This window comes from Zeugodacus cucurbitae, chromosome 4 (genome assembly GCF_028554725.1).
Source record: "Zeugodacus cucurbitae isolate PBARC_wt_2022May chromosome 4, idZeuCucr1.2, whole genome shotgun sequence".
NCBI lineage: Eukaryota > Metazoa > Arthropoda > Insecta > Diptera > Tephritidae > Zeugodacus > Zeugodacus cucurbitae.
Window position 1 is genome coordinate 37,112,749 of NC_071669.1, and position 104,996 is coordinate 37,217,744.

At 34.8% G+C, this 104,996-nt stretch overlaps 9 protein-coding genes across 39 annotated transcripts; 5 read left to right on the plus strand and 4 right to left on the minus strand.

Annotated features, from left to right (window-relative positions):
• Window positions 1-2,174: 2,174 nt before the first annotated feature.
• LOC105211561 (cAMP-dependent protein kinase type I regulatory subunit) lies at window positions 2,175-44,968 on the minus strand. Of its 3 annotated transcripts, XM_054229635.1 has the most exons (7): window positions 44,649-44,968; window positions 44,230-44,547; window positions 6,578-6,937; window positions 6,296-6,515; window positions 4,621-4,775; window positions 4,412-4,551; window positions 2,175-4,292 (listed from the first exon to the last, which is right to left on the minus strand). In XM_054229635.1, exons 2-7 carry the CDS (start codon window positions 44,392-44,394, stop codon window positions 4,208-4,210), a joined length of 1,125 nt encoding a protein of 374 aa, XP_054085610.1. In that variant the 5' UTR covers window positions 44,395-44,547; window positions 44,649-44,968; the 3' UTR covers window positions 2,175-4,207. The 3 variants fall into 3 exon arrangements, with proteins under 3 accessions (XP_054085610.1, XP_011181367.1, XP_028895666.1); XM_011183065.3 differs by having other exon boundaries at window positions 44,230-44,968; XM_029039833.2 differs by lacking the exons at window positions 44,230-44,547; window positions 44,649-44,968 and adding an exon at window positions 16,783-17,198.
• On the minus strand, window positions 16,962-32,577 carry LOC128921592 (uncharacterized). 21 transcript variants are annotated; one of them, XM_054229649.1, is made up of 4 exons: window positions 20,991-31,988; window positions 18,632-18,700; window positions 17,419-17,487; window positions 16,962-17,224 (listed from the first exon to the last, which is right to left on the minus strand). In XM_054229649.1, the coding sequence occupies exon 1, from the start codon at window positions 27,098-27,100 to the stop codon at window positions 26,039-26,041; it is 1,062 nt and encodes a 353-aa protein (XP_054085624.1). In that variant the 5' UTR covers window positions 27,101-31,988; the 3' UTR covers window positions 16,962-17,224; window positions 17,419-17,487; window positions 18,632-18,700; window positions 20,991-26,038. The 21 variants fall into 21 exon arrangements, with proteins under 21 accessions (XP_054085624.1, XP_054085623.1, XP_054085622.1 ...); XM_054229648.1 differs by lacking the exon at window positions 18,632-18,700; XM_054229647.1 differs by lacking the exon at window positions 18,632-18,700 and having other exon boundaries at window positions 17,419-17,834.
• Window positions 39,919-40,893, plus strand: LOC105211560 (protamine). 3 transcript variants are annotated; one of them, XM_011183063.3, is made up of 3 exons: window positions 39,919-40,074; window positions 40,133-40,391; window positions 40,448-40,893. In XM_011183063.3, exons 2-3 carry the CDS (start codon window positions 40,140-40,142, stop codon window positions 40,694-40,696), a joined length of 501 nt encoding a protein of 166 aa, XP_011181365.1. In that variant the 5' UTR covers window positions 39,919-40,074; window positions 40,133-40,139; the 3' UTR covers window positions 40,697-40,893. The 3 variants fall into 3 exon arrangements, with proteins under 3 accessions (XP_011181365.1, XP_011181366.1, XP_011181364.1); XM_011183064.3 differs by having other exon boundaries at window positions 39,956-40,391; window positions 40,466-40,893; XM_011183062.3 differs by having other exon boundaries at window positions 39,958-40,391.
• Window positions 44,969-45,308: 340 nt separating the features above from the next.
• Window positions 45,309-47,774, plus strand: LOC105211563 (uncharacterized). The gene is made up of 3 exons (XM_011183069.3): window positions 45,309-45,616; window positions 45,679-46,993; window positions 47,055-47,774. The coding sequence occupies exons 1-3, from the start codon at window positions 45,440-45,442 to the stop codon at window positions 47,645-47,647; spliced, it is 2,085 nt and encodes a 694-aa protein (XP_011181371.2). The 5' UTR covers window positions 45,309-45,439; the 3' UTR covers window positions 47,648-47,774.
• A 4,343-nt stretch (window positions 47,775-52,117) lies between these two features.
• LOC105211564 (uncharacterized) lies at window positions 52,118-75,559 on the plus strand. Of its 4 annotated transcripts, none has more exons than XM_011183070.3 (4): window positions 52,118-52,628; window positions 72,416-73,073; window positions 73,145-73,787; window positions 73,855-75,559. In XM_011183070.3, the coding sequence occupies exons 2-4, from the start codon at window positions 72,657-72,659 to the stop codon at window positions 74,079-74,081; spliced, it is 1,287 nt and encodes a 428-aa protein (XP_011181372.2). In that variant the 5' UTR covers window positions 52,118-52,628; window positions 72,416-72,656; the 3' UTR covers window positions 74,082-75,559. The 4 variants fall into 4 exon arrangements, with proteins under 4 accessions (XP_011181372.2, XP_011181373.2, XP_054085038.1 ...); XM_011183071.3 differs by lacking the exon at window positions 52,118-52,628 and adding an exon at window positions 67,431-67,752; XM_054229063.1 differs by lacking the exon at window positions 52,118-52,628 and adding an exon at window positions 67,895-67,970.
• A 2,196-nt stretch (window positions 75,560-77,755) lies between these two features.
• LOC105211565 (uncharacterized) lies at window positions 77,756-78,792 on the plus strand. Its single transcript, XM_011183074.3, has 2 exons — window positions 77,756-78,117; window positions 78,197-78,792. The coding sequence occupies exons 1-2, from the start codon at window positions 77,848-77,850 to the stop codon at window positions 78,602-78,604; spliced, it is 678 nt and encodes a 225-aa protein (XP_011181376.1). The 5' UTR covers window positions 77,756-77,847; the 3' UTR covers window positions 78,605-78,792.
• Window positions 78,793-78,906: 114 nt separating this feature from the next.
• LOC105211567 (probable tRNA N6-adenosine threonylcarbamoyltransferase) lies at window positions 78,907-80,627 on the plus strand. The gene is made up of 4 exons (XM_011183076.3): window positions 78,907-79,160; window positions 79,224-79,703; window positions 79,764-79,972; window positions 80,038-80,627. Exons 1-4 carry the CDS (start codon window positions 79,046-79,048, stop codon window positions 80,278-80,280), a joined length of 1,047 nt encoding a protein of 348 aa, XP_011181378.1. The 5' UTR covers window positions 78,907-79,045; the 3' UTR covers window positions 80,281-80,627.
• On the minus strand, window positions 80,337-81,714 carry LOC105211566 (alcohol dehydrogenase 2). Its single transcript, XM_011183075.3, has 4 exons — window positions 81,340-81,714; window positions 81,059-81,286; window positions 80,830-81,003; window positions 80,337-80,754 (listed from the first exon to the last, which is right to left on the minus strand). The coding sequence occupies exons 1-4, from the start codon at window positions 81,430-81,432 to the stop codon at window positions 80,458-80,460; spliced, it is 792 nt and encodes a 263-aa protein (XP_011181377.1). The 5' UTR covers window positions 81,433-81,714; the 3' UTR covers window positions 80,337-80,457.
• A 3,744-nt stretch (window positions 81,715-85,458) lies between these two features.
• Window positions 85,459-100,934, minus strand: LOC105211568 (tubulin polymerization-promoting protein homolog). 4 transcript variants are annotated; one of them, XM_011183078.3, is made up of 3 exons: window positions 100,761-100,934; window positions 90,324-90,726; window positions 85,459-85,899 (listed from the first exon to the last, which is right to left on the minus strand). In XM_011183078.3, exons 2-3 carry the CDS (start codon window positions 90,717-90,719, stop codon window positions 85,717-85,719), a joined length of 579 nt encoding a protein of 192 aa, XP_011181380.1. In that variant the 5' UTR covers window positions 90,720-90,726; window positions 100,761-100,934; the 3' UTR covers window positions 85,459-85,716. The 4 variants fall into 4 exon arrangements, with proteins under 4 accessions (XP_011181380.1, XP_011181381.1, XP_011181379.1 ...); XM_011183079.3 differs by lacking the exon at window positions 100,761-100,934 and adding an exon at window positions 91,128-91,266; XM_011183077.3 differs by lacking the exon at window positions 100,761-100,934 and adding an exon at window positions 90,868-91,121.
• Window positions 100,935-104,996: the final 4,062 nt, after the last annotated feature.

Consider the following 104,996-nt stretch of genomic DNA (forward strand, 5'->3'; position numbering starts at 1 on the left):
AATCTTGTTATGTGGAGTTTATTTGATTTTATGAGATTAAAAGTTTAAAACAGATAGCAGATCCAATTTTTTGCTTACAATTATCCTACAAGATTATAAACATCATAAATGAAAAAACGACTGCAAAACTTCCATAGTTGTTCTAATCAGAACCTTCCTCTCCTTGACATTCTATAATTCATGACGTCACAAAATCAAAACAGAATACGTATAATTCAACCATTCGCAACTTGCCTTCAATACACCGAATAAAATATTAATTTGCTCTTTGAAGTGAAAGTCGGGAATTGACTAAAATGAATTTCCAAGAAAATTCCAATTTTAATTTTTTCCAAATCCAATAAATTCTTCCAAAACGGACCAATTCTGACTCTTATACTTCTATTTGGTGCTGATCAATAATTTTAAGCTTTTTTATAAAATTCAAAATTTATTCATTTTTTAATTCTGGTTCCATGTTATTTGATTTTTTTCTCTTTCTTCATATGTCTTCTTCACGTTGTTCGTTAAACCGAGTACTTACAAATCCCCGATTTATTTAAGGTACTCAATGTAACAAATTTTTTCGTTAAAACGAATATTCGTTATTTCGGAAAACTACTGTATTTCGATTTAATACTAGTTTAAATAATTATCAAGTGAACTAAAAAAAAATATCTGGTTTTAACTAACTGCGAACATTAAACTGGAAATCAACACAATCTGCCTCATTTTTCCTTACCAACCATCGTAAAGATGTCTGACTACTGGACATCGCTTTTAAATAATAATTCCGCGAGGGTCACTATAGAGGATCACTATATAGAGGGAATCGATGAACACCCCAAGTGTTGTTTACAGTCATCTTCGTCCAATTGGTGAATATGAATGGTCAAGGAGAGGAGAGAACACTACCCCGCAAACTCCCTTGTTTGATTCTTGTAACTTTTGATGTTTGATCTCGAAACATTACGGATGATTGACGACCGCTCAGATAATTTAGGGTCCACCGCTTCTACCCTGGAAGAAGCGAAGATTGTTCAATGTTTTCTATTAGCGTGTCAAAACCACAGATTCTTCGTCTGAAATAAAGACTTGTTGGAATTGCATGTGAGGCTACGTTCTTTATTAGAGTTACCACAGACTAATCCTGTCGGCGTCATACCTTAACTTAAGCCATTTCTGTGTAATTCATATTGATAAAGCATACTTTGGACTTACCCGTAATTGAACATACAATTTCAATAAAAACAACAGTATTTACATATGTATGTAGGTATGTATATGATGCTCAATAGATCAATACAAGCTGTATATTTCGACTGTATTTCTTTTTTGGTTTGTGTTCGTTTTAACAATCTGGCATAACATAAATTGATGGTTGTTTCTTAAAATTTCAAGTCGTCTGCCCCTGACTGCTTAATTAGTACTTGAATTAGTTTTTCTTGTGTTTAAACATGACATTTATACAGTACAAAATACATGAATATATGTAGGGCATGACATCACATAGTTTCCCTAGCAATAACCGTGATCACCTCGCTTTACATTTGTCAAAAGAGAAACAACTGCAGATCATAAAGCTATCCATACGTGACTTTTCAATGCTTACTAAGATTTCTTTCTACACACGAATGCCTCATATGAAATAAACAAAGGTTCGGGCTGCTTCGTTTCAGCCTTTCCTAGTTGCTTGCTATAAGTAAATATATATGTATGTAAATAACGCTATGTATTTTCATTTCTCATATAAGTACAATGGTCATACAAACGCTCTTCCATATATGAATATGAAATCTATGAAAGACGCTCTGCCAACGGCTATATTTCTAATTCTATTTCTATTTCCGAAGAATCTATGCGAGAGCATCGTTTATAAGGTTCGCATATTCGAGTTGAAATGAAAATATCTGAATGTCACCAAAACGGTGAATTTGAATGAATGCATTTGTTCAGTTTTTATTCGTATATTTATTTCATGAACATATGTATGTATTAATGTATGTATGTATGTGTGTGCAACGAAGCATTAAAATGTATTCATTATTTATCTTAAAGTAGCTACATTTTTAATCAGTAGTACAAGCATCGCATATGCAATTCAGTTCACAATTTAATATACATATATATAGTTATAAATACAAACGATGATTAGATAGTATAAATGTTCGATAAATTTAACTTGCATATGTATGTATGTATATATCGAATATATATATATATATATATATATATAACAGTTTTCTTGCTCAATACATATATATGTATGTTTGTGTATGTAGTATATACCCTACTAGGTGAATATTTGTTGTTATTCAAACACATCAGAGCAATCCAATGTTGTTGTTTAAGATTTACGCAAAGCAAACGAGACGGAAAGTCGCCACAGCGACCTTCAGCAAGTGTCACTTGACAATACGAATTTAAGATATTTATTATAGAAATTTCGCTTTCGTTTGATAGTCACATTTATTCAATTTCAATATTTCATATGCCTTCAACCCGCCGGCGGGTGCTTTTCCCTCCACACAATAACTTCACGACCTGTTGCTCCTACTGCCGCTCCTGCCGCTTCCGCCGATGTTGGAAAAACTAACGGGGAGCATTCATTTCGCAAACTCTCAACAAAGAGTGGTAAGTGTGTGGAGAATTATTTTTAGGGTTATTAGTAATTTGTTGTTGTTATACATAAATTATGGTTATACATATATATATATGTGTTTGTGTTTTGGGTTGATGTATTTATTTTTTAGTTTACAATACAAACGAGAGCGCACCAGCACTTTTTGTTATGCATGTTTAAATACGATTTATTATTGGTTATAAATTAGTACTGTGCCATTTCCAGAGTGTGAAATAGTATTATTTTTATTATTTATTTATCAACAGCAACGGTGTGGCTTTTGGTCAGGGCGCCACAAGTTCAAAAAATGTATTAGTTAGTTAAAAATTAAGAAATCAATGATATCTGAGAGTCGCTTGTAACGACTATTGAATTCATTTGGGGCTCTTCATAAGTTTCACATTAAAAGTAGTTTATGTTTCATCCACACTTGGGACAATCTTTTTTTTAATTCAAACCACTTACAGCTAAAGCATAAAAACGGGCGTTTGACTTCATGCCGCCTTAAATGCATTTTATCGTTAGGATAAAGGATTACAATTAACATTTATGATCGTATTCAATTATAGCGTTGTGTTAGAAATAGGTAGACACATGGAAGCTGGGTTGGGCGTTAAGGGCGTTACTGACATAGGAAAAGGTCAAGAGTTCGTAGTATTGTATTATTTACTTTGCATAGCACGCAACGAAGTGAAGTTAATGATTAACAAGCCGAAGAACCACATAAAGTATGTAAATATATATATATATATGTAAATGTATTAGTAATCATTTTTCAACATGTTACAAATCAACCAACGATAACAGATAATTTTGACTATCGGACGCCGAAATAGATGCTGCATTTGAAGGTTTATAACAATAAATATTTATATTTTCGCAAATAAAGTCTTACATATTTACAAGTACTTAAATTTTGACCGAAAGCAAAATTTTATATTAATCCAACTATTTTAGTGTAAATTGCACAAGTTTTGAAAGTATTTGAATATTGATAACTCGGAAATAGCAAAATTTAGGAAATTCTCACTACCGTGGCTTAAGTGGTACGTCAAATAGCTGCGATCGTTCAACGCGCTTTATCTTATTAAGACATTTACAGTTTGAAATGGTACATTAACAGCCACGCAAACGAGGACTAATCTACTCCTTGACAGGCATGCTTTCATGCTCTGGCAATTGTAAAGTTGTAAATGCTTAAGGCTTAGTGCGCAATGTACAATTGTTGTTGTTTTCCCATGTAACAAATGAAATGATGAATTAGAAGTATGTGACTGCCACAATATTTTGTTTTGTTTACTTTTTCTCAGTTGTATATGTGCGAACTTCTATTTTGTAACAGCCCACGTTTCAACACTGCAATCGCTCACAGTTTTGTTTTGAGTTTAAAATGTTTATTTCCCTTTTTTGTTTCAAATCTTTTGATAACTTGTTGTCTTTGATTTTTACGGTATAGATTTTAATAGTAGGTAGATATTTCCGTTGATTTCATTACCCGCGAACTAAGATGACACCTTCCCATGCTTTTTCCCAACTCAAAGTCACTACCGTCAAAAAATTTCGATCTAAGTAAATGTGGAGTCTCTTCAATGTTGAACTGCTGCTTTAAACAGACAGCGAAACGAAGCTGTTGTATTGCGTGATGTTACGCTTCAAAATATCGGCGCAGAGACCAAGGACGCGCTCAAATCTGTAGAAGTAAAAGTAAAAAAATTAAAATAAATACGAAACAACTTTCAGTTATTTATAAACTTTATAAGATTAGATTAATATAAAACTTTATAAGATTAACTTTATAAATGAAATTACCTCGCTCTATCCAATTTAACACATTTTAGTGGTCCTCTTGCTACCACAGTGGCGGCTCTGGGACGATCCAATAACAAAGCGATCTCACCAAAGTAGTCACTCGGACCCAAACGACCAACTTCAGCGGGTTCATCTCCTTGCTATTAGGAGAAATAAAATGCAATCAGTTAAAATGTAGATGCAATTGTTGATAATAATATTTAGTTTACCTCGGCTCTTCGTTGGAGTACAACCGCGGTACCATCTAAAATAATGTAAAAGTCATCGCCTGGTTCACCTTGTTTGACAATTGTTTCGCCATCTTCGAATGACACTGGTTCCAATGCGTCAGCCACAGTAAGACGTTCCCATTTATCAAGACTCTCTGTAACATAAAAATATAATTATTGTCTTCATATGCTATATATGCTCACTTCAAAGCAAAATTAAGTAGTAACAAAAAAGGATATGGAATGAAATAATTATGTGAAAGCTGGACAGATGGAGAGTCGAGTACGTTGGCGACGAACAAATACAAATACAACTCCAGTCAAAATCTACAGCATTTTGATGGACATTTTACGCCCATTTTCAGAATACGGATGCATACCACCATGCAGGGTTAAGTCTTTGTATCTTATGAAAAGTTTTCATAAATATTACCGATCGAAACAGGCTTAGATCGCCCCTGGTCGGTTAAAATCCGAGTCAATTCAGGTAGAACCGGCTGTTGTGGGAATTAAATTACGCAACCTATATATGGGTGCAATGAACGCAGCTGGGGAAGCTTCAGACACCACTCTCCGGGCAGCCACAGGTTGCCTTTTGATATTTGCGGTCGAGCAACTACACAATGAGGCCCGTATGCTACCCGTGAAGGAGCAGAACTAAAGCTCTCCAAACAGTTTCAGTTGGGATGCTTTCGTAGAAATCATCCCTGCAGTCACTTGTTGGAAGCCGAGCCGCCTCCCAGAGCCATCAAGAGTACCTTCCTGAAATACGTCAAAATAGCGACCGGACTTCTGATGACAGACTTCGACAAATACTGAACGCCATTCATAGAGGAGCCATTTGTTAATCGACTTCATCGACTCCCTCTATGTGAATAGAGTACTTGGAGGTAAAACCTATTGCAGACACAGGGTTCGAGTTGCCTGGCGAAACTACAGTGACCCTCGTGCAATTGCGTTCTGTATATAGTAGCAGGTTAAACTCCTACTTATCCAGACTGAACCCCGACAGACCCAATATATGCCCTGCATGCAAAGAGTTCACACATGACACTAACCACCTTTCTCTCGTTTTCGGGGCTTCCCGTTAGATGACTTCGATGACAATTTGTTTAGGCTTGCCGGTTCAGGCAGGTTTGAGTAACAACAACTACGAAACGCTTTCATATTGCTCTATTAAGATATCTCATAGATTAAAGCAAACTCAGAATATTCGTTTTGACCATATCTTCAGACCGATTGCAGGATATTCTCTTGCGGACTAACTGACAACTCAATTAATTCTTCGTGGAAAATTAAAATATCTGTCATATCGTGATGCTGTTAAATCACAACTTTTTAGCGCCAGAGAAGATCTTGACGGTATAACATAGCTTGTTAAATTCCAGTACATTGGGTGTTCGGCGTACTTAATAAGCAAAATAATAAAAATGTTCAAAAATTGGGCCTCTCAACCGGAAATTTTTAGCGCTATTCGCGGCCTGAAATATTTTTTAAATCTAAATGACAAACCCGTATCTTTATAATAAAGCTTAATTCTTGGCCCTAGCATTAATTTTTCTTCGATTGATTTCTTCATAAAACATTCCTTTTCGACTGGATTAACTAATATAAAGCTGATATTTTGCATTTACAAGGTTACGACAATAATTCGAAGGACTTCAATCTAACTTACCCAAAATTGACACACGCGATAAGAATTCTTCGTACATTTTCCTTTTGCGTATAGTTGAGCCCATAAGAATTCGGCGATAGGAATCGCGATCGATGCCCCACAATTTGACATCGGTTTTAGCTCGCACAGTGGCGGCACGTGGTGTGCCATAGATGAGCGCCAACTCACCGAAACTGCCACCCTCGCCGATTGTTGTAACCAATTCGGAATTCACAAATACCTGCACAAAGGTAAAATTTAAACTCACAGAAAATATGTTACTTTTCTTTGCGTGGTACATACCTCAACCTCGCCGTGGTCAATAACATAGAAATTGTCACCCTCGTCTCCTTGCTGAATAATGTTCTCGCCCATTAAATGCGTAACTGGAAACATGGCGTCGAAAATGTCCGAACGCTCATTTTCATCCAAATGCGAAAATAGGACGTTTTTGGCGATCGCCTTGGAGAGCGCGGCCATTGTTTTGTAATCCTTAGGGACGACTTTCTTCACATAACTTGTGGCGTCTTCTTCGGTGACCGGCTCGGCTGAGATGCCGCCACGTCGTCGCACTGGCGGGGCGGCCGTTTGTGGCATTGGACTGAGATCTTCGAAATCATCTGGACTCGTCACCTGTTTATGGGCGTCAAGCTTTACTTGTTCCTGCAATTGCAATAAAATATATATTATATGAATGAGTATATCAAATGCTACGAAAGGATAACGATAATAATGGCAAAGAAATACAAATGCTTCTGAATACAAATACTCGTAAAGAAATGCATTAATATATAATAATAAATGCATACGTAATACTATAATATGAGTAAACAGTTCATCAAATAGAATAAATTGCTTATTGTTTAAACTGATTAGTAAATCGCTTATGTAATTAAAGCGCGGCTGACGTAAGTATACTTGTAATAGATTTAACGTCAATATTTACGTTAAATGAAGCACTACTATTTATGAATAGAAATACTCGAATTTGCATACCCTGCAGGAAAATCGAATTAATATGAACTAGTGGAAACAAATCTGACATTTTTTCACAAAAAAATTTACACTTCTTTGCAAGGAGATTTATATTTATTCCATTTATCAAATAAAAAATGTTTCTACGGTGCGGTGCGGGTCGCCGATTTTCGAAGCGGATTCTTCTAAATTATTTATAAATATTTCAACATAACCTCTAAGCAACACATTAAGATATGGAAGGACACATTTGATATAGAAAATATGATGTCAGTACCAGAGAGCTGCAACGGGTATATCATTTTCGTGCACACTCGAATGTCCACTCTGATTTTGTTTGATCAAACTTTTCGGTATGAATACACGTATTGATCGCTTGGAGACATGTTCAAAACGAACGAGCCTTTCGCGACACTCGAAACACAAGCATATATGCTTGTTTTAACAGAGTGCCGAGTTGACACTCGTTTGTGAACGAGCTGGAACTCTAACCCGATCGTATTGAATGTGATCGAGTCACACACGAGTGTGCACAAAATTTGAGAATATGTATGTATGTAATTGGCAGTCATGCTATTATTGCGTAGTGATTGTCAACGATTAGTGGTTTTGTTTGTTTTGTTTACTTTTTATAATTCATAATGACAACGATAGAAAATTTCTGTTGTGAGAACATTTCCAATGGCACAAACACCTTATCTGGTCTACACCTGAAATTTGTGATTTAAAAAAAATTAAAATATTTTAGTGCAATGAAATGTTTTTTATTTATGATTTATAAATTAATAAATAAAATAAGTCTTGAGTGAATTCTATTCTTAAATTGAATTATTCTTTTATAATATGTACTATGTACGTCTAATATTCAAATTATTCAACCAAAAAAGCTAAGACAGAACGCGTCATCCCGACGACATATGTACATACATATGTGTGTACGTATGTTTATCTATTATTTTTTGGTTTTCGAGTGCCACTCGAGTGTGTTAATCACAATCAACACGTGCACGACACACCCGAAAATATAATATACATAAAATCCGAGTTTGCTGCTTGAACTCGAACATAGGAGCGTCGTGATTGTTCGTTTGCGTTATTTTCGCTTCGGGTTCCAAACTCGATCGAACACGTGTTTGAAGAGTGTTACGACACACTCGTACCGAATTTAAGCTAGTGTGATTGAACACACTTGAACATACCCGAAGCTGCTCTCTGGTCAGTACCCTCTACTGTAGAATCTTCCATTCAAACGAATTTTTGGGTTAAATGAATGAAATTTCTTTGAGTTTTTCAGTTTCGGATCACTGATCATTAAAAATGTTTCAGTTTGAAACAAGAAAGAAGAAACAAGTTTTTTTTAATAAAATATGGTTTTTTTCTCCGGCAAGTGATTGAAATTGTCCTCAAACACCGGTGTTTTCAGGCGTTACTGTGATAATCTGAACGGAACGCATATTTTGTGCTGACACGGCTACGACCGAACTCGAATAAAGAACATATTTGTCGAAACATTTATTAATCTTATCTATTGTTTTGGATCAATGGTGTTTTTCCCTTCAGGAAAAATGTTTCATCAAAACGCGATATTCACTTCCTTCCATTGTAAAAATAGATAACAGATATGACTTTTGAGTCCATGTAGTAGGTAAAGGCTCATGAAAGTGATTAATCCACCGACAACGCAACTCGACAATAGTGTTTTTAAAACGAAAGTAATGGAATTTCAAATTGTTTACAGGTCGACATTTTGGAAGATGTTTTGGGTAGGAGGCTCAAAATAGATTATTCCAAATAAAACTGAAAAATTCGACGCTCAGACACCTTACAGACACCAAGAGACACTTATTGCCCTTCGGGCACGTGCTTATAAAAATTCAATCTTCCAACAATTTCACATATTTTAGAAGATTTAGCGCGATCATAATGGACCTGTTGCCTGGATTTACTTATAATCACAGGAGTGCTGGGTATTTTATGAACAATACTATACCGGAAATGGAGGGTAAAGAAAAATATAGGAGGATAAGCAGAATAAAATAAATATTTAAGACTTTTCCTACTGACCCAAGTGCACCATCAAGTAAAGAAAATTGTCAGAAGCTGAATCAATGATGGAACTCTGTGGCAAATGGGACCGGATATCAGAGCACAAAGCGTATACGCCCCGTGGCACCAAATGGTAAATGTCGATAGCAAACCTCTGTTAACCAATCTGTCACAACGAGTTTATCATGGCACATTCATTGCCTTTTATTATTATTTCACTTTAAATTGAAAGACGGCAGCGGAAATCAAAGCGAAATTGACAACACCGCGCGCGCCCCGAATGCCCCGCCATAGCCAACGTGCTAAGCAAATTCTTTTGTACATCAACACACATTCATATGTATACGTACATATGTATATGAGATATGCAAATATGCTGAGTTTATGTAGAGCGTAGGCGCTTAAAATGCACATTTGCAAAGCATTCTGAAGAGTCAGCATACATTTGAAATTTGTACATCTCTTCGCTTTCGCTTTGCCTACGTTTCCACGTGACGTTAATAATTAAGTTGTTGCGCCAACAACAAAAGAACCCACAAATGGATGTATTTATGTATATATGTATGTGATTGAGTATATATTTTACATATATGCTAATTGTGAAAGGTGCGGATGTGAGTGAATGTTTTACATACGCTCAGAACCCTTGGTATGTATGCTCCCAACCTTGCGTTCTAAATGTTACGCAGCTTTGCATTGGAGGCAGCTACGTACCGAACTTGGGTGCGAGCTAATAGCAATTCACCACCAATAATTACCGAAGGCTGACACGATTTAGGTGCTTGAAATTCAGACTGGACACATTTCCCAAAAACTATATTATCGAAATGAAAAAATATACTCAAAGAGCGTGGAATAAATGTCAAAGAAATGGCGAATTATATAAAAAAGACAAGACGACCTATAATTTAGCTTCAGATACTCTCTAGTCCTCTATAATGTACATTAGAGTTTGTGGCGCAGCAATTATGACCATAAATCTAGAGTACTCATGCTCGACTACTATTGCGACATTTCCACATTACTCGTGGGTAATTTTACATTTTAAAAAAGACATAGGGTTCTTGGGTCAATTTCCCCACTTTTTTCCCTGCTATATATGCTTTGGTATTAACAAAGTAAAATGAAATTGTTGTTGTCTTTTAATTAAAAAAACGTAGTTGTAGAACGGAATGCGCTCATTACGGTCCACAGCCAATTAAAGTCAACGTTATGAGTGTATGTATATACTCAGGTGGGTTGTCGGGGTGTGCATGGAATTACTTGGCAGATTGTGTTTATTGCTATTATTGACGCTATGTATGTATGTAGGTGTGTGTGTGTGTGTAGCTGTTTACAAATACATTGTAAAACTTTACAAGCAATAATCTTTTTGTGTCGCGCTGTAACACGTACAATATTGCAAGTAACATTTTTTCCTTTCCGCAATTCTGCTTTAATTGTTGGTACACATACATATACACAGTTATTTGTCACATGCTCATACGCGATCCAAAACAAAATAATTAAAATGGACAGGTAAATCACGAAAACTATGTACTGTATATGGTTATTAAACATAAAGAAAATAATAAAGATTATTTATATTCATGAAAATATCTGTTCCTATACGAGAATATGAATCACGTATACGCCCTGTAGAGCATCTATTGTACAGACCTGGCTTAAACACACCTTATTCCAGCCGACTGCGGACAGTTCAAATATAAATGTCATATGAATTAGTTTTAGAATATGGTTGATTTCGTGTCAAATACAAATCAGATAAATTTTGGTTAGTATATTTATTATCCATTACAGAAGTTATAGAAGTAAGGCTATTAGATCCTCAATTCTACATAAAGAAGACGTTGGTTGGGCTGTTAAAATTATCGTACGACGCACTGAGGCCTTTAGGAAGTCCATTGCGACTCCACCGGAGCTAGAATCCCTTCACACTACCATGTCGCTCTGAACCATCCTGTGGTCTTAATAAATTAATCAATTCTTTAAGAATCTTAAAAGAATTTATATAAATTCTAAGTTTATTTTAACTACAAATTATATTTTAGATTGATTATTCCCAAGACGTTCAGTTCCCTTGTCGCTTTTAAACTGATATCACTAAAGTGAACTTACAGTGGTGTCCAGAATAATCAATGCTCATAACGAATAAACCAATTTTTTCTAAAATATTGTTTTCGAAATTTTCTTTACATTTTCCAAAGTAGGTTTAAATGTATGTTTACAAAGACTACGAAAAATATTATTTAACGTCCAGCGTCCAACTCAATCTTATCTATTAGCATAATGATGCATATTAGATATGTTTCCAAGACTTTGTAAACGTTGTTGATAACATAAACGCGTTAAAGTAAAAATGAACAAGTGTTAAAGTTCTAATATTAATAATTTGATGGTGAAAAGCAACATTGTCGTGACGAAAAGAACTGTTAGAACCTCAAAAACATAACAAATGGCTGTCGACGGCGAAGGCTATTGGGGATTCATTAACTAAATAAATGAATATTTATATACCGTTAAAATGTTCACGGTCGATATTAATGGGCCTCAAGCCGATGAGATGAGTGGCCGTTAAACTAGCTATTAAATGCTTCGGCAATAATTTATCAGCTTTCATTGCCTTCATCAAATGTAAACGAATGCCCCGACATCACGTCAATTGTCGACCGCGGAGTCGTAAAACTATCAGTAGATATGTAAACATGTAAACAAGCCCGCAAGTAGTGTGCGAACTTGCGCTTCACTTCGTTTTTATTACACCGGGTGATTGCTGGTGATGAATTTGGTTGCAATTTGATTCCACATCATTTGAGGGGGAGTTGTGAGAACGAATATGTATTTTGTATGTATTTTTTCAATTGATTGTACATTTTAATAGTTTTGTGTGCGATATTATGATTAATGGGTCTCAATCGGTGGTCCATCAGTCCACTCTAAAACTGTAAAATTGTAAATTTAATCTCATATCCTAGAGCGAAGAACTTTCATAGAACGATTGGCTGATTTACAGCTCTAATTATTGTTATTTGAATAGCAAAATAATGATTCTAAGCACCCCAGAGGCTGGCACTGGAATGGTTTTTGGTCAATTCCATAATTGCAATTTAGTTATGGATTGTCCAGTTCAATCCTCCTACCCCAATTCCATTGAAAACTTTTGGTCTAATATTGGAAAACATGGTGAGGAATTAAGAGGTTGGAAAAGCAAATTTTTTCTTCCAACAACACATTTCAAGTATAAATCTTTGGGCAACTTACAGAAGAGGCCACCAGTTTTAATACCTCCCACACCTCACTGCTAATTACTTGTCCGCATTTGTATGTAGTATATACATATGGAGATATTTTACAATTTTAGGTTTTATTTTGAGCCGTTACGACCAATTGCCACACCATTCTAATTTTTCTCTGCAGTTGACAGTATTGACACAACTTGAGGTCACCACACCACACCTCACAGCTCATACGCCACTAAATGAAAACAGACGATTTCAACCGCACATTCGTGGTTAAAATTTTCCGTTATACCATTTGAGTACTCATACATTCCTCATGGCCTTATATACAAATATTAGTATATAGATATGTACATATATATGTATGTATGTGGGTGTATACAAGTGTTGCTCCAATGAAATATGTTGGTAGCTAAAACAATGCTATGTAATTCTGAGCATGAGTAAATACTCATTTGTTGGCGAAAAGACGGCCAAATCTTTTCACATAGTTAGTTAGCTTATAGCACAACAATAAAGTGCGTGCTGCCCTTAAGCGCGCTCTGTTTTATGGATGGTTAAAATTTTGGCAAGTGCTATGAAAACAAAGTATATACAAGTGTGGTTTATTAGCGGTAGAAGGAAATACTTAGGAAAACATCGAAAGTGAAATAAACACATACAGTATCAGACAAAAAAACGGGACACTTACTTTTTGAAACTTTACTTCACATTGATGTAGCATTGACAAATCAAACTCTATTACACAAGTGGATATTAATTATATTAAGTACATAGTACATAGTATTATATTAAGTACATTATTCAGTTATAATAAAACGTTTTTATTTTCTTTCTTTATTATAAAACAATTTGTTTTTAAATGAAATCAAAAAATCCCTAATTTCTAGAGTGTCCGCCACTGTATACGCTCTTCTCCACGTATGCTCAAAATACATGTTCTTCTTCTAATTTATGTAATGTTATTCTTCGTATGTGAAACACGAAGAAACTGCTCAGACCAGAATTTTACACGCAATAACTTAAAACCACCGCACAATTAGCTTGTTGTAAAAGCCTTCTTTATTAATGTGCAGCTAAAGTGGAAACCAACTGAATCGCGGAAGTGTGGCACACCTTAGTGATTTTTAACAGACTAAACAGCTATTCATCATCATACAATGCATTTATAGTTCGATTATTGTATATTTATTGCATTCCATATGCGCTTGTGTTCATTTTATGCGTTTCAATCAAATTAAATATATACATACGAAATATATGTGAATATGTAAATGTTATGTGGATATATCCATGCACTAGGTCTGATCGAGACGCACGAAAAATCGATTGTTGTCTTACAGTACGCTGCTAACCTTACCTAGAGTACTGACACAGACAATTGATCGATCGTTTTTCGGTTATTTTTATTTACAATAGAAAAAAGGAGATTTCGTGTTTTGATATTCATCCTGGTGGGAAGACGCGAAACATTGCCTTAATATTTGTTACGGCAAGACAATAGTTGGCAAGGTTTTAACAAGTATTTTGTGGGATTCACATGGAATTTCTCTATCGCCGACCTCAGATATTGTAATCTCAAAGTTAGGCCTCATGTATATTTTTATATGATAATGTTTATCATGTTAACATATTAAACCACTGAGTATTTAAGTACAAAAAAAAAAAAAAATAACAGTCATTTATGACCTCAAAAGTAAGACTGTAGAGCCAAAGAAAAGTGAAATGTTTACTGCGGATATGATTGATATATGCCATATTAATTATTAGTTTAGATTACAAATACTGCTGCTCAGTATATACATACGTTTCTACAATGTATCGATTGTTTGAATTCAGCAGTATTCAATCAATCTGATGAAAGCACTTCTGAAATTTGTTTACAGTTCAAACTTTACAAAATAAAATATTTGGAGGTTATGGTAGTGTTATCTTTTCTCTCTTGGAAAAAAATGTAACCAATATATATTTTATATGCAAAAAGAGATCGCCATTTGGTACCATTTAATGATTCTCAATTCAAATAATGCGGAAAAATATATTTAAAATATTTGACCATTTCGACTTGTACTACATAGAACTAACAGAATCTTTATTTCAAGCACTTTGGAATTTCAAAAACAAGTTTTTCTAGTTTTGACGCCACGATCTTTGCGCCACAAGTCGCTCCTGTAATTAGCGCATAAATGTCAATTGTAAAAAGTCTACAAATCTCGTGTAGAAATTAATGATGCATGGAAATAATGTTCCTATGTGCATACGTATCTGAATTTTTAATTTGTTATAAATTTTAAGATGTGCGTGCAAATTAAGTTAGCGTATTTGCTCAAAGAGTAAATTTGTTGTGACATTAACACTTTAGCTTTGATTAAATATTTGAATCTATGCGCACAAACCCATGCACATAAAACATTTCAATAGAAAGTGATAAAATTAAGGTGGCCAAAAGTAATCCCTAAGAACTTTTAAAGTAAATATGTTGATGCTAATCATAAAAGAATATTTCTTTTCACAACTTCTTTCTCAACTCAATAGAATGGAGGTTGCTTTATTAGAAGTATCCAATGATAAAATTTACTCTGTTCGTTAATTTGATTCAGATCAAACTCGCTTGACTGATTACTAGGCTAAATTTATTATACCAATACTTCATCAACAAAATATTAGTATTATTCCATTCTTAATTGAAACGTGTACAAGTTGAAACCAATAATTTAGAACCGTATGGAACCATTTAAATAATCGCTGCTGAATACGAATAAAATCGATACATTTCTGAAGTAGATGATTACTGGTGATGAAAAGTGATTCATTAACAACAATGTCGAGCGAAATCGGTAGTGGTCAAATCGCGGAGTCAACCAACATTGATAAATAGAAGAAGAGTTGGGTTCCATCAGGAAAATGCTAAGCCACATATATCGAGAATAACTGGCCAGAAGCTCCGTTAGCTTGTTTGGAAGGTTTGTGTACATACCTTATATATAGTATGGATCTGGCAATAGTTGGTTACAACTTCTTCCTGTCTATCGAATGATCTGGCGAAAGCTTATGACATTATGAAAGTTATCAGTAAATATTCGATCCAAATCGGATCATTTTAACTATGCTAAATAAAACCTTAAAACAAGTATTTTTTTACTAGACCTTATATTGATAGCTAAATGAAAATTGAAAATAACAAAAAAATGCCCACAAAAATATTAATAAACAACATACATATCTTCAATAACGAACACTATTTCTCTATTTTTTCTATATTTTTTCAACAATTTTTCACTCTTTCTATACAAACATAGAATAAATGAACCAACAACTCTATTCCTGCTTAATTAGGATGTACTATTCTGCTGGACCGCCTACAGATGTACAAACAAACAGCATCATTAATGGAAAAGAACAAGAGAAAAGTATACATGTACAGCCGATATATAAAGGGTGATTTTTTAGACATGTGGTTTTCAAGAATAAATAAAACGTATATAATTTAATGTTATGGCCAAGAATTATAAAGATAAGGGGTTTCCATTATGTTTTAAAAATAATTGCGGACAAGTGCGGCGGTCACACGAATAAATTTCAGCGGAGAAGTCCAATTTTTGCTCACATTCTGCAGCAATTGGGGTCGTATACCAATAAAAAATATTGCCCCGGAGTAAGTCTGTTCGTCATGAAATGTCAAACTAAACTGAGTATAAATCGAGAGTAATCAAAAGCACCAAATCCGATAAAAGCATTGCCTCTTTTAAAACTACAAGTCTAAAAAAACACCCGTTACATATATATGTATACATCTGGTCACGTAACCATGAACGAAGGGAAAAATTACAATTTGAATATGCTTATTATTATGCCTGGGAGGAAAAATTGGTAAGTCTGGTTTTATTTGCTTAAACCATTTTTTAAATTTTCCATCCAAGAACAGGCTAATATTGGACTTGTATTGGACTTGTTTTGGACCAGTATTATAAACCTAATTAGAATTCTATAAAATCAAATAATACTTTATTTTAAAAGATATCCCAACTTTCTTAATGTTATTTTTTATGCTTTTATTTACAGAGTAGAAGAATTTCCACATTATGGCCAACACTTCAACAAATAACTGCCGTTCATAATTCAATTACGATTACGTACTGTGGCATATACATATGTATGTATGTATGCAGACATAAGTAAGCAAGAGCAAGTAAGTAACTAACTACTGACTAACATAATTACTGAAATAGTGAATGGAATTCTGCAAACCTCTGACATATTTACTGGGTACCGCGGGCCGCTGAATTGGCTGTATTGCAATATTTGCTGATTATCACTACGCGTATATGCAGATATATGTATGTAGGTTTGTAGTACTATGTGCGTATGCAGTAGACAGTGCTGATTGTGTAGGGTGTGAGGTATTCCACGCCCTATTTCGAGATTGCGAAGTACGATGGAACTGAAAGTCGCGGCAATATATTGTATATGTTGTCGTAAGCGTTTTGCTGCCGGAGTTGGGCTTGTGGGAAACGGCCAGCGGAATCTACGGTTCGTTAAATTGCTTTTATTAGTGCACCGTTATATGCAACTATATACGTTGGCTTCACACTGTTGTTGGCTCACTTGTAATCAAATTAGATTTTTTTGCACTATACGCAGCTGCTTCCTGCGAGTTTTACGCTTCACTTTTAAACAGATTCACACACGCCTAGAATACAGAGCAACAGGCGCACTTATTAATTTATGCAATTCACTAAAAGATTCAATTGGTTGTCACTATATTGATAGCACTATAGCACGCATTAAATTCAATTCGGTTGCATAAAGTTCACTTTATCTTCACTTGTTCCTTAAATTTAATACATAATTTTCGATTAGCATAATCAAGTTTGCTTTGCTTACACGAAACTTTCCGTCGCCAATGACAAATCCAATGTCAGAACATTATTAAAAATAAATATTCATTTGTTGCTTGAAAATTCGCATAAATATAAGTATGTGAGTGTATGTAAGCATATAGATATATGTTTCGAGATATTCACACGCACAGATATTAGAACGGCAGAGAAGCACGAATATCTACACTCGAGCGCGTTGAAGATAAACGACAAAATGCTTCCAATATTCTTAGCGGCAAATAGCCAATATTTTCACCCGGCACACGTTAAAAAAATCAAACTCTTAGCGCAGTCGCTACCACCGACACTGCCGCCATTCAAAAATAAACTCTTCAAATTTATACCCGCGGCAAAATATGTATTGTTAAGGAGGCGCACATCTTTCTATTACACAGCTGAGCCGCACTGGGCACGGAACGGCTGCGAAAACATATGAAATGAAGTAAAGTGAGGTGGAGAAAAAATGAAATCTCGTCGCCGATTTAATGTCACATTCGCAAATTGCCGTTTTCATTGCACACACACCCATGTACATGAGTATGTCTGTAGCACGTCACGTCAGCAATGCATCGCGCATGCATGCATATACATACATATATACATATGTATTTATAAGTAGATATGAAGTCGAAACAATAACAGGTCGTTTTTTTATTTTTGAGAAAATTCAAATTTTCATGCAAACACACTCGTAATTGTTTAATGGCTTCACTTTTTGGAAAACAGCAAGAATCCGGCAAACTAAATTAGCGAGTTCCGCACGAGCGCAAGCGATTTGTTAAAGTTCTAAGTGGATAATAAATTGAAAATTAGTTAACGCTATACTAGTGAAATTAGCTACAGTTGTAAAACTTAAAACGAGTAGAACAAAGTGGCGTATCTCATCATAGGAAATATCGGTTGAATGTATTTTGAATAAAAAATATTACTTGCTTCAAATAAATTGTTTTTGTGTTGATTAACGAGCGCTGTATAAATGTTATGATTGATAAACTTATGGGTATTTTGCACGGTTGTATGGATTACACTGAGAAATATTTGAAGAACAAAACGCTTGCCTTATCGGTTTCATAAAGCCTGTTGATAAGTGAGTTCAACTAAACGCAGGGCGAATCCAAGGGTGTCGGGGTGTTACCCAAGCTAAATCTTTAACGAGGACGAATTATTATAAATACAGAGAATTTTACATTTCTCATTTTGAACTTTTCTACTAATACCTGAGCTGAGATGTCGAAGAATATGAATTTTCCCAGAGCAACGAAGTAGCAGCAAAAAGTAGGGGAACCCTGTGTAGGTAAAAATTATTTATTTGTCAAGTAATTGCTATACTATTATTTCGAGTTATTTGACAAATAGCAAAGAGCGTTCGGGTACTCCAAAACGGTAGTGTGAAACATTAAATTTGTTTTTCTCAGAACTATGTTCTTTGAACTGGTGACAACTGTAACTCGAAAACCGCTCAGTAGATTTAATGAAATTTATATAGCTTTTAGAATACATAATAATCCTGTGCTTGACCGAAGCTTTTTTGTTTTTAAAAAATTTCGAACTTTTAAGACCAATTCTGCTGATTCTTTCACGAAAAACTAGGAGAATATTTCCTGAGGCCGCCATTTTGTTAATATTTGAAAAAAGACCCAGGCTTCGACTTCAAGTCGAAACATTGTGTAATAACATGATTTAATTGCCAAAAAAACGAAAATGCTCATGTTTTCGTGTCTTGGACTACCCTAGCACCTAAACATATATTTCGACAATATAGATTTACATTTTAAGCTAAACATATTGTGTAGAACATGAGTTACGGAGCTCTAAACACCCCCGCCTCGAAAAAATGGGCTCGCACTTCCTCCAAGACTTAGGCTAATTGGCTTATCGAAAACAAAAAATTAGTGACGTTTTAATCCGTTAGTGATTATACCAAAAATTGGAGTTTTGGTAGACATTAAAAAAGAATTGCGAATTGTGCGTTTTTTATACTCTCGCAACAAATGTTGCTAAAGAGAGTATTATAGTTTTGTTCACATAACGGTTGTTTGTAACACCCAAAACTAAACGAGTTAGATATAGGGTTATATATACCAAAGTGATCAGGATGAAGAGTGGAGTTCAAATCCGAATGTCTGTCTGTCCGTCCGTCCGTCCGTCTGTGCAAGCTGTAACTTGAGTAAAAATTGAGATATCTTGATGAAACTTGGCACACTTATTTCTTGGCACCATAGGAAGGTTGCTTTCGAAAATGAGACCACTGCCACGCCCACAAAATGGCGAAAACCGAAAACACATAAAGTGCCATAACAAAGCCATAAATTAAGCTATGGAAATAAAATTTGGTATGAAGGATCGCACTATGAAGGGGCATATGTGGATGTAATTTTTTTGGGGAAGTGGGCGTGGTCCCGCCCCCTACCAAGTTTTTTGTACATATCTCGCAAACTAATAGGGTTATATAAACCAAACTTTCTGCAGTCGTTGTTTTTAGCCACTTTCCAATACAGTCCAAAAATGAAAGAAATCGGATCATAACCACGCCCACCTCCCATACAAAAGTTAGGTTGAAAATGACTAAAAGTGGGTTAAGTCACTAACGAAAAACGTCAGAAACACTAAATTTCACATAAGAAATGGCAGATGAAAGCTGCACTCAGATTTTTTTACAAAATGGAAAATGGGCGTGGCGTCGCCTACTTATGGGTCAAAAACCATATCTCAGGAACTACTTGACCGATTTCAATGAAACTTGGTTTGTAATAGTTTCCTTACCTCCCAATAATATGTTGTGAAAATTGGCCAAATCGCTTCACAACCACGCCTACTTCCTATATACCAGAACTTAGAAGATGATCTGAATCGTTTACTTTACAATATATAAAGTAAGCACTAGTGAAGATATCGGTGCAAAACTTTGCCCAAATACTGTATTTATAGTGTGGCAGCCCATTTCTAAAAACCGCCGAAATCGGACCATAGGTTTTCAAGGCCCCATATATTGAACATGAGGGCCTCGGTGCTTCTAACCTAATATTAGGGTTTCCAACTTTCAATGGACTTTATACAATATATATGACGAATATGTGGGTCAAATTGTGTATTATATAATATTAATTAAGTTAAATAAATAAATTGCGAGAGTATAAAATGTTCGGTTACACCCGAACTTAGCCCTTCCTTACTTGTTTTATATTTTTTTTTGTTGAGTGAACCCTACGAATTTCAAGTCATTCAGTCAAGCCGATATCAAAATGTACTATATAAGGTTTTATTCTTGCTAGTTTGTTATTAGAAAATTATTATTCAATATAACAGGTTTGAATACACTCTTTTAAAACATATGTGCATTAGAGAGATTTTTCGACGGCTATTTTTGGTGAATAAAATTACTAAAAATCTATGATGTTTACAGATTTTAACGAGAGGAGCACATATATGGATGTATTTTCAATTAATTATTACGTTTATATTAGCCATTAAATTTAATCTAGAACCGATATAAGATTTGCTGTTATCTCCTCATGAGCATAAAATTATTCACTCCGACGAACAGAGATTACACTTCGTCACTATTACAGTTATTACCGCTTTTCTTTTTTATATTGCATCTGCATACACTATTTCCGATTATGGCATTAATCACCGGTAGCTGCAGCCGATAAACGCGCGCCTAAGACTTTTCCTATCGATTGGCCGTTTCTCGCGCCCGTGCCGTCCCATTCAATGCGATGATTGCAACTAGTCACTGTAGCGAATGCTAAACTCTGAGCTCAACTGTTGGCGCAAACACACACTCACATGCCGACAAGCGTGTTGCGAGTTGCGGAAAAGCGTGACGATGAAAAGGTGTAGCGGCAGCGATGACGGCAGCAACGGTGTAGGGAAACATAAACACGAACTACACAACTCACATATATGTACATTTATATAAAAATAAATATATTTAGGTACATACATAGGTACATACATATGAATGTATATGTATGTATGTACACACTCCTCGTTCTCTAAGCATTCCAAATCCATATAAGACATGTAGTACAATTAACAAAATACTTATGTATGTCTGTATGTGTCTATGTTGGTTCAATTACACATTCACACATACTTGTGAGTACATTTGAAAACATTAGTAGGTACACATCAAGTCGACCATAAGCTCGGGAATGCACACATTCAAACATACACTACATGACTACACATATAACACGAGTAGTGGCTACAAAACCAAATAAACACAAAACAATAGAAATAATTAACACATCAACATCAACCAATTCAATCCATGTAAAGGCACACCGCACCACAAAGTGTGCACGATGTTAGGCAATGGTCGTGAAATAGTTAGTTAGCAAACACGAGCACTAAACTATGCAACTGCACAGCTCTAGTGCGTTCATTCGCTGAGGAAAGTAAAAGTCCACAGAGAAGCTCTGTGCAAGTCCAAGTCAATCACAAAGCTTTATTTGCACACTTTTATGTGCACGGGCAGCACAATATGGTGATACATCGGCAATAAAAGTCTCACTTACAGAAGCAGTAAAAAGCACGGAAAACGACTTTTTCAAATGCGAAATTGCAAACAAGTACATACATATATACATAGATATGTACTATATGTAAATATGTATGCAACATAAGTGTACACTGCAAGAAATTAATGAGAATGTCATATTTCACTTTTGAATGGTACTCTTGGTACATACAAGCTAAACAGTCGCCAAAGACGGGCAACCTTCATGCCTTGATGACCTTAACCAAATATTTAAAACCCAAACTACGAGGGCTGCTATATATACACTGGTGGTCACATAGTTAAGGACACTCCGTTTTCTTTTAAAATATTGGTTTATTTTATAATTTAAAAGCGACATATTTTTTTAAACTTCAGTTACCATATTCATTATCTTCTAAGGTATAGATTTATTGAAAATTTAACGAACAAATTGTTTCCCATCTGAACCAAATAAATTAAACTTGGATTCATCGCTCAACAGTATTTGTTTCCAAAAATCTAAGGGTTTTCCGATATACTCCCTTGCAAATTTAATACGACTCTTTAAATTTTTGTTTGATACGTGCGGTTTTTTTCTTGCGATTCAAGAAGACGACATCTGATGGTTCGTGTTGATACATCGTTGGTCAGTTGATCCTTTATCGTGCCAAGAATTTGCCTGGAAGTTAAAAAAGGATTCGCCTTGCAAACTCTACAAATTACACGATCGTCCTTTGAAGTAGTTTTTCTGGGCCGTTTTTTTTTTCTTATTTTATTCCCTGTCCTCCGTAATGAGAGCACAGTTATAATATACCGTTGCAATTTACAGTTTTTAGTGCTAAAAACATTGAACTGAAACGCGTGTTTTACTCAACTTTATTTTGTCCCTAAATATGTGGCCACCAGTGTATTTCTGGCCTAGGCAACACTAAGTGTTGCCAGGTGCAATCTGACATTTCCATTGGAAAGTTTGACATTTTTTAGCATAACATCACTCAGAACGTTTGTTTTATTTACAGGGAATTAAAAAAATCATCTCGGCCAAAAAATGGAATTAATTCGTGAACATTTTCGTGCGATCATTTTTCACAACTTTCGACGTGGATTATCGCGACAAGAGTGCATCGATGAACAAAAATCTTTGTATGGCTATGAAGCACCATCCTATAGCACTGTGAAAAACTGGTACAACGAATTCAATCGTGGCCGACGCTCGCTCAAAGACGAATTCCGTGAAGGTCGTCCCAAAACAGCCGTTGTGCCAGAAAACATCGATGCCGTACATGAACTGATAATGCAAGACCGCAATGTAACATACCTTCAGATAGAGGCATGCCTATGCATTTCTCCCACCAGCATACATTCGATATAGCATGAACACCTGGCCGTAAAAAAGGTTTGTTCTCGTTGGATCCCGCATAATTTGACAATCGCTCAAAAAAAGGCTCAAAAAAAGTGTTTCGAAAATTGGTTTGAGCGCATGCAAAAGTGTATAAATCTTGATGGAGAATATTTTGAAAAACAATAAAACCATTTTCGTTGATAAATATTCCTACTTTCATTATTAGGCCAGAAATATATATAGCAGCCCTCGTACGTACATACATATGTATGTAATTGCACTTACACTGACTCTGGATTTGATCGATCTCTTAAAATGTACCAGGAAACTTTCTCATTATTTTTCCAATAATTTCGGTAAATAAGCAGAAGCAATAAAAACACTCATATTACTTAAAGAATATAAACATTAAGATAATGGGTCTAATCATTGAATCCTTTCGATCGAAAAATGGTTCGATACGATTGAAAGATTTTACGTTGAAATGATTGAAACCGTATCGGAAATAAAATTTTCGATCGAACTGACCACAATTGCCGACTTGATAAAACACATTCAGAGGCTAATAGATGTCGCTAATTTCGAAATCATTGAATCCGCAAAATCGAAAATTTTGGTCGAAATCTATCCGTTGGTGAATGAGAAATAAACCATTTATAAGTATTTATGTAAACAATTAATTATGGCGGACTATATAATGTTTTAAATGGGTATTTTAGAGACAAGAGACAAAAACACACTAACAACACTAACAAAAATAAATTTAAGGTGTTTAAAAGCGATTGAAAGTTGCCCTAGAAATAGCAAAAGAATATCGAAATCGATTTCGCTGCGGATTTAATGATTAAGCCCAATATTAATACTTTACCAAACCAAATACCAAAACTTAAACCAATCCAAATACCAAAACTTAAGCTATTAGCCATACAATGTACTATTTTGAATCTAAACATGCTCATTCGACACTTCACCACTTTCAAATAATAGACATCTTTCTAGTTCTGATGGAAATTAAAAAATACGATATTACTGGCGATAAATTTATTCGTTTTCGTTCTCTTCATCACCATCAACATTGTGTGCTGGGTATAATAAACTAATAACAATACATTGGAGCATAACGAACTTTAAAACGTTTCACAATATGTACGAATGTATGCTCTAAACGAAATTTTCATTTTCTTCGATTGAATAAGCCTAACAAAAATGTTTACAAACTCGAGATATTTTCAAACGTTAAAAGTTTGGAATTGTTTTGACACAAAGCAAGAACAATGACCTTCGACAGCTAAAGTTAAACTAGTGAAGAAGAATGAGAGTGCAAAACAATGTTTGGATGAGTAAAAACAGGCAATAATCAAAAAGCAATTTTGAGCGTGACGTCAAAATTTTCAGAAAACTTTCAAAGTTAGGTAATTAAGAGCAATCTTATCAGACAACAAGGTATATGAAGTAATTTACGTTTACAAGAGCAATGTAACGTTCACTTTTTATCACATTTCGACTGGTGTTACAATTTCAATTATAATTGCATCTCCATAGAGAAAACTCTTTCGGAGTCTATGGAATGTAATATTGGAACACAATTTATGAGTGTTCGAATGTATATGGCGGATTCTAAATTTTCTTCGAAAGGAGCCTCTGTCTTCAAATATATACATATCGTCGGCTTAACGTGCAAAGGTGCTAAGTGCCATTTTTGAATTATTAAATAAAACAAAAAAAAAACTGAATAAAAATTGAAGTTCTAAATTTTTTTTTTATTTTTCTAACGCAGTTTTGTCAACTGTGACATTTCATTTAAGTACAAAAAAAAATATAATAAAAAATTTAACGAGCGCCTTTATATAGGCCTTTTTTGGACTTAGCACATTTTCTGGAGTTATTTGCACTTGGATGTATTGGACTTAGCACATTTTCGAAAAAGAAATATTGCAGTTTTTTTTTGAAAATGGCGTATTTTATTATCACAACAAAATATTATACAGTCTTACTTCGTTGCTGTCGTTTAAAGGAATACACAAGTACTTAAATGGAAAATCTTTGTTTAAGCCTTAAACTTTAAGGTATCACAAAAAGTTAATATTTCAGTTCAGCCTTAATTCATTGCTGTTTGGAAATTATAAATTAAGCAAAACAAAAAAATATATTAAAAAATAAGAAGATATCACTCATGTGGCAGGTCGTCATAATATTGATGGTAGTCTCTTGGCAAAGAAGTTTTTAAATATTGCAAATCTGCGTATTTTCTTTCTGTTAATTTTCTTCTTTCTTGGTGAAGCTGTGGCAAATTAGACGAATCCGTTGGCACAACACTTCTGTCCACTCTTTGTTGTAAATAGCTCCATGGCTCGGGAAAACGCAATTTATAAAATATTTCCCTTTCCGGTGTGTATTTAATCGCACGAATATCGGTGACTTTTGATTCACCCTTTCCGCGACCAGGACGAATTGTTTTTAAAAATTGTATACCCTTGAAACATTTGAAAAAAGTATGATCCAAATACTCTACCATATAAGGTGTAGGTTTCTTTCGAGCATTCTGACATATTTGAATATACTCTGCTGATACATTAACAATTCGGTGTTTAATAACACGCTCGATAACTGAATGTACGCTGTCAGCTTCCATTTGGGTGTGCCCCGTTTCTAGTATTTTTTGCTCAATTATTACGCCATGTTTAATAGATGTATTGAGCAAAGCGTTACTCATAGAAACATTCCTATTCTGGTATGTACATCCATCACTATAAAGAATAATTTTCGTAGCAGCTGCATTATCGGTAAGATTTGGAATTATTTTATTCTCGATGAAGTACACCCAAATGCAAATTCTTCGGCAGATAATCCACCTTCTACTTCGTTCCATATGAAGCAATAAGCATAATGATTTATCAAATTGTAAAACACCAAATTGTGGACTTGCAACTTCGTGCGGTAATAAAGACTGCTTACTCGGGATTTTGGTGCCATTGAGACCGGTTGCAGATCAATAGTAAACACGAAGGTTTCTTCGATTTTGTCCTTTTGTTTCTCTTCCCTAGCTTCATGTTTTTTTGCCTGGTGAAGATTGTAGACGTCATCCAAAATATCTCCCACAGTATGTCGCGCACAGATTTCACACTGATCTTTTTTAGGGAAGAATAGACCAAGCTTTTGATCCGCAAAGGAGTTATAAAATGCTGAAATAGAGAGTGGGGGTTTTCCATTTGCATTACACCAATCCTCTACGTAAAATTCGAAGAGTTGTTTTTTTGACGACCATTCTGGCAAAAGATATTTTTTTTGAGTTGTTGCACGGCAGTAATGTGATTCCATGGTTGGCAGAGAATTGAAAAACGAATTTAGAGATTCACGTGCAATGCTACAATTTTGTTGTGGTGCGTTCGGTGTAGTGTTTCTTGAAATCGTAGGCTGCTTAACCCAATTTAACACCGTACGTCTGCCAATGCTAAGAGTGTTCAAGAAGAATTTTCTGCAAACTTTAACACTTTTTTGCTCGACTCTTACATGGTATTGAAATGCTCGACTCCTTCTGCTATTGTGTTTATCTTTGCGATTTCGCATTCTTGCAGGAGTTGTTACTTGAATCAATGTATTTACATAAGTCTTTTTCTCTTTCCAGTCCATTTGCCAGAATTGTTTAAACAATGCTTGTCTTTGGTCTTCAGTAATTTTTGCACAGTGGAGAGCAGCAGAACTAGTGGCTTTTTTACAGCTACATCGCTCTCCAATGACTTTTGCATTTCTAACTCTTCGATGATTCCACAGGCCATTCTCTTTCTTTTTCCCCAGATAAAGTTTCCCATTTTCTCTCTGTTTTTTATTTTTTGCTGCGAACCAAGCTGTATTATCCATTTTTCCTTTTCTTTGCGCGTTTGTGACTTAGAAGGAAGGTCAAGTGATTCATCCGAATCGCTATTAAAGCCATAAGGCACCAGTCCTAAAACACAAAGTATCACAATAAAAACATCTAAGCGAAGTGTCGAATAACACAGTAGCTATGCCGTGTTACCTAGCAAAAAAGACAAATCACACTTTAGGTAGCAATCACATTGTCATGTGGACTTAGCCCGCGCGATTTGACAGTTGCGGACTTAGCACTTTTGCACACCACTGCCCAAAATAGCTCTAAAATAAAGTAAACCAATTTTTTTTTTGTAGCTGATGTGTTTTATATTTATCTATCGAATCTCTTCAAAATATCAATTTTGACCATAAGTGGACTTAGCACCTTTGCACGTTAAGTCGACGATATATTGTTTAGACACCAATGTACGAATATAAAAATTTTGATTTAGTGAAAAGGCAAATGTAAAGTCAATTTATGAAATATAGAATGAACACTGTTATTGAAAGTAGGGTAACTACCCAGCGCATTAACTTTTCCCCGAACAATATTGGCACGTTAAACACCGGCATGCATATGGCTTGTACAACGCCGATAACTTTGAAGGGGTTAATCGAATAAATTTTAATCACATGGTCAATGGGTCAGAATGAATGGCTTACTTCGCAGCTTTATTTTTATTGCGAAAAAGTTCTCACACACACTCGAATATTTATATCTGCCATATACACACACAAACATACATACATACATATATATATGTAATATATACAATTTATTGTGCACATTCTATGCAACAAAAACGCAGACTAATTTAAGTCGGCACCTTTCAAACATACTTACACACACCCACACGCGTCACAAAGCTGATGTACTAATTTTTGATACAGCAGACACTTGTCGGCATCTCCCTGCATGCGAACAAACGTACTTATTTTGCATTTTGCATTCTATGCAGGCACATTTGTAATAATTTAATAAATTGGCAGCTTTCTCGTTGCTTTCAAAATATTTATGTGCCATGCATTGTGAGTGTGCCATTACAATGGAACTGTCAAAATAGCGCGCAACACAATATTTTTGTTGGCAGCCGCTTTCATTTTGTTGGCTTTCATTCCATTTGATTTATTATTTTCTGTAATTTTTGTTTAAACTGCAGTTGTGGCCACTTAAAGGCAAAGTGATATTTTCAAGCATCAATACCTCGGCATTCGCACGTCGAAAGGAAGTTTTCCAAGGTATAAGCGTTGAAAAGTTTCCAAGTGCTACATCCTGTTGCTGATAGCAACCCTTTTTCGCCTGAGTTCAGTGAAGGGTAATCGTTTGTGTGATTGTAAGATTTCGCGCGAAGGCAAAAGTCTCAGGCGATACACTCAACCGACCGCTTCGGAACCTTTTGACAGCAACGGGAAATAGAATACTCAACTGTGTTATTAACACAAAGCTCAAATACTTTACCGTATTAAGCTTGAAATATTTAAAAATTTAAAAGCAGTCAAGCATTATTTTAAATATTTTATTTTTTTTTATTATGGATTTTGTCTGGTGTATCTAGTTTAGGATTTTTTTGGTTAAGAGTATCTACTCAAAAGAAAGTTTCGGAGACTTGGTAATCTTTATTATCAACAATGTATTATGAAACGGATAAAAATCGTATAGTATTTTTAAGTTCTAAATTAAACAAATTATATAAAATCAATATAAATACATAGGAAAAGTAGTTTTAGTTTGAGAAAGGAAGGTTCTCAATGGAATACAAAGGTCAAAATGCATAGTAGGTAACATCTCAAGGGATATAATTTGTCAGTAGGAGTGCAGACAAACAATTCTGCTTCGATTCATTTTGCTTAAAAATGACAGATACTGTAAAGCCTTTTCACACAGGAGCTAATTTATCAATAAATCGGCCTCTGCTCAATTAAAAAGCTGATTAAGATCGATTTACCATACAAAATAAAAATCTACATTAATTTTTGATTGAATTTTAATCGACTTGAAAATGAAATGAAACTCTTCTGCTGTATTTTTTGATAAAAAAGCATTAATACTACTCGACGGTTAATATCGCTGGTGGAAATTAATAAAAAAAATAACAATCAGCTGATGAAACTTACCTACCTACTCTTATGAAAAGCAAAAACAAAAATATGTAACAGCTGCTTATGACTTACAGCCGGTTTCACGAAATTAAGTTCCATTTAATTTTAATTTCTATTTAACTTTGCACTTAAATTTTCTGAATTTCATCATTATTGACATTTGGCATCCAAAAAATGAAAAGGCAGCGATGCTAGTAAGAATAACAGCTGATTTATGTGAACAAATAAATTGTAGTTCTTGGTCAAAATGGGGGAAAAAAAGGAAATCAGCTGATAATAAACGTAACCATGGTTGCATATGACAGTATTTAAATAATATTTAAATGGCAAAGCGTGACCATTTAAATAAAATTTAAGTCAAATGGTGAAACTGAAATTAATTATTTTTCACTTAAATTTGTTTCGCGAAACCGAAACTGTTAATCTCCTGGAAAAAATGAGTTCGTCCAATACCCAGTCGAGTGTTATTATTGCGTTCGTCCTTTCATTGAATTGTATACCACCATATCACAAAAATTTCGCTGAGACGCGAAATGTATGAATTCGTTCTATATCATTTTTTGGTAGAAGTATATGACATATTACCGATTATTTTTGGTTTTATCTGTAATTTATAATTTAAGCGGTCATTAGTTTGCCGAGAGAACGATAATATTGGTATTCTAGACCAGGACCTTACTTATACAAAAGAAACCGTATGTTTAATTATACCAAAAATGCTCTCGAGAATCTTACATACTGCATATTCACATATAAAAACCGTTGTTGTCGCTACGTAACATAATCTATGAATAATAGGTTGGCTTAGCTTTACTTACAATGAGAAATACTTAAAACAATAAGAATATATTTGTTTGTTGTCACAAAGTCCATTTATAGAAACTAAAGTTAAAGGATTCATGATGTGTGCGTAATTATATACACTCGTATGTACGGATATACATATTTCCCAAGTGGTGTAAGTCATAAGTTAACGCCTGGAGGTCAGAAGCGTCGTTAAAAAGTTAACACAACAAACGGTGATAGTACTTAGAAGAAAGTACTGGCTTAAAGTACTCTGTTCATTGTCAAGAAGTTGAGAAAATGCATTCTATTTTTATGTCAGAGACGTTTGCAAACAGTGCTCGTTAACTTATTACGAACTAAATAAATTTTTATGCAGAATAAGATATGTGGAAAAAATTCTTATACAGACTGACTGTTTAATGTATAAAGTGTACAAAATAATATTAGTTTTAAGCAGTAAAATGCTATATTACACCACATGCAGCTCTCGTCATTTTTGAAATAAAAACACAATTTCCCTGAGATCCTCAAAATTCGGCTATTAAAACCAAATTACTCAAACCGTCCGAAAATTGAATAAAACAAACTTTGATTTAAATGGACAGTTTCACATTTGCCTTCACATTTATATTTTCTCACATGAATTGCTTACTGAACACGCTGTGGTATGCTCAGCCTCATTTTTGACGGTATCCTCGGCGGTGTCGACTTCATAATCTTCAATTAAATTGTCGCACGGACAAGAAGTTAAACAGAGTCCGAACTTTAAATTAAAAAACGAATATAACTTAGTCATAGCCGGCAAGAAACAGTGCTCTCCTTTAAGATTTCAGTGACAAACTAACCACAGGATAGACAGACTATTCATCAATTCTAAATAGATATTATTGATTTCAGAGCAATGACTAGACACAGTAGATAACTTCTAGCATACACACATATATGCATATTAGGATGACACTTTAAAGTCAAATTTAATAATTTATTTTATAGACAACAATCGGGCATAATACTACCAAAGACAGGGGTTGTCTGAATTAATTTCAAATTTTGGAGTCAAATCATTGATTGTCAACTTGGTACTAAGTTCAAATTAATTTAAATCGTTTAATTTTTAAGTATTTTTTTTAGATTTAAAGAACCATGTATGAACCTTAATGTACATACATATAATGAATTCTCAATCATTAACAAGTTGTACAGTTCAAGAACAAAAGTAAATATCAACAACAAATATTTATAATGTACACACCCCAAAAAACAAAATTTAAGTTAAATATAGTGAAATAAAAATTAGTATACATATATATGTATTTACAACCAAGGATACAACTTATATTCGCGTGTTTTCCATTTACAGTTTTTTGCTGACGTTACGGAAATGTCAGCCAACAAATTAAGCTACCGACTACAGCACAACTAATCAGTCCACGTCAGAAAGGAAAAGGAATTGCTGCAAAGAGCTCAATATTTTAACTGGCCATCACAAGGCGCAGCAGTTAAAAGGTGTGCGTGTCGTGGAGTCATTTCGTCTGCGGTCGCAAATGAAAAAGGCATGCAAATGAGGAAATCAACGCGTAAAAATGCATACATACATAATTACATATATACATTTGTATACATATATGTAAAGAAAAATCTATGGGAATGTCAAAGTTCATACAAGAGAAATGCTAATGATAGTTATTTGTGTAGAAACACATCTTGCTTATAACGGTAGTTGCGAAAAGTTACAATAAATCGCGCTTTGCCAACAAACAGTTTGGCCTTGAAGGAAAAGTGAAACAAGAAGACGAAAACTATTTATGTACGTATGTTTGTGATCTCAGTAACGCAAATAAAACAACAAGGAGTGTAAAGAAACGTCTAAAATAAATAATTTTTGAAAATATAAGTATGTATGAGAATATAAGTGAAATTTTTCTTGTTTGAAACAGCTTCTTCTCAGATTTTGGCTTATGCTTTGGGTTCCAGGCAGGAAAGGTAGAGACAAAACTGCTACAGCAACGTCATCAGAGAATGAATTAGATGCGGCAACGTAGAAATCTGTCAAATTTGCTTATAATTTGTAAACAAAAACAATTTGTTACATATTATTTTAGTAAAGAATAAAAATGTTTTCGGGAAAACGTTGAAGTTATTTTAGAATATGTACTCTTATTCGTTATTGAAATCAGTGGACGGCATAGCGTTGTGATGTGATTTCAATATTTTTTGTAAGGAAATATATGCTTATTAATTGTTGTAATATATTTAAATGAGTCTACAATTATTGTAATGAAACCTATAGATTTGTGTGTTTGTGTTATTACTTCATTGACCAGTTGCTTTTTTATACTTAATTTTCTTTTTATTAATAATTTAAAAACATGAAGTATTTTAAATATAAATAAACTGTGACGAATTCCATGCACACAAAATATAGCGAAATAAAATGTACACCAAGCAGCTAACTACAATAAAAATGCAATACACAAAACTGACTTATAAATGTCTTTGGAGACAAGGGAACGTTTCGTCTGTGCTAATATAGAGCAAACAATGCTGCACACCTTTCACCGTACGCCGTTCCCGCCACCAACTCGGCGACACTCCGCCTGCAGCCACTGCACTGTGATAATTAACACATTTTTCATGTTACCGCATACAACCACCGACCGACGTATGACCAACTAACCAATAACTAACGGCCGAATATTAACTCGATCGACTATTTCTGCTTGGCAGGTGGTGGAAACGCAAACCTTGTTAACAGGCCATTAACATTTCACAAATAAAATGGCAATTAATCAAGTTGTTATTAAACGGCGTCGATATTCGACGCATACGAGAACGAATTGCGTTCACTTCGATTTTTTCGATTTTGTCCTTAGGGATGCGTGGGAACCGCAAATAACCACACTCATTGCAGGGTATATTAAAAATGCGTAAATCCTACGCTGTGAAAGGAAACACTTTCATCTCATTGTCGATATTAATTTATGCGAAACTTTTTGAAGCTTTCAGCGCAATTTATAGCCACTCATTCACACATTCGCTCACTCACTACCTTACACGAAGACGTTCCAATGACAACTGAATGGCGAACAATCGAACAATGAATACTGTACGATGATGATGTTGGCGGCTCAGAGCGGCATAGGATGTTTTCGAATCTCCGACGAGAGCACTGGCACAACAGTAACGACGTCACCGTCGCCACAACACAGCGTCCCGCCAATAACAATGAGCGTCAACAACACCGCTGGGCCAACAACTGTAGTCAAACGTCACGCCAGGACACACATGCGAAGTTGTTGCTTTCGTTTTCTATTTCGGTTTTGCGTTGAAACGACTCCATTGGGCATACAAATGTTTATGTACACACTCCATTTAAACCTCAGCACATACCTTGGTATGTATATATATATGTGTATGTAGATATTGTTAAGAGCACCGATGTGTTGGCGACATAGTGACCTTCATCGGAAAATCGCTTAAATACCGTAAGCAATAGAAGTACACCGATATCGTATGCCCACAAGCAAAATAAAAAAAAAGAAGTTCACATTGGTTGGGTGCTTTATTTATCCATAAAAACGAGCTAATGCAGGAAATACTTAGCAGAAATCACTTGCGTTTTCGTTACACACAAATGTGTGTATTTCCTCGAGCATTTCAATGTCGATACGAAGCTCTTACGATATAAAATGCTACTACGTACATACACGTGAAGGGTGGCGATGGTCCTGAGCGTAGGTTGTGTGCGCAAAGATGAGAGGCAAATATAAAGCTTTCTGTGTCCACTTTCAACAAAAGCTCAGTAACAGTAAACACCGGTTTCAGTGTTTGTAAGATTATACATAAGGTGACCAGAAATCATAATTTCATCACGTGTAAAGAATGCAATATTCACATTGGAAAGAACACCTGCACCTTTAAACCATATTTTAATGAGAATTCAACATTTTTCTTTTATAATAATTTTAAGGATTAAAAACGGTACTTCTATAATAAACCATTTATAAAAAATTTTGATACTCGTGGTAAACTTAGACTGAATCTAGGTCCAGTAGTATGATAGTCGCAGCTCTAGTGCTTACACTTTTTTCAATAGCGTTTTTTGACTGATCATGAGTGAGTCGTGTCAAGTTGTCACGTTATATTTGTTCAGTATAGTTTGGCATTTCATCATGGAAGGACTTACGCCTGAACAACGGTTACAAATTTTTCAACTTTATTACGAAATTTCACGTTCTGTGTGATATCAAACCGTTAGACTTTTAAACTTTTTCATATATTGGACTTTTAATGCCGCTCCAGGCCTTGGAGCAAAACATCACCCGCCTGAGACGTAGGCGCGTACAACATTTGAAAGGGATAATCTTAAAAAAAAAATAGAAGCCAAGAAATGCTCTTTCGAAGGATAATAAATATTCTCCATTACATTTGGATTTTATGAGTTTTTTTTTAAGTAGGGAACCCCGAAATGGATACTTTGAATAGTCAAGACAGATCATAGGCGAATCAAATGTATGATGCTAGCTGCAAGCATTGAGCTGGAGTTTCATAGGGAGTGTAACGGAATTTATAAGGTAGGTTGTTATAATAGGTAAGGGCAAGGAACAATATAATTCAGAATAGACGTATATTTACCAAAAGAAAGTGGATTTTCCCAAAAACTGTCTTAAAAACATTTGTTTTTTAGCGCAAAGGTATGGAAATGTAACCGTTTATTTTGGTTATGCCACGGATGAATATCCACTCATATAATGACAATGGTGAGACTTGGTAAATCTATTTGTATTTTCATAGTGACCTTTTATATCTCTGTTTAACAGTTTTAAAGACATAAAAAAGTACAAAAATAAACATAGTGAATCGAATCGAATAAAAGTTGCAATAATAATTCCCACTTATGTGCAAATATCCGCCCTCATCTGTGCACTTACGATATCTTCCTCGGGTATTGTCGTGCAGGAGGTGCGCACATGGCGCACCCGATGTATGACATCCAAACTAAGTCGGTGCTCGTCACGTATTGCTTCTGCCGCCACGCGCGATGTCAAATGGCCGCCATCGGAGAAAGACCGGATGCGAACCGCCCCGTGTTCGTCTGTGGTTAGGCACACCGATTTGAAGCGATCGATCACCGTTTCTTGCATTTGACTGACACCCAGCGAATTGCCCATGGCAATTGTGTATACAAAAACACCAATAAAATAAATATGTATGTATGTATGTATTCACACACAATAGACGTGAACCGTGTATGTGTGTATGTCGTCGCTTTCACACATATATGTATATGTCAGTATGTTAATAAGGAAGCTATTGATAGTCAACACTAGGAAGGCGTCGGTGCGACAATTGCGACCGAGAGTCAACGCTCGCGAAACCGTAAACTGTGTTGCGTATGTAGGTTGCACCTGCTGCTAGTACCGCACGCCTCAAGGATCCGGGTCAGACTGAAATATGCAGATTTCCCACAGCAGCATCCGCTGCCAGTCGACTACATATTTCACAATTTATAATGACTAGAGCAATATTAGCAGTCAAAGCGTCAACTTTTAACTTAATTACAACCCAGCACAACGCTTCGCCTTCTCTATTGCCCTAGTATGAGTGTACATATGTGTATAAACAAGAACAATGATCCAATGTAAGGATACGGTTTTGCAGTACACATGCACACATACATACGCGTACGTGGATTCACTGGGGTGGAGTTCGGTTGCGCTGACCAGTTGGATGTACCGACTTAACAGGTGGTTTTTATTCCAACAACAAAGCAACAGGCAAATAAAAATAAATACAATGAGCAAATATGAGTTGTGAGAGTGACAGGATATTTTTAGGGCTTTCGATGTTTTTTTCCTAACGGTATTAATGGACAGAATTTGTGGTATTTAAAATTAATCAAGCGTGAACCCGTGGAGGGTACAGTGGCAGAGAATACGTTGTGCCAGTAGATCATTAAATGTGTAGAGAAGTCTCATCAGGACAAATTTTAAATATGTTTCGTTATTAGTTTCGCAAAAAATGGTGCGTTATATAAGAACTCTTTCAAAACGGAAAAAATCCTTCTCAATTCGCACAAATAGATACATGTTATCCAAAAGTGATATTAAAAGCTTTTAATTTAGTATATTATGGTCCAGAGACATAAATAAAAATTAAATTCCGGAAGGATCCTCCAGGTAAACCACTTCCAATGTTGACGGAACAATTGAGAGAAAGTGCAAGGATGACACGTTTGAACCCTCGGCACCATTATGGTCGAAATAAATGAAAAATGTCGATTAAACGTATCCTGTGGACTTGTTAGAAGACAAGTTCAATTCTGCTCGCCCCTATGGAAGCATCAGTCGAAAAAATAACTTCTATCTAAAAAACAAAAAAAACGCGGATTAATTGTTTTACTAGGGCACATGTAGGGAGGGATGAACAATTGTGGAAGAAAGTATTATGGATCAATGAAATAAAAGTAAATCGCATTGGACCGAATGGTAAAATATTTGTGCATATCCTGAAAGTCAATGCTTACATAAACCCCAGATGCCTCAGGAAACATTGTGGTATTGCCATAGTGTGGAGTGCATTGTCGGGCTATGGAATGAACCCGTTGGATCATTATTCATACTTAAACACACAATAGAGCCATTCTTATATGAATCAATGCCTGATATTAGATATTTATGCATGATTGAAATCCGAAACATGCAGCTATGGCAGTAAAAGATTGATTATCTCCCGAAAATATTGATGTATTGATCTGGCCAATGCAAAATCACCATTTTAAACTGATAGAAACCCTCTGGAATTATTTAAAAGAGAAGATCGGACAAAAAAATTAAAAAAATCGGATGATTTTGAGCTGGAATTAAGGAAGCATCCCTTCTTGGAAGTAGATACCAGAAACTGGTGGAGAGCTTACCTCACTGAAGTCAATGTGATTTTACAATTCGTGCTATACAACGAAATATCAACTTTCTAAGAGGAATATATTATTATTTTTTCCATATAACTTCACACCGTAAACAAGTTGCTAAACACTTTTATATGCACATCGTTTAAAAATATGTGTCGGAAAATATATTTGTAAGTGTGCTATTTCTGTGTGTATAGCTGTTGTTGTTGCAAAGGTAATCTCACATGATGCTAGATCATGGATTGTAGTTTGGTGCCACATTCTGAATTACAAATTATGTTTATTATTATATAAATTAAGGCTTCATACACAGCCAGTTTCATGTTAAAGTAGCGAGCTTCAGCTGTCAGCTTCTGGTCAGATAGATGTTGTATCATCTAATTAAAACGTAAAACGTAAGATCTCTCTTGCCACGGAATGATAATTAAAGATGGACAACTGTTCCATTGAAACTTATGAAAAGTATCTTCAAATTAGCACAGTCTAAAAAGACAGACATAGATATTACAGCCGATATCTTAAAGGCCAATCCGCATATATCAGCGGCTGCATCGTAGTGCAGGACCTGCGAGAATGCGGCGACTGAAGTGGGTTAACCCTACCAACAAGTATAATAGCCACGTAACGAACAGGCTGTATTTCGCCCTAAAGCTGGGTAGATCAAGCACATACGCTTCGTAGCATAGTGCAACAATCACACGAGTGACGCTTTCCACTATACATTCTGTCCGTCGAATTCAAAAAATCTTTAGATGCGAGAGCGTATAAAGGGAATCCCCATAGGATAACTGCATAATACAAGCCTTATCTATATCTATATATATAAAAATTTCATGTCACGTTGTTTGCCCGGGATTGGCGCCTGAACTGATTTTAATGAAATTTTGCACACGTCTGCAGTTTGGTCCATCTTAAAATATAGGATAGTTTATATTTCAAATTTTAATCGCAATGTTAAAATGGGCAAAATCGGGCCACTGCCACGCCCACAAAATGGCGAAAGAAAACACATAAAGTGTCATAACTAAGCCATAAATAAAGTTATGAAAGTATAATTTGGTACAAAGGATCGTCCTAGTAAGGGCCATATTTGGATGTAATTTTTTTGGGGAAGTGGGCGTGGAAGCGCCCCAAATAGGTTTTTTGTATATATCTCGCAAACCAATAAAGCTATATTAACCAAACTTTCTGCAGTCAATTCTCTTACGTACCCCACCACTCACCATGAAAATAGTTGAAATCGGATAATAAACACGCCCACCATTCCACACAAAAGTTAGGTTGAAAATTACTAAAAGTACGATAACTCACAAACGAAAAACGTCAGAAACACTAAATTTTACAGAAGAAATAGCAGAAAGAAGCTGCACTCAGATTTTTTACAAAATGGAAAATGGGCGTGGCATCACTCACCATATCTCAGGAGCTACTCATGAACTATTTCAATTAAATTCGGTATATAATATTTTCTTGAAACCCTGATGACACGTATGGAAAATGGATGAAATCGGTTCACAACCACGACAACTTCCCATATAACTCAATTTTGAATTCCATCTTATTCCTTCACTTTATAATATATACATAAGGAACCAATGAAGATAGCGGAATAAAACTTTCCACAAATACTGTATACAGAACATAAGGGCATCCCTTGTGGAAAAATTGTCGAAATCGGACATAACTTTTCAATGCCCCGGATATCGAATATGGTGAACTCAGTGCCTTAATGGTAAATTTTCACGGAAAATAGCGGTAAAGCTCTCAGATATCTTAACTTAATTCAGAGGAATTGTCTTTCTTCTAATAGTGTATCTCTGTACCAAGAATGGTTAAAATCGGGTCATAACTTCGCCAGCTCTCATATATTTACCGAATTATAGTATTTTCAAAAATACGATGGGCTTAATAGCTTTTAAATCGGTTAATATGTGAAATATCTTTGCCAAATTAAATGAGCATATAATCTTGGATATAATGTATGTTGGTGCCTATATACTATATATGATGATTTTCGTTTTTCTATTGGACTTTATGCCGAATATACGAGTAAAATTTTGTGTTATCTTAATAGGTTAGGTTAGGTTATACTGGTAGGCCAATACGCCTCACATAGACCTATTTAGGTCCTTTGCGATACCAGATGGAGTGCCGTCATGTTGTCCACGAGGAGTAGTCATCCTTTAGGATGCCTGCGCTTGACGCGAATTTTAAAAGTTTTTGTGGCTTCACTTTTGATACCCCTTCCAGACTCTCATATTGTGAGGCCCCCAAGAAGCGAAGTCGTTGTCCTGACAATGCAGGGCAGGAGCACAGAAGATGCTTCATTGTTTCTATTGCACCTTGCTGTTGACATTTCCTGCAGTCTTCCCGATCCGTAAGTCCCATTGTTATCTTAATAAAAATATAGAAAAAAATTGCGAGAGTATAAAATGTTCGGTTGCACCCGAACTTAGCCTTTCCTTAATTGTTGTCTATATTTTTAAATAATTAGTTACTCCCTAAATAATTCCACTTTATCAAATAGTTAATAGAATTTAACATATGTATACCTTATACACACAAGCGTTCAGACGGCTGTAAGCGATGTGGGCAAGTACGCAAATCTCTATAGATACGGAATCCGTATTGGACTGGAATCCGTAAGGAGCCGCTGCCAATCAAAAATAGCGTGGAGAATGTTGGTACTACGAATATATACGTCAAAATGTAACAAAGAATAAAAAGATAGACGAATTAAGAATGATGCGATTAAATTAGTATCAATCCTCCATTAGTAAGTTACCGTTGGATGGCCAGTTGATTTTCGGCCGTCATCAGCATGTGGTTAACCTTTTAAATAAAGTTTATAAACATTCTCTCTGCAAATGGCAATAAGCGCGAGGGATCAAGAATTGCTGTCTTTACCAGAAGAGATTTTGAATAGAAATGGGATATTCAAAAACGTTACTTCCTTTGATTCCCCAGTATCATTACACTTTACATGTTTAGCACTGATATCATTAGGAAATAATTTACAATAAAGCATTTGAAAATATTTTCAAGATTCTTTTTTTAAATTTCAAGTTCAAAGAATTTTCTCAATCATTACAAATTCAAGTGGAAAAGATTTAAATTCATTGATTTAAAAATTTGTTATATAAGCCAAAAAACGTTTAAATAGTATTTATTATATTTGTAATTAAAAGTACGTAATTAAATCAAAATTAATGCGTCGAATCGCAAAAACTAATTTTTAATATAAGTTATCCCATGGAAATTCAAAAAACATTGTCGACGCGCTCTACAACCAAGGGCAATGGCGCGTCCAAAACGGCTTTTTATAAAACGAGAACCGGAAAATGCCAACGACCCAGCGGGACACTTCATCGTAATCCATACTTGAATTTTCTACGCGAATTTCGATTGCGCAATACTGGGCTTTCGGCTGTTGAAATCATACGTCGCGGTGCCAGGGAATGGAAGAGCATGCCCAAGGAGGAGAAATTACAGTACATAGAAGAGGTTAGTATGAATTGCGTCTGATCCACCATTACGTTCAGTCTAAGAATTTACCATAGGCTTTTTATGCACCAAAGAAAAGAAAACCACCAGCACCACCGCCAATACCGGCGCAGCCGACACAGATGCGTGCAACGCCATTCCAAGACAGTTGCGGCATAGTATGCCCGAATCCATGTGCAAGAAAACGTCGTCGAAGGAAGTCGAAGTGTGCCCGTAGGCGAAGACCCAAAAGGAGGCGTTGCGCCAAAAAACGACGCAAGCGCCGAGGTTGCAAGCGAAAGAGAAGAAGAAGCTGCAGAATTTAGTGGGCGCAAACTTAGGATCAACTAATGGAAATCACAATATCTAACGATCGCTTTAACGATCGACGAAGAGTTTACATGTTTTAACGAAATATCAAAATCAGCTATGCGTTTTATAGAGTAAGGAGTCTTGAATCGCTTTTGTTTGTAGCCTGGCATAAAATGTGTGTAAATAAATGAAAAAATTTGTATATTTTAAACAGTGTTTTTTTAATATTTAGAATTGGGTTTCTTTTCAGAAGAAACACAAAAGTTTGAATTGGACACAAAATACCAAATTTTTGAAGTTTAAGCATCTCTATGGTTTATGACCTGATAAGGTTACCAATTGCACAATTTGTAAAACAATTGTTTTGGTACGACCGGGAAGGCTAAAAATATTTCACTTCTTGGTTTGATCACCAATTTCTTACTATATATAGACAATAAATTTGTATGAATGAAAATAACAATATAATTGAAGAATTGATTTTAGCCAAAGTGTATTCAACAAAGTGAACTAACAGCCGGTTTCACGAAAAATTTCATTGAAAATTAAGTTCTATTTAATTTTATTTAACTTTGTACTTAAGTTTTATGGTTTTCACCATTTTTCAAAATTGACATACAAAAAATTAAAATGCATGAATGTTAGAAAGAATAGAGCATATTTATGTAAACAAACAAATTTATTTATTTGCCACAATGGAAAAAATATTGGAAATCAGTTGATAGAAAAACTTAACCATAGTTACATTGACAATATTTAAATAATATTTAAATGGCAAAGCGAGATCGTTTAAATAAAAATTAAGTCAAATGGTGCAACTGAAACCGGCTGTAAGTATATGACATTTAATTTTTCTTTACCCGAATTTGACATGTGTGTTGCCATTGATTTAACTCTTACATTTATTCAAAAATTGACATTGACATTTTAAAATTCAAAAGTAAACAAATTTCAAACAAAAAAAAATATTTTTAAATGAATAAAAGTAAATGCCGAATACTTTTTGGTTGTGCAAAACAACTCATGGAAGCAATTTAGAAATGTTTTGTGCTCCAACTGACAAATTGCAATAAATTTTATCAATACACATATATTATATTGTTCAAGATAAAAAAGACGGGTTAATGTAAACCAATACATGAATTGTTTTCTATTTTATTGTCAAACAAGGGTATGTCAAAAACTTCGTTCACTTTTTTGAATACACTTTGGTTTTAGCAATGTAAAGCTTTCTATAAATGAAATGTGTAAGAAAAATACTAAAGGAAAAGTAGAACTACTCATAGATGTCGCTAATTTTGAATTTATTGAAACGGCAAAATTGAAAATTTTGATCGAAATCAATCCGTTGGTGAGTGAGGTAAGAAATTTTAAATAAATTTTACAGAAATTAACCATTTGTTGGTATTAATATAAACAATAGCTGATGGCGGAGGGGTAGTTTAGAGACAGAGACACAAAGTGTACCAGCCGAATCAAATACTTCTTGGCAAAATATTAAAAAAAAATTTAAACACGATGGGCTTTCCAATCAGGGACAAAACTGGATGGAAGAATATATGAAAAAAATAATGGATAATCGTTACAACAACAACAACATACAATTGTACTAAAATTAAGTTCATAATATTTTTTTTATGTTTCAAGAATATAATACTACTGTAACACATTTAACACTCGCAGGACTTTTTGCTTAAAAAACTCCATTCAAGAACTTTTAAAATAGTATTAGTATCCTTTGACTTTATCCGTAAGTATATATTTTACTGCGAAGCCTTGAAATTATATATTAATAAATCATTCGTAGAGAATAAATTAAAATTCCAGTTCGGTTAAAATTGAAAGCAAATAATAATATATGTTAATAACCAATAAATAAAGTAAATGGATCCTAAAAGCATAAATTCGTTAGCGTTTACTTTTTCTAAGTGTCTGTTCAAATCGAAAAACAAGAATGGAGAGAAATCTGCGGGAAAAAGTAAATGCCATCGACCAGGGCCATTAATGCGAAATCCCTATTTAAATTTTCTACGCGAGTTTCGAAAGCACAATTGTGGCCTTACAGCCGTTGATATCATCAAAAGAGGTGCTCAGGCTTGGAAAGCAATGCCAAAGGAAAAACGGCTGCGATATATTGAAGAGGTTTGCTATGTTTGTTTGTAATTTGCAAGAAAAAAAATATTTTATATATGTGTATTATTTTAAAGGCATTTTATGCGCCTAAGCGGAGGGCTTGTGCCGCACAACAATCATGGAGTTTGAGCTCATGTGCACCCAAAAAGCAGCACAGAAGATCGGTTTCATCTTGCTCTTCAAGAAGTAGAGTTTCTAAAAAGAAATCAATAACTTCTTCCAAAAGAATAAAGACAGGAAAGGGGTGTACTCGTAAAGTAAAAAGTAGGAAGCGTTCTAAAAAAGCTAAGAAATTAAGATGTGGACAACGTAAAAGATTTAGGAGAAACAAATTAAAATTTTCAAAATCTAAATGTAAGCGTGCAAAGATATCAAAGCGCAAGAAAAAACCAAACAAATGTATCTAAAAAACTAACAAATGTGCATTAAAATATAAATAAATATAAAATCGAAATATTTCAATATGGAGTTTGAGCTCATGTGCACCCAAAAAGCAGCACAGAAGATTGATTTCATCTTGCTCTTCAAGAAGTAGAGTTTCTAAAAAGAAATCAATAACTTCTTCCAAAAGAAGAAAGACAGGAAAGGGGTGTATTCGTAAAGTAGAATTATATGGGATCAGTCAAGGTTAAAGCAAAAAGAGTATGTATAGGTAGTATATATATCGGGATCTGGATTTCAAAATATTTAAATATTTTGTGATCTGAATCGTGATCCATCAATGTTGCATGCTAAACGTTCAATAAATATCGCGATACTGGAAATATCACGATAAATACTGAACGTGTAACAGGCGCCTATTAGAAGTGAAAATATTAAAGTACATATTATACACATTAGCCGTTCGAATGCCGAACATGTTAGATTAATTAAAATGGGTTTCAAGTACCCAGCATTTAGAATTAACAAAATATATTTTATTATATTACTAAAACCAATACCGTGATGTCGTTTCAGACTACAATCTCTTTATATTTAGCACTACAAACATAGCCATTATACGTACATGTTTTCTATACAAAAATATGTAAATTGTGCAAATACTTTGAATTGGACCTAAAATACGAATACTAAATTGCATTTCACAAGAAAGGGGTAATGTTGAAAATATGGTTAAGTTTTGCAATACGAAATTTTACCTAAAGTCTTATTCATAAGCACTTATTCACTCATGTGTGCATATAGTATATATCTGTATGGCTTCCCACTTGTTTATATATAATTTTTTGTAAAACTTGTGTGTAAGTGCGCACAATTACTGTTTCAGATGTCGTGAATCAGTCGTTATAATAGCACCTACGCATCATAATCACCACCTTAGCACAGTAGCTTTTGCCTTTTGCCTTTTCAATTTTCATATCATATTTAAATCAAAATGACAAATCAAGACAAGTATTTTTTATATATGAATTACCTTTTCTAATTTCTGGAAATATTGACGCAGGAACTGAATGGGGTTTTCCGGGCGACTAACACAAAGTTGTACAATGCAATCCTTTAGTACACGTTGAATACCATGCGCCTGAATGTAATTTTCGCATTCACGTAAACTTTGTTGTTCCTCCAAAGTATTGGCCATGATTGCAGACAAGCACCTTTCCACAACTACTAAGTATATGTATATGGTAATATATTAGCAGGGTCCAACTTGAGGACTAGTTAGCGAATGCTGATGGGCGCTGGCACGTAACAACAACAAAATATTGGGCACGACGACCTTAACTTTGTAGTGCTATTGTTGGCGCTGTATTTCAATTGTAGCCGTATGAAACGTGAAAATTAAAATAATTTCAATATTTTGAAAAGTGTAAATGGCTGACGAGTAATATTCACGTTTTATTTTTTCGCAAACACTACACTACAAAGTGTAAAACGCAGCTTATCGTTTTGTACTTTCTCGTTTTTGTAGTGTTTTTCTTTGTTCTCTCTATTCACTCGCTTTCATTTGCACCCTATTACACACACTGATTTTCTGGGTGGTTTTCCTTTCTGCTTTGTCACAAATTTTTTATTTATGCACTAAATTTTTTATATATTTCTTAATTTATTCAAAAGTAACAATTATTCATAAAATATTAAACAAACAATTAATATATCAAATTCATTTGACGCAGATGTTTTCATTCAACTACACAAATATTATAAACAATTGGCCTAAAATAAAATTTTGATCGTTGTTCAGGGACGTCAAATACATCATTGCCATATCGAATTTTTTTGTGTAAAAATTAAATGTACTAAGTCTTTGTAAACATTGGTTGCAACTTTTTGAATTTTTTTTTTCAATTGGATTTTGGTAAAATTTATGTTTTCTTTAAAAAAATTTTAAGTTATAATATTTAAAATAAATTTGTTCCCCGGTCAAAATATTTAGTACTTCATCAATAGAAAAATAAACTTGAATTGTCAGAGAATTCATCCAAGACAACAACCTTCAGTGTTGCTTTACAAGGTTGTGCTGATATTTCCAGTAGTTACAAAGAAATGGCAACTCTTTTCATTTATTCATTGACAAGTATGACAACTCTCGTATCTCAGCACGTGAAATTTCAAAAATAACAAAAGAAAAATTTGTTGATCCACATTTATTTTGTATATATCATATTGTGTAGAGAAAATCAATAATGAAGACATTTTCATCAAAACAAGAAGAACGCAAAGAAAAGAAGAAAAAGAAGTTGCTCGCACTTGCGAAATTGGTACAACTAAATGACAATGATCGCCGGGAGACTGCGACGAACCAAGTTGTTTCTGAAACTTGCGAGACTACAACCAAAAATGACGACGATGGATTTGTGAAGGTACATGCAATAGCACCTCTTAAATAGTTTTTCATCTAACATCTAAACAATTAAATTTTCAGGTGACGCATAAAAAGAAATCTGCCAAATTGATGCCCCCCAAACCTCAAACAGGAAAAGTAATATCGGATGTAGCTGTAGAAGATGAACCACAAACTAAACGTCCTAAACTTACAAAAAGTGAAAGCACTGACGGTAGTGCTAGCGACAGTTCACAGGTGTCATCAACCACAGAAGAACAACAGCGACTAAAACTACAACTTACTGAAGAACAGTATAAAGAGTTACGTCGCCAACTACGACAACGTAAAAGGGAATTGGAAAATGTGCCCATATTACGTTTGCGAGAATTCGGTCAACGCGCTTCGTTAGAGATGCCGCAAGGTCAACGTACACCAATATTTCTAACGGATATCCAACATTTGTTAATGTCGGCCCTAATAGGGAAAAAGTCGCCGTGCAGTCCGGATAGATGGTGTTTTTTGGAAAAACCGTTACGGCTTTCGCATAGTGTTGTGCTAATATTGGAAGGCCTTTCACTATATCACTATCTGTCTAACGAAAGTAAATTCACAAAAACAAATGAAATATTTCAAACCCGTTTGGAGGTTGTATTACCGCCTCTGAAAGAAGGTTCCATTATTGAGGAAATGGCGCAGGTACCTCTAACAAATGTACAAGCACATAAGTTAATAGAACAGCATGGCTCACTGGAGTTGGCAGTCGAAATGACTAAAGATCCTACATTAATAGTTAAAACAATATTTCCAATCAGTGAAGATACGCCCGCTACTAAGAAAAGTAAATTGCCCGTAGGAGACAAATTTCCACGTACAAAACTGTTGCTCTCTGCTTTACAAATGGTGGATGAGGGTTATCCAATGCCATTACGTGGTGAACTTAGCAACCGTTTCAAAGAATATGTGTTTACTAAGGACAAATACAAGCCTGTGACGGATAACAGCCCAATGTTTGGCGTGGACTGTGAAATGTGTAGGACAGTAATTGGACAGAATGAGCTTACGCGTGTTTCGATTGTCAACGAAGATCTTGAAACCGTTTATGAAACACTGGTGATGCCAACGAATAAAATCGTTGACTACTTAACACCCTTTTCTGGAATAACAGCGACCATCATGAGAACTGTAACAAAAACAATAAAAGATGTGCAGCGTGAGGTAAAAGAACTGTTACCTCCGGATGCTATTTTAGTTGGTCAATCTTTGAACTTTGATTTGAACGCAATGAAAATGATGCATCCCTACGTGATAGACACGAGTATGTGCTTCAATTTGAGTGGCATTCGTAGGAGGAAAGCCAAATTACAAACGCTTGCTATGACATTTTTGAAGGAAGCTATTCAGGAAAATGCAGATGGTAAACATATGATCTAATATTTGTTTTAAAAATATTTTAACCTATCTTTTACTTATTCCAGGTCACGACTCCGTCGAAGACTCCTTGGCTAGTTTAAAGTTGGTGAAAATGAAATTGGCGAACAGTCTAGAGTATGGCGATGAAATACTTACGCAAAAGAAACGTTTACACGACATCATGCGTTTGGCCAGTGGTGATAATATTAAGAATAACCTTTTGGCACATGCATCCCAACGTGACAGAAGAACGGCAATTATCACCAACGGGACGCTTCAGCAACAGGTGAAGGAAATCATAACAAAAGCGGAAGATAATGAAATTCCGGACACACTAAAAACTGTTTCCTTTTACGAATTGGATACAAATAAGAGCGCAATCAACAAAGCTCGTGAGATAGCGCTGGAACACTCACTGACAATTACCAACTTACGATTAGGCACTGACGAATTTCAGCTGGATAATACGGAAAAAACTGTGATGAAACTTGACAAATGGATCGGCAAATTATGGCAAACCGTTGCTCATAACGGTATGTTCTTGGTTTTGATGGGTGGTTCAACAGAATGTGCCAGTGGTGTTGCAAAAATTGCTATTAAGAAGAGTGCGGCGACCGCAGCAGCTAGTATAGCGTCCACCACCCCAATCAGCGTGTAATGAATGCAAACATGTTTAGATGATGTATTATATCGACGATGGGTTAATGAATTTGTGGAAATTTAATATAAATTTACTAATGATGGGAGATAAATAAATACATGTTCTATATATACTTTTTCGAAAATTTGTTGTTTATTTCTGTGTATTTTTGATAGTGGCATTCGGTGGACTTACAGTTTGAAATTTAATATATATATATATTTATATATATATATATATTTATATGTATATATATATTTATATTAATATCACTGCAGAAATAACAAAATATTAAATAAAAAATATGTATATTGAAAATCTTTTTATTTAATTATTATATGGTCCAACGAAATACAGATAAATACACACATACATATATAGAGTTAAAACCAATTTTGTTCTATTTCAATTTCACCGTTATTTTAGCATTTAAAATCCAAGCATAATACCAGATAATACATACACAAACATATTTGTTCCTTTTCGAATGCCCAATAAAAATTTCACGGCTTTTCAATTTTCCTACCTCACTCAAAGATTTCGTGTGAAGCCAGAAAACCAAGCCTGTAAGTAGGAGAGAGTACGTTACGAGTATATTTTCTATATTGTGAGAAAGTGCTTTTGCTTTTCCTATTGATAACCAAGCAGGACTGCAGTTTTCTCTTTCACATAAGCTAAATAAGTGAGTAAGTATGTGTGTTCTGTAATTTTAAGAACGAAGCTTTTCCGGAGAACGTGTATGTATATATATTACATTTACGTTCTCTGCTTTTCCAGAGAGCAGAAAACAAATATTTCATGCATACTTTTAGGAGTCAGATATTTCAAGATGAGTTTCAATTTTATTAAATGGAATAGTTAACGGTATATAAATACTTGATTAGTTTAGAAATCTTACTGATCTTGAAGTCAACTGGTACAATAGTTCTTTAGTGAATACATCGCCCTTTAAATTTGAAAACGCATTTCTTTTACGAAAATGGGACCTGGCAAGAATTTTTCTAACGAAGAACAAAATTTGGTTAAAAAGTGTTGGCGGAAGGAAAATCTTACAAGTTTATTAAATAATTCGTTGGATGTTCAGTCAAAACGCAAAGAAATGGAAAAAATGGAAACCAAATTCTGAAACAATGGAACGAAATGTGACTAAATCAATGAATTAGGGTGTTTGCTAAAATCAATGAATTAGGGTGTTTGCAACGGTATAGGTCCGTTATATTGGCTTAAAAAACAGGGATATCAAAATGTACGTTGAAATAATGGAACCGACTATGCTCCCATACGCTGTATCGAAAATCCCACAGAAACGGGTCTATAAACAAAAAATAAAAAACTCTATGGCAAAAAATGAGTTTACTTCGCATCCTTTTAAGGTTATGGGCTACTCTGCTCAAACACCTGACCTTAATCAGAGTGAAAATCTTTGGGCATAGTTTAAGGAAGGAAAAGAGAATCCGGAATTACAAAGTTGTTATGGAGTGTTGTGCAGAAGGCGTGGACTCAATGCCTTGGAGATGTGGTGGGGTGTTGTCTAACATTAGTAATTCAACGAAGTATTAATTATTTAAACTTTCTTATACTCTCGCAACAAAGTTGCTAAAGAGAGTATTATAGTTTTGTTCACATAACGGTTGGTTGTAAGTCCTAAAACTAAACGAGTTAGATATAGGGTTATATATATGAAAATGGTTAGGGTGACGAGAAAAGTTCGAATCCGGATGTCTGTCTGTCCGCCCGTCCCTGCAAGCTGTAACTTGAGTAAACATTTAGATATCCTGATGAAACCTGGTAGATGTGTTTCCTGGCACCATAGGAAGGTGGACGAAATCGGACCACTGCCACGCCCACAAAATGCCGATAATAACATATAAAGAGCTATAACTAAGCCATAAATAAATTTATAAAAGTAAAATTTGGTATGAAGGATCGCACTATGAAGGGGCATATTGGTTTTTTGTACACATCTTGTAAACTATTAAAGCTACATCAAGGAAACTTTCTAGAGTCATTTCCTTTAGCTACTACCTTATACAGTCCACAAATGGAGGAAATCCACGCCCACCTCCCATACAAAGGTAATGTTGAAAACTACTGAAAATGCTTTAACTCAGCATTTCATTGCAAAGATGGTACAGAAGAGCTGCACTCAAAATGGTATACAAAATTTTAAATTGGCATGGTTCCGCCCACTTATGGGTCAAAACCATATCTCCGAAACTACTCAACCAATTTCAATGAAGTCGGTTTATAATATCTTCCCGGATTCCCATTGAAATGTTATGAAAATAGTCCAAATCGGTTCACAACGCCTACTTCCCATTTACCCGAACTTTGAAGTATACTTTATACCATATACATATATGCCGCATAAGTGAGTCAAATTGTTTGTTATATTAATAAAATTAAATAAATAAATTGCAAGAGTATAAAATGTTCGGTAACACCAGAACTTAGTCCTTCCTTACTTGTTTAGTTTATTATAATTAAAAAATTGTTTTTTGAAGTAAAATACTCAATATTGTTATTAAGGGGCACACCTAGTGTGAATTTTCAAAAAAATAGATTTTTTCTTTCATATTTCGGTAGATTACACCTTTAAAAATAACATATTAAAATTTCAATCGATATCTCAAATAGTTTTTGAGTTATAGCAATTTAAAGAGCAGCCGCTCGGTAACAGTGAAAACGATCTCTTTATCTTTAAACGCGTTTTTCTCGAAACAGCATTTTCCGAATTTGCTGCAGTAATTACTCAAAACACATGATCCGATTACTATCGAATTTTTTTTTACATGTTCTATATATAGTTCTCCGTACAATGACCTATCGATTTTTGATCTGATCAAAAAATCGAATTTTGGAAGGCCTAAAACGACCACAATTTTGGGTAAAATTCCACTAGTTTTTTTTAAACGTCGCCATATTGTCAATTTTTGATTTTTTTATCGTAAGTCATTATCTAGTTTAACATGAATTTTTATACTCTCGCAACATGTTGCACAGAGTATCATAGTTTTGTTCACATAACAGTTGTTTGTGTCACCAAGAAATATAAGAGTTAGATATGGGGTTATATATATATAAATGATCAGGATGACGAGTGGAGTTGAAATCCGGATGTCTGTCCGTCCGTCTGTCCGTGCAAGCGATAACTTGAGTAAACATTAAGATATCTTAATGAAACTTGGAACACATATTCCTTGGCACCCTGAGGAGGTTGCTAAAGGGTGATTTTTTAAGAGCTTGATAACTTTTTAAAAAAAAAAAACGCATAAAATTTGCAAAATCTCATCGGTTCTTTATTTGAAACGTTAGATTGGTTCATGACATTTACTTTTTGAAGATAATTTCATTTAAATGTTGACCGCGGCTGCGTCTTAGGTGGTCCATTCGGAAAGTCCAATTTTGGGCAACTTTTTCGAGCATTTCGGCCGGAATAGCCCGAATTTCTTCGGAAATGTTGTCTTCCAAAGCTGGAATAGTTGCTGGCTTATTTCTGTAGACTTTAGACTTGACGTAGCCCCACAAAAAATAGTCTAAAGGCGTTAAATCGCATGATCTTGGTGGCCAACTTACGGGTCCATTTCTTGAGATGAATTGTTCTCCGAAGTTTTCCCTCAAAATGGCCATAGAATCGCGAGCTGTGTGGCATGTAGCGCCATCTTGTTGAAACCACATGTCAACCAAGTTCAGTTCTTCCATTTTTGGCAACAAAAAGTTTGTTAGCATCGAACGATAGCGATCGCCATTCACCGTAACGTTGCGTCCAACAGCATCTTTGAAAAAATACGGTCCAATGATTCCACCAGCGTACAAACCACACCAAACAGTGCATTTTTCGGGATGCATGGGCAGTTCTTGAACGGCTTCTGGTTGCTCTTCACCCCAAATGCGGCAATTTTGCTTATTTACGTAGCCATTCAACCAGAAATGAGCCTCATCGCTGAACAAAATTTGTCGATAAAAAAGCGGATTTCACATTTCGAACCGAACACTGATTTTGGTAATAAAATTCAATGATTTGCAAGCGTTGCTCGTTAGTAAGTCTATTCATGATGAAATGTCAAAGCATACTGAGCATCTTTCTCTTTGACACCATGTCTGAAATCCCACGTGATCTGTCAAATACTAATGCATGAAAATCCTAACCTCAAAAAAATCACCCGTTATAATCGGTTGTAACTGTATTGTTGTACAGGGTATACAAAAGAGCTTTACTCCACAAAAAAGTTCACATTGCGCATGTCACCTTTGGCGCGAGAAGGGAAGCTTCCGCTCTACAAGTGCTGCCTATCCTAACATGGCTTTACAACTGCTGCATGCATACATACATACATATACGGTAGATTTTCGTATGCCGTATGTATGTATGTGCATAATTTATGCGCAGTTTTGCCGAGCGTTCAAATGAAAACAGAACGTTGCACAACAAATACATGCATATGTATGTAGGCGCGTACAAACGAGCATGTACGAGTTGAGAGCTGGATATAAACAAACGAAACATTTTGAGTTTTCCATTTGAGCCAATTTCAAAATCAAAAACAACGACGACCACAGACACGACGAAGCTGAAAGAGGAAGAGCACGAAAGCACAAGTCAAAACAAAGTCCAGTTGGCGGAGGAGGCCGCGGCAAAGGTATAAATAACGGCAAAAGTGGCCACAGCAGCAACACAGAAATTCTTGTATACATTTTTCACACGTCGTCCCGCACGCCAACGATAACGACGCCTCGCGGACGGAAAATTCGCGCTGTTGATCAAGTGGATATTGGGGAAGGAAATCTCCAAGTGCTGCTGTGCTGTTTGCTCCGTGATTTGCAACGCAAAATGCAAATATAATTATCGTAGAGCAACAAAAAAAAAATAAAATAAAAAAAACGAAAAAGTGAAAACGTGAAAAAGGCAAAGAAACAGTTTTTTTACAGAATTTTTAAATAAATACAGTGAGGAGTTGAATTGAAACTGAAACGGAAAGAGTGTACGCATAAATAATTGGTGAGTAATCGGAAATTTCTTTCGCAAAATGCTTTCTGCGCGATTTTCATACACAACAAATTAATGTTAAACAAAAACAAGCTCCACAAAGAATTTCCTGCACGCACGGAGCGCCTGAGCTTGAAAACAAAGGATTTTTATCGATTTTCATGACTAATTTTGCCTAAAATCCTGCCGTCATGGTGTCCCTACGCAGTTCCTGCTGCTGAAAGTTACGCTTTGTATCTACCACATAATTGTGCAGTTGCGTGTACGCCTACTCCGCCATTGGTGTGAGGCAACGTTGTAAATACATATATACGAGTATGCGTGCGTGCGTGTGTGTGTGTTGAAGAACCTACGGTAATGTCAGTGCATATACTTCAAAGTGGGCCACTGGACTCCGTGCTGAGGCAGGCGGCCGAGTGAAATATTTGTATGAATATGTATACGTAACGGCTCATTTGATAAAAATAACTTCTTTTAATCGCGCATAAGAAAAATATATTTTCGTAACAAGGATATTTTGTGCCATATCGACAGACTGCTGAGGTTTTTGTTAAATAATAATAATTGCTCATTTCCTTATGCCTGTGTTCTTGACGCCATATTTTCTTGTTGTTGTAGGAAATTGGCATACTAACACATTGAAATAGTCGCACTGCATTTTAAACACATACATACATACACATATAGGCGTTCGCAAGAGTGTAAATAGGCGCAGGCATTTGTGTCGCAGCCTATATACTCTGACATGCAAACACACACTAAACTAGTACATCTTCCATGGCTCATTTGTGGCAGCAGAAATTCGGTTAATCCTCCATCGTCATTGATATTGAATTCAGTTACACAAATGCAAGCTTAGTCTAGTTTCTCGTGTGTGTGCGTGCGTACGCGCCATGGGATATGCTTCACTGTTGGCACTAGAAGCGCTGTTAAGTGGAGCACACACTGTTTGCATTGACAAGTCGCTTCGGCTTGAGCTGCAAACGCCACACTTACATACAGTGTGTGTACAGCGCGTGTGAAAGCATGAATGAAGCAAGTTTGTCTTTTTGTAATTTATTTACCAGTTTCTATGTTTAGCTCTCAAACGCCTACGCCTCTCACAATCTCTTACCAAGTAAAGAGCCACTCACAAACACATACATACATATCTATTGGTATAAACAAGTACTTGTTAATTGGAAATATTTCTAACTGTGAATGCAATGAATTGAGTAATTCAATAAATTTCGTAAATGAAAATAGTACTACGGCTCCAATTGTTGCCCCAGCAGGAGGTTTATTTAAGTATTTCCAAAATGTAATCAAGCCATGGGAGTTTTTCTATAAGAAAATTCATAATTTTTGAATTGTTTCGAGTCTGAAGTATTCAAAGCTGACTTTTCACGACTAATCCTGGAGGAAGGATGGTTCAGAACATACACTTTACTTTCACAAGCGATTGTGTAGAGTGAGAAAGTAAATTAAGGTCGAAGGTCAAGTAATTTGTTTTTTGTTTTTCTTTGTATTAGGAAGAAACTTCGAAAGCCGGAATGCGAAACTTTAATCGCTAAACCTAACCCACTCCCAACTCAAGACTCTGCCACGTAAACGCCTGATTAAGCATTACTTCGTGGGAGTGACAAGGTTTTTAGGTTTCCTCTGTGGCACAGACTGACTGACGCCTAACCTTTTGTACCAGTCTCAGTTCTATCATAATTGAAGCTGTCACTTCGCTAACATCTTTCCACTTATTAGAGGACTGACACATACATAAGTGCAGTCAAGTGCAGTCTTCAACCAATTGTAGTTTCAAATCCCTCTCTTACATTAAAAAATCGAGTGCAGTGAAAAAATACATTTCAGAGTCTTCCATGGACACCGTACACATTGGACAATGCGGACTATCGCCATGATGGACTTTGTGAAGATATCTTTTATAGCACCCATGTCCACTTAGTATTTGGATCAGATGGAAATTCTGGCCCCATGTTGTCTAATACTATTCGAATAAACGTAGTAGAACGACTATTCGAATAGTTGCTCGGCTACGAGTATATGAATAAATGAAAATTATTTGAAATCCCAGCAGCTTTAATTTTTGTTATTTTAAAGAAAATTAATGAACTTGTACTATTCGAATAGTCGATGTCGTACGATCATCCGGATACTGCAAACCGAATATTATTATTCGAATAATGCCTTTTCCGGTTAGTTAATTAGTAGAATACCATTAGCTCTAATACATACAGCATTTATTGGTCTGGTATATGCTAGACATAAAACGTTTGGTCCCGTATTGAGGTCGCATACTATATTACGTTCTTTTGCGAACTCACCGGTTGGAATGCACGCAGCTTCTTATTTGTTAGAGGTTTGACTTGTCACTCGCCAGGGTTTGGCGAGTTCCTATATTAGTTCTACATTTCGGGAACTCATCAATTTTTAACAGACATTTTTCCAAAGAAATTATAGGTCATTTGCGTTTACTTTTTATTTATAAGAGATGATACATTTTGGAAAAATGCCAGAGACTTGCTGAAATGATGATTAATGCCTTGGAAAACAATTGTCTACACACATACATATGTATGTATATCATATGAGAGATGGTTGAACATGAATTGAAAAAATATTACAATGAATGAATATAATTTGTTTCGTGCTTATTAATAGTATACTCGGAAGCTTTCAAGCAGCGTGAGTAACAAGCGTCTGCAATATGGTGAAATTATTAATTTTGCATTGAAGCACGTCCTTATATGCATATGTTTATGCCAATACTGTAACGGCAGAAGACATGAAGTTCTCAGCAGTTGACGCGGAGAGCTATCAAAGGGCCGCTGGCCGCGACGTATGGCGCCTAGTCACCGATACTTTCTTAACCGCATTTCCCCATAGTCATATCAACATTCCTCATAGTACATATGTATATTCGTGTGTGCAACCTACAGTTATCGAAAATAATTAAATTTACGTGTACTGCCTTCCACGTGCTTCTACGTATGAGGCCATGCAATTGTTGCTCAACTTTATTGGCTGCAAATATTTCAACTGGATTCGCACATGCATTTTCGGTTTGCGCATTTTCCAACCGAAAATCAAACAAATAATTGTAAAATAAAAACTATTCGATTATACGTCGCGCCAACACTTTCGCAATGTATCCAAAAATACCTTCGCTTTTCGGCGCACTAGTGGACTCATTCAAACGCTGCATTCCAACGCATTATTTATACGCAAGTACATACATACGAACACTTCTGCTCAAATATAAACATTCTCGGCCAAAAATGAGTTCGTAGTGGTTGTGGACACTTGCCACGGCGGCAGTGTTTTATGCTTCAAAACACCTTACCAAATAGCCAGACGCAAACAAACACAAACACTTTCTGTTTCTGTTCTGTTTCTGTTTGTTTGTATCTTCGTCTTCATTTTAATTCAATGTAAAAATCTAAATAATTTGAAGTAATTGAAAGAATTTAAATTTGTACTAGATCTTGAATCAATTTACATTTGTAGTCTTATAGCAGTTCGTGGCTGTCAGATAGGGAATGTAATTTCAAATGCTGATGTGGTTGCTACCCAGGGGTAGGGTAGTGGTCTTCCAGAAGTAACATGAAGAGATGTTTTAATAAGTTTTTACCACAACTTTGGGTCGTTATGGTAAATAATGTCACATTGGAAGAAGTGGGAAGTGAAGCAAATAAATGGATTGAAATCGTTCCATATCTTTGCTCAGTCCCCATTCATCGACTTAATTGAGCTCAAACTTCTCAATACTATATACATATAATAAAGATTTGCAATTTCCTTTAATATTTAATGTTCGTTTTTTCCCGAACTCAGACCTTCCTTACTCGCTCCACCTGCCCGTATACACTGTGAAGTAATCATACTCACACACACATACATATGTACATATGTAAGTGCCCTGAGCTGCATGTATACGTGTGTATCGGGCTGTCGCTATTAGGGGCCGCTATCTGAAGTTGCACAATTTCTATTTTTAATTCAAACAGAATCTAGCGGTCAACGCTTACAATGCGAGTTTTAGCAAGCGACAAGTTTATTGTCTAAATGAAATCAAATTGTGTGGTAGGTGAGAACTTGAACATTAAAATAAAAATGAGTGCAAATAATTTTCGTATATAAGTGTATTGTTGTTATTGTGAAGTGCATTTAAAGAAAATCTAATGCAAAGTTTGACATGATTCAGTTCCACGGTTTTCATGACGAGAGATTTATCATAGTTAACATTTCTTATTTTTTATGTTAATTGAAGGTAACTCAGTGATAATATCCCCGGTTAGTGACCCCTTGTAAAATTGTTTGTGTCATCAAGCAATCATGACAGCTGATAACGTTAATCAATTTTCTAACCTCAAATTTGTTATCAATTGTCATGTCCTCTCTTATCATTTCAGAATATACCCATAAACAAATATTGAACTATTGAGTAATTTATGTAACCGCTTTTTGTAGTCAAAAAACATATTGTCATTAAGTAGATTCATTGATACAGATTAATCAAGTGGGTAAAGTATTGCTTTGATATAAGTTAACACGATTTAAGTTTTATATGTACATTATCCAATATATGATAACCAACATCAGTTATATATTAAAGTACGTTTCTAAGTGTTTGGTTCGTTCAAAATCTCCAATATTGATCAGCAGTCTGTTAGCATCCATAACACATCGAACTGACGCTAACATCATCTATACTATTATAGTGTTCTACGTCCTCATCGAATAAATAATACACTGCTATAGTTAATAAAATCTATCAGAAAATATCTTTACCTACTACACTTAACTTGTTACTTCAACTGTCTTATACTATGTTTACATATAACATTGATTATCTCCATTTACGAGCTCAACTCGATAATCTGTAATTAAGAAACGAGATTTCCAATACAAAATTCCTCTCTGGATAATCCAAAAAAAAATTATATCATTTCATACAACTATAATTTTGCGAAGGAGAGGAGAAATGTCAAATGAAATTTAAGTAAAAATGGCCGACAGCGAGATAAATATGTGTAATACAACAACAAATGCAACACATTTGACAAATGATAATCTCATTTAGCTTATGTGTAAACGGTTAGATTATTGAACGAGCTTAGAACGAGATTATTTTCATATGTAAACATACTATTAGGCCGTTATATAATTATTATAATACGTAAGTAGTAAGTATTTTTACATTCCAAGCGATATAGTGACATGCAAAAAACAAAAACAAATCTTGAACAATACACAGCTCATAAGATTCTTAAAATTCTGGCATTTAAGCAAGCCAAACCTGACCATCTTTCAGTGCAGTTCCTTCGTTAGTCCGCAAGTCGGCAGCCACATGTGATAACTATTTTCTTAATTAGACTCGATCGTAAAAGGGATATTACATATATTTCAAATAGCTCAATCAGACTGTAAAATCGAGTTCAAATAACAAACCAAATCAGTCTTATCATACTACAACCTCATATTGATCAGAGCAGCAAATATCTTTATATGAATAAGTACAAATACTTTGCTTAGCTGAGTGCTTAGTGGTTAGGTAGAGAAATAGATAAAAATCCGCCAAATGCTTTCATGATCCCGCTCGACTTTAATTTACATTTTGTTTGATTACCAAGCCAGATAGTATCTTTAAACCACCAGATATGCGTGATGATTGCCGTATAAATCGGAAATGAGTAGAGGAAAAATAAATGCCCATTTATTTACATATTATACCAAGGAGGTAATAGGTATGACTTATAAATTACTCATCCTTAGTAATATATATGTATGTATAGTGTATAATTATACACATATAATTGCTGTATATATGTATATATGAAGGTTTAAGCGCCTTAAGACTATTGTTGCCATAAAGATTTAGTCAAATCCGAATTTTAACTATCATTTAACCATTCATCATAGCACATAAAAGTATATGATTTAAGTGAATTAGTACTAAGCTTAGACGTTAACATAAAATCATCGACTTATGTGTACGAATATGTATGTATTAGGGTAGGTCAAATCGGTATCATGAAAATTATAAGAAAACTGCCATAAGAAACTAATGACTTAAGGGCCGAGATCTGCCTAAGTTTTTCGAAAAACTGATATTAAAAGAGCTTAAAAACACACATTTTGTTGTAAGCTCTACCTCATATACCACCGATTTCGTCCGATAGAATATTACGAAAACAATTATTAGTTTTATTTTGAATGATTAATTTGAGTAATTTTGGAAAATATTATAGAGGAATAGTTCGAATAATGCAAAAATTTGATACTTTCTGAAAAAATGCGTTGTTTGTTCGCTTGAATCTCGCTTAGAACTTTATTTCTATTTTGAACCGTAGAGATTTCAAAACAATCTCAGTATTTTCTATTTGTATGTATTTTCAGGTTTGTATTTTCTATGATAAATTAAATTAATTTCTTTTTTTTTCATTTCTTTTAAATAGCGAATACGCTTTTGAATAGCTTGCTTTTCTCTCCGAAAAACGAAGTTGTATGCTAGTTACACTACCTTAATTGACTTACTCTAATGTACATATGTATGTATTTATTGTATAATGTTTACATGGGTGTATATCTATTAGAGCTCTTGGTATTCGACTAATCGACTAACCGAATTAACCGGATAGGGCATTATTCGAATAATAATATTCGGTTTGCACTATTCGGATAGTCGTCAGCCATCGACTATTCGATTAACCGCTCATTTTCGACTATTCGGTTAACCGTTCGTTGTCGACTATTCGAATAGTGCAAGTTCATTAATTTTCTTATTTTTATTGAAAAAAGTGAAACATTAAAACTAACAAAAAACTCGCTATTTTTTTATGACTTTCATACCAAAACTGTTGTTGTTTCACATGCAAAATTAAAATATGACTGATACAACACTGTGTGGTATGTATCTTGAGTTCGCTATTCTATACCCCTACCCACTTGCTGCCGATTTTTTTCGGTTTTTTGCGGTATATGCCTAGTACTGCAGTAACCGGTTACTTTTTGGAACCGGTTTTTTTTGGGACACACTCGTGACAGTGTGGGCGGTCGGTGGGTGGGGCTTTAGGGCATTTTGGGGCAAACCTTCGACGAGTGGCTAGTCGGTTTTCTGTGAAGAACCGGTTTTTTTGGGTCGGTCAGTGGTCGGTTTTGCTCGTGCCCTTCTGCCCGAACACTTCTCAACCGATTTATACCGCACATTGTATATATCTGGAAAATGCGGACATATATCTGGAAAATCAAAGGCTTTTAGACTGCAATTTTCATTTATTCGAATAGTGACAGCATAACGGAACATTGCGACTAACCGAATAGTGCTAACCGGTTAATATTCGTACGAACGGTTACAAACCGGATATTCGAATAATCGGTTTTCAGGTTAATCGAATAATTTTAAGAGCCCTAATATCTATATATATATATGTATATGTCTGTACATATAGAATAATAATTGTCCACTAATTTTTAACTCACATAATAAAACAAATGATATCCTTTGTTTTAACCATACAAAAGCATAAATACATAGTATGTACGTACATATGAACGATTATAAACAACTCTTAGCATATAATGCATTAAACATTCTACATATTTGTAAACACTCTGTTGACGAGTAAATAGATTTTTGTACAAAGAACAACATGAAAACCAGGAATTTAATGTATCGGGATAGGTGATTTCAGTCAGTTTGAACTCATAGTGGTCACAATGTGTCTAGAGTTAAATTTGCCAAGTATTTTATAAAATTGTAATCATATAAAAAAGTATTATTACATGAGCCACGGTTCGATCTCTGCTCCAAAAATCGATTTTATAAAATATACGAATGGTCATCTATAAAACAAGATCAGTCGTTATGAGTACATACAAAATATATTGGTGCATCCATTTGTCGCTCTTCAAGGAAAACAGAAGAACAGAGGGCGCTTGTACGCTTTATTTTCTGACAAAGAGATGAATATCATAACTTACATAAGTAGCTCAGTGCCAAGGTCACTTGGTTAGCTATTTATTAGTCGACCACTTTGCTCGATTTTCTATTATCAGAAAGAGACTGCTTTAAATTGTAGGCGTGTAATTGATGACTTGGTATATAAAATAGTTAATGGAAAACTCGATAAATATAAATAAATAAAACTGTATAAAAATATGTTAACCCACATCGTATTGATTTTTTGAAATTGTCGTTTACAAACGAGCGGAAATTAGCTAACATTTAAAATGATCCTGGTATTTAAACAATCAATCAGCAATCACTAATGTGATTGTGGGATTTTGGAAAGCCGATCGATGAAGTTACTACTCCAACCTAAGAAGTTTCTCTTCAAAGTAAATATATTTCATATTTCAAAAGACTTTTTCACTTTTCCTCACAACTCGGAAATAAATCAAATGAAACCAAGAAGAACCAACACTCTTATTATATACACATTTAATAGATTAAGTGCAAGTCTCTCTTTAAGAAAACAAAATGGGTTGGGTGAGGCATTGCATCACGAAAGAGTGGGAAATATTAAAAAAAACTTGGAAATGAAAGTCAAAGTATTTAGAAAATTGCAAGACTTATTAGAAAATCTTCAAAAATTGTGAATCAAACCCTTTAAATACAAAAAACTCATTGCAAATGGGATAGGGCTCACAATACTGCAAGCAAAGGCGTCGGCTCTTACATGTAATTAGTTTCTTAATAATAAAATAGACAATTTAATCTGATCTTCTCAATCTCCGGCCCTCATTACAATAGAGAACATGTGTAGAATTTAAGCTTATATGACAGATCATATGAAAGGTCAAAGTTTTATCTTCAAAAATTAAAAAAAAAAACTAAGTTATATCGAAAATTATTTGACCGCTTATAACATCTGTCATATAAGCTTCACCGAAAAGTTTTATACATCAATTAATTATGGGAAAATGTAGATTTTATCCGTATATAGCTGTATTGTGTAATTAATAGTAATTATTAAAAAAAGCTTTTTTTCGAACTTCAAAGTCTTTGGAGACTAACTTCGAACAACGAAGAATGGAATTTTTTTACTTATATCTCAATTTCTCGGAAAAAAATAATTTTGTCCAATACCGAGTGGTGTCCAGTGTAATCACACATATTGTTAGAATTTTTCAGTGGTTCGGATAGACGTTTTTTTAAGGTTTTTATTCTCAACAGCGGCTGTTTTCTTTTTATTGTCCAGCACTGTATATGCATATATAGAATCACTAACCAAATACAAATTATCTACAGTACGAAAAGTCGGATGTAAATATGCGATATCAATCGGATTACTTGCTTCTAAACATGGAATCATAAATTGTGCTAAGTGCAGTGGAATTAGTGAAAATCCTTTCAACAGTTGTACGAAATCACACCCAAATCCCCGAAAAATTTGTACGCATTCGCCACACTATGCAGCGATTCGAGTCAATATTATTGATAAGAGCCTTAATTTTGGCATTTATATATTTATATGAGTAATTTTCGATACGCCCAGGCATATGTGCATATGTATATGGCAATAAATATTTGTACATACATGCATACATACATACATATGTATGAACTGACATGAATATATCCGTTTGTATATTTCACTATAAATGCTAAAAGTAGCCGCAAATATTTATTCATATTTACTCTGCTTATCATAATTATAACTGTCAAATATGTTTCCCTGATTTCAAGCGATCAATGTCGTCAACGATGAAGCGGTCAAGCCACAAATAGCCGCAAATTTACTAGCTTATATGCGAACTTGTCTATGAATCCACATACAAACATACATACATATGTATTTTTATAGATACACGAGCATATATATACATGTATATACATACAGCAAGTACATATATAGGCAGGTGCATATGACTGACTGTTGTATACGGTTTCGCTCGCCGAGCCAAAATATCAGCCGAAAAATTGTGCTAATTGGAAAATGTCACAGAGGCTTTGGGAATATAAGAGATTTGGGCACTTGGCTCACACTTGTGGACGACACAAAAACTGGTGTTTATTTTAAAAATTGGAATTATCTGTGCTGATAATTTAATTATGGTACACTGCGACGGTATTAGCATATGGCAGCTATTGTCCATGTGCATATATATATATACAATAACAATATTTACACACATACAATATTTTTAAAATTATTTATCATACAAACGAATAAATGAAAATGATATTTACTATTTTACATGACAATCATATTTAAATTTGTATTTATGTACGTTACATATGTTGAGAACTGCTAAGATATGGAAAAACAACCCGAGCTCAAACCATATTCAAATGAAAATATTTACTCTTAGAGTCAATAAAGGATTTAGATTAAATTAAATAATTGTATATTCGGAAATAGTCTTCATCCAAGTACAGTGTCGGAAAAATATATGAAAGAAACACACTCTTCCATGACTCACAGACGACGAATACAATATTAAGAAAATAAAAGTATAGGAGACATATAAGGAAGGGCTAAGTTCGGGTGTAACCGAACATTAGGAAACACATATTAGGAAACAATAATCATTATACATACATATATAGTATATGGAGGCTGGCTAATTCAGATTCCAACTATTTTTGCCATCTAGCTACACTCGATCCAATATTATATGCTCACTAAATTTGCTGATATATCTCACATATTAACCGATATATAGGGTTTAAAGTCCATTGTAAGTTGGAAACCCTAATATTAGGTATATGGGAGCTAGGTGAAGTTATGACCCGATTTTACTAATTTTTGTCACGGAGACATATTATTAGAAAAAAAATATTCGCTCTGAATTTCTTCAAAATATCTGAGAGACTTATTTATATTTTCGTTAAAAATATATTAGAAGCTCTGAGCTACTCATGTTCGATATATGGTGCCTTGAAAACTTATGGTCCGATATCTTTACTAGTGCTTGCTTTATATATTGTAAAGTAATCGATTCAGATCGACTTCACAGTTCTGGTATATGGAAAGTAGGCGTGGTTGTCAACCGATTTGGCTCAAAAAATATCATTGGGATGCCAGGAAAATGATATGAACCGAATTTTATTAAAATTGGTCGAGTAGTTTCGGAGATATGGTTTTTGACCCATTAGTGGGCGGAATTTTGTATACCAATTTGAGTGCAGCTCTTCTGCACCATACATCAGCTCTTCTGAACCACCATGAAATTTCTGGTTTCTAGTGTTTTTCCTTAGTGAATTAAAGCATTTTTAGCAGTTTTCAACATAACCTTTGTATGGGAGGTGGGCGTAGGTATAATTCGATTTCTTCCGTTAACTATATAATGAAGTGGCTAAATGAAACGACTGTAAAGAATTTGGTTGATATAGCTTTAGTAGTTTACGAGATATGTACAAAACTATTCATGTCTTAGTTATGGCACTTTATATGTTTTCGCCATTTTGTGGGCGTGGCAATGGTCAGATTTCAATACTAATCTCCTCAGGGTGCTAAGGAATATGTGTAGCAAGTTTTATTCAGATATCTCAATTTTTACTCAAGTTATCGCTTGCACGGACATACGGACGGGCAGACATCCGGATCTCCACACCACTCGTCATCCTGATCATGTATATGTATATAACCCCATATCTAACTATTTTATTTCTGGGTGACACAAACAACCGTTATATGAACAAAACTATTATACTCTCTTTAGCAACTTTGTAGCGAATCACCTTTTTCAAGAGAGCCACTACGGTGACAGTTATTTTAGGGCTCGTGTTATCTGAAATAAAATTATATGCGGGATTTTATTTATATAATATTTTCTAGTAAAATACGTATAATTTTTGCTTTAGATGAAATTTTCTAAAAAGGACGGGCAACCAAAACAAAATCAAGTTTTGACCGAATGGCAGTAAGTTTAAAAAGCAAGTTGCCATAATAACGGAAATAGCCATAACCAAATACACTTCCTCAAAGAATTCTCCAAAGCCTAGAAACTTATTTATATTTAGTAGAGACTGGCGAATTCAGAAGAGCTATGAACCAGAGACATTTCTTCTACTATACATGTGCTGAACTTCCATTACTTGAAGCCTCTCTAACTTGAAGTTTTTTTGTTGACTTAGGTGTTTCGAGGTAGGGAAGTTGAACTGTATGTAGTTGGTAGGCCCCTTACTCTCGAGTCATTAATTTTCGTATTTATGAAGGAGTCCTATCAGGTAGAAATTTACTTTACTTTATATTTCTTCACACAACTAAACGAGGTTTCTTCCATATTAACATAAGATCATCGACTTGATCATCAATACTGACAACATATTCTCTCAAGGCTCAAGTCTGTAGATTCTGTAATTATTTCCAACACTGTAAGTAAGCTGTACCTACTATATGTATGTGTGCTTGGTATTTTTTCCCAGCAAAGAGGCATTTACAGAGCACTCGTTCTTTATCAGAGCATTTCCTTGAGTGCGTGCAGCCGCCGCCTTAATAGTGAAGTTAATTACTAACGGATATATATAACCGCATACATATGTACACTTACTCATGAGTATAATTCCATGCGTACAAGTATGTACGTTGCGTATATTTATATGTATGTGTTTACAATTACAATTTAACAATTACATTTTTTATATCTCCAACCTCATGCCATGATTTCATATTTAACGTAGTACAATTTTGCTTTGGTTGCAAATAAAAAAAATTATAAATATAGTTGTATGTATGTGCACTCATTTATATAGATATGTGTTGTATATTTGAACCCTTTAAGTTTTCATTGTTTACATACGTTATCTCGGTTGGCCGCCTGCATTTAAATTGAAAGTTTGTTTTTGGCCCGTTGCTGATTACGTTTGCGGACCTACAAAATAGAGAGTTAATTCTTTATCTATGTACATATGTGTATCAATATAAATATTCTGGTTGTTGCAGATAATTGCGTACAATAAATTTATTGGCAGTCATGCGAAATTCTATACAAATAAAGCAAGCCCTTCCTTCCTATAGTTTACCACTGCTTTTATGGTGCCGTTGTTATTGTTTGTTACTGTTGATTTTACTGTATGAAGGTTTCCTCGCCCATCGGCGCAATGCCGTTGATAATACAAAAACGAAACTTTACTATGGATCTTTTGAAGGCGTCCAATCGAACAATTCTGGAAGACTGGTTTTCAAAAACTTTATATTGTTGCTATTTTTTGTGTACCTGCGATCTTTCGGTTAATATTTTTATATGCAAGTTTTCGCATTTCCGAATTTAGGCAGATCTGACGAACAATATTGGTACTATACAAAGTCAGATTCCAGCCGTTAGGTTTTGAAGTATAGCCTATTTATACATGCCTGTAATATATCCAAATATCCTCAAATGTGTTAATCGCATAAAGTTGTATGTATTCTGTAATTTTGTTTGTAGCAGTTTACAATTGTTGGCTCTTGACGTATGTACCACATAATTTATGCAATCCATAAGTGTAATATCATATATTTTTTCATATCCATACGATATAGAGGCACTCTTTTAAAATTATTCGAAAGTAAAATTATAAATTTTGTATTATGCCCTGGTTGAAAAGTTCGATTTATGGAACGAAATTTGTATGAAACTTGCTTTCTATTCTCAATTCAAGAGTTCGAGTTAGTGAGATCTTCAAGTTGTAAAAGTTCGAGTTATGGAAGTTCAACTGTACATATTTGATTTACCTTCCCTCAATACTAGATTTTCCGTGTACTATCGAAGTATTTTTGGTTGATAATGAATGCAAGAGCTTTATTTGGAAACGTCATGGTAAATGAGTTACCAACGGCTGAGTTTTCGCAATTTTTTGAATAAAAACAGCATCAAATACTCTTTAAATATATATCTTCGATATGCTGAATTGTTTAAATGAAATATACATTCATTGTATATACTTAAAAAAATTATAAAATACCCTTTTCTTGAAGGTTCGAACCCCTTAAATGTTTCGGACTCTATAAGTTCTCCTTCCTGTACCTGTACCGCCAAATGATTTCCGCCGAGTTAGCTAAATCATATCTAAAATGGATATGGAAGGTCAAGGGTCAGTAAACTGTTCATACGCCTACATATTTTACTTAACGATCCGACAACAAAAGCCGGAGATATAAAGAAAAAGAAATGAAGAAATTGATTGATTGAAACAGCCTTCGAATAAAAACATTAAGTACAGGATGAATGGAAGTTCGGCGAGAGGGCCTAACATACAATAAAGAAGTGGTTATTACTTTATTATACAAATTGTGAAATAATGACACACGTGAATAAAAAAGTACTTACCAATAAGAATATAATTGAATATTATTAAATACTTTTACAGTTTTGCTAGCAAGTGTGTCATACGAGTCTCGGGGGCTTTAGGAGAATATACATAGTCAAATTGTTAATTTGTACGAACAACAAATATGAATGCAAGAACAATAGCGTTTGTTGTGCATACATAGGCCAAGAAAATGTAAAAAAACAGCAACAATAACAAATGCAAATATACGGCAATTTATGTATGTATGTATGTATGTATGATTGAACATTTAAGAAGCAATAGTAAGTTGTTAGGTTCGACAGTTTTACCGCTACTTTGTCAAGAGCATATTGTTAATGTGATGTCATAACAGTAGAGGATTTTCACATTGGCAGTGAATATTCTCTACACATAGCAATGTATGTATGTATATGCAAGTTAGCGTCCATGTACATAGATTCGAGTATGTGCGTACTTTTGCGTGCAAATGTATGTGTATATGCGGTCGCACCATCGCGAAAGCAGCGAAGTTATGTTTGCCGAGAACTCGCGCCTCCTGAGGGTGGCATATCGGCATTCAGCATTCGCAATAATCGCTAGAACCATTAACGGATCGCAGTCGAAGTTTTGAACTTGTATCGAATGGATCGGCACTCCGACTGAGGGGCAATTCATACTGCTCGCTCGAAATGAAATAAGAACATTTCCGCGTATTTTCAAACTCTAGATGAAGTGCGGTCGATAAGTAAAATCGTGTTTTGCAAAAGCCAATTTTAACGAACTTTTGGTGCAATAAAAACTTGAATTTGTCATTTACAACAAACAACATATATGTACATATGTATGTATGTATACGAGTGTGCACGCGTGCATAGGAGTTGAACGACATACAAACGTGATTCTTTAATAAAACAGTAAATTGTGAGTGATAAATATTATGAATAATACGCGCACTAATTTAATTTAGAATATAATATTCCTGCGAAGAAACTATAAAAATATACAGTTATAACGGGAATAAAGTGATTGACTTATGTATAGTATATAATACAATAATTATTGCATATTTATATTTAGAATAAGAAAAAGAATTAATAACTTAAAATTTGCGAGTTAATTACACAAATTAATGTTTAAAGGTAAGAAATAAATTTTGTGGGCACATGATTACCTCCTCGAAAGAAAAGTCGATGATATCAGCTGTAATTACAATTATACAGTTAATATTATCGACATGTGGTTAGGAGGTTCCTAATAGGTCTACCTACAAGTACCGTATATAACATGAAGTCTTTGAATAAGTACACATATAATATGAAAAGAAAGAGAGTCAGAGTAGGCAGAGATCTCAAGAACTATAGTCAAGCCTTGGAAACATTTCACTAGAAAGATTACACACTTCGTTTACAACACCACCAAAATTCGACAAATTTAGAAGAGCTTCCCAAATTTCTTTCAGATTTTGATCAAAGTCACAATTCTTATCAAGCCAGCAAGCATTAATGTGATAAAATTGATAAAATTAAATTAGAAAGCCACATGCATAAGGTCCGCTACTTATGCATATGTAATAAAACTATATGTAGTTATATAGCATAATTCATCTTCTAAAGCAGATTTTCCCCAATTCCAAACACTTCTCAATCGAATACCGAAATTTGCTATACAATATTTCAAATCAAAAGTAAAAAACTTACTCATAAAAATAGGACATAATATATGAAAATTCAAAAGGTCATAGAAGAGTATCTTGTAGAGTTGATCTGATATTAGTCTATTTCAATATACTAGTACCCATGTCTAAGAAGATATCTCTTGATTACATGCAGTCTGCTTATGTTTCTTTAACACAAATATTTATACTCTCGCAACAAATGTTGCTAAAGTGAGTATTATAGTTTTGTTCACATAACGGTTGTTTGTAACACCCAAAACTAAACGAGTTAGATATAGGGTTATATATACCAAAGTGATCAGGGCGAAGAGCGGAGTTCAAATCCGAATGTCTGTCTGTCCGTCCGTCCGTCCATCCGTCCGTCTGTGCAAGCTGTAACTTGAGTAAAAATTAAGATATCTTGATGAAACTTTGCACACTTATTTCTTGGCACCATAGGAAGGTTGCTTTCGAAAATGAGAAAAATCGGACCACTGCCACGCCCACAAAATGGCGAAAACCGAAAACACATAAAGTTCCATAACTAAGCCATAAATAAAGCTATGGAAATAAAATTTGGTATGAAGGATCGCACTATGAAGGGGCTTATTTGGATGTGGGCGTGGCCCCGCCCCCTACTAAGTTTTTTGTACATATCTCGCAAACCAATAGAGCTATATAAACCAAATTTTCTGCAGTCGTTTTTTTAGCCACTTTCTAATACCACTTTCCAATGTCCAAAAATGAAAGAAATCGGATCATAACCACGCCCACCTCTCATACAAAAGTTAGGTTGAAAATTACTAAAAGTGGGTTAACTCACTAACGAAAAACGTCAGAAACACTAAATTTCACATAAGAAATGGCAGATGAAAGCTACACTCAGATTTTTTTACAAAATGGAAAATGGACGTGGCATCGCCCACTTATGGGTCAAAAACCATATCTCAGGAACTACTCGACCGATTTCAATGAAACTTGGTTTGTAATAGTTTCCTGACATCCCAATGATATGTTGTGAAAATAGGCCAAATCGCTTCACAACCACGCCTACTTACTATATACCAGAACTTTGAAGTGGATCTGAATCGGTTACTTTACAAAATATAAAGTAAGTAGTAGTGAAGATATCGGTGCAGAACTTTGCACAAATACTATGTTAATAGTGTGGCAGCCCCATTCTAAAAATCGCTGAAATCGGACCATAGGTTTTTAAGGCCCCATATATCAAACACAAGGACCTCGGTGCTTCTAACCTAATATTATGGTTTCCAACTTTCAATGGACTTTATACAATATATATGACGAATATGTGGGTAAAATTGTGTATTATATAATATTAATAAAGTTAAATAAATAAATTGCGAGAGTATAAAATGTTCGGTTACACCCGAACTTAGCCCTTCCTTACTTGTTTTATTTTTTAATTGGAAGCTTCAAATATCCATGAGTTTTGGTGCTACAAATAATGAACTTCATTTATGACGAGAATTGTGTTTTTCACAAAAAATGGTAACTAGTAAATAAAATTCAACTTCAACTCTTGTTAAAATAAACATTTTTCAGTTTAGTTTAGTAAGTATTTACTTGAACTTAAGTCAACGTACCGTAGAATAATTTCCACTTATAAACAAATGTCTTGAAAATAAGCAATTTACCATTTTAGGCGACATTTTTCATTTGTTTCACATGTCAAAATAATTAAACAAGCACACTTGTTCGTTCATAACATCGTTTGTATATAAATGGGAGACAAATTAGCAAATATTTGAATTAAGCTAGATACCAAGAACAAGTTAATACACGATTCACCATTCTGTGGGCGAATTGGCCGCCTTTCTTTAAACTTAATTCATGTTAATTATACTGAATATTATAGTACTTAGTATTTTTACAAAGCCTAGTTTTAACTCCATGATAATTAGTCAATCTCCGAACATTATATGCAGTCACCATTTAGAAGAAGGAAGATGTGCCAAATTGGTATGAGTATCTATCTTTTACGATCGTAGCGAATTATTTTTATCGTGTTATTTGAGGTTAATATTGCTATCATATCCAAGCGCATGTATTTATAACAGTAAATGTTACGTTCTTAAGTTTATTGCCATGACACCGTAGAGTGTTTCCCATTTGATTAAACTGATAGTGTTTGTTAAATCTGCCGTCATTTTTTAAATATTTCGAGATAACAAACTTGAACTTATGCGAATCTCCTCATTTAAAATTAAATTTATCAGCGATTGTCAAGAACCATTTTGTCTTTCAAAGAGATTTCTTCAACCATTTCATATTAATTTACAACAAAAAAAAACAAAAAACGTCTGTGCTTTACATAAACAAAATGTCAACCGCAAAATGATAGTGCTAAACCATTAATTAGTAATCACACGATTAAAAGTATTAATTAACTATTGAAGCATGTGTCAATTGATAGAATATATGTATATGTGTTATATATGTTTAACAATATTAGTATTTATGTATGTGTAAATTTGTAAAGATAAAGCCAAATTATTTCGGTCAATTAATCAAAAGTGTCATACTATCAAGCACGACTATTTTTTTTTTTTGATTATCACTTTATTTTATTTTTTTTTTTTCATAAATAATAAATAAATTTGTGATTACTTGATAATAAATTTATTGAGCTCAGATGTAAATCTCAGTCATATTTTGCTATATGTACAAGTATTTCGCGAAATTTAGAAAAGTTAAATTAATTCTAGTATTCAATAATTCTAATTTTAAGATTTAGACTATACTTATAATTGAGAATATACAATAATACATACATACTTATCACCACACAAACAGAACTTAATTGAGCGCTGCTGATTTTTCAGATACCACTGTTAAAGCAAGATTATACGCCTTTGATGGTTTACCAAATAAACCAACAAAATAATTCACATTTAAAGCTCTTTAACATTGAATTTTTCTAATCAACTTTGTCTCACTAAAGGACATAACGAACACTAGAGCGTGGTGTTGAATCGGTTCGCCACTGCGTATACTTATTGTTTATTCGACGTAAACATTGGATTGCTACACATCGTATTCTATGTCGATTTCTGGATACGGTTTAAACCACAGTTTGTATAATCCTTTTGATGCAAACACAAGTACCCCTTATGCATCAGCGTAAGTTAAGATTATAAAGCAGTCTTATCGGCAAAAGAATCTCCGATGGAAGATTATGGCCACTTCCTTAAACACTTTTATTCAATTATTTATAATTGATAAAAATTATAAGATAAAGAACATTCTTACATATCCCAGAACAATATAATCAAAAAACGAAGTCCATCCTTACATAAATTGTGAAATATCCGCACTATACTCAGTAGAAATCGATACAGCGGCTAAGCCTAACGAAGTTCCTGCCTGATTTCTATAAAAAATTGTTTATAAAAAGTATCCCCATTGAAATCTACTTTTATTCTACACAGCTGCTTTGTAGTCTCCACGGTTAAATATTGAATTTTCAAACAAGAAAGGATATTCTCAAATATAAATCACTTTTATTAGACAAATGTATCAATGAAAACACAAAAAAAAAAAGTTGGTGCTAAACCTATTGTTTGTGAAATATTTTGAATACCTATTAATCATATTATACAAATTATTCACATACCAACAGACTTTGATTCGCCATTTCTCTGTTCAGTATGTTTTAGTTCTGTTTTCTTGTCAACAATTTTTATGTAAAAGCAGTTTTCCAGTGGAATTTGATACGTGTGTGTTCGAAGAGTGTGAGGGATATGTATTATTTCAACTCAATTTGAATTCTGACGAAATAAGGAACCAATAAGGAAATAAGGAATTTTTGGAACCAAATTTTATTTGTAATTTTATAATTCACATACATATATATATTTCTATACATAATTTTCTAATAATCTGCACATTCTCTTGACTCCATTACAGAATATCACCTTGAATTATGTGAATAATCACTGCCTCGACCTCCAATTAAGAACTTTCACCAGGACTACAACCGTCAAGTATTATTTGTAACCTTCCACCTTGAAACCGAGCCTCAAACTAAGAATTGAGATAAATAAAAGGATATAAGAGGGAAAACATTGACTCAGCGGAGGTAGTATTTTTCAAGCCATCAACGGCGCAGCAGCACTTCTCGTCCTCTAATTAGCGGTCGCGTATTGAAATGGTATTGCCATTTGGATTGGCCTCTGACGGTCATAACGTAGCTGGCAACCAAAGCATGGTAACCCCCACAGCCCCACCTGCATTCCTAATGCACGGCCACACAAACGTCTCCACTGTTGTGCCTGTAATTCCAAGTCCCTACATTGATTTCATCGTCGTCAATGGCGATGATCGCTACATGATACGCTGCGAACGCAAGGCAGTACTGGAGAATAGCGTCGAGTTAGCGAAGCTGATACGAGCCGGCCCAAATAGTGGCCGCAAGGGTGATAATCACTTTCAAATCTCCAATGTGGACAAGAACGACTTTGAGCTGGTCATACGATTTCTGGAGACCAAGTTCGTGCGATATCGCGATCATTTGCACATACTGAAAATACTTGAGTTGGCCGATCGCTTCAATTGTCCCGATCTGGTGAGTAACTCCAATCACTTCCACTCTACTGTGTTCAACAAAAACTCTTTCGTTTCTTTGCTCTCGTACAGGTGATCCACTGCATACGTGACTTGGACCTGCAACTGACGAGCGCAGTAGTGATCGACATCTTTCGTTCGCTGTGGTTCTACCAAAGCATTTCTGTGCCAAACCAACACCAACTGGGTGCCGTCATTACCACACAGGAAAGCGCTGCCAACAAGAAAGCAAAACGTAAAACACCCAACCCACAAACAACCAGCAATGCCAGTGGCGGAACGGCTGCTGGTGCGGGCGACAATTCGAATGCCGGCACAGAGTCAAGTCCGCATCCCAATCCCTTCACAGCAGAGGAGTTTGGCATGGCTTTGCTTAACAACTCGCTACAACTGATCGACATGCATGCCCAATTGGTGTTGACCAAACAGCAAATCAACGAATTACGTTTTGAGGAACTCGAAATGATCGCGAAACGTGAGGCACTGCAACTCAGCTCCGAGCTGGTGCTCTTCAACTGTTTGGCGGACTGGAGTGTAGCCGAGTGTCAACGCAAGAAGCTCGATGCAACGGCAGAGAACAGACGACGTGTGCTCGGACCTCTATGTTACGCACCGCGTTATTTGCTCATGAATATAAATGAATTCCGCAAGGCGTGTGACCGCGTGGAGCTACTGGATCCAGTGGAAGTATCGCTCGTAAGTGACGCTATAGAAGGTAATTAACTATCTGGCTTTATACGCATAATTTTACTAAATAATATACAAATTTATCACCCGTTTAGGCAAGAAGCTGAAAAATCTGACACCAGAACAGAGTCAGTTGCTGGAAAAGTTTCGAACGCCACGTCCGGAATTCCCAAAAATGCCAATACACCTTAGCGATCGCACAAACCCGAAGAACTACCCGAAGAAAATGCGGCGTGCAGAAAAAGGTGCTTCCGGTGAAGATGGTTGTTGGAGTAATTTCGGCATGAACTGTTTGGCCGTATTCGCATGCATTTTCGACTAAGTGTAGTGCAGTTAAATAGCGACTTAGAGAACTCATGCTACCAATCAAGTTTTGTAAAAATTGAATTTTCCGAACAAATTCCCACCACTGCAATTGATTTAGAAGGCGGGGCTGGGGTTAATACTTTGAAGAAAAATAAGATTCTTTCGAGAGAACCATGGTGCAACGTAATGCTTTTACGTGATGACCTATTGCACTAGAGGCAACCTTAACCTGAACATTTTGCGCATCGTTGCGGTTATGAACTCGTGTAACCACATAATAACGATTCAACAAAAAGTTATCGTTTCAGTAGTATAAGTCAAGTTGATGCTTACAGATACATAATATAAATAGAGGATACGCGATATATGTACATATATATGTGAATGTGCATGCATTTGTTAGTGAAAGCAACGGAGACTACTCCAAAGCAAACAAGAATGAGTAGATTAAGTTTTTATACTGACACACAATATGCCGTGCGAATTTCCCAGTGAAACCCACACCAAAATATATGTAGTTGTACCACTATACGTGTATATAACTTATATATTTCGTTACATATGCTTTGCAGTTATGCCTGAACCTAAGGTGTGTAATTGGAATGGATAGGTGAACGTTTCATTTGGTAGCTGTCAATTGTGGCTGGAAACGTCGTTGAAACTAACCTTAAATATATTTAGATATAAATATTGAATAGACATAATTATATATATTTTATGCCAATTTACGTTATTTTAAGTAAGTTTTTGCTAGTCAATGTAGCCATACAATTTGTTTATAGAAAATTTGTTCAAAGAATATTAGCCTAATTGAGAAGGAATCTAAGTACAATACATTCACGCATCGTCTACATACACACACACACACACACACACACACATACGTATTTACATGTGAACAAACACAACGTTAGCTTTAATGTTCATTCAACACACATTTTAACATAATATGGAGTCCAAACACATGTTTTAATTGGAGTCGAGATAAGGTTGGAAGGCTGCAAGCTTTTTCATATTTACACACAAAATACATGACATTATAGAAAAATTTATGCAAGTTTTAATTAATTTTAACGAATGAACGGAGGATTTAATGTGTGAAACGATTGTTATATTTTTTATTTTAAAGTTTCAAGCAAGCAAACTGCAAACTGAAAAGCGGAATATTTTAAACGGTGTACATCGTCGAAAATCTCAATGATTGCATGTAAATTATGAGATCGCTAGATTAAATTATATCGAAACTGATACGAATGCATGAATATAATTTTATAAAATAAATTACACATATAACGATATTCTTAAATTATAACTTCAGTTGCATGCTTCTCTGCATAATAAATCTCTCATAAATTAAATTTTGGAGAAATATAATGCAATCATTGAACAAGTAACTGGAATTTGCATTAAAAAACTGACATATATTGTATCATACACCTTAACTGAACTACAGATGTATACAGAAATAAATATACGCAACCGTTTGAATAAAAATCTTTGAAAGTATTTTCATTTTTACTTTGAAGGCGGTGAGGAAGGATATAGAGCATAAGTATACTGTTTTTTCATCGACAGTTATCTACAACATATCCCTAGATAGTCCAGTTTATGTAGCCTGAGCAGACCTGAATTCATCTCCGGTCAAGATTGTCATTTATTCAAAATAATTTGAAGCGATTTAGGTTACAATAACCGCAACATTTTACCACTTACCACTTGAAATCTATCCCAGTAAGGTGCGACTACCTGAAACTGCAATGCAGTAGGCGAAAAAATTTTAAGCGGTAACATCTCTTAACGGATAAATAAAATTCAACTTTTTGGAAGCATTTAACTGATACTGATCTATTATCAGGGATTATTTATATTTACTAAACCCTCAGTCAATTTGCATTGTATTCTGTTGGACTTCAAAATGAGGATTTTATTATAACATTTCAATAAATACATAAAATTCATTGTTTTATCATGATATACTTTATTATATAAAATAAATACTATGAATAAATTGCTTCTTAACCCTTTCGTGCACGACTTTTTTACTGTAGTTTTAAAATTTCTTTCTTCATTGGGACCATAAAATAATTCCAAAAAGAGATTACAAACAAAAAAACACGTTGCCACGCCTTTTATTATGGGCGCTACAGAAGGTTGCTTGTGAGCAGCGTTGGGCCATTATGGTATACAAAAATCATGAAACGAGAATTTTGATTTCATGAAAAAATGCTTCACTTAAATGGTTTTATGTATAGTTGTTATATATTCGAAGAGTTAAAAACTTTAAAGTGTTATAATTTATGTCTGAAAAATTAAAATAAACAGGTTTTGTTGTTTTTGCAGCAAAGAAGAACACCATATTTCAGAAATTTAGTCAATAGAGTCCCAGTTCGGAATAGTCAATCATGTTGACTCGAGGAATGTGGCACTAGAAGTAATCAGAGAATTCGACATTCGACATCAAATTGAGGTTTAGTGAGTGTGCTTTAGTTTTGGTTGAAGTACACTCAAATGATTGCAATAAAGTACCCAGGAATTAATGCAAATGTGACTAAAAACGGTAAAATTGTTTCATGTACCACATCTTTGAGCGAAAGTTTACTTTATACGATTCCATCAGAATGCTCGAAAGATCTACACTTCGCATCTGGTTCTTATAGGAAGCGAGAATAGCAGGTCTAAAAATCTCCAAGTATGTTTTTCCTGTGCGCTCCAAAGTCCTATTTCAATGCTCTCTGCGCTTTCAACAATGTCCCTAACATCACTGATCATCTCCATGTCTGCATCTCTCGAAACATCCCAAACAATTTACAAAATATTGTTAATTTCACTTTAAGTTACATCTTTATCTTTTTTTTTATTACTACTATGCTCCAACGTTACCCACAGGTAGCTTGTGAGATTCAAAAAATCCTCACTTAATGCACGAACGACCTACAAACAAACTTGTTTTCCAACAAATTTTATTCAATAAATTTCTAACAAAAATGCATACTCATTTTTCTATTAAATTAAATTAAATTATTATTATAATTGGATCGATTCTAACAAACGTTTGCAAACTTTCGTTCACAAATTATCGACGTCGTTAATGCACTGTTTAAAAAAAAACTATAAGAATAACGGTAAAGAATTTGGGTCGGCTTTAATATATTATCCCAAGCTTTCGGTAATAAAATGGGTATCGTTGGAAAGAGGAGGTTCTCTAGATTAAGAATATATATATATATAGCTGCTGCTGACTTATAGTTTTCGAGATATTCGAACTTAAAGTTGAAAAAAATGCAACTTTTATCTTGAATTTTCACAATATATACCGAATATTTTATTAATAATATGCACTTATTTTACACTTACACTTCAACACATTGTTACTGCATATTTATTTTATAAAAATTATGACGAAAATAGCTGTAAATAAATATTTAACATTTTACACAAATCTCTTAATTTCAACAGTAACAAAAAGGGTTGCAGCTTGACAAGTCATAAGTGTTGCCATATCAGATATTTTGCAAACGAATGAGAAGAATCAAAATAAATAAATACAACGTCGGACTCGAAAGGGTTAAAATACAAACGAATTTACAAGCGACACGGCAACACTTTTTGCAACGCAAATACATACTCTAAAATTCCTCAACAATATAAATGTACTATTTTGCAGCTGTAAGATATGGCAACACCTCATATGTTTTGATTATTTTGTTTTGTTTAATACATTTCGGGACAAGCAAGTTAGTGGTATAATAATAAGTACATTTATCAAAAGAAGATTTTTAGAAATGGAAGAATTCGAAGCAAAACGAAATGCTTTATTTGCATGTCTTGATAATGCTAGTAAAGAATTATCAGGAACAGCTTTGGACCAGAGTATGTCTGCAAGTCCCACACTTGATCTGGTGTATCGCCGCGGTACACCCTCAAAGAAGAACAGGAGCATAGTTTCACCTGATAAGAGTTTATCGCGTATGCGTGGAAAAGAAAGTATATTTAAGAAACCCGAGATGCCGCTATCAAAGTGTTTGAAACCTCGAAGGGTACCAGATTATAAGGTGAACATTGTGGCATGAATGTACATGTGTACCCCACATTAGATTACAACTTACCGCAAATATGTTCTTATAAAAATAGGTTAATCCACAAAAATGGACAAAGTATTCACTAGCAGATGTGGATATTTCGGATCATACAAACACAGCCGCAGCATTCCAATTCTTAAAAGCGATGGACGAACAACTTGACGAATGTGAAGGAAGAGATGTCTCCTCTCGCGAATCGAATAACAAAATTGAATTCAAGAAATTTAGTAAAATTAAAAAACAGATAAAAGATAAGGAAGGAGAAGAGCTTAAAGATGCTGAGGTAGACAAACCGAGACTAAAGGGATCAAAAGTTGTCATGCCGGAATATATTGTTGGTCAGCAAAGAGATGCAAAGAAGAAAAAACACCTAAAATCGGTAGATAATCAAAGTCGAGCTGCGGGGACTTTAAAGTTGGACCATCTGCAGGAAGATGACGAAGATACAGAAGAAGGATAAACGTTGACCTAAATTAATTTAACCCAATTCATGTTATTGAGTTATCACCATAGTTTATACTATATGAAAAATAGTAAAATGTTTGAAACTCTGCAACACATCTTCATTGTAAAATTATAAGACATTAGTTTTAAAATGGTCTAATATTTTTAATAATCTAATAAAATAGAAAATGTTTAAATTATGTATATGAACAAATGGCTTAATAAAATAATTTATATGAATAGAAAATTTGGCACTATATCAACTCTGGTAAAATATTTATTTTAACGAACAGCTGTTTCAACTAAATGACAGTTGCCAACGTTTTGTTTGTTTACCTTAAATTTAGTACGACTGCTAAGCATTTTTTTAAATTTTTACAATTCATACATTAAAAAAATAAGTGAACGTACTAAGTTTCTTCCTACAGTTTAATAGTTTTAATAGAAATTAAAAAAAATGGTTTGCGCACTTGGTATTGAGGGTAGTGCTAATAAAATTGGTATTGGCATAATTCGCGATGGAGAAGTTTTGGCAAATGTGCGGCGTACCTATGTGACACCGCCGGGTGAAGGTTATTAGACAAAGTGTAATTTTCTTATGTGAACACTAATTAATTGTAATATAAATTCCACAGGATTTTTACCGAAGGAAACTGCTGCACATCATAGAGATTTCATTCATCAACTTATAAAACAAGCGCTGAAAGAGTCACAACTTAAACCAAACGATTTGGATGTCATATGCTATACTAAAGGCCCCGGTATGGCGCCTCCCCTGTTGATCGGAGCAATAGTCGCACGAACACTGTCTTTGTTGTGGGAAAAACCTCTTCTGGGAGTGAATCATTGCATTGGTCACATAGAAATGGGACGCCTCATAACTGGCGCTTTGAATCCCATTGTGCTCTATGTGAGTGGCGGCAATACGCAAGTAATTGCCTACTCTAATAAACGTTATCGCATTTTTGGTGAAACGATAGATATTGCTGTTGGCAATTGTCTTGACAGATTTGCGCGCATTATTAAGCTATCAAATGATCCCAGTCCAGGTTATAATATCGAACAGTTAGCTAAGAATGGGAAAAATTATATCAAACTTCCTTATGTTGTTAAGGGTAGTTGCAAATAAAACATCGTTAGCAGACCAACTAAATTCACCTAATTTTACTTCACAGGCATGGATGTGAGTTTCTCTGGTATACTTTCACACATCGAAGAACTTGCCGACCCCAGCAAACGACGCAATAAACGTAAGAAGGGAGAAATAAATGCTGAAGAGCCAGAGCATACTAAGGAGGATCTTTGCTATTCATTACAAGAGACGATTTTTGCAATGCTGGTGGAAATTACGGAACGTGCAATGGCGCACTGCGGTTCAAATGAGGTATTGTTAATCGTATATGATTAAAAATCTTACATAAAAAATTCCTGAAAAATATTTTACGAAAGGTGCTGATTGTGGGTGGTGTGGGATGTAATGAGCGTCTGCAAGAAATGATGGGTATCATGTGTGAGGAGCGTGGTGGCAAGCTATTTGCTATTGACGAGCGTTATTGTATTGACAATGGACTGATGATTGCACATGCAGGCGCTGAAATGTTCCGTTCTGGCACCCGCATGCCTTTCGAAGATTCATTTGTAACGCAACGTTATCGCACAGATGAAGTGCTGGTCACATGGCGAGATGATTAACATAGCTATATGTTATATATATGATTTTTAAAGTGATTCGACAAAATTTAACAACATTGTTTAACTTAAATTCCCAAAAATAATCATTTCTGTTTGAACTTTAATAAAGTACTACTGCTAATAACTATAACATTACTCAATTCCAGCATGGTAACACACTTAAAGTATTGTGTTGCTTTATTCATTCAACTCTCTCTCGATGCCACGCCAATAACTTTTCATTTCCATTGGGAATAGTCGCTTTCCTTCAATTATATACACTTCGCCATTTTTCTCCTTTTCCAAAGCGCTGAGTATACAACGAGACACATCTGTGGCGCTTTGCTTATTGAGACGGTCCAGCACTCTATATGACTCGTCTCCCATATCGGCGAATAGTATCTTCTCCGTGAAATTGGTGAACATGTCGGTAATAGTGGCACCCGGACAAATTGTGATGAACTTGATGCCAGTACGATTGAAGTAAATGTCCGTCTGTAAAAATACAAATTAAAACAACTTAATTATGAAGGAAGATCTAAAATAACATAAAAATCGTATTATACTTACTCCCAAACAGCGTGTGAAGTTAATGATTCCCGCTTTGGTGGCAGCATAAACAGGTAACAAAAACATCGGATCCAAGCCCACGACAGATGACATATTAGCCACAATACCACCGTTGCCTCCATGTTCCTTGCTCATCACATTAAGTGCAGCGAGTGAAGAATTGATAATACCGCCCTACCGATTTCAGAAAAAAATTACTAATTTTACAAATGATTGTTTTCGTATTTACCAAATTGACCAAAATGGTGCGTTGCACGTCCTGGTCGTTAAAGATTCCAGCAACGTTCACAACAATATCAATAGATCCAAACGCCTTCTTAAGCTCTTCGTAAGTCTTGTCAACACCTTGTCTATTCGCCACGTCCATTTTGATAAGCAAAATAGTTTGTGATGGATGCGCTGCGCGTAACTTGGAAATGTCTTCTGCGTTGTCTTGAATGTCAATTATTGCGACTTTCTGAGGGGGAAACAAATTATTATTAAGTCCTAAATCCACATTTGTTCACTTGCCGAGGCCTCGTTGGCCAGCAGCTGCTTGCACACTTGCAAGCCAATGCCACTGGCGCCGCCTGTAATCACAGCATTTTTGTCGCGAAAAGCCATTTTATATTTTAGGTCCTCAATTGAATGAAACTCAGCTAATTTGTAATGTTTATTTGCGTCGCTTTTGGCGGTTGGGCCTTTACGTGTTCGCCTGGAATATTCACGGTTGGTTCTATTGCGGTTGGTGCTTGAATCAGGCGTTAGCTCAGTTATGAATTTACACAGCGTATTTAGAGCATCCACTTTGTTAGCTTATTCTTTAGAACTTGCAATAGCAGGCGATCTTGGCTTGCACTAAAGCCCTCGTTATTGCACTGAGCATTTATATACCGCATGAATTCAAATCACTTGAACGCGACATTTGCGTCGGTTTAGTGGTTACCACATTGATGCCTCCCTAAGATATTTGATATTGATACCTAATTACGAAATAAAGTTTCGTAAACTGTTATAGATATACCCATGTATGTACATATGTACATATAAATATTACTGCAATATATAAATAAACGTTTTATGTAAAACTAGGTTATTAGGGGCTAATTGGCAAATAAATACATACATATGTATGTATGTACAGTCATACATAAATATGTAGTATCATTTTCAAAATCAACGCAACCCCACCTAATGATACTGATGGAGGCAGTGATTTTGCAACCTCATTTACTTTTTTTAGTTTAGTTTTTTAATTACAATGAAACATTCTGAAACATTCTGAAACATTTGTAATGTCATTGGTTTCCATGGGCACAAGGAAGGGCTAAGATCGTGCGTAAACGAACTTAGAACTATCGCTTCTGCGACATGGGGGTGCAATTGGAATGCGCTGAACTCTAAAGAAGAAGTAGAATCTTAAAATTTATATATGTATATAAGTAGAAAGCACATCTTACCCCTTACCATGATCTTAGAACTTGCCATGCTGCTAGGCCTAATTGAATCACAGATTCGTTGAAACCGTAATCTTGTTTCCTCTTTTATGTGCCTTTTAACATTTTTGTAATTTTTTTTTTTGTTATTATTAAGAAATAAATGAGATTTTTCATTTAAAAGATAAAAATAGTAGATCGAGGTATTGGAGAAAAATTTTGGTAAATAGTTTGAGGCACTTAAGCAGAATTCATGTAAGTGCCTTCCCCGCTTTGGCGCCTCAAAAGTGTTACATCTATAGCACTTACGCGGGGACTACTGAATACTCAATTAGTTTTATTGGAACATTTTGCTTCTTGTCTGAGATATTTAAAAACACATTTTTTTATTAAGAATATGAGCTTTCTCATTATCGGCATAAAACTACATGATAGCTAATTTGTTCAGCTAACTGTTGTTTGTAAGTCATAAAACTAAACGAGTTAGATATATTCTTTAACTCGGAGTTCTCCATAGCACGAACTCTTGAATTGGCAATAGAAGTAAAATTTCATAGAAATTTCTTTCCATAAATCGAACTTTTCGATGCAGATCGCAGAATTCGTATGGAGGCGAACAAAAAATATGATATTACACATATGGATTTCATAAATCATGTAACACAAGGCATGAGATAAAGACGTCAAGAGCCAAACAATAGCAAAGTGCAACCAACAAAATTACAGAACACATGTTTTAACGTATTTACATAAAACTGTATGCGTAGTAAATAAATAAAACTGTGTATAAATCTATATTTTAAAGCTGTTTAAATAACTATATTTTTTAACGAAAAATTCTATAACTCGAAGTCTCTCTAACTCGAATTTTTTTTGTGGATTATAGTGATTCGAGTTAGAGAAGTTCCACTGTATATCAAAAAAAAAAAGAAAAAAAAAACAGGATGACGAGACGATTCAAAATCCGAATGTCTGTCAGTACAACCGTCCGTCCGTGCAACGGATAACTTGAATAAAAATTAAGATGTCTTGAGGAAACTTGGTATACATGTTCCTTGGGACAGTGGGAGGGATTGCTTTCGAATATGGGTAAAATCGCACCACTGCCACGCCCACACAATGACGAAAACAGAAAACACATAAAGTTTCATAACTAAACCATAGTCTGAAGTCGTTTCCCTTACGTGCTCCATCACACACCATGAAAATAGTTGAAATCGGATAATAACCACGCCCACCTCTCATACAAAGGTAAGGTTGAAAATTATTAAAAGTGCGCTAACTCACTAATGAAAAACGTAAGAAACACTAAATTTTACAGAAAAAATATTAGAAACAAGCTGCACTGAGATTTTTTTGCAAAATTGAAAATGGGCGTGGCATCGCCCATTTAAGGGCCAAAAACCTTATCTCAGTACTCGACAGATTTCAATGAAATTCGGTATATAATATTTTCATGACACCGTGATGACACGTGTGGAAAATGGATGAAATCGGTTCACAACCACGACAGCTTCCCATATAACTCAATTATGAATTCCATCTTATTCCTTCACTTTATAATACCAATGAAGTTAGCGAAATAAAACTTTACGCAAATACTGTATATGATCTGTGGCATCACTTGTGAAGAAATTGTCGAAACTTTTCAATGCCCCGGATATCGAATATGATTAATCCATGGTAATTTTTCACAGAAAATATCGGTAAATCTCTCAGATATCTTAATTTAATTCAGTAGAAATATTTTTCTTCTAATAGTGTGTCTCTATACCAGAAATGGTTAAAATCTGGTCAGAACATCCCCTACCTAGCTCTCATATACCTAATTATAGGATTTTCAAAAATACGATGGGCTTAATAGCTTATAAATCGGTTAATATGTGAAATATCTTAGCCAAATTAAATGAGCATATAATCTTAGATATAATGTATGTTAGTGATGAAAATGAGTGAACTCGGTTCAGGAATTACCTCAGCCTATATACTATATATGATGATTTTCGTTTTTCTATTGGACTTTATGCCTATATGGGTCAAATTTTGTGTTATCTTAATAAAAATATAGCAAAAAGTTGCGAGAGTATAAAATGTTGGGTTGCACCCGAACTTAGCCTTTCATTACTTGTTATATGTACATTTTTTTACAAATATATTAAAAAGAAAGAAATATGTACAAAGAGATATGTTCAAAAAACCGAGTAGGGGGAGGGACCACGTCTACTTTTACAAACAAATTCCATCGTAATATGCCGTTCCCTCCGTACCAAATTTTTAAAGCTGTTAAAATGTTTTCGGTTTTAGCCATTTTGTGGACGTGGCAATGGTCCGATTTTGCCCTTCTTCGAAAGCAATCGTCTCATGGTGCCAATGAATATGTGTTTCAAGTTCCATAAAGGTATTTCAAATTTTACTCAACTTACAGCTTGCACAGACGGACACAGATTTCAAATATACTCGTCACCCTGATATCTTTGGTATATATAATCCTATATCTATGTACATATATTATAAAGATCGTTCGTGGGTTCGTGGGAGTAAGATTTTTTTTCTAATAGCGTCTCTTTGAGACCAATAATACAAGTAATCGTCTACTAGATTCCATAGATTTTGTAACTCATGTTGTACGAAGACTTCATTGAATGTAGACTTCATGTTGTAATGTTTAGGAACAATCAGACTTCTACTAATTTGTGTGTCACTTTGCGGCTCCCTATATAACCCAGTATATTTCTTGTACAGTTTTAAATATAACAGTTTAATTATAACAACAGTAATATGAACAATGTTTTTTTAACTAGTACCACCTAATAATCTAGTGCGATTAAGGACAAAAGATTTTTATTTTAAAGATCAGTAATTTTATATTAAGAATATTTTATTCAGTATTGTTATTGTTTGCTGTTACATATACAAACTTTCATAAACTTTTCGAAATATAGAACATATCTTCTACATTTTTACGGTATAAATAAATATGAGCATCTCAAAATGTAATTTTCGCAATAAACGACAAGGTTAGACTTTGAGGTTTTCATACATTTTATTTCAAATAACGGTTAAATCTACTGTAACTGTAATAATTCATGTAGAAATGTGTGTGCTCTGCTCCAGTGTTGCAAAACGTCTCCAAAAAATGTTTGTGGGGTATATACATTTGTTTGCTTGTGTGTGTTTGAGTGTAGTGTTGACATAAAATAAATAAAACATCAAATTGAGAGCCAATCTTTAGTAAATAAAGTATTTTAGATCATTTTATTCGTTTAATATTAATTTAAAGTATCACAAAAATTCAACACTTTGCTGGGGAGGGTGTACCAGATAAAGTATTTTAGCATGAATATTAAAAAATGCGTTGCAAAGGATTGTGGAATCTGGAAATCTACATTTACGCTCATTTGTGCATTTTTGTGATTTTTCAATTATATAATTTTTTAACGATTATATATGAATGAATGTCCATTTGTTGCCTCTAATGAGCGGTATCGTATGTGTCTTTGTGCTGGTACCCGGAGACATAGCCAGATGCATCCACCAAGTCCTTACGACCAGAAATGCCTTTGCCCTTGCCCGAGGCGTCGAAGCGCTCTTTATGAGATCCGGTATACTTGCTGGTGTCGGTGAGGCGTTCTACGGCCGAAGCGGCTTTGCCAGCCTGTAAAATACAATAAACAAATTAATTAGCACATTTAAATTTAAAGAAAACAATTATCATCCACAAACTTAAAATGCCATTACAATTATAGAAGATAATCAAAGGATAACCGAATTTCGGACTCCAGTGGTTCTTAATACAAATTGTCACGTACATATGTAATATAAATAAATATAATATAACTAGCTGGCACAGCGGAGAAGTTTCTTCTGCCTTAGAGGCAATAAATGAGGAGATTGTTGATTTTATTGAGTTCAATTTTTTATTAGAATAATATAAAAATAAAGTAATTTAATTATTCTTAATTTATTATTTATTTTTTAGCATGGTTTGCACTCTCCGGTCAAACACCTTGTTATAGACAACATTTTTCGTTTTATAATCAACTTTCAAGGATTGGCCTTGTCATTTGTTAATCGGAAGTTGAAGTCGTTTAAACATCATATGGGTAGGGATTATCGAGATCCTCAAAATGAGAACTTCTTCTTTTTTACAATCAAACGCATTTCGGTGCACAGTTTTAGTTGGTTTAAGTTGATTACTACGGAGCCAATCTTTAGTCGTAAATTGTACGTTGACAAGCCAAGCAGACCCAAGGAGAAAATTCAGTTGAATAGTTGGTGGCTCCACCTTCATTTATAACACAGTCAATAGATTTGAATGAACGAAGTGTACCAATGATCTCATTCTGAATTATGTAGTTTAAGTCATCTACATTTTTATTCTTCGCCGCCCACTCAACCATTCATTATTTTTGTGATTGTTGATGAGATTGTTTTTCGAAAAGACAAAGTTACAGAAATTCGAAATCCGTTCGATTCTTCGAAAGGTACTTGACTTGTGATTTGATGATTTGAGGCAACCGTTTATTTCGTCGGCAGCAGTTGATCTTTTATGACAGTTTTTGGGGAAAATCGCTAGACAGTAAAATTATTGCGCCTCCAAAGCATCTCCAGTCATTGTGAAGATATTCTACTGTTCGGTTAAGTGCTTCCAATGCATCATTGTGCATGCGTCCCACATGATAACTTTCGATGCTGTTAAAACTCCATCATGGCCATCACGGAGTGTTTTGCAATATTGTATGTTGATTCTTCAACAATTTGAAGATTGAACTATAATTATAGTCTGGAATGAAACATTGACTCGGACCATTATCTAGTAGCAGCAAAGATACGGACTCGCCTCTGTGCAGCAAAGAACGCCCGTCAACAAACACAAGGAAGGTTCGACGTCGAAAAGCTGCAATCACAACCGACAGCCGAACGATTTTCTACTCGACTTGCACTCCTGCTCTCTGAGAGCACTCATCAGCATCTCGATATAAGGGAGCTGTGGAACGGCATCTCAAACTCATTGCATACCGCTGCAGCCGAAACAATTGGTCTCCGGCAACGCCAAAAAACCAGTTGGTACGACGAGAATTGTCGTTCCGCAGTGGAGAGAAAACAGACTGCCTACCTCGCAACGTTGCGATCGACCACAATACGTTCGGGGTGGGATAGATATCGAGAACTGAAGAGGGAAGCGGGGCGCATTTGCAGACGTAAAAAGAAAGAGGCCGCAATGCGTGAGTATGAAAAGCTTGAAAAGCTAGCCGACATGGGTAATGCTCGAAAATTTTATGAAAAGATGAGGCGATTTACAGAAGGTTTCAAGACCGGAGCATTATCATGTAGGGACCGAGGAGGTAATCTGGTAACGGATGTCCAGAGCACACTGGGATTATGGAGGGAACACTTCTCCGACCTGCTCAATGGCAGTGAAAGTACAACACCAGGAGATGGCGAACCCGATTCCCCAATCGATGACGATGGAATAGATGTTCCATTACCCGACCATCAAGAAATTCGAATAGCAATTACCCGCTTGAAGAACAACAAAGCGGCGGGGGCCGATGGATTACCGGCCGAGCTATTCAAATACGGCGGTGAAGAACTGATAAGGTGCATGCATCAGCTTCTTTGTAGAATATGGTCGGAAGAAAGCATGCCTGACGATTGGAATCTTAGTGTGCTCTGCCCAATCCATAAGAAGGGAGACCCCACAATCTGCGCCAACTACCGTCTCCTCAATATCGCATATTAGGTTTTGTCGAGCGTATTATGTGAAAGACTAAAGCCCACCGTCAACGAACTGATTGGACCTTATCAGTGTGGCTTTAGACCTGGAAAATCTACAATGGACCAGATATTCACCATGCGCCAAATCTTGGAAAAGACCCGAGAGAGAAGAATCGATACTCACCATCTTTTCATCGATTTTAAAGCTGCTTTCGATAGCACGAAAAGGAGCTGCCTTTATGCCGCGATGTCTGAATTTGGTATCCCTGCAAAACTAATACGGCTATGTAAGCTGATGTTGAGCAACACCAAAAGCTCCGTCAGGATCGGGAAGGACCTCTCCGAGCCGTTCGATACCAAACGAGGCTTCAGACAGGGTGACTCACTATCGTGCGACTTCTTCAATCTATTGCTGGAAAAAATAATACGAGCTGCAGAACTAAATAGAGAGGGTACAATCTTCTACAAGAGTGTACAGCTCCTGGCGTATGCCGATGATATTGATATCATCGGAAGCAACAACCGCGCCGTTTGTTCTGCGTTTTCCAGACTAGATAAAGAAGCGAAGCGTATGGGTCTGGTGGTGAATGAGGACAAGACGAAATATCTCCTGTCATCAAACAAACAGTCAGCGCACTCGCGTCTTGGCTCCCACGTCACTGTTGACAGTCATAACTTTGAAGTTGTAGATAATTTCGTTTATCTGAGAACCAGCATTAACAACACCAACAATGTCAGCCTTGAAATCCAACGCAGAATCACTCTTGCCAACAGGTGCTACTTTGGACTGAGTAGGCAATTGACAAGTAAAGTCCTCTCTCGACGAACCAAAATCAAACTCTATAAGTCGCTCATTATTCCCGTCCTGATGTATGGCGCTGAAGCGTGGACGATGACATCATCCGATGAGACGACTCTTGGGGTTTTCGAGAGAAAGGTTTTGCGTAAGATTTATGGTCCTCTAAACATTGGCAACGGCGAATACCGCAGACGATGGAACGATGAGCTGTACGATTTATACGACGACATTGACATAGTTCAGCGAATAAAAAGACAGCGGCTACGCTGGCTAGGTCATGTTGTACGGATGGAAGAAAACACTCCAGCTCTGAAAGTATTCGATGCAGTACCCGCTGGAGGAAGCCGCGGAAGAGGACGACCTCCACTCCGGTGGAAAGACCAAGTGCAAAGTGACCTGGCTTCACTTGGTGTTTCCAGTTGGCGCCAAAAAGCAAAAAGGAGGAATGAGTGGCGCGCTCTGGTGGATTCGGCTATAATCGCTTAAAGCGGTTCCTACGCCAAATATATATATATATATAGTCTGGAATGAACCAGACGCCATTCTTCTAACAATATGGCTGCTATTCACGCACGAACAATGGCTAAAACATGAGGAATGCCTTTTCAGTCCTACCAGGAACATCCAGGAAATATAAACCACAATTTCCTTCATAAATTAGTGTATCATAAACTTCTTTTTGTTGGGTATTCAACAGGGGTACATTCATTTGAACTACTAAATTTTATATCTGGTGATCACATTCCCGTTCCCGTGTATGCTATATCTTATCCCATGTTATATAAATGTTACATTGACCGAAGGCCGAAAATAAAACAAAATTAAAAACAAACTTGCTAAAATGAACTGCACTAAAAAACAAACAGATTCAATTATTGCGATATTAAAACCTTTCTCAATAAGTAAATATTATCACTTCTTACACTGACAATGAATTTTGTAATGCAAAATTTTGGATCGAAAAAAACGGGGTTTCCCCCTAACGCATGGGCATTATATGTGGCACAGATTCTGTTAGATATGTTAAGATAACCAATTGGAATTATTGTAACCGTAATACAGGAATTGACTCAATAAAACGATTTATAACATAACTATCGCACGGTCAGGTAAAGGATTAAATTCAAAATTTCAAATCTTCAAATATTCAACCATAGACAACATTATTTTTTTTGTCAGTTTAATTTTGTTTTTCCATTTTTATCAAATGAACGCCTACTCTGGTGTCTTTAATAACAGATTTCTCTTTTATATGGAATGTCAGTTGCGTTTTTTGATTGCACAGTTTATTCAAGTTCTCGTAACGTAAATGGAATAATGTCCTATGCCCAGCCCCTCCAAACTAAATTTAAGCCAAATTGGTTTAGCCGTTCTTCAGTTATAAATGGTGTAACTAACACGACTTTCTTTTATATATATAAAAGTATTTATGTACATCTATATACATATGTATATTAATTTTACAATGATCGTTCTGTCCTACCAACCATCGGACAATGAAATCCAATTATATTATACATATGTATGTATATCTAGAACATAAGTTATCAATTGCAACTTACCGAAACTTGTAATACACCGGGAGCACCGCAACCAGCCATCTTCGCTTTGATTTCACTTAATTCGACCTTTTTCGTCTTTGCCAAATCATCCAAGAATTTATTATAATCGGCAAGTGAGATTTTCATAGCTTTGAATTTCTTAAAATGTATACCCGTGTCAGTAGTGGTGATCTTCTTGTCGATTACTTTAGCTTGTTTCATCCATTTATCACTCTGCGACAGAGTAATCAATTTGCCATCCGATTTGGTATCACCAAATTTGGAAAAAGCCTTGAATTGGTCGGCAAAACTAACTTTCGGTTCATCATCCAAAGCCAATTGTGCGACCTCAGCGACTGGGGGTTCCGCAGATGGGGCTGGTGAAGGGCTGCTGCCATTTGTTGCTTCTGCGGACATATTGGATCTGTCAGGAGAGTAGAGGAAATATATTTTAAATTCTATTAAATATCTGATATATATTGTAAATATATATGTATTTTAAAACATTTAACTCGTCAAATTGACGGCCACCGTAAATCTAGTGTTAATATGTACTTTCTTTCACCTGTGCGCAACAACTGTCGCAAGCATTTCGAAAAAAACAAGAGCGAACAACAGTAATTACAATAATTTATATTCAGGAAATTTAATTTATAATTTCACTTTATTTTCGGCGAGAATTTCATTCCCAAAATGCACGCAATTGAATATCCAATTATACGCCTTCAAAATGATGGGCATATGTCTTCACATCACATATTTATTTGGCCTGACTTCGATTGCCGACTTTCCCTTATAAATAACTAATAAATCTTCAACACGCACTCATGAAATGCCGCAAACACAACTATCACAATCGGGTATATATAAATAAACGATAAATATTAGATATTCATCAACCGATTCCGACAATCTTGAGCAATCGACTGATTCTAATAATCAACAAAATATATGGTATACTGTGAGCAGAAATGCCTGTCCTCCCGGATTCTCTCTGCAAGTACTCGTATTATTGTTTACTTCTGCTGGGTTCTACCACTCGAAATTATTATCATATTCAGTTTGTTAGCTTTCATTAGGTTTTGTTTGCTTATCTCATTGGTACTACGCGCTTTATTTTGCTCATATTGCATTATGACGCTTTCTTAATAATTCTCCTATGTTATTTTTGTATTTTCGTATGCCGCAAATATTTATGATATCATAAACGTATGCACATACATACATACATATGTATGTACACGCTGTGGTAATAAAAAATTATAATACAGAAAAAGCGAATACGAAATATAAGAATAATTGAAATGAAAAATAAATAAACTTTGACAAGAGTAAGAAAAAGCTTTTGAGCAATCACTTTAAATGCAGTCAGCGAAAATAAATTGCAAACATTACATTCATCTAACGTATGCGTACACACTTATAATTTAATAATGATTTTTCTGATATTCTGTTATTCTGCTATTCATTAACATACGACGCGGCTCAGATCTGTTGGCTCCTTAATAAAGTAAGTGTTCAATATTTTTATACTCTTGCAACAAAAGTTGCTAAAGAGAGTATTATAGTTTTGTTCGCATAACGGTTGTTTGTTAGTCATAAAACTAAACGAGTTAGATATAGGGTTATAAATATCAAAATTACCAGGACGACGAGACGAGTTAAAATTCGGATGTCTGTCTGTTCGTCTGTCCGTTCAAGCTGTAACTGGAGTAAAAATTAAGATATTTTGACGAAACTTGCTACACATGTTCCTCCTTCAACCAAACTTTCTGCAGTCATTTCCCTTACGTACCCCATTACACACCATACAAATTTATATAATCGGTATAACTACTCCCATCTCCTAGGCAAAGCTTAGGTTGAAAATTTCTAAAAGTGCCTTAACTCACTGAAAACGTCGGAAACTCTAAATTTTACAAAAGAAATGGCAGAGGAGTGCTGAACCCAGATTAAAAAAAGGAAAATGGGCGTGGTTTTGCCCACTTATTGGTCAAAAACCATATCTCGGAACATTTTACATATTTATTGACATATTACAATTTTGAATTCCATCTGATACGTTCACATTATAATGTATGTATATATTAGGAACCAATGAAGATGGCGGAATAAAACTTTACCCAAATACTGTATTTGAGCTGTGACATCACTTGTGGAAAAATTGTCAAGATCGGACTATTACTTTTCAAGCTCTCTGATATCGAACGTGAAGAACCCAGTGCCTAAGGGTAATTTTTCACAGAAAATATTGGTAAATCTCTCAAATATTTTCATGTAAATCAGAGGGAATCTTTTTCTTCCAATAGTTTGTCTCTGTGCCAAAAATTATTAAAATCTGGTCATAACATCCCTTAGCTCCCATATACTTAATTATAGGCTTTTCAAAAATACGGTGGTAGAAAAAGTAAGTGAGCGTAGAGTCTTAGATATAGTGTACCTTGATGGTAAAAATGTGAGAAATCGGTTTAGGAATTACCTCAGCCCTCATACACTATATATTATGATTTTCGTTATTCTATTTATTTTATGCCGAATATATGGGTCAAATTTTGTGTTATCTTAATAAAACCATATCAATAAATTGCGAGATTATAAAATGTTCGGTTGCACCCGAATATAGCCTTTCCTTTCATAACGGAATAGCCAATTAAATACAAGCATTTAACAGTAGCACAAACAGTAAAGACATTGTCTTACCAAACACTATGTCTTCACTCCTTTTATTGCAACTAAACATCTAAAATATATTTTTTTTATTTTACCAAAAACACCTCACTATTTTGCCTAATAACTTTTTGAGAACTCTGTAAAGTTACGAAAAAAAAATATCTATTTAGAAGTTGAGGTAACAGAATTCCAGCAGAATAAGCATTTCATTCTTAAACTGATTATTTTATTGTATTCTTTCATTGTAATCATTGTTATTTAGAAACCAAAAGCTCAAGAAATTTCCGATTAAACCATAACTGGAAATTAGAGTGTTTAAACTTCATACAGTGGTCTGGTGTATTAAAGTATATTTTATGGGACACTTAGTGGGAATACGGAAAAATCTGTAGACTGATTTTGTGCAGAGTTTAACGTTGTTTAAGCGTTATAATCTCATTAAAAACCAAATTTCGCATCAATATGCGTCATTGCAACATGGTTATACAGTTTAACTCCGATGACCAACCGACATCCATCCGAGTGAATTGCACGGTATGAACAAATGGGATTTTCATAAAAACGATGCGAACATTTGTGTAATTTTAAACCTTCATTCAGTGAAACAACTGCAAGCAATTAATTTCGAGCTGATTAAGTGAACATTCGCAAAACGTTATCACCAACGGCCTTTGTCAGATATAGACCCTTTCATATTCAATTTGCACATACATATACATACATACTTATGTATGTATGTATGTAGGTCCACTGAACCACTTCTGAACCGACGTGAGCCGTATGCAAGTATGTAAAAATATTAAGATCCATATGCAAGTATTTAACTAGAGTTTTATTTAGTGTTTATGTTAATGTCAATTCACCTGGAATCGGATTAAATATTTTGCCTTTAATATTAATTAAAGATTATAATGACTATATGTAAAAACTTCCTGCAAAAACAATATTATCATTATGATATGCTACATTTTGATCGATATATACGGTATAGAGGACTCTTTTCAATAGTACAAAAGGGCGTAACTGGTTTGAGTCAATCATATACAGCATTATATATAAGTACTAGCAGACCGCTCCGGCTTCGCACGGGTTTAAACATATGTACATTGCAAAAGTTATAACACACTTATAGACATTTTCCCATACATATTCCTTCATTTTTAAAAAAGTAAAATGAGGAATATTGGAACATGAAATTATATTTTATTTGCAATGAACTAATACTTGATTACGACCTCTAGTCTTTGGTGTCCGTTGTCTTCCTCTCTGATTATGGAGGCGTTGGGAACGCTCAGAGCTCGACGCCCTAGTGCGAGCTTGTATGTTTCTAAAATTTTGTTCTTCAAGCCGCTGCACACGTTTTGTACTCGACTCTCAAGCGCTTACTTGGGAGGTTTTGAAATTTTGTTCAACAAGCAGAGAATGACTTGCAAGACGATTTTCAGTTTCAGATTAAGACAGAGTCCCTCACCTGGGAACTATTTCCAGAAAGTTGAGATTCTACCAATAAATATAGCCTATGTTACTCGGGGTGAATGTAGCTTTCCAATGGTGAAAGAATTTTTGAAATCGGCACAGTAGCTTTTGAGTTTATTCAATACAAACATACATACAAATCTTTCCTCTTTATAATAGTAGTATAGATGCATGTGGTCATGAAATTTAATGTTGCTAAATATGTACATATATATGTGAGTTCTTTTGATCTTTTAAAAATGACGCTATTCTTACTAAAAATAACTAATAAGTATATACATATATACATATGTATGTACCTATATACGTCTGAATATGCAAATGAGTGAATTAACAGACTGAACGTCAAACGTCGGGGACACAATTTCAAATGAAATCATGCTTTTCTCTAAGTACACTGGTCGGCATCATGTGTGTCAAAAAATAAGCCATAGCGATGGGAGTTTAATATTCTGGGGATCCGATTTTTATAATGGTAAACCAGGTCTCCCCGGTTCCCATTGACAGTTCTACGAATCAGATCAACTTTTAAAAACAATAAACGATTCTGTATTTCCCTCCGGTGACAGATTGATCGGAGAAATGTTTATTCCCTAACAGGACAATGCTCCTTGCCATAAGGCGAAAATTATTACCAAATATCTGAGGAAAGTTGGGGTAGAAACACTAGATTGGCCGCCACAGAGTCCTGATTTAAATATTATTGAAAATGTGTGGTCGCTAATAAAGCGAAATAGAACCGCTGACAACCGCCAGAATAAAATACGAAATGATCCGAAAGGTCACAAAGGTGGGGAATGGAATTGCTCAAAATGATATCCAAACCTTGGTGAATTCAGTTCAAAACCGCCTCTAAAAAGGCTATTGTATGTTTATATTAAATTAACAAAACAAAATATTATATTTAATTGTTAAACAATATGTTGTCAAAATACTTATGCCACCCAATGAATTTCATTCATTTTAATTTTAATTAAAAAAATAAATCTAAATTAAATAATCAAACTAACTACAATAAATATAACCAATAATTATTTTCTCTACAAAATAAGAAAGAATGAAAAAGGAACAGAGGTATCGCTATGTTAAAATAATTATGCCGACCACTGTATCTAAGCAATATACGAGCATGAGACATTTTCAGCTTAGTGGCGTATATTTATCACAAGAATGAGTGTATGTATGAGAATTGGGCAAAAGTTGGGCAAGGTAATGTTTCGACATACACAAGAAACATAATTTTCGGTATTCAGTATTTGCTGCCTAATTTGAAGCAACCCTGTAGGGAAACTGTGAAATATATTATTATTACAGAGTGCCACGATTGAGAATGATGAATATTTGTTAGAGTTGTTTTCTATCGTATTTTCATGGTTCAAATAATTAAATGATGATACAATGTTCATTTGAGTGTGTAAAGTGCAGAAACACTCCAATTATATTAAATTGAAAAATTTTAATACTAAATATTTTTGAAGTAGAATAAACATATTTTTAGAAATGTTAATACATTAATATTGAATTATCACAATGTGCTTCAAAAATATATTTAAAAATATTGCACCTGCTGAAAATTAAGATATCTCCCAAATATAAATAAATAAAACTTAAATTTTTGAAAGACATTGCGTTTTATTATTTCTGCGGACACTTTTGCATCTAACTGATTAATTGGAGAATTAGTGACAATTCACTTTATTTATTGTATTATTGAACAATCATTTGGTCAAATTTACTTTCATATGAAGTCCAAATGTTTCAATATTATGATATAAATTTTGTGAAATATGGTTTTTCAATAAAAACTCAAACCCGTTTCCTATTCCATTCCAATACCACTATAATAAAGTGGTTTGAATGAAAGCAGAAATATTACGCTTACAAAGCATCTTTAACGGTAATCAATGTTCACTCTGCGAGGCGCCATCTCTCAGCTGTTACACTCCCACCAACTATTGCTCATAACAGAAATATCTAATGGGTAGGTCAAGGTCGCCGCGACCTTAAAACACAGTTTACTATCTGATATAAATCTAACAATTTCCGCAAACACAAAAACACAGTCGTGCTCACATTCACTTGTGGAAAGCATCGCTTTATTTGTAAACAAAGTAGCAACACCCAAAAGTCATAAAAGTGAATCGTCAATAAAAGCCAGCAAAGAATGAAAATAGAGTGAGCGCGACTGTGAGAACCTCACCCCCTCACGGCCCGCCTTGTCATTTTGCTGAAACCGCATGTCGTCAGTGTGGCTGACAGCGACAAAGCATTGTTGATATGAATGTTCCATTTTGCTGTTGTAGCTCTTGCATTACAAAACGGAATTATGCACCGAGGCACTTGTATGTGCCTACGGTTTCATATTTAAATGTACTCGAATGTACATATATATGAGTGTACGCGTAAGTATATTTGCAGAGGGGTTTCACTTTTCAACGCTTCAGCCGCGAAAAAAGTATTTCCCGCTTAAGCATTTCAGAGCAAGCAATGATACGGAACAATGACAATAACAACTAACGACAACCCAACATTATGTCATCTCGTTATTCAGCATATAGCTGCTTAAATATGCTTGTAAATGTGTATGTGCGGTACGACTTGATGTTTACTGCTGTTTTGGGTGTGCGCTGGGCTGTCTATTTGCATGGCAAGATAAAATTTCAAAGTTTTATAAAAATGCCCTTTCACATACATATATTATATTTTCATTTACTGATCTATTGGTCACAGGTTGAATTCTAAAACCTCCAATTGACTAAACTCAGTCAAGCGCTACGAATATACATATGAACATACATACATATGTTATGTAGGTTAATGTCGAATTATTCCAAAACAAAGTATATATTCAAGACCTAGAAACATTTCCTAAATCAAACACCGTTATTTGGCAACGAACGACATAACGTAAAAATTTAGAGATTTTAGTAGATCAATTAAAGATCCGAAGATATGTTTCTCGATTTTTTGGTTGTTGACTAGTGTTACTATTCCATATTATATTTTTAGGCGATGTGTTATCATAAATCTTACGAAAGACAAAGAGCAATATGCCAAACTGGTAATCTTGCTATATTTGCAAACTCTTTGTGTTTGGGAAACCATAAAAGAACGACGTAAGCGTGTTGGCACGGCTCAATTAACTGTTTAAGGCATGCTAAGAACCCAAAAATATTATTTATCTATTATGTATGTATGTAAGTAAATATAAAATTGAGTACCTGGGTGTGTAAAAAAAAGCTAATGAGCATAACAGAGACAGAAAAATTGGTTAAAATTACTAATCATTAATTATACAAGTTTCCAATTTTATTCCGACATATAATGCGGAAATATATGTACATATGTATATATACATATTATTTATTATGTACGACATGGACACACGCCAACTATTAATTATGCGTATAAATGTACACCATTGTGTGAGAATGTTTGTATAAATTAAATTTTAACAAACACAACATGGATGCTTGAAGTAATATTCGCAAGTATTTATGTATGTGCATATGAACATATCATAATCTGATTTTTTTGAAAGTTAGTAGCTTTGGATTAGCATAACTTTGTAATAAAGTATGTGTTCATCAATTATGTGGCGTGGTAGATACATATAAGTTTGGTCTGTCGACAATGTGTCTGCAGAAGCTTACCTTTACATTAACGGATCAACCTTTATTCCGTCATTATTATGCAAATCACTTTTTATCGATTGAAATATATATAGCTTTCTGATTTGAAAGTTTTTGCAAGGTACATAGTTTTAAATGTTCTGACATGGGAAGATTTTTGCTTATCACTGACCCAAAAGTAATATTCAAGTATTGAGATTCAACTTTTTCCTGGAATAGTCCCTCAAATGCGAATTTGAATTAATTAAGTATGAAATTCTGCTAGATCTCCTAGATTGTAAAAGCTTTTTCACCTACAAATTCATTTATACAATACAAAATGACACATTTGTATCTTGTTATAATAAAAAAGTACTAACCTGTTGATATTGGAACATTACTTCACAAAGGGTCTGACCAATGCATACATTATATTTATACACAATTGAACTTCCCTAACTCGAATCACCATCATCCACAAAAAAACTTCGAGTTAGAGAAACGTTACGGAAGGAAATGATGAGTTCGAGTTAGGGAAGTTCAAAGAAAGAAAAGAAAGAAAAAATTTGGGAAAAAAACTATTTTCGTTAAAGTTTGAGTTTTTCTGCATCTTTAAACTGTATTAATTCAAAGACGGTACTATTTATATCTGATAACAGTGGAACTAGGTATATGCACCTATATTTCTCTTAAAATAACCTTAAGTAAATGAAGGAAAATTAAAAAAAAAACGTACATAATAATATTCATCGCTAAATAGTTTCAGGAAATCGGTTGAATTATACTTTTTAATAGAATATCTCACTGTTTTTTCACAGAGCAGTTAGGTACTCATAAAAACTAGATCACAATCTATACCATTATAGTCTATATTTTTTTTTACCAAAACACATTAACCTAGTGGTGGTGACTGGAAACTATAGCTTCCCATAATCAGTCACAAACCACTCACCCTCATTCAATTGTTAGACTTCAATTACAGAAACTAGGTCAACATGTACCACAAAAATGCTGGCACCCAAACATTGTCTGCACTCAGCCACATATTTATGCGCGAATGGGTATGAAAAAATGATTAATTGCTGCAACCATATCACAAGAGCAACAATGCATCAATACGGATTAAGTATGACTCACTAAAGTAGTTGTTGGGGGGCTCTAACATACGCGGTTGTAAGCTCGAGCATATTACTCAGACAGGAAAGCATAGAAAAAAGCAAACCGCGTCGTCATTAAACACGCCGAAAGTTCAAAAACCTATAAAATGGCTGCCATCACGAACTAGGAAAACATGAAACCAGGAAGTCATGGACGTGATAAAGTAGTTTTTGCGGCAAAATAAATGAAGAAGTAATGGGAAGAGGTGCATTGCTAGAAGTTAAACTGTGTATCGAAAACACTTTCGCCGCTGCTTCAAATAAAACGCAACACGCGAACTCCTAACACGCTCGCCACGCAGTCAAGTATAGCAGTGGGTGGTACAAGGGTGGTCAGTTCCCAAACAACTGTGGGGCGTTATTTCAGTTGGTATACGAGCATCGCTATGACATCATACTCACACCGTGCAAGCAACGAACGGAAACAGAACCGAACAAACGCGCAGCGTCCGAAGTGCGCATGTACGCAGATTTCCACCGAGAACCCTGTAGGGCGAAATGAGTATGGTGCGAGTGCATAAGTATCGTTGTAATTAATCTGTTGGCATCAATGAGTTGCTGGTGAGTACATTTCGCTACTACAGTAGTTTTCTTCTGAAAGTTGGAAATGCTGTCAGTATTTAGGTACATCATAAATAAACAAGCGAGTTGAGGTGAAGTTGAAAGGCGATTTGAAACACTAGTTTGAAATAACTCAAGTTTTGAGTTAAGTTTGCTTTCTTGCTTCTAGCTTTTTTTATGTCCTGTATTTTAAGAGTTGATTGATCTTGAAGTTTGAAATTATTTTTAATATGGTTTTATGAGTCTAGGGTGGTACTAGTGCCCATAAAATAGTTTTTTCTTTAAAATAAAAATTCTTTCAAAATATTGGCTATTTGGGGGAAAATTAGTTTGATCAAAATTCTCGCTTATAAACGGTTATCATGCTGACAAAATCAAACTAAGCTTAATCCGTGCACTGTACGCCTAAAATGATGCTATATAAAAGGAATGATGCACACGCTCCACTTTCGCTTATTCTTCAAAAAACAGGAAGATAAAGCGGAAGTGCTCATATGTATGTGACGTATATATCCACAAGTTAATATTTTACGCAGTTAAATGCCGCGCTTCATGACCCACTTTCCTGATTTTTACACATTTCCATACGTATAAATAGATGTATATACACGCTTACATACATATCTCTTCTATATACTCCGCTGATTCGTTCAAAATTTAATTTTTGCCTTTAAAAAGTATCTAACAGCGATCGACACTGATGACTTGAAGTTGAGTTTTTTCTCTAATTTTTCGCACCATTCTAAACTTTATTTTTCGACTCCCATGCCTTTCATATTTATCTACCCCCAGCGAATATTTGTTTGTAAACAACTTTCTTGATGCTGGCGCCGTTTATCAGCAACACCGAGATTCCATGACACGTCCCTGATGCGCGTATACACACTTCAATCTTTGCACTTTTCGGTATATTTTGCAGCGTGCGTTCAATTGTGTACTTATGTACATACAATTAATTTATCAAGACTTAAATTTGAACTTACACTTTTACTTTGACGGAATACTACACAAAAATTTAACAAAATAAATACTGTCACTTTTTATTTAATTTAATATTTTTTATTTTAGCTCGTATTTGTTTAATCAGTCACTCTTAGCCTCGTCGTTGTCGTGGTCTGCTCAGCTGTACTCTGCGTACTGGACAAAATTGCGAAGAAATCTGTCGCTCGACAAAGGCGCACAGCAGTCGGTGGGAAAAGTGCGCAAAAGCTAAATATTTCTAGCGGACGCTGTTCGGCACACATATTTACATGCACACAGACATTTTCATAAAATATAAATGAGAGGCTATAAATATTTACGTATTTCCTACAAACACTTGTTCATACATCAGTATTTACATTGTTGAATTTGTAGCTGTGACAACTGTTTGAGTGAGAAACAAATTGACACACCGCTTTTGAGTGAGTTTGTAAAAAGTTTGCCATAATTCTTTTCGTGAGATAATGCACATATGAGTAAAACCCAACTACATACACATACATACACATGTATATTTAAATATGATGAGTGTACTATTTCACTTCGATGTTAAAAAGGTTCAAAGGCGAGTTTGAAATAATATTAATTGGTATTGGCAATTTGTTAGTGCGAGAAAATTAGTCAGACTACGAAGCACTCATGCAGTTATAAACTTGTTTAACTAAGTGTTCCAAAAACGTTTTTAGATAGAATTTATTTTTAAAGCTTATCACACATTTGTATAATCGATATACATAGATACATATGAGGACAGACATATCAGAGTAGACGCGAGACTAACCGAAACGTGTACAAGTGCTCCCTGCAAGTATAAATATTGCGAAATCGAGCTATTCACTTCTCACTTTTCGAATATTTGAATTTCCAGGATTTCAGGTGACAACTAAGATATACCGCTAAAATGTGTTTTTTTACAATTGTACCTATATACAATGATTAAATACTAACAAAAATTCAATTGTAATAAGTTAAAAAATAATTAAAAGCTAAATGTTAGAGAAATTTATTTGCTCCTACAGTTACCTTGCTAAGTCTGAAGGCCTCTTACGTTTCAGTCGGTTTTCTCGTTCAGCAGTTCCGATGAGTCTGGATGCCTCTTCATTTACATGCTGTATAAGCCTCATTTCGTGAGTCTTTGCGAGTTTGGTTATTTCGTTTACTACTGAATTCACACCAAGATCACGGGAAAGGTCAGCAGATCTTAGTAACTTATTTTGGAAGCACTGAATGCAGGCAATACAGTTTTGACTTGAGCAACACCATAGTTGAGCTCCATAGGCTCAAATTGGCTCTAGTACTTGATTATATATAAACAGCTTGTTTTCGATTGAAAGCGTGGATATCCTACAGACTAGATGGTAAAACCAAGCAAATTTTAAATCAAGCTCACCCCTTTGTTTCTTGACATGCTCTTTCCAGCGAAGCTTAGGATCTAGGGTGATTCCTAGGTACTTAGCATTATTGTGATGTGGTATAGGAGTACCATTTATATAAATGATTTGAAATCATTTTAATTAATGCGCCACTTGGAAGCCCATTTAGAAATTGCAATGACTGCTGTCTGCACTCGAAGGGTAGATACTTAGGTTGGCTCTCCAGCTGCTAACAGGGATGTGTCATCCGCAAATGTCGCTGTCACAAAGCTTCTATCGGTTGCAAGTTTGAGTATGCATCCTCTTTTTTTATGCGAAAGTATCTATCTTTTAGGTAGAAAGCAATTATTTCGCAATATTGTTTGGGTAACATGCATTTCAATTTCAGCAGTGGACCCGAATGCCAAACTCTATCAAAATAGTCTAAGAGGGACGCCGAACAAACGTTCTTTTTATCCATAGCATTTTCAACGAAATTAACTATTCGGTGCACCTGGTCAATTGTTGAATGGTGATCACGAAAGCCGAAGTGATGAACTGGTATAAGGTGTTTTCGATCTATTATTGATTAGAGCCTCTTTATGGGAGCATTCTCGAAGATTTTCGATAAAGCTGGCAACAGCGATATTGGCCTATGTGATGTGACATCAAATATTGGTTTAATTATTAATGAATTTAATTATTATTGAATTTACATGAGTATTAAAATTTAGTTTAGGGTCCATAGTAACTCCTAAATCAACAAAGCAAAATACTTGCTCTAAACTGAAGTTATTTATTACATAGGGAGAAGGATCAACAGATCTACGGGAAAATCACATCCTTTTACATTTTTTAAGATTCAGTGGCATATCATTTTTGTGACACCAAGTAACTAAATTGCTGTACGCATAAAATGAATAAAACATATCTTTAATTGGGAATACAGTTGAACTTCCATAACTCAAACTTCCTTAACTCGAACCTTTCAATTGGCAATATGAGTCAAATTTCATACAGATTTTCGTCCATAAATCGAACTTTTAAATTGGCACGTGAACCTATTAACAAATAGCTTTCGACGAAGATAACATACCTTTAATTTTTTTTTTTTTCAAAATAGTGACGATGATCAAAACTTGATGGAAACTGATTTCGAATTATGGATGAGAAATAGTAATACAAACCTCACTTCAAATGTTAATATTGAAGATTATTGAATAGGATAATGAGATTTGCTCAGCCAGATTAAAAAAAAATAATGATGATATTGTAAAACCGAAAATTTCAGACCCAACGAATATGACTTTTAACGCCATGGAAAACTAGATTAGAAACTAGACTAACTGGATTCTGAAGAAGAAATTATTGAACCGTCTTCAAAAAATGTTTATTTCAATATGAATATTAATACAACTGACGATCACTAGAAAGCACTAAACAGATTAGAATCTCTTTTCACTGAAACAAAAAAGCAAAAACTATTTGTCAAACAAAAACTATAGAATACATGTTTTAACTTATGCACATAAACAAAACAATATATGCGAAGTATATAAACAAAACTGTGTATCAATCTATACAGCCTTTTGAAAAACTTTGTTTCAATGAAAACTTCTATAACTCGAAGACCCTCTAACTCAAAGTTTTTTTGTGGATTATGGTGATTCGAGTTAGGGAAGTTCAACTGTATATTGAATCATATTACACACAGATAGAGTACTTTGCCAAAAGAATACGTAGACCAAACGGTATATATTAGTATTACTTTTTTATAAAAAATTTCATAATTCTCTAAGTTGTCCCGCACATCATTAGATGTCTATCATTCGCTACATAACAACTTTAAAGTTTTTTCGAGCGATGACTTCATTCCCACTGTCTGACAATCGTACACAATAATAACAACGAAAATTATAAACAAAACCTTCTCCAGAACTAATACCATTAGCTCAAAATACTCGTACCCATAATACATGTAGATACACACATACATACATTTGTACCCCAAGCAATTGCTTATCAGAAGGCGAGAAAGCCACTCTTGCTTACCAAAGTTATATATCGCTTTGAGTGAGAACACATTTTCCACTCGCTCATTTAACCCAGCGAACAAGTTAAGCGCTCTTTTAGGTTTAGTTTTTGTGCAAATAAAACGCCCTTAGCCTACTTCTCATTGAAATTCTATCACTTTCTTCGACTTTACAATATACAAATCAAGAATCAGTGAAACTTTAGGAATAAAACTAGTACAAGTTGTGCTTCAAAGGTAGAACCACTCTCTCCTAAAAATGGTCGAGACCCTTGCAGCATTTTTAGGTTACATATTCCTAATATGATGCGAAGTTAATACACCAAGTGGATTTGCGGTTTTCCTTCCGGTTGGCTTAACGAGATTATCACCTGAGGATGTAAGATATGTCAACAAAATTAAGTATATGTATTATCTTGGACTACCTGTAGTTTAGTACCGAAAATAAGTGAAATTGACCCTTCATCCCATATTCCCCTATACTATATAAATTTTAGATTTTACTCAGAAACACTACATTAAATTAAATGACTTACAGAAGAGTATTTTTTAGTAAAAATATGTAAATGGATATATTGTCGGTACAAATAATTTTCATTTATAATTTTTTGATTACCTCACGTATAAATGAGTCTCTCTCATATATATGTAGCTTCACCAGTCAGTATGGGTTACTATCATACAAATTAATAACTGTCTGTGCAATTACGTTCACAATTTTGGCGCCTATTGTACTAACTGAGAGGGAAAGTGTTTTCTTCATTTTGTGTGAAGTGATTTATTAGGTGCGTTTCTAGCTGATGTCAGCAAACGTGAGGCAAAGTGCGTTTATTGCGTCACTTTTATGGTCGATA

Coding starts and splice junctions, on each gene's coding strand:
- LOC105211564 (XM_011183070.3), top strand. CDS start 72,657: ATGGTATTGCCATTTGGATTGGCCTCTGACGGTCATAACGTAGCTGGC. Junction 73,074..73,144: donor GCTTCAATTGTCCCGATCTG/GTGAGTAACTCC, acceptor GCTCTCGTACAG/GTGATCCACTGCATACGTGA. Junction 73,788..73,854: donor CGTAAGTGACGCTATAGAAG/GTAATTAACTAT, acceptor TCACCCGTTTAG/GCAAGAAGCTGAAAAATCTG.
- LOC105211565 (XM_011183074.3), top strand. CDS start 77,848: ATGGAAGAATTCGAAGCAAAACGAAATGCTTTATTTGCATGTCTTGAT. Junction 78,118..78,196: donor GAAGGGTACCAGATTATAAG/GTGAACATTGTG, acceptor TTATAAAAATAG/GTTAATCCACAAAAATGGAC.
- LOC105211568 (XM_011183077.3), bottom strand. CDS start 90,893: ATGCTTGCGACAGTTGTTGCGCACAG. Junction 90,727..90,867: donor GCGACAGTTGTTGCGCACAG/GTGAAAGAAAGT, acceptor CTCTCCTGACAG/ATCCAATATGTCCGCAGAAG. Junction 85,900..90,323: donor CCGGTGTATTACAAGTTTCG/GTAAGTTGCAAT, acceptor TGTATTTTACAG/GCTGGCAAAGCCGCTTCGGC.
- LOC105211563 (XM_011183069.3), top strand. CDS start 45,440: ATGAAGACATTTTCATCAAAACAAGAAGAACGCAAAGAAAAGAAGAAA. Junction 45,617..45,678: donor ACGACGATGGATTTGTGAAG/GTACATGCAATA, acceptor TTAAATTTTCAG/GTGACGCATAAAAAGAAATC. Junction 46,994..47,054: donor TATTCAGGAAAATGCAGATG/GTAAACATATGA, acceptor TACTTATTCCAG/GTCACGACTCCGTCGAAGAC.
- LOC105211561 (XM_054229635.1), bottom strand. CDS start 44,394: ATGGCCAATACTTTGGAGGAACAACAAAGTTTACGTGAATGCGAAAAT. Junction 6,938..44,229: donor ATTTCCAGAAATTAGAAAAG/GTAATTCATATA, acceptor TTGCAATTGCAG/GAACAAGTAAAGCTTGACGC. Junction 4,552..4,620: donor TACTCCAACGAAGAGCCGAG/GTAAACTAAATA, acceptor TTCTCCTAATAG/CAAGGAGATGAACCCGCTGA.
- LOC128921592 (XM_054229654.1), bottom strand. CDS start 27,100: ATGGATAATACAGCTTGGTTCGCAGCAAAAAATAAAAAACAGAGAGAA.
- LOC105211567 (XM_011183076.3), top strand. CDS start 79,046: ATGGTTTGCGCACTTGGTATTGAGGGTAGTGCTAATAAAATTGGTATT. Junction 79,161..79,223: donor TGTGACACCGCCGGGTGAAG/GTTATTAGACAA, acceptor TAAATTCCACAG/GATTTTTACCGAAGGAAACT. Junction 79,704..79,763: donor ACTTCCTTATGTTGTTAAGG/GTAGTTGCAAAT, acceptor TTTACTTCACAG/GCATGGATGTGAGTTTCTCT.
- LOC105211560 (XM_011183063.3), top strand. CDS start 40,140: ATGGAAATTCAAAAAACATTGTCGACGCGCTCTACAACCAAGGGCAAT. Junction 40,392..40,447: donor AATTACAGTACATAGAAGAG/GTTAGTATGAAT, acceptor AATTTACCATAG/GCTTTTTATGCACCAAAGAA.
- LOC105211566 (XM_011183075.3), bottom strand. CDS start 81,432: ATGGCTTTTCGCGACAAAAATGCTGTGATTACAGGCGGCGCCAGTGGC. Junction 81,287..81,339: donor TGCTGGCCAACGAGGCCTCG/GCAAGTGAACAA, acceptor TTTCCCCCTCAG/AAAGTCGCAATAATTGACAT. Junction 81,004..81,058: donor GCACCATTTTGGTCAATTTG/GTAAATACGAAA, acceptor TGAAATCGGTAG/GGCGGTATTATCAATTCTTC.